The sequence below is a fragment of the Schistocerca piceifrons genome, chromosome 1 (genome assembly GCF_021461385.2).
Source record: "Schistocerca piceifrons isolate TAMUIC-IGC-003096 chromosome 1, iqSchPice1.1, whole genome shotgun sequence".
Taxonomy (NCBI): Eukaryota; Metazoa; Arthropoda; class Insecta; order Orthoptera; family Acrididae; genus Schistocerca; species Schistocerca piceifrons.
In genome coordinates, this window is record NC_060138.1 from 916089429 (window position 1) to 916233607 (window position 144179).

The following is a 144179-nucleotide window of genomic DNA, read 5'->3' on the forward strand; positions in this document are numbered from 1 at the left end:
AGCTTTCGAAATGTGGTGCTACAGAAGAATGCTGAAGATTAGATGGGTAGATCACATAACTAATGAGGAGGTATTGAATAGAATTGAGGAGAAGAGGAGTTTGTGGCACAACTTGACAAGAAGAAGGAACCGGTTGGTAGGACGTATTCTGAGGCATCAAGGGATCACAAATTTAGCACTAGAGGGCAGTGTGGAGGGTAAAAATCGTGGAGGGAGACCAAGAGATGAATACACTAAGCAGATTCAGAAGGATGTAGGTTGCAGTACGTACTGGGAGATGAAGAAGCTTGCACAGGATAGAGTAGCATGGAGAGCTGCCTCAAACCAGTCTGAGGACTGAAGACCACAACAACAACACTATTGATTAAACAGCCTCAAGATAAATCTTACTTCGCGTCACATAGTTTTTTATTTAATTACGTAATGTACGTGTAGCCATCTCGGTTTCGTCAGCACTAAAGCGCTCTTCATCATAATAAAAATTACCTAGAAAATATAATGACAGGGCTCAAAAATACAATATACTTAATGGGATTTTTCCATAAAATGTACAAACAGCGCACTTACATGTAATCACACTTTGGGTGAAAAACATCTGAGCAAAAATGTTCTCATCAAATAGAAATTGTCACAAGAATAAAAATTAAACTGTAAAAATGTGACATGTTTGTCAACTCTAATAAAATGTTCCATCCAAATACAATGGCAGTCGCGAGGTCGCTTAGGGCCAAGAACTGCACCAAACAGCCGCTACAGTCGCACTAGATGTCTAACAGGCCAATGCAGCCACCAGTTGGACACGAAAACAGATTCGCGCCGTTTAGCAAGAAGTGATCGAATTACAGACAAGAGCAAATGACGCACTGCATAGACAAATCTAAACGTTACAGGGAATAACAGGAACCAGTGCATGAAAGTTACAACAGAAATATAGTTCAAATAATGTACATAGTTGTTTATTAACAATTTTAAACATATAGGGTGATAGCCATCATTGATCATTGAGCATTATTCATCGATGACCAGCAGTGATCACTGACCACCACTGATCACTGTCCATTACTGATCACTGACTGTCACTGGTCACTGACTATTGCTGATCACTGACTGTCGCTGATCACTGACCATCAATAACCTCTGAGCATTTTTATCAGTGAGCACCATTCATCACGAGTGCCATTCATCACTGAGTACCATTCATCACTGAACACCATTCAGCACTGAGCGCCATTGATCACGACCACCATTCATCACTGAGCACCATTCATCACTAAGCGCCATTCATCACTGGACGCCACTTGTTACTGAGCGCCATTCGTCACTGAACACCGTTTGCCACTGAGCACCATTGATAACTGAGCGTCATTGATCACTGAGCATTATTGATTGCTGACCATCATTGCCCATTGCCCATCGTCGACTCAATGGAATCACTTTGTATGTTTAAGATGGGTTCCTAATGGACGGATGAGGCATTAAAATGCAAAACAAACTGTTGTGGAAGATTCAACGATTAGAGAGGTAGTTGGAAATTTTAAAATATCTTTTAGGGCGCTACAGATCAGATTAAGGAATGGAAATGAATTAAAACGGAAGGCAAGCACCCACTTTCTGTCACACAGTCGTCGAATAACCCTGTAAACTTCTCTTTTTTTATGTTTCAGTTGGGTTCGAAACGAACTGAAGGTTTAATACGGCAAAGCAAGCTGTTGTTTGTGGTTAATTGAATAGAAATACTACTGAAGAATTTTAAATACCTTTTAGCAAGCTGCGAATCAGATTAAGAAGAGGAAATGAATCAGATCCCAACGTAGGTAGGACGTGTGCACACAACATTAAAACACCTGAAGCTACAGTGTGTTTAACTAATTAACTTCCCATTATATTAAACTAACAACATTCATGTATTTGCTTAGCATTACTGAACTGAAATGTTAATGGGATATTATTCTTAATTTCAGACCATAATCCAGCAGTGCCTAATATTGTGACACACAGAAAATATCACCTATTACTCGTTGCTACTTCTAGAGACAAACTCCACAGAGTTTATTCTTCTCTGACAGACAGAAAATTAAATATAGTAACGGTTGTTGGATACTTATCGGGAACTTGGTCGTCCTTGGAACTCGATCGTCCTCCTTCGAACGTGTACAAAATTCGCGGCGAATTATTACAGCAGCATCGAAGTTTCACTTTAGAGTGTCTTCGACGCTCGACACTGGTACAGCTCCCAGCCGCATCCTGCACTGGCCGTTTATGTAGGATGTTCCAGGAGCAATGGTCAATATTCAGGGATATGATAGGAAAGAATAATCAAAACAAAAAAGTCTAGTAAACATAGGCTCTAAAATGCATACCTTAAGAGCTAACCAGACTACTTCATCTTCGATAATGTGAAACAAATCTGTTCTACTTCAAGCTCCATATTTTGAAAGGAGATAACATTAATCAAAACAAGGAAAAATATCCATTAAATATGTGTTCTAAAGAGCTTATCTTAACCTACATCTTCGCTACAGTGAAACACATCTCTTCTACCTATCAAGTGCTCATAACTGTTAAGCATTTTTACAGGCCATATTTACTTGACAATCATTTCTTGGTTTTGTCCGTACTACTTCCTGCGAAAATTTGGAAGTTAAAGATCTTGCAATAAAAGATTTTTTTTTACAGTATTGAAGCTGAAGAAGTGCTCTCAGCAGCTAAGGTACGCATTTTAGAGCACATGATTGCTAGATTTCTTTGCTTCAAATGATCACTCCTGTCACTCCCTGAATACGAGTATTTGCCATGCCTGCTAGGATACCCTGTATTCTGTTTTTCCACAGGCTTTTGTGCGTGTTTCCCCCATAGAATGTTTTCCCTCTGACTATTCTGACCGTCTTCGTAAAGGTCCTTGTAGAACTTTCTATAAGGTTCTCGAACATTCTGACTGTAAGCCAGTGTCTGCTAGTCACCTTGGTGCCCGAGATGTTGCCCTCACCTAGCCATTACAGCATCTCCCTTTCCTCAGCTGGCTATCAACAAGTCTGACTTCATATGGAGCTCTGGCCCATTTCTGATATCTGCCCGATACCACGCCTTGTCCATTGTCTTCATGCTAATCTTAGTAAACTCTCCTTTCCTCATGGCCATGTCACTTCTTACATTAATAAAATTCGATAACTATGACAGCTTGATTTTCTTGTCGTTCACATTTCATTTTCGGACAACACGATACTCCAGACAAATAACTTCAGAAAAGGCTTCCTAACAATTAAATTTATATTCGATGTTAACAAAGTTCTCTTCTTCAGAAACGGTTTTCTCGCCGGTTTACATTTTACGTCCTGTCTACTTTGAGCATCATCAGTTAATTTACTGCCCAAATACTCGTATGATACTTATATTGTCTCATTTCCTCGTATCATTCCCTTAGTATTGACTGATTTATTTATACTACATTTCCATTACCCTTGCTTTGCTTTTACAGAAGTTTGTCTTATATTCTCCTCTCAAGAGATTGTCCATTCCGTTTAACAGCGCTTCCAAGTTCTTTGCTCTCTCTGACATAATTACTACGTCATCGGCAAACCACGAGGTTTCCATTTCTTCTCCCTGAACTCCTGGGACCATCTGATAATGGCTTCATGTTGGCTCTTCTCATGTTGGCTCTTTGTTTCCTCGACCTGCCCTGCCATGTTCAGATATGAAAAGTGGCCTACAAGTAAATGCCTGAAGGTCTCAACTTCGAAACTTAAATGGCTGTGTCCATGAGGATAAGAAATTAAAATTTCAGTAGGATATGTTATTTGAATCAAACTACTTGGTAACTAACATATTAAAAGTTTCATTAAAAATAGTAATTATTAACTTCTATAGTAATTAGATGTTTCATGCTGAACCTATAGGAGGCTTCCCAGCCACTAATATCATAAAACAATGAATTTTGTCATTGAATATGTACCATGTAATTTTATAGCTCAAACTGGGACTCAGAATAACTCCAATAATGATGAAATTTTGCTTTAGCTACGTTGTTTCTCAACTGAGAAACTGGCCAACTAATGTTCGTAAAGGCGGCCTATTTGTAAATTCATATTCACCAGTTACGTAATACAGGATACATAAAAAAGATGAAACGCATGATATATGTCCTTTTCAGCTTCGTGGTAAGATTTGCAGTAATATCCTCATGGACATTTCAACATGTTTGCTCCAGGCGTCCTGACGCATAAAATCTATGTTTCCGTTTACGAAGGGCTGCCGATCAGATGTTTGTATTTTCCCAGCACTTAGGTTTCGAGTTTCCGAGAATACAACAGTAGCTTGAAACAAAATAAACGGAAGCACCTTTAAACGCTGGCGGGCTTTGAGCCCAGGCGTAGCTTATACAAACAACTGGAATGCGTCTCTCCTAGACGCTGGCTGCTTCGTCTGAGATTCCTCTTTCATGCTTTACGGCCCTTGCTCGGCTGCATGAAAGATACGAGGAATATGCAGGCACCGGAAACACTTCTTTATAGTTACGCTTGTGGTTAGTTGGTTTCCGCCTGCAGATAAAGATTCTGAAGTGACAAGCCCCACGATACGTTGTTGCTACACGTAGACAGATAGCTGTTAGCCTCACATGTAAGGTTCAAATGGCTCTGAGCACTATGGGACTTAACATCTAACAAGGGAACTTCCCCATCGCACCCCCCTCAGATTTAATTATAAGTTGGCACAGTGGATAGGCCTTGAAAACCTGAATACAGACCAATCGAGAAAACAGGAAGAAGTTGTGTGGAACTATGAAAAAAGAAGCAAAATATACAAACTGAGTAGTCCATGCGAACATAAGCAACATCAAGGATAATCTCAGCTCAGGTGCGCCGTGGTCCCGTGGTTAGCGTGAGCAACTGCCGAATGAGAGGTCCTTGGTTCAAGTCTCCCCCTCTAGCGAACAGTTTTTCTTTATTTTGGCAAAGTTATGATCTGTCCATTCGTTCATTGGCGTCTCTGTTCACTGTAATAAGTTTAGTGTCTGTGTTTTGCGACCGCACCGCAAAACCGTGCGATTAGTAAACGAAAGGACGTGCCTCTCCAACGGGAACCGAAAACATTTGATCGCAAGGTCATAGGTCAACCGATTCCTCCACAGGAAAACACGTCTGATATATTCTATACGACACTGGTGACGGCATGTGCGTCACATGACAGGAATATGTTGTCGACCCACCTAACTTGTACACTTGGCGAATGGGTAAAAACATTCTTCTACGTTGCCCGATTTAGGTTTTCTTGTGGATGTGATAATTACTCCCAAAAAAGTGATGAAAACATAAGAGTTTGTCACATAAAATGCAACAAATGAATCCAACAGTTTCGCAGTCGCTCACTTTTCCCTGTGCTCTGTCAAAACATATGTTTCAAATTTTTCCGTGTGTAGACCGTCAAATCCTGCCTATGTCCAAGCAAATCTGAACATGTCCTGGAATTTTCGAGAGCGAAGTTGATAATGTGTGAGTGCCTGAACTTTGATAATCGTCTGAAAATAAAAAATTAAACTTCTCGCTCGAAGGGAGACTTGAACATAGGACCTCTCGTTCTGCAGTTGCTCACGCTAACCACAGGACCACGGCGCTCCTGATTTCGATCTATCCTTGATGTTGCCTATCTTGCAAATGGACTACTCGGTTTGTATATTTTGCTTATTTTTTCATAGTTCCCCACAACTTCTTCCTGTTTGCTCGATTGAACTGTGTTCAATTTTTCAAGGCCTATCCACTGTGCCAACTTATAACTAAATCTGAGGGGGGTGCGATGGGGAGGTTCCCTTGTAAGGTCATCAGTCCCCTAGAACTTAGAGCTACGACCGTAGCAGTCGCGTGGTTCCGGACTGAAGCACCTAGAACCGCTCGGCCACCGCGGCCGCCTATAAGGTTCGATGTGCCTCGTGCAGAAATTCTCTGCTCTTAGAAAGGCCATGCATGAATGCAAGAATGTGTTTGTCTCTCTCTCTCTCTCTCTCTCTCTCTCTCTCTGTGTGTGTGTGTGTGTGTGTGTGTGTATGTGTGTGTGTGTGCCTGTGTATGTGCGGGGTATGGGGGGGGGGGGGGGGACGGAGAGAGAGAATTTCCTACTAATGTTGAATATTTTCATATTCTGAGGAGAAAACTGGTAATTGTAATTTAATGAGAAAAGCGTGCCGCAGTGAAAAACGTTTATGTTTTAATAATTGTCACACCAATTCACGTATAATATCCGTAGAAGTCTTTCCACTATTTAGCGAAAGCACAAAACGAGCTGCCCTCCTTTGAACTTTGCGATGTCGTCCGTCAGTCCTATCAGATACGGATCTACACCGCACGGAAACATTCCAGGTGAGGGCAGATCAGCATAGTGTAAGCAGTCCCTTAAGTAGTATTAAGCAAATAACTCACAGTCTTTGATTTATTTTCCTCACAGCATTATCTATGAGATCGTTCTAATTTAAGTTATTCGTAATTGCAATCCCTAAGTGTTAGCTGAATTTACGGTCTTTAGATTCGCTTGATTTATCGTGTAACAGAAATTTATCATATTCCATTTCGTACTCATGTGGATGACTTCACACTCTTCATCATTTAAGATCAATTGCCACTTTTCGCACCATACAGATATCTTGTCTAAATCATTTTGCAACTGGGTCTGATCATCTGATGACTTTACAAGATGGTAAATTACAACAATATCTGCAAACAATCTAAAAGGGCTGCTCGGTGTGTCTCCTAAATCGTTTATGTAGATCAGAAACAGCAGAGGGCCTGTAACACTTCCTTGTGGAAGTCAGATATGTCTTCTGTTTTATTCTATGACTTTCCGTCAGTTACTATGAGCTGTGACCTTTCTGACAGGAAACCGCGGATTGAGTAGCACAATTAAGACGATACCCCACTGGCACGCAGTTTGATAAGTCACTTGTCAGGAAAGGTGCCAAAAGTCTTCTGGAAATCTAAAATATGAAACCTATTTGACATCATGTGTCGACGGCACTGATTACTTCATGAGAATAAAGAACTAGTTGTGTTTCACAAGAAAGATATTTTCTGAATCCGTGTTGGCTGTTTGTCAATAAATCGTTTTCTCCATGGTAATTCATAATGTTCGCACTCAGTACATGTTTCAAAATCGTACTGCAAATCGATGAGCCTTGTGCGCTTCGCGTTGGTGCCGTTGGTAGGTTAGCATCGTGTAATAGGATAGTCACATCTCGTTTTCTTCTTCTGTGCCGGCCGTTGTGGCTCAGCGGTTCTAGGCGCTTCAGTTGGAACCACGCTGCTGCTGCGGTCGCAGATTCGAATCCTGCCTCGAGCATGGATGTGTGTGATGTCCTTAGGTTAGTTAGGTTTAAGTAGTTCTAACTCTAGGGGACTGATGACCTCAGATGTCAAGTCCCGTAGTGTTTAGAGCCATTTGAACCATATTGATCTTCTTCTGTTTACTGGCGCCACTACGTTTGCTAGCGTTGTCTGTCCGCGAGTGGCAGCAGCAGCGTTTATCGATATCTAGTACTCTTACTATCTTTGGAAGAACGTGAAGTGTTTTCCGGGTCGGGTGTGTCGGTAGTTCGGGTGGGACGGAGCAGCAGAGAGGTCCAGCAGCGCGAGAACATGCCGGGACTGCTTGCGGCACGCAGGCATTGCCGGATCGAGGGGCTGTAGTTGCGAGGGCCACAACCTCGTTGTCCACCGGACCCAGCAAATTGAGGTGAGTGAACATTAATCCAGTAGTGAAACCTCCACTATCTGGTGATCAAACCGCTTATTCGTGCGTTGCTGCTCGAGGATCGCCGTGAGACGAACAGCAGCAAGTGAAGTGTGTCGAGTTGGTGGAATCTATTAGCCGTCTTCTACTGCCTGTTATTAGTTTTTGAATTTTGTGTTATTATTTGGTGAAGTGCAACCAGCGGTATTTTACTGCCTAGTGGCCGCTAACGCTCCAGTTACCTGCCCTGGAGGTTATCGTATTTTGCAGCAGTGTACATTTCCTCGTCTTGCCCATGCTGTCCGGCATGACGTGTAGTTCGGCAGCCTCTTTGATTGCGGTGTGGATTGTGGTTTCTTTTGTCTACCTTGGTTGTAGTGGCTCCTTCTGCCTTTCGATGTTTTAAACACCGGATTCTGAAGATACAGTGCTGCCTGTCACTTCGCCCTCACTTGAATTATTCCATCGTTGTACTGGTTATCACACGTTAGGTGGATTTGGTAAGAGGATTGATCGGCGTTCAAACTATCCCTAGTGTGAGTTGCCATCCTGTTAGGTGAGCATAACTCTTTGCTTCCTGTCTCACCGCTTACCCAGCTGTAGGGACCTTCCTCAGGTCGATACTTGGAGCACTGTCTGTGGATCACACTTTGTTTTATTTGGTCTGATTGTGTAAATTGTTTAAAAATAACATTTTGTTTAAATAATTCCTATTGCTTGTGGCCTTCAGCGGACAAATAATTTGAATTCTTCTTAATAAGGCCTTCAGCCGTCAGTGTAGCTTGTGCTGCAGTCAATTTTTTTAAAATGATAGTTTTTTTAAAAAAATTATTTTCTTAAATAAAGTGTATTTGTTTACTGTGCAACCAACGGTAACTGATTAAGCCCCGCACACACCTTTTCCTGCTTTCCCTAAGTCCCACGTTTCAATCGACATTAGCGATATGGATCTGTAATTCAGCGGATTACTTCTATTTCTTTCTTGTGCATTGGTGTGTCTCGTGCAACTTCCCAGTCTTTAAGTACGGAAGTTCCGACGAGCGAGCGGTTGTATATGGCTGCTATGTGTGGAGCTATTGTATTAGCGTATTCTGGAACAAAACTGACTAGTATACGATCTGGAGCGGGACCCTTGCTTTTGTGAAGTGATTTCAGCTTCTTCGCTGCACTGAGGATACTTGCTTGTAAGTTACTCAAGTTGACAGTTGTTCTTGATTCGAAGTCTTGAATATTTACACTATGTGATCAAAAGTATCCGGACACCCCCAAAACATAGGTTTTTCATACTAGGTGCATTGTGCTGCCACTTACTGCCAGGTACTCTATATCAGCGACCTCAGTAGTCATTAGACACCACGAGAGAGCAGTATGGGGCGCTCCGCGGAACTACGGACTTCGAATGTGGTCAGGTGATTGGGTGTCACTTGTGTCATACGTCTGTAGACGAGATTTCTACACTCCAATACATCCCTAGGTCCACTGTTACCGAAGTGATTGTGAAGTGGAAACGTGAAGGGACACGTACAGCACAAAAGTGTACAGGCCGACCTCGTCTGTTGACTAACAGAGACCGCCGACTGTTGAAGTGGGTCGTAATGTGTAATAGGCAGACATCTATCCAGGCAATCACACAGAAATTCCAAACTGCATCATGATCCAAGCCAAGTACTACGACAGTTAGGCAGGAGGTGAGAAAAAATTGATTTCATGGTCAAGCGGCTGCTCATAAGCCACACATTACGCCGCTAAATGTCAAACGACGCTTCGCTTGGTGTTAAGAGCGTAAACATTTGACGACTGAACAGTGGAGAAATGTTGTGTGGAGTGACTAATCACGGTACACAATGTGGCGATCCGATGTGGCGATCCGATGGCAAGGTGTGGGTATGGCGAATGCCCAGTAAACATCTGCCAGCGTGTGTAGTGCCAACAGTAAAAATTCGGAGGTGATGGTGTTATGGTGTGGTAGTGTTTTTCATGGAGGGGGCTTGCAACACTTGTTTTGTGTTGGTACTATCACAGGACAGGCCTACACTTATGTTTTAACCACCTTCTTGCTTCCCACTGTTGAAGAGCAATTTAATCTTTCAACACGATCGAGCACCTTTTCATAAGCACAGCCTGTGGCGGAGTGGTTACACGACAATACCATCCCTGTAATGGATTGGCCTGCGGAGAGTCCTGACTTGAATACTATAGAATATCTTTGGGATGTTTTGGAACGCCGACTTTGTGCCAGGCCTCACCGACCGACATCGATACCTCTCCTCAGTGGAGCATTCCGTGAAGAATGGGCTGCCATCCGCCAAGTAACCTTCAAGCACCTGATTGAACGTATGCCTGCGAGAGTGGAAACTTTCATCAAGGCTAAGGGGGGCGAACACCATATTGAATTCCAGAATTACCGATGGAGGGCACCACGAACTTGGAAGTCATTTTCAGCCAAGTGTGCGGATACTTTTGATCACATAGTGTACATCGCCTTCTTTGTGAAGGAATTTCGGAGGTGTTTAGTATGTCTGCTTCAGTGGTATTGTCATCAGTAACGTCAGTATTGGTATCGCGCAATGAAGGTATTGATTGCGTCTTACTGCTGGTATGCCAGACAAGAATTTCTTTTGGTTTTCTGCCAGATTTCGAGGCAGAGATACGTTGTGATGAAGACTATTGAAATCGTCTCACAGTGAATTTTGCACTGAATTTCGAGCTTTTGTAAAACTTCGTCAATCTGTGGGTTTTTACGGTCTTTTAAATCTGGCATGATTTTTTTTTTGTTGCTCCTGCAACAGCATTCTTACCTGTTTTGTGTGCCATGGGGGATCAATACGATCTATTATTAATTTATTTGGCGTATATCTCTCAATTGCCGTTCTTTGAATTTGATACAGATCTGGTCTCGTCGGAAGGCGTCACATTCATTTTGGTCTGCTTTTATAAACGTATTTGTGCGTGTTTTTGGTGGCGTTGGATGTTACGGTATTGTCTCGCTATAATAACCTTGTGGTCACTAATCACTGTATGTCATGACGTTCCCTACGCGTTCAAGATTATTTGTTGTTAGGTCACTGACACTTGTACTGGGCTCCTGAACTAAGTGTTCAAAATAATTTCCGGAAAAAGCATTCAGTACGATTTAGAACAACGTTTCTGCCTACCAACGAATTTAAACATGTAGTTGGGCCAAGTTATTGTATCATCTGAGTCCGGGGGGGGGGGGGGGGGGGGGGTCTGTAAAACGGGGACCAATTATTAATTTATTACGGTTGTCGAGTATAATCTCTGCCCATACTAACTCGCAGGAAGTATCAGCTTGAATTTCACTACACGTTAAACCACTTCTGACAGCAATAAACATTCCAGTAGCAACTGTATTTAATCTATCCTTCTTGAACACGGTTAGGTCCTTTGTAAAACTTTTAGCTGACTTATTTCCGACTTCAGCCAGCTTACAGTATTTATAGCAATATGAGCTTCAGTGCTTTGTTAGCGCTTAGAGCTCTGGATTTTTCCCAACGTAGCTACGACAATTTACGGTCTTGCTTCGTCTTGTGTTTGCCCTGCACACTTTTGGACTGACGACCTTTCTGTAGTTTGCAGAGGTCTCTAACCTAAAATACCTTCCAGTCCCCTCCACACAGCCCTTGCTACCCGCGTAGCCGCTTCCTGTATCTAATGGGCTCCCGACCTATTTAGTGGTACCCAGGTACACACCACCCAACCATCTGAACCTCCAATTCCCTTCCTCCACTCGGTTCTCTACCAAGCAACGACAGCCGGTTCAGTTGCCGATGTTACTGATGGCTCCACAATCAACTCGCAAGGAAGACAAACATCGGTAGTAACGGACATGAGCCACCACCAGCTACAGCTGACTGCAACCTGTGGTCCACATGGCATCTGGAAACAGCCTTTCCACATCTGGAATGACTCCTGATATGCACAGAGTGCACACTAGGTTCCTTCCGCTCCTGGGCAGCTATAGCTGTAAGAGACTCCATTACGCACCTAATGTTGGAGCTTCCACCTACCAGTAACCCCACCCTTTGTGGAAGCCCAGACATTGTGGGCCGAGAGGCTTCTTATGGAACAGAGCGAGCGACTCCATCTGCATCAGAGACTTCGTCAGCCACAAACGATCTCTACCATGAGTGAGATCATCATCAGTGGGGGCAGTACCCGGGTCAGCCACTGTGGTGGACGAGTCGGGGGACACGTGGGACGTGCTGGGCGTCCAGCGGATCCTCATGTCCGGGCACCCACACTGACGCCCAATCGCAGCAGCCTCAAGCTGTGTGAAGGAAGACAAGACCACCTGGAGCTGTAAGCGGAGGGTCACCAACTCAGCTCTTATCTGAACACAGCAGTCACAGTCCCTATCCGTATCAGAGATGGCAAAACTTTATAATACACAGTTATTAGAACGCTAGATTCTGCAAGATACTAAGAAAAGACCTAAACCAGTAACCACACAGATAACTGCAAATAAGTCGCTCCTGTTTGAAGCTTGTAAAAGTGTGTAACAAACGAATGGTGTACTTGTCTTATCTGCTGCAGGAACGTAAGATGCTGCCTCAGTGACGGTGTAACCGAGACATGTATCTGTATCTGTATCGTCCTTCTGTGTATAGTCTCTGGTTTACCATGCGAAATTGATTCCTTGTTTTCTGGCATCATGGCAATTTTGTTGTCAGTTTTTGCATACGTCAGTCAGTACTATCTAATCTGTCGCACTCGCACTTAAACCAGAGAGGAAAGGAAACAGGGGATTTAAGCAGGGGGAAAGAAAGACAAACAACAGTAGTCATAAGAAGTGCACATACAGGTTCTAATCACGGCTAATAAATCACAAAATCCTCAAATCGAATGAGGAAGAAACTCAGTTATTACAAAACGGTACAAAACACGAAGAATGTTGGTATGACAGGATAATTAATGTGCAAAGAAATAAATAACATAATTTCTGCAATGAACAACTACAACTATAAAAAAATTACTCCCGGAGAAATTAAATCTCAGGAAATGCTCGAAGAAAAACTGCAGGGAGAAAGTATAATGGTGCCACGCGGGGTAGCTGTGCGGTCTAATTCGCCTTGCCACGGTTCACGCGGCTGCCCACGTCGGAGATTCGAGTCCTCCCTTGGGCATGGGTGTGTGTGTTGCCCTTAGCGTAAGTTAGTTTAAGTTAGATTAGGTAGTGTGTAAGCCTGGGAACCGATGACCTCAGCAGTTTGGTAATAAAAGCGGATTAAGGTAAGTCAGAATTGCTGAACAGATAAACAATGCATAGACAAAATGCAAGAAGTAATGACCCCGAGTAGAATGATCCATCTGAAACAGTTAAACAAACTGTCTGCACACAAAGCGAAAAAATTTCGGAGAACATATCACACTTACTGCATCAGACAAAATTTCGTTTTTATGTATAAAACCTAATACACCGTACCTCTGGAATCAAAGTAAACATCGTAAGTGAACACGTTCATGAGTGGTAATGTTCCACGTTCTGGCCATTGACGGGCCAATCGGATCCGAAAATATCGGCGTGTCATCCTCTGCCAGTGGCGTCGTCGGATACAATGTGGAGGAACTTGTGGTCAGCACGCTGTTGCCCCAGGCACCGTATCGGGTTTTTTGACCTTCAAACCGCTACTAATCGGCCGAATAGCTGCTTAATTGGCCTTGTTCCCCCCCCCCCCCCCCCCCCCCCCATACCAGTCCTTCCCATAAGGAAAAATCCATTATTGCCAGTCGGTTGTGCTGACCACTGGAGGTGGTCCCACCTATGAAAGAAAAAGCTACTAACACGCAGCCTTGCAAGACACCTTTTAAACTCGCTTACACATCATTGCAAAATACAAAGAACAGAACAGTCTAAAAAACATTGCTCACATTACTTGTGTGCCCTGTATACGGCTACGGTGTCATCGTTTGATGCAAGAAACCCGTGTTACACAATCAAGCTGATAGAATAAATTTCGACTCTTACAGCCAGCTCATACGGGAATACCCTTAAGAAACTGATTAAAATTCACAAGAGAGTCTCAAGGACGGACACATTATATGGAATCAAGTTACAGCAGGGTCGTCAACAAGAACTGACACTTCATATTGAATGCACGTTCATTAAGCACACCCGAAAGTATGCACGGAACTAAACTGCTTCCATCAGAAGAAAGTGCCCCTATCTATACAAAGAATTTTCCAGTAACTTAGAATAATACATAAATTATTAAATCTCAGAACTTTCCGAAAATTAAAAACCATAAATAATTGCAGAACGAGGGAATCGAGCCTGTGGCCCACCCATCGCTAAGCAGCGACTATAATTGCTACACCACGGTGCGCATCACACAATACGGGCATTGCCGCAACTCCTCGCAAAATGGCCACCCACTGTTTCGGATTGGGCTATAATTTCCTGGAACTGGAGCTAGTCAGTGGTCCTTCGTATGATGGAGCTGGGGGAACCTCGCATTCTGATCATGTTATTATGTTCTCATGGTCACCCCCCCATGAACCATGGACCTTGCCGTTGGTGGGGAGGCTTGCGTGCCTCAGCGATACAGATAGCCGTACCGTAGGTGCAACCACAACGGAGGGGTATCTGTTGAGAGGCCAGACAAACGTGTGGTTCCTGAAGAGGGGCAGCAGCCTTTTCAGTAGTTGCAAGGGCAACAGTCTGGATGATTGACTGATCTGGCCTTGTAACAATAACCGAAACGGCCTTGCCGTGCCGGTACTGCGAACGGCTGAAAGCAAGGGGAAACTACAGCCGTAATTTTTCCCGAGGGCATGCAGCTTTACTGTATGATTACATGATGATGGCGTCCTCTTGGGTAAAATATTCCGGAGGTAAAATAGTCCCCCATTCGGATCTCCGGGCGGGGACTACTCAAGAGGATGTCGTTATCAGGAGAAAGAAAACTGGCGTTCTACGGATCGGAGCGTGGAACGTCAGATCCCTTAATCGGGCAGGTAGGTTAGAAAATTTAAAAAGGGAAATGGATAGGTTGAAGTTAGATATTGTGGGAATTGGTGAAGTTCGGTGGCAGGAGGAACAAGACTTCTGGTCAGGTGACTACAGGGTTATAAACACAAAATCAAATAGGGGTAATGCAGGAGTAGGTTTAATAATGAATAGGAAAATAGGAATGCGGGTAAGCTACTACAAACAGCATAGTGAACGCATTATTGTGGCCAAGATAGATACGAAGCCCACACCTACTACAGTAGTACAAGTTTATATGCCAACTAGCTCTGCAGATGACGAAGACATTGAAGAAATGTATGATGAAATAAAAGAAATTATTCAGATTGTGAAGGGAGACGAAAATTTAATAGTCATGGGTGACTGGAATTCGAGTGTAGGAAAAGGGAGAGAAGGAAACATAGTAGGTGAATATGGATTGGGGGACAGAAATGAAAGAGGAAGCCGCCTGGTAGAATTTTGCACAGAGCACAACATAATCATAACTAACACTTGGTTTAAGAATCATGAAAGAAGGTTGTATACATGGAAGAACCCTGGAGATACTAAAAGGTATCAGATAGATTATATAATGGTAAGACAGAGATTTAGGAACCAGGTTCTAAATTGTAAGACATTTCCAGGGGCAGATGTGGACTCTGACCACAATCTATTGGTTATGACCTGTAGATTAAAACTGAAGAAACTGCAAAAAGGTGGGAATTTAAGGAGATGGGACCTGGATAAACTGAAAGAACCAGAGGTGGTACAGAGATTCAGGGAGAGCATAAGGGAGCAATTGACAGGAATGGGGGAAATAAATACAGTAGAAGAAGAATGGGTAGCTTTGAGGGATGAAGTAGTGAAGGCAGCAGAGGATCAAGTAGGTAAAAAGACGAGGGCTAGTAGAAATCCTTGGGTAACAGAAGAAATATTGAATTTAATTGATGAAAGGAGAAAATATAAAAATGCAGTAAGTGAAACAGGCAAAAAGGAATACAAACGTCTCAAAAATGAGATCGACAGGAAGTGCAAAATGGCTAAGCAGGGATGGCTAGAGGACAAATGTAAGGATGTAGAGGCCTATCTCACTAGGGGTAAGATAGATACCGCCTACAGGAAAATTAAAGAGACCTTTGGAGATAAGAGAACGACTTGTATGAATATCAAGAGCTCAGATGGAAACCCAGTTCTAAGCAAAGAAGGGAAAGCAGAAAGGTGGAAGGAGTATATAGAGGGTCTATACAAGGGCGATGTACTTGAGGACAATATTATGGAAATGGAAGAGGATGTAGATGAAGATGAAATGGGAGATATGATACTGCGTGAAGAGTTTGACAGAGCACTGAAAGACCTGAGTCGAAACAAAGCCCCCGGAGTAGACAATATTCCATTGGAACTACTGACGGCCGTGGGAGAGCCAGTCCTGACAAAACTCTACCATCTGGTGAGGAAGATGTATGAGACAGGCGAAATACCCTCAGACTTCAAGAAGAATATAATAATTCCAATCCCAAAGAAAGCAGGTGTTGACAGATGTGAAAATTACCGAACTATCAGCTTAATAAGTCACAGCTGCAAAATACTAACACGAATTCTTTACAGACGAATGGAAAAACTAGTAGAAGCCAACCTCGGGGAAGATCAGTTTGGATTCCGTAGAAACACTGGAACACGTGAGGCAATACTGACCTTAAGACTTATCTTAGAAGAAAGATTAAGGAAAGGCAAACCTACGTTTCTAGCATTTGTAGACTTAGAGAAAGCTTTTGACAATGTTGACTGGAATACTCTCTTTCAAATTCTAAAGGTGGCAGGGGTAAAATACAGGGAGCGAAAGGCTATTTACAATTTGTACAGAAACCAGATGGCAGTTATAAGAGTCGAGGGACATGAAAGGGAAGCAGTGGTTGGGAAGGGAGTGAGACAGGGTTGTAGCCTCTCCCCGATGTTATTCAATCTGTATATTGAGCAAGCAGTAAAGGAAACAAAAGAAAAATTCGGAGTAGGTATTAAAATTCATGGAGAAGAAATAAAAACTTTGAGGTTCGCCGATGACATTGTAATTCTGTCCGAGACAGCAAAGGACTTGGAAGAGCAGTTGAATGGAATGGACAGTGTCTTGAAAGGAGGATATAAGATGAACATCAACAAAAGCAAAACAAGGATAATGGAATGTAGCCTAATTAAGTCGGGTGATGCTGAGGGAATTAGATTAGGAAATGAGGCACTTAAAGTAGTAAAGGAGTTTTGCTATTTGGGGAGCAAAATAACTGATAATGGTCGAAGTAGAGAGGATATAAAATGTAGGCTGGCAATGGCAAGGAAAGCGTTTCTGAAGAAGAGAAATTTGTTAACATCCAGTATTGATTTAAGTGTCAGGAAGTCATTTCTGAAAGTATTCGTATGGAGTGTAGCCATGTATGGAAGTGAAACATGGACGATAAATAGTTTGGACAAGAAGAGAATAGAAGCTTTTGAAATGTGGTGCTACAGAAGAATGCTGAAGATTAGATGGGTAGATCACATAACTAATGAGGAAGTATTGAATAGGATTGGGGAGAAGAGAAGTTTGTGGCACAACTTGACCAGAAGAAGGGATCGGTTGGTAGGACATGTTCTGAGGCATCAAGGGATCACCAATTTAGTATTGGAGGGCAGCGTGGAGGGTAAAAATCGTAGAGGGAGACCAAGAGATGAATACACTAAGCAGATTCAGAAGGATGTAGGTTGCAGTAGGTACTGGGAGATGAAAAAGCTTGCACAGGATAGAGTAGCATGGAGAGCTGCATCAAACCAGTCTTAGGACTGAAGACCACAACAACAACATGGTCACTGCGACATTCATATGGAGTTACTTCTTCGAAGCATCACGACCTTCGGGAATATCTTCACGTTCCTTGTAACAAAACCCCTTAGATGAAACGAAACGGTGGAGGAACTAGCGAAGGAAGCAATATTAGCAGAGAGACATTTTAATATAGAAGTTGTCTCGTATACAATTCCATAAAATCCCACAAATTCCTTTGGCAAGGAGACTGGAACTGATCAAGAGAACTAAAGGATGGGCAATGTGTAGCAGCCCAAGATAAGATACCATAGAAACAAAACCAACTACAGCAGACAAAGCTTCCCAGGCTCATGGGAATCTTCCTAGCCATTTGTGAGACACCCTGCTGTGAATGCGGAAATGGAAGAGTTACCGACGTTCACCACATTCTATTTGCACGCTCGCTATTAAGGATTCAGTAACAAGGGTAAATGAAGAATTAACAGCGGAAACTTACCCCTCCTAGTTTCCAGAAGCAATTTCTTGGCGTCGAGAGTAGTTGCTGTCTGTGTTCCAGAAATAAAATATCTTAAGCAAGTAAATTATATATTTAGTGTGTGTTTACAATAAGTATAGCAACTGTATAAATAAGTACAAATTAATGTAAAATCTTTGAATGAAAAATTGATTAATTGTTCATGATGTGATGTATCTCGTGTTGGCAATAAATATTCTTTTAATTCTTTTATTACTGTAAAAGTAGATTGCCTCCATAGCCAAACGGGGACAGCCAACCCTCTGCAACAATATTAATAATAAAAATAATAACAATAATAATAATGATAATAATAAAAACTGTGTGAATTTCTCGTACATGGAATTGTAAGGTGTCATACAAAACACGCACAGAACAACTGACAAAAAAAATTAAGACGAAGAACCAGAATGGAAGAAAGAAGAATAAAATGGTTTGTGCAGCTACTTTGAGTGCGGGGTCGGTTTCCGGAACCTCCTCAGATTTGTTTCTGAGTTAGGGAGCCCAGTCACCTTCACGAGACCAAATAAGTCTGATAAAGATGCAGCGGCACCATCAGGATTCATCTGCTAGCAATAATAGCTGAAGGGGTTGGCAACATGCTGATCACATTCCCCACGACAAAAGATCGCTCCTCATACTATCCTGAAGTCGTCAGTTGGCCACTCGAAACATGCCGAAGGCCTAATCCACGAATGGTGTTTATGTTCTTTTTAGTACTGCAAAACTTGAATGTAAGTAGTTATTTCTGACATGTGAACTCTAGTTGTTGTCAATGTGCATTTTCTGTTAAGAGATCGAAAACCACTATGGAACCATTCAATCAATAAATTAGTCATAGGGTAATTGGATTTGGAAAGCGCTCTGGTGGTGTAAGAACTCACTCTTTCAGAGCCTTCCTGGGTTTAAATTTGAACTATACATGTTCCAAAACCGTTGACGTCAGTGTATAGTTTCGTCTTCATATTCCCGTCAGCAAGTAGTGAGACTGGAGGAGATCACTGCCTCCATGAGGATACAGAAGGATTTATCTTGCTACTCAACCGGTTTGTCGAGGGAAGTCCAACAATGGCTGCTGCGCTGACAGTCTGCGCTGCTACAGACGTCTACTTCTTGACTCAAGGTACGTTACTTGCTGAACGATCCTGCACAACCAAGGGAATAATGTGTCTGTCCCTCGGGTGCTACTCGAGTGGGACCGTTGATATCCTGCATGGCGTTGAGCGTGGCTCTACTGAACCTGTCAACTCCATATTCGTATGGAAGTCATGGCGTCCCTAAAAAACTGAGCAGCAATATTGCAGAACAATTAACTGCAGCCTCAGTAGGCCACAATTCCGTCTCTGTCGAATCGTGACAACAGCTGGTAGATATTTCTCCTCCTTCCATGGGGCATAGCTATTCTTTCTTTCTTTTGCGCCATTTGTCCCGCAGATACGCAGGGTCGCCATGGTTAATCGGATGTGGCAATGTTAGTTGAAGGGGTGGCCGGATGCCCTTCCTGCCGCCACCCAATACCCACCGGGAAGGAAGTAGTGTACCGCAACTGACTGCGACTAGTGTAATCCATGGAATAGTGCAAAAGTTTTCAGATGTCTGCGAGCCGTGTACCTGAGACGGGAAGTGGGGACCAGCCCGGTATTCACCTAGGGGTATGTAGAAAACCACCTGAAAACCACATCCAGGCTGGCCGGCACACCGGCCCTCGTCGTTAATCCGCCGGGCGGATTCGATCTGGGGCTGGCGCGCCTACCCAAGTCCAGGAAGCAGCGCGTTAGCGCGCTCGGCTAACCTGGCGGGTACGTGAGGCGTAACTATGTCTTCCAAAAAACAATATTCAGATGCAATTTATGAATAAGAAACCAGCAATCTAGTCTTATATACAGAATGTAGATGGTGTTACTCCTCCCGATTTTGTGCGATTGTACTGAAATACTAATAATTCACTTTTATTGCGAATTGACATACATGCCTTGCCATCTTCACGGTACTGCAGTTTTATTGGCTAGAAATTGGTTGTGGGAAGTCAGTCAATGGCAGCATAGCTCGATTTTTCATCGATGGCACTGAGATGACGTTCTTGGATTGAATCGACCACCTCTACGGACATGTTCACAGGGATGAGTTATGGCTGTGCATGACTGTGGGTGATCGAGAAGTCTTGTTGATCAGTTGTAATGTGATTAGGCAAAACATTATGACCACCCGCTTAATAGCGTGTTGTCCAACCTCTGGAACACAACACAGCTGCGATTCTGCGTAACATGAATTCGACAAGACCTTTGGCAGGTTTCCTCGGCAGTGGGACGCCAGATGACTAAGCAACGTCCACGAATTTCCTGAAAATTACGGCTAGGTGGTTAGTGAGCACGGAGCTTGGGGGACGATAGCATCCCAGATAAGTTCTATGGTGTTCAGATCATTCGAATTTAGTGCCGAAGACATCAACAAGAGTTGACTATCATGCTCCCGAAATCAGTATAGTTCGATTGTGTCCTTGCAATGCGGACAGTTACCCTGCTGAAGTGCTATCGCTGTCGAAGAAGACGTGAAGACGTGAAGGTCTCCCATAGTATAATAATGCCCCCCCCCCTCAGTCTGCGTCTGTGTCGAGGTGCATATGTCAAGATGTCAAGCAGCCGTTTGCCTGGATGATCGCGTGTCCACACGCGATCTTTGACTTGGCGTAGCAAGAAACTTCATTAATCCCACCTCATGATACGTCCCCGTTGCTCCACAGGCAGATCTTGTTAATCTTGTGCCTACTGCAGTCGTACTTGAAGATACCGTTGGGCCAACATGAGAACACATAGCAGTCGTCTGCTACGGAGCAACATGTTCAACATGTGCGCTGAACAATGCGCTCTGAATCACATCTGTACCAGAACTGTACTGTGCCGTCACATCTGTAAAAGACCGGTTTCTGTCCTATTTTACAGAGCGGACAAGCCTTTGACCCCAATGTTGCGGTGAGGCGTAACGTTAACATATTGTAGCCTATTGGTGAGTTCATGGTTATGGTTCCTCAACTACTCTGCAGAGATGCTCAAGCCAGTAGCACGCAAACAACCGAGATGTTCGTTCCCAGGCGCTGGGCCATAACAACACTTGTATACCCTCTGTCAAAGTCGCTTATGTCGGTGGTTTCCCCCCTGTGATCTCTATCGTCGTTAGAGTCATTCTGTTTTGGTATCTAATCCGCTCATGTACTTTCCTTACACGTCACATGTCCCCAACCTCACCAGGTGACATTCAGTCTCGCGGTGGACACTGGTCATTTTGGCTCATCAGGGTAGGCGATAGATGAGGAGATTGAAAGAAAGCTCTGCCCTTAGTCTTGGTCTTCACGTTAAGTACATTTACCGCTATTTCTGCAAAAGGAATGAGTGCAAACATTGAAACGTATCACATCAGCACAGGGAGGAAACTCGAGTTAACGTTCAGTCGACTACGTGGTCACTGGACATGGACTTCAAACTCCGATTGGAAAAGATAAACGAAGAGCTATAGTGATATCTGTCTCACGAAACCATGGAAAAATTAAACTTGGATGGCCAGATCAAGAATGACAACAAAATGCCCAATTTACTTCACAAAAGTCAATTTCAAAAATGTGGCGTTCACAACTTTGAATCACGCCCCAAGCATCGCTGTAACTTGTAATGCCCTTCAGTGTAGCTGTGGGATGTGAATGTATGTGTGAAAGTTGTAAGATAAACATTGCAAAAAATTGATTCAAAGCATAGAATACTTACTTACGTGTCTGAAGGAACAGACACTGTTGATAATCTACAGCTATACGAAATAATCCTAAATTAATTCGCTGAATAGGAATTCCTTAAAATCAGCTGTATTAGTGACATATGAAAATTTCTGCCGGATCGGGACTCGAAGCTGGACTTCGTACAGCTATGTATCGTGAACAATGTGTTCATTCAGACATGTGTGTAAATATTACAAGCCTGGGTGAGTACACGACCACAACAACATTGATCTCGATTCCTCGTTGCTTCATTATCCCTGTTGCGGGAATCCAAGTAATGTTGCGAGCATTAAGTGATGAATTCGGTGGAGTACGATATGAGGATGTAGACAGTATGACATATGGAAGTTTCGTTCGGTATAGAGAGCTTGTGCGTATATCCGAAGTGGTCAAGGCGACCGCTAGCAATAAACTGGAAATCCGAGTTCGAATTCCGTTTCGGCACAAAATTCCATATGCCGCTATTGGGCACATCTATACCTGATATAGCTGATGTCAATGAATCCGCATTCAGTGAATTAATTTCGAAGAATATAGAATATTTATGAGTGGTGCGTAAATACAAAAATTGTTAAAGCACTGCAAAGTATAAAAATACTAATTTACGTTAAAAATGATAGGCAGGGAGAGAATAACGGTAGTTACTTTAATATAGCGGTAAACTAGAAAGAGCATTGACCATAAGAGCAAGTTATTCACTTCTTTGCTAGTTATCACGATCCCAAGCCTGGATTCAGTATAGTTAGATATTTGTAGTGTGTTGGAAATATACAACTAAAGTGAGATGCCGTATGTATCGTCAACAGTAACGGTTCTCTCACACTTAAGGAACGCCTGAGTTTTGATAATTACTGACCCTTCTGTCTATATCGCAGCAACTACGCTCAAAAGATGGAACATCTGGAACATATCTCAATTTCATCTGTAAAGCTCGCTGCCGTTACTCATAAACCATAAAAATGTTGATATAAAACAAAGTGCACAACGTTTCTGACAAAAAACTAGCGTAAAAATGGAATATTATTTTCTCAATTTGCTGAAAGAGTAAGTGAAATCCGACAAATAAATTTACAGTAATAAAGATGCACGAAAAGCCATTATTGGGTATCGACTTTCTTATGTATAAAGTGAGTGATAATGTTTTTACTATAAAAATAACTTTTCTCCGTTGTCAGACGAAAACTTATTTGCTTTGCTTGCTTTTTCCCGTTTATTTCATATTCACTGCACAGGTAACTAATGTTACCAGTTTACGTCTGTCATTTTCCCAGGCCTTAAGGATATGGGAAAAGGATTTGTTGAATGTTTAGCTACTCTGGAATTTCATATAGAATTCTATAATTTTTCGGAAATCTTTACAGAGCTTTGGTAGGCTAAACTTTGATTTTAATGTTACTGGAAGTGCCAGATAGTTTTCTCACGACAGGTAAAACTGAAATTTATCAACAAAAATGATCGTTCGCTATTAATTTCACATGTCACCTTCTTCCACCACTCCCGTGCTTCTAGAGATGCTGTGAATGTCCAACTGCAACCGAATTATTTTGTAGACTGTACATTACTTGGTTAAAATGAAAACTCAAGGGAATGATAGGAATGTGTCACTTTCAAAGGATTTTTTTTCTTTATATTGAAACTGCTTCACGCTGTCCACTGCTATACGAGACAAATCCATACACCTTCATACATCTAATTACACAGAAAATTCTTTGGGAAATAAAGGGCGATTAGAATTATCTGTGGTGTCAGTTCAACAGCTCGCTGCAGCTCATTATTCAATTGATGTTTCATATTCCACATTTTTAATCATGGTTGTGGTTAATGGCACGCTTTCGTTCCGAAAAAATTACAGTATTTACGCAGTGAAGAGTGTAAAGAAAAATGATTCACTCTTTGATAACATTATTTTAGCCACTGTACATAAAAGTGTACACAATGGTGCAGGTTCCGTTTTCAAGAGGTTTCCAGTGAGACAGAAGAACATAACCCACACGGCCTTGGCATATCCCTAATACGATCATTGTGACAGTCTTGTAACGAAGTTCTTTTCTTGTGCCCTCCAGTCTCGGGTAGCACAAATACTATCGAAGTGGGTTTCGACTTATCAGAAAAACATCAACAGATGTCTTCAAAAAGATAGAAAGAGGGGAATAGCAAAATACTGGGACACTAAATTATAAAATCAAACTGACATCTGTATGTATTTATACAAATTTGCGTTTCACTTTGACAATGCTTTTTCTCACAGTCTTTTATGTTGTGAATATTTTGAATGTTATATTTGTGATTTAAAAGGTAGCACCTATATACGATTACTGTATATAGTTAGATGGTGTCATGAATGCGAATAATCTGAGTGCAGGTACGGTCACGTTCTGAGCGCCACTAATGAGCTGTTTAAATGTACTTCGACAAGCTATTATGTACCGTATTCAGGCCGCACAGATTCGTATGGAAGTTGGTTCGATTATGTATACTGTCTCAGTATTTTACTATTACTCTCTTCTCTTAATTTTAAACAGATCAAAAAATGTTCAGATGTGTGTGAAATCTTATGGGACTTAACTGCTAAGGTCATCAGTCCCTAAGCTTACACACTACTTAACCTAAATTATCCTAAGGACAAACACACACACCCATGCGGCTGAACAGATCATGTGATGATGACTTGCGAAGAAGTCGAAACCGATAATGACACTTCGTGTGACCCGAGGCTAAAACTACGATGAAATAATCCGTTCAGAAAAACTACAAGTTATAACTAGAGTAGACAACAAGTGAGAATTACTTCATTGTGATGACTCTCCTTCTTGTTCCTTTTTCCTGGCCTTGGTCCCGTATCATCACGGGGTCGGCGCATTAACTATTGGATTTGGCGTTGTCAGTGGTAAAGGGTGGCCGGATTCCCTTGCTGTCGTCAACCTTTCCCTCCCAGTGACAGAATTTGTGCACTCTAGTTGTCTGCGTCGGGTGTTATCCCATGTGAAAGTGTGCGGATCGTGCAGCTGAGGCGGCACGGGGGTATCAAGTCCGGTATTCACCTAGCCGGGTGTTGAAAACAGTCTAAAAACCACATCCGTGCCGGGCGGCACATCGACACTCACCGTTGATCCACCGGGCGGATTCGATACAGGGACGGCGCGCCCCGTCGCATCCCGGAAACGGAGTGCTACCTCATGCAACTATCCAGGTGCGTCACGATTGTGATTTCACACGGAAAAGGAATCAAAAAATATCGCAGCTACGCGTTTCTAGCGCGTTGGCACCGCAAAGAATGCTCTTACATTACAACTGCAGCACTAAATCATGAATCTGTACCTTTCTAACATTACTTTAAAGGCATAGTTTAAAAAAACGTACAGGCGAATTTTATTATTATGTTTTACGTGTATTTCTGAAATTTTAAGTTTTTTAACGAAGGGATTTCACTGTGATGGAATCGTGTCATTTTGCACAGGAAATTCTAACAATAGGCGAATCACTATATTGTGTTATTTTATTTTCAGTGGTAGGTATAGCAAAAGTTCCATTTTCGTTCTTTTTAAATCATCAGTCACTAAATTATGGTTATAGTTTTTTTTTCTGTACCTGAGCATGATGATAACTTTGGCTTAAATGGTTCAACGGAAACTCAGGAAAAAAAATAGTGGATAATAATGAATACAGCCCGAGAAGGCAGTTCCCGAGTAAGTGGAGCAATACTGGTACGCGTATGATCAAACAGCAGCTTCAGATGCGTAAAGATTTGTTTATTGCGATAATATTCTTATCAATTTGTTGAAACAGCGGCTGCAATGGTATAATAGGTGCTTTCTTACAAGCGCTCTAATGCAACTACAATTTTACTTAATCAAACTGATAACAACGACTGATAAAAGAATTACTTTTTTAAGAAGTTGGAATGTGCAAGGGCTTGCTGATAAGTAATGCCTCCGAATATTTTGTATGAAAACTCTTGAAGCTTTTTAAACAAAACAAATGTTATTAACATTTCTACATCTTTATTCTTCATGTCTACATATTTATTTCTCAGCATAGTCACCCTGGCTACGAACACATTTCTCCCAATGAGTATACAGGTTGTTGATAGCGCGTCACTGTTGACGGAGTCGCAACACCACATCATGTTGATCCACCTCATCACTATCACAGCGAAGTCGTCGAAGATGTTCTTTATGTTACGGAAACAGATGAAACTCGGATGCAGACAGGTCGGAACTGTATGGAGGATAATCGATGACAGCGAACCCAAGGCTTCCCGTTGTTCTAGATGACGCAGTGCGCGTGTAGGGTCTGATATTGTACGCTGAAGGAAAGGGTGCTCCATGTGAGGACGAACCTTACGAATTCGGTACTCGGTTATAGCTCGCTGTTTCTCATGCATCGACCAAGGCTCACGAGAAAGACCGACCGCGGCGAGCTCACGAGGGTAGGCCAGAGCTCGCTCGCTCGCTCATCTCAAGTGGGGAACTGCATTTCTAAACCTGATCGCTCGTATTTGGGTATTTATGTACAAACGAGAATTGTATTTTCGACTGGAATGTGCTATTATGGAGTCTTATTGATTACTATAGGCTTTCTACTAGTTTGTTACGACTGTAATGGATACAATAAAACTAAAATCATGCCCAAACGATTATCGGTTGCATGAGGCGCTACATCTTGTATGAAATGTACAGTGTTTAGCAGGGGAGGCTGTATGGTATAAACAAGCCGTTATACCATTTATGTTGAGTGTAGATTTTAAATTACACCATACTGCAAAGCTGTGTGTTTCATTGTAGTACTACTACAGTAAGACTCCCTTATAGCGGATTCCAGTAGAATATGCAATTGGCAACAGGCCTAGAAACGCAGTTTGTCTGCTGATCTGAGCGAACTAGCGAGCTCAGGCCTACCCAAGTGACGTACGCCGGCCGGGGTGGCCGAGCGGTTCTAGGCGCTATAGTCTGGAACCGCGCGACCGCTGCGGTAGCAGGTTCGAATTCTGCCTCGGGCATGGATGTGTGTGATGTCCTTAGATTAGTTAGGTTTAAGTAGTTCTAACTTCTAGGGGAGTGATGACCTTAGAAGTTAAGCCCCATAGTGCTCAGAGCCATTTGAAGCAAGTGACGTACGCGCCGCAGCCTGTCTTTCTCGTTGGCCTCGCGGATCGACATAGCACGTTACACACCACAATGTTGCATTCTACAGTTCGGAGCCCTCTTGCAACAGAGGGCTATAAATATGAACACATGAAGAATAAAGAATTAGAATATTAATAACGTTTGTTTTATTTAAAAAGATTTGAGTGTTTTCGTAGGAAAATTTTGGAGGCCTTCGTACATGAAATGATGGTATGGCATTATTTTCGGGGAGACCCGGTCTAGTATAGTTCGGCCGGCAGCTGCAGTTCGTTCTATTTCATACGGCGTGGACGACATGCGCATCGATTTGTGCAACTGCATCTGGTGTTACAGTCGCGCAGGAGGAGCTTATTGCGCAAGATGACGAAGTGGACAGGTAGTTGCAGGGAGGCAGCCCCCCGCCGGCTGCTGGCGGCGGCAGCTTCCGGGTGCAGCGGAATGGGCCAGCCTCCAGCCTCCATCCAGCAGCCACCTGGCGTCCCGGTCCCGGGCGCAAGGCGAGGCCAGGCCCGGGTCAGCCGGGGGACGGAGCAGCAAGGCCGACGGCGCTATCATGAGCAGCGCGGGGGGGCGGGGGGCGGAGGGCGCCGGTCGATAGCTGCGGCGGCGGCGGCGGCGGCGGGCGGGAGTCCGGCTGGAGCGCCCACAGTTCGAGCCCCGCCGCCGCCCCTAGCGCACCGCGCTCCGCCGAGACTCAACACACTCGTACATGCCATACCCGAAAGAAAAGCGTACCACACACAAAGTAAAAGAGCAAGGAATCACCTGAACACCTGTTGTTGTTGTGGTCTTCGGTCCAGTGACTGGTTTGATGCAGCTCTTCATACTACTCTATCCTGTGCAAGCTTCTTCATCTCCCAGTACCTATTGCACCCTACATCCTTCCGAATCTGCTTAGCGTATTCATCTCTTGGTCTCCCTCTACGATTTTTACCCTCCACGCTGCCATCCAATACTAAATTGGTGATCCCTTGATGCCTCAGAACATGTCCTACCAGCCGATCCCTTTCTAGATTCTAATATGGCAGATTAGTGCAGTAGATTTAAGCTCTACAAACAAAGGTTTGACCTTTTATTAGAAAAATTCATTAATGGCAAGTGTGCCACAAATTTCTCTTCTCTCCAATTCTATTCAATACCTCCTCATTAGTTATGTGATCTACCCATCTAATCTTCAACATTCTTCTGTAGCACCACATTTCGAAATCTTCTATTCTCTTCTTGTCTAAACTATTTATCGTCCACGTTTCACTTCCATACATGGCCACACTCCACACAAATACTTTCAGAAACGACTTCCTGACACTTAAATCTGTACTCGATGTTAACAAATTTCTCTTCTTCAGAAACGCTTTCCTTGCCATTGCCAGTCTACATTTTATATCCTCTCTACTTCGACCATCAGCAGTTATTTTGCTCCCCAAATAGCAAAACGTATTTACTACGTTAAGTGTCTCATTTCATAATCTAATATCCTCAGCGTCACCCTATTTAATTCGACTACATTCCATTATCCTCGTTTTGCTTTTGTTAGTGTTCATCTTATATCCTCCTTTCAAGACACTGTCCATTCCGTTCATCTGCTCTTCCAGGCCCTTTACTGTCTCTGGCAGAATTACAATGTCATCGGCGAACCTCAAATTTTTATTTCTTCTCCATGGTTTTTATTCCTACTCCGAATTTTGTTTTGTTTCGTTAACTGCTTGCTCAATATACAGATTGAATAACATCGGGGATAGGCTACAACCCTGTCTCACTCCCTTCCCAGCCACTGCTTCCCTTTAATGCCCCTCCACTCTTACAACTGCCATATGCTTTCCGTACAAGTTGTAAATAGCCTTTCGCTCCCTGTATTTTACCCCTGCCACCTTTAGAATTTGAAAGAGAGTATTCCAGTCATCATTGTCAAAAGCTTTCTCTAAATCTACAAATGCTAAAAACGTAGGTTTCCCTTTCCTTAATCTTTCTTCTAAGATAAGTCGTAAGGTCAGTATTGCCTCACGTGTTCCAGTATTTCTACGGAATCCAAACTGATCTTCCCCGAGGTCGGCTTCTACCAGTTTTTCCATTCATCTGTACAGAATTCGTGTTAGTATTTTGCAGCTGTGACTTATTAAACTGATAGTTCGGTAATTTTCACTTCTGTCAATACCTGCTTTCTTTGGGATTGGAATTATTATATTCTTCTTGAAGTCTGAGAGTATTTCGCCTCTCTCATACATCGTGCTTACCTAAACACCTACGAATTCTAAAACTACATATACAGGTTGAAACAGAACACTAACGACAGAATTTCTGGGGTTGTTCAGAGCTTTTTTCTGAGTATTTAGGTATAATGATTCCGTTATCTCCGGTTGCTGGAATGTTCTATATCTGTACTAGCAATAAAACAGTAAAACATTAGTGGCTCTCTGTTTGTCTGTATGAACACTCTAGTCTCAAAAACTGCTAGACGAATTTTCATGGGGTTTTCACATGTGACTCGAGCGTAGCTTGAGGCAACATATAGAATTTACTTCATCAAAATCGGAAAAAGGACAAAAAAGATACCGTAAATTATAATCTAAAATCGTCTGCTAACAACAGGACCCTACGAACTTTCCGATTTGGTTCATATTGACGGAATATGTAGGACACAACTAGAGCTTCAGCGTACATAAACAAGAAGACGCAATCTCAATCGTTTTCAAGAAAATCGAGTTTGAAAATTTTAAGCATGCTTACACGCAATACTATGTATCGTCGCTATTAATCAAGCTTGCAACCGAGCGAGGTTCAGAAGCGCGGGATCTCTCGATCGATCTTCACTGCCAATAAATCTTTTTTTTTCATTCTCACGTAATTCTAACAACAGACTTATTATGACACAGTAATTATTAATATTTAGTGATTCATTTCTTGTCTTTGTCTCTATAACCTTGATCTTGAAAAAAGAGATTAATTTTTTTTTCGCAAGGAGATTGGGTATAAAAATCGGATACAGAAGAACTTTCAGTCAAATCAGTTAACAGTTTTACTTATATTACTATGTCTACATTTTTGGAAAGTGTAATGTGTAACCTATCAAGTACTGTATGAAACAGGATGATACTGATAATAGAAACATGGAAAATGTGGTGTCACTGCCAGACACCACGCTTGCTAGGTGGTAGCCTTTAAATCGGCCGCGGTCCGGTAGTATACGTCGGACCCATGTGTCGCTTCTGTCAGTGAGTGCAGACCGAGCGCCACCATACAGCAGGTCTAGAGAGACTTCCTAGCACTCGCCCCAGTTGTACAGCCGACTTTGCTAGCGATGCTACACTGAAAAATACGCTCTCATTTGCCGAGACGATAGTTAGCATAGCCTTCAGCTACGTCATTTGCTACGACCTAGCAAGGCGCCATTATCAATAGATATATAACTTGTGATGCCTGTACCGTCAGACCGATGTACACCACTTCCGGATTAAAGTTAAGTATTACAGCAACTGCGTCCGTTTTTCTAAGTTCTCAATTCCTTGTAATGTTCCAGACCACACGCCAGCCTGCGTGAGCTTAAACGCGTGCCTTTCGGCTTCCTCCAAACCCCGTGAAATGGCTCCTGCCAATTCACAACATTGGCGACGAGCTAAATCGCGTTTGTACCAATTGATCTTGCCTAAATTACTTGTGTCATGGCTTCGCCACCATCTCCAGATGTACTGTCCGAATTTTATCGCTTGCAGAATCAGCAGACGCAGGCCTTATTGGATGCTCTTGGACAGCTCGTCCAGGGTCAACGTGCGATGCAAAATGATGCGGCAGCCGCCGCTCCACCGCTACCACAGCCACAACACGCAGTTGCACCACCTTTTCGTCCTTTTGATGTGGCACTGGAAAGCTGGACGGAGTGGTCACGCCAATTTGGATTCCATCTCGCCGCCTACAGAATTCAAGGTAACAAGCGGCAGCCTTATTTGCTTTTGTGTGCTGGAGTGCACACGTACCGTGTGATAGTGAAATTATTTCCCTGACGCGACGTAGCAACTCTGTCCTACGACGAAATTTTGTCGGCATTAGATGCATATTTCAAAGAATCAGTCAATGTCGTTGCAAAAAGGTATACGTTCTTTCGTACAAAATGTATGGCCAGTCAGACTAATAGGAAGTGGGTTGCAACCTTGCAAGGCCTTACTAGGGATTGTGCTTTTGAGTGTGAATGTGGACTCCCTTATTCAGATACTATGGTGCGTGATGCAATTGCACAGAACTTTCTGATGTTTGTATACGGGAGCAAATTTTGAAACTAGTCAATCCCTCCCTTTCACAAGAAATAGACATATTGGAGCGGCAGGACACACTTGACTTTGCTCAGGAATCATTTGAAACTTCGCCAGCTGTGTGTCACATTAACCAGCCCGCTGGGCGTGCTGCACGGAACAGTAAACAGCCCTCGCGCCCGTCTGCGCAGCTGCCACCAAGCCCTCCGCTCCGTGTGCCGCGCAAGCAAGCAAATGCAGTGCTAAAATCATGCCTGCGGTGTGCTACTAGACATTCGCGTGACAATTGTCCATCACGCCAAGCTATTTGCTTTTTCTGTAATTAAAAAGGACATGCTCAGAGCGTTTGCCAGAAAAAGCTCAGATCAGACACTCACAACCATTCCAGGCCCTTTGCTTCGCGCCGGAATCGGAATCGACCCAAGAATACTCAGGCTCGTGAACCTTCGCCCATGGAAATTCATGTAGTTAATTCCACTCCGCCCAGTGCCACTCTCTCTAATGGTGACTGTGTTCGTCCCACACATAGTGTGCATCGTCATCAACGGAAAGCACGTCAAGTCGCAAGTGATTCTGTACCAGTGTCAGTTCACGTTGCACGAGACAGTCGCTCTTGTCATCAGCAGGACAATAAACTTTTTGTGGACTTGGACATTCTTGGCCACGTGATACCATTCCAGCTCGATACCAGAGCTGCTGTTTCATTGATCAATAAAGACACGTACAATCAACTGGGCACACCTCCGTTGTGTGCCGCAAATGTTATGCTAACTACTTATTCAGGACAAGCTATCCCTGTGTTAGGACAGTGCAGCCTTCTTGCAACATACAAGGGAGAAACAAAACTTGTGTCATTTTAAGTCCTTCGTTCTTCTTCTGCTGTGAACTTGTTTGATTTAGATTTGTTTCAGTTGTTTCACTTGTCTGTCGTCAATCAGGTCCTATCAGTGAACCAGACTGTGCCTTCAGCCAGTGTTTCTCGTCTATGTGGAGAATTTGTAGACATTTTTGCACCGGGCCTAGGTTGCGCTAAGAACTATAAAGCACATTTGGAACTGAAAGTCAACGCACAAACGACATTTTTCAGAGCGCGCACTGTTCCCCATGCATTGCATGATGAGGTCGCACGAACGTTACACGATTCCGCTTCATCGCTTACGCCGTAAAGGTGTTCCGTTCGTCTGGACGACGGAATGCGAACGCGCCTTTCGCCAGTTGAAATCGGCGTTGCTTTCAAATACTTGCCTTACGCCGTTCGATCCCCAGCAACCCCTTTTGTTGATGGTCGATGCATCGGATTTCGGGATCGGTGCTGTACTTGCGCACAAAGATGGATCGCATGATCTCCCTATTGCCTTTGCGTCCAAATTGCTCTCGTCTGCGCAAAGAAATTATTCACAGATCGAGAAAGAAGCTTTGGCTCTCGTATTTGGTGTTACAAAGTTTCATGATTTCTTGTATGGTTGTCACTTTACCATCATCACAGACCACAAACCTTTGACATCGTTTTTTCATCCGAACAAGCCTGTACCTCCACGTACAGCGCAGAAATTTATTCGCTGGTCAATTTTCCTCTCGCAGTACCGCTACGATATCTTGTATCGGTCCACTGCTAAGCACGGAAACGCTGATGCGTTGTCCCGTTTGCCTGTTGCTGAGGATGGAGCATTCGATTCCTCCGAACTTGCTTGCATGTTCATTGATTCGGAAACCGATGACGTGGTCGAATCGTTTCCGATTGATTTTCGTCGTATAGCTACAGCCACAGCTGCTGACCCTGTCTTTGCTACCGTTTTGCGTTTTGTTGCTACGCAATGGCCCTTGTCGAAATCACGGATCGAGGATCCGTTGGTTCGCCGATTTTTTGCTCACAAGGAGAGACTTTTTGTTCGACGTGGTGTTTTGCTGTTGCGTTCTGATAATGATCAGTCCAGGGTCGTGGTCCCACGTTCGTTACAGTCCTCTGTCTTACGGCTTCTCCACCAAGGACATTGGGGTATAGTGCGAACGAAACAACTCGCTCGTCAGCACTGTACTTTGTTCGGAATTGATGCTGCGATTACGAATATGTGCTCTTCTTGCATGGCGTGTGCCGAACAACAATCCGCCCCCACCGCGGAAATTCTTTGCGTGGCCGAAAGCCACTTCCCCTTGGCAACGCTTGCACATCGATTTTGCTGGTCCATTCTGGAATGCTCGATGGTTGGTTGTGGTATATTCCTTCAGTAATTTTCCTTTTGTTGTCAGGATGCCTTCCACGACGTCATCTGCCACCATCCAAGCGTTATCCGCTATCTCTTGCATTGAAGGTCTTCCACAGACTATTGTTTCCGACAATGGCCCACAATTCATGTCCGCGGAATTTCAGTCATTCTTCAAGGCCAATAGTATTCAACATCTGACATCCGCGCCGTTTTCGCCTCAGTCAAACGGTACCGCTGAACGATTGGTCCGGACTTTCAAGTCACAGATGTTGAAGTTGAAAGAGTCGCATTCTCGGGAGGACACGTTGTTGCTCTTTTTGTCTTCGTATCGCTCTCAGCCCCGAGATGGTCGCTCGCCGGCTGAGTTGCTCCACGGTCGTCCTCATCGACCCTTGATGTCTTTGCTGCATCCGCCGCATCAGGTTTCTGTGCAGCGGCAGCCGCCTGCTTTTGCTCCAGGCGACGTTGTATACTATCGCAACTATCGAGGTTCACAGCGTTGGCTCGCAGGGCGCATTCTTCGCTGCCTCGACCGCGCTATGTATTTGGTTTTGGGGGCCTCTGGTGAGGTGCGTTGGCATCTCAATCAGCGGCGCCTCTGTCGTCGCACGGGTTCTGCCGCTCCCCGTCTGCTTTCAGCGACGGTGCCGTCCGGTCAGCGCCCTGGGGACCCATCTACTGGCTCGCCTCATCCCCAGGTGTTACCGACGGTGCCTTCCATTTTGCCCCACGGCGACGCGCCGCCGCCGCCGCCGCCGCCTGCTCTCCCGCCGGCGACGCCCGCAGTGGACGCTTCGCTGCAGCCGCCAAGCGCCTCCCTGGGTCACGCGCCGCCGATCGCTTCCCGTGACCAGCTGTCCTCCGCAATGGAACTCTTGCCCGCTCCGGACCGGATGGCGTCTTCGCCCGTCGGGTACCCCGACGCGATGGAGGTTGACACTTCGGCCCCTCCTGTCTCTCTACTGGCGCATACACCGCATGTTGGCGTGCACCCTGGACTAGGTTTTCAGGCGTTTCCTAGCTCCCCTCGGACCGAATGGCCGGGTGCGGGTGGCACAGCCTCGCCTGTTGTTAGGCTCCCCACCTCGTCGCATACGTCAACATGGGGTCCTCCCCACGGCGGGCGGAAGCCTTATAACACAACCGTTCGCCGATTTGCGGGGGAGGAATGTGGTGTCACTGCGAGACACCACACTTGCTAGGTGGTAGCCTTTAAATCGGCCGCGGTCCGGTAGTATACGTCGGACCCACGTGTCGCCACTGTCAGTGATTGCAGACCGAGCGCCACCACACGGCAGGTCTAGAGAGACTTCCTAGCACTCGCCCCAGTTGTACAGCCGACTTTGCTAGCGATGCTACACTGACAAATACGCTCTCATTTGCCGAGACGATCTTAGCATAGCCTTCAGCTACGTCATTTGCTACGACCTAGCAAGGCGCCATTTTCAATAGATATATAACTTGTGATGCCTGTACCGTCAGACCGATGTACACCACTTCTGGATTAAAGTTAAGTATTACAGCAACTGCGTCCGTTTTTCTAAGTTCTCAATTCCTTGTAATGTTCCAGACCTCACGCCAGCCTGCGTGAGCTTAAACGCGTGCCTTTCGGCTTCCTCCAAACCCCGTGAATTGGCTCCTGCCAATTCACAACAGAAAACAATAATTTTTGCGACACATAGCACACATAATTGAAGCCGAATTTTGTTACGGGCATTGTTTTCCAGTATGTCTGTTGCGAAATGAACTTGGTTTACATTCATAAACGGTTCCCCGTCATCACATAATTTCGTCGCGTACCATACACATCTGTTCTTAGACTTATACGGAAAAAAAGCAGCAGATCGGAAGCAAAACTCAAGCCAGGGACCTGTCGATGGCGATTATGAAACTAGGCGCTTATTCGGCCTTCGACTCCTTGAATACTTCCGACCATCATACGAAATGTATAACCATGCCCAAATTGTTCAAACGCGATTTTCTCGGAAACAGTTGAGAATTGTATTTCCCTGCTTACATGTGATGAAGTACTAGTCGTGGTCTATACACCTCATCGATATGAATCAAATGGTTGAGGGGAAGTTTGTATAGTTCCCGTGTAATCTTAGTAGTTCGGATGTTTACCTCAGTGACACGATCATCACGGTGGAGAACACCAAAGAACCAATAGATGGTGCTGTTTGTTAGTTTCATAGTACGCCAAAGTACCAATAGATGGCGCTGATATTTTTTCTTACCTCAGTCACGTAGACATTTTAGGAAGTTTACGTCAATTACAGGCTTATGTGTCCCAAACTTCTGTAAGCTAAAATTACACAGTCTGCGTTATGATTTGGGTGCCTATTCATTACCTTTTGGTTCTGCTTTGTTTACAAATAAAAACCACCCGGAAAACAGTCGAGTCTTTGTGGATACAGCAGAACGGCTAACAGATTGAGGATCGTGAGGCGACACTTGCTGTGGCTGGAGAACATCAGTCTTCAACTCGCTCTCTGAAAACGAGGGTAACATTAATCAAGAGCATCATGCGCTTTTTCACGCCTCGCTACATATTATAAATAAGTTGTTCCATACTTAATACTACCCATGCACAGCCTGGACTGATTTCTACTTATAGAATAAATTACATTTCGTTTGATTTCGTATTCCCATTTATCACAGTGAAATGAAATTATCATTTGGCACTATTGACAAGAAGTCCTTGGCTGGGGTAGTTCGGTCGTCTATTGCAAGTCTTTCTATATGATCCGCTTTTTCAACTTACTCATTGACAGTGATGAGATGAAAAAATGACAACACAAACACATAGTCACCGAGCAGAAAATGTTTCGGAGCTGGCTGGTAATCGAATCCGCGTCCCCTGGGTCTAGAGGCAACAGTGCTAACCAACGGAACAAGGGCATTTATCGTGATATCTGACAGTGTCTGCACATGCGTTGTTTGGAAACTAACTTGTTCCATTTACTCAAGGTATTTACTGTTGACAATTTTAATGCGCACCCAACCTCTCAGTCAGTACTACTGTCTGCAGCTCAGAACAACGCGCTCTGCAGGCATGTGACTGTGATGTAGTCTAGACAGGATGGTACGCAATGTTCTGGAAACGTTGTAACTGTGACTTTAAGAGGTTTGTAAGAAGTAAGGAAGAAGTAATACTGTAGTTGTGAATGTAATATAAACATCTGACTGGACATCTGACTGGATAACACGTTATAAAGGACGATGGTACAATCCAGAAATCAAAGAAGCAGATGATAAAGAACAACTGCAGGGAAAGACTGTATAGATCCGGTGCAACTGAATAATCCTTAATAATAAACCAATACAACTGATAGCCCATAACCATTATTTGGAATGTGACACATCACTTAAGCCAGGTATGGACACGCAGAAGAAACCAATAATTACAATCGTATATGCAGCACAAGAAGGAGAATACGTAGGGATAAAACAAGAAAACAGACAGAAGTGAATATTTATAAAGTCATGACCGTCCCTTCTATATGATATGAGGTGGAAAGATGGACGTTGCTAAATGAAGATTCACGATATCTAGAACAACAGTAATAAAATTTCTTAGCTCAGAGAGAGGTTGCACAAGGAAAGATAAATTAAGAAATGAAGTAATAAGGGACGAATTAAGAATGCAACCAGTAACCCAAAAGGCAATCCAATACAAAGGAAAATGGAGAGAACAAATACTTCGCATAACGTCATAAAGATTTCATGAATCAGTAATGGAATATAAACCATAGAGCAAGAGAACTTTGGGTTAGCCGCCACATGCCGAAGACTTGTGTTTTTGTGCTTCACATACTCCGCTATTTTTGTGAGATATACTGACACTGCAGTGTTCGTCTTTGGCACGCTGTGTAATAGGAGGCACCAGTGTAGCTAAGGTCAAAATTCGTATGATTCGCACGTTTATTTACTGAAATTTATGTATACAAGCCGACATCCGGCACTTACATTGTGTCCGAGTAAAATCATGTGTACAGATAAAATCGGCTCGAAAACTCAGGTCCAAAGCTTGCCGTAAAATTCAAACATTTTATTCGTGTTGACTGTATCATCACTCGTACCTGTGTTGTTTGACTGTATCAAATCTCGTGTTTTTGTGTTGCGATACATAGTGTAGTACCAAATCGCCAATTGCAAATATAAACTACGCGTGTTATAAACTTTTAGCCACAATATCCTCGTTCAAAACCAATAACTCCCTAATTTCATTATATATTTACGTGAAAAAAGGCATATTTCTGGATCGTTTGCAAAAGTATATTTTCGAAAATTAAGAACTCTGGACGTGACTTATTTAATAGGAAATCTACGTTTCTGCTGTACAATTATTGTAAATAACTAACATATCATGTCACATTAGTCTTCTCTTTTAACAGGAATGGATGTACCCTGCATTTATTAACGTCATTTTCGAATTTGTTAGTAACCATAATCTGGAAAATGTTTCAGAGAACCCCCAATTTCATACCATGTTTATGTTGAGGGTTGAGCAACACTTAGGCGGTTTTTATTGTTCTTCATCGCCGTTGTACAACCAACAATTAATGTCCAGTACAACTGTTCACAACAAATACCAAAAAATGTAATTTTGTAATAATGTGTATTCTAAATAATTCTAATTGTTGTCATACATGTTACTGACAAACCATAAACTGTGATTTACTATGTTAAAGAACAATCAAAAGACCCGTTTGACAATTACAAATACAATTCCACAAATAAAGATCTATGTAAGTGCGTAGTGTCTTAGTCCAGAATGTTTGGTTCGTAAGAACACAAGCTCCTTGTAAACAATAGCCAGTAGTTATCTGAAGATGGCCTAATAAGCCGAAAGCTAGTTCATACAAACAAAAATCAGTAGAACAAAAAACCGCCTAAGTGTTATTCAACCCTCAATATGGAATTATTCTATCAAGAAGCGACGGAAGGATCCATAAATAAGACCATGTTTATGTGTTGTCGTAATAGATATCTCGTCTTGGCTGTAAATCGCTTCAGTTCAATGGCTACTGGTAAAATAATCGTAGCGCATCATACCCACGTATTATAAAGTTCGTTTAAAGTTATTTAATTACGGTTGTGCCAAATATTGTAGCATATAAAACCCACAAATTGAAAGAGAATAAACAAGCTTAGTTTAAAGTTATTTATTTACTGTTCTGTGAAATATTGCACCAACCACAACGGAACTCAACTGTATTTGCTGTTGTCGGGCACGAGATGAATTTCTTGATGTTCATAAGCAGCTGGAAATAGCCCTGACTACGGTCAAGACTGAAAGCTGCTACGAATGAATGTGTCGGAAGGACTACCGAGAATCATGTCCCAAACGAAAAGAAGATTAGGGTTTAACGACCCGTTGACATCGAGGTCATCAAAGACGAGGCACAGGCTCGGACTGGGTCAGGAATGGGGAACGAAATAGGTCGTGCCCTTTCAAAGGAACCATTCCGGTATTTGATGGGAGTGACTTAGGGAAATTACGGAGGACCTGAACCTGGATGGCGGATTTGAACCGTCGTCCTACCGGATGCGAGTCCAGTGTGTTAACCACTACGGCATGTCGTTCGCTGTGATGTGGAAGAGGTACCAAAGGCCATCGTCTTCTATCCTCTCATGAGAACACTGTCTTTTTTGCAGGATATACAGGATCTATTACTTTTCGTTGACTGTGAGTGGCGCTTTAGTGGTAGGTATGGACATCAGGAATCAGGGAGAGCTCAGGGTGTTATATCTATCCCCCTAACCAACAAGTTCGAATTGCTGTCTTCCATTGAAACTGAAACTTAGCCAGTGAAACTTACGTCAGTTGTTGATAAACGTGCTGTTTCCTGTGTCAAGGGGAAGCATACACAAAAGCGGTCAGTTAACCGTTGGCAGTTCAATAATGGTACCCCTTGGAAAATGGCAGCAAGGGATGCGAAAGAGCAGAATGTGCACTCAGTGTGTATTCCGGGTGTCTCATTTAACATGGCGAACGGGCTATTCCGGCGGCCATTGAGGCAATGGGGCGCAACCAACTGTAACGTGTGCCGCTATTTTTGGCAAATGATACCTGTCGTCTGGGTTCTGAAGTCCAAGTGCATCATTCCGACGATTGGCAGAGAAGGAGAAAAAACAAGCCTTGCTCATGGAGTTTCAATGAAGTTCACAATCTGCAGCATCGTTTCCAGAAAAGATCGTGGCGCCCTGGCTGTGAGTTGAGTGAAAGTCTTGAACCTGAGACTGCGAACCTTGTGTGACAAGGTAGGATGTGATTTTCTAGACCTGCACGATATGACAGAACGGAAAGGTCCTCCTAAATGGGTCAAGTGTGCACTACACATAAGAGGCAGCTACCCAGGTGTGTGTGAGGTGTACACAAGGTTTTCTTTTAGGTTAGGTGAATCCCCATCCAATCCAGCTATAGGAGACCCAGAAGTATCAGACTAAGATCCAAAGAAATAGTCCCCTCCGTCCCACAGGTGAGAGTATTAAAATCTCAGTGGTTAACTGCCGAAGTATTTTGAACAAAGTGCCAAAGTTTGAAGCGCTCCTAAGACGCAGTGAAGCTCTCTTAGTATTAGGTATAGAAAGCTGGTTAAAGTCTTAAGTCGACAGCAGTGAGACCTTTGGGGAAAATTTAAGGCCATATGGAAAGCGTAGGCTACTGGGAAACGGAGGTGGTGCATTAATAGCAGTACAAAAAATCAATAATAAAACAAGACATAAATTGAAACTGCATGTGACACTGTTTTGGGAAGACTCAGTATCGGGGTGAGGGGGCATAAAATTATAATTAGATCCCTCTATCGACCATTAGACTCACTTACTGATATAACTGAAAAGTTCAGAGAAACCATCTGTGCACTTGTATGTAAGTTCTGCAATCATACTGTAATCATCGGAGGTGAGTATAATTCTCCAACAATTAGCTGTGACAATTACAATTTTGTCAGTGATGGGTGTGACAAGACACCCTGTGAAACATTACTAAATGCATCCTGTCGGAACTAAGTAGCATAAAGAGTTCGGTACCTCACTCATGATGGAAATGTACGTATTAGATCCAATGGCAACAAATAGACGTAACTTCTTTGAGGATGTCAACGTCGAAATTGATATCAATGAACAGGGGTCAGTTACAGCAATAATAATTATCAATGTACGTACGGCAACTAAAACAAATAGAAACATTTATACGTTCGACAGTAGTGTCATATCGCAATAAGGAACTTGAAACGCATAGCTCAGGAGAGGAGCGCGTAGAGGGACTATGGCTAAAGTTTAAAACAAGAGTTGACCATTCTGCGCATAGATATGTACTATAGATAGATACCTATAAGAATAGTTCATGATCGGAGGGACCGTCCATGGTATACAGACATCGCAAAGAAACTTGTAAAGAAACAGACTACTGCATAATAGGTGTAAACAAAGATAGAGAGATGCTGAATGCAACACATTTGGCTGTCAAGAGAGCTTGCGTGAAGCCTTCAATGATTATCGAAGCAGAATACTGTCGAAAGGCCTCTCGTAAAACCCAAAGAACTCTGGACGTATGTGAAGGCACGAAAGTTGGTTTCCAGTCACTCACGGTCGTGACAGGAACTGTAACGGAGAGTAGCATAGCAAAAGCAGAAATTCTTAACTCTGTTTTCAAATGTCCCTTTGCAAAGAAAACCCTGGAGTATTTCCCTAATTTAGTTCCAGTTCTACTGGGAAGATGCCGGCCGCGGTGGTCTAGCGGTTCTAGGCGCGCAGTCCGGAACCGCGCGACTGCTACGGTCGCAGGTTCGAATCCTGCCTCGGGCATGGATGTGTGTGATGTCCTTAGGTTAGTTAGGTTTAAGTAGTTCTAAGTTCTAGGGGACTGATGACCACAGATGTTAAGTCCCATAGTGCTCAGAGCCATTTGAACCATTTGAACTGGGAAGATGAATGAAATAAATATGTCAATGCCGTTGAGAAACAACCAAAACAGTTCAAATTGAGTAAGTTCCGAGACCCCAATGATATACCTATCACGTCTATATCGAACTTGCGGCCGAGTATATCCCCTCTTCTAACTGCAGCCTGTCGCAGATATCTCGAACAAAACACGGTGCGCAGTAGCTGGTAGAGTTCACAGGTCATAGGGTTACAAGGAAGGGCAGCAGAAGCGATCCAAAAAACTACCCTCCAACATCCTTGAGATCCATTTTTGCAATATCGTAGTACATATTTCGATTTCATGCGTATTGAGGTTCCTCGAACATAATGACCTCCTCCATGCCAACCAGCATGGATTCCGAGTACATCGATCACGTTAAACAAAATTCACACTTTTCTCACATGAAATACTGAAAGCCATAGATCCTGACACTCCGGTAGATGCAGTATTTCTCTAACTCCGGAAAGCATTTGTTTCTGCGCCATATCTACGCTTATTGTCAATAGTACGATCGTATTGGGTAGAAAGGGAAACTTGAGACTGGACTGAGGATTTTTTGATAGAGACAAGCAATGTATATTGGAGAGTCATCGTCAGATGTAGAAGTAACTTCGGGAGTGCGCCAGGAAGAGTGTTTGCACCCTTGCTGATTATGTTGTATATTGATGAAATTATTAATGAAAACACAACACTGAGGTAATATTGTACAATATTTATCATTTATTTCACAGAATATTACACCAGTGCTGTGTGTGCTTGATTCATAATATGTAAAATGTTCTACCAAGAACCGACGGAACGGTCAATCAATGCTATATTAATAACCTTGCGAACAATAGTAACTTCTGGCTTTTCGAGAGGGTATTGCCTGAAAGAAGCTGCACAAATACTCAGATCTGGGTAAGGCTTCAAAATGGTGCAAAGACTGGCATGTTCAGAAATTGAAAATCGTGCACTTTACAAACCTAAAGAAGTTGTATCTTGTGATTGTAATGTTAACGAATCACAGTTAGAATCGGTCAATTCATAGAAATACCTGTGTGTAACACTTTGTAGGAATATGAAATAGAACGATCACATAGGTTCTATAGTAGGTAATGTAGATGGGAAACTTAGGTTTACTGGTAGAATACTTGGAGATCGCTTACATATCACTCCTTGGAACCATCCTGGAATATTGCTCAAGTGTGTGGGACCCATACCAAATATATTGGTAGAGACATTGAACGTATATACAGAAGGCTACCATGGATGGCCACAGGTTTCTTTGATCCACGGGAGATGCTGAAAGAACTGAACTGACAGTATTGAAGATGGACGTAAACTATTACAATAAAACCTACTTACAAACTTTCAAGAACCAGTTTTAAATTATGAGTGTTGTAGGAATCGTGAAGATAAGATTAGATTAATTACATCGCGTGCAAGGATATTCAAACAATCATTCTTTCCACGTTCTGTTCGTAAATGGAACGGGAAAGAGCCCTGTTAACTGAGACGTACCCCCACCGTACACTTCACAGTTGTTTTTGAAGTGTAGATGTGGCAGATATAGATGGTGAGACTGGAACAGGCCCAAGACCTAATCCTAGAGTGGCAAAAGGAGAAGAAGAATAGCAAGCGAAAGAAATGTAATATATCGACGCACGTTTCAGTGGACTGCTATTTGCGAAATACAGGTCAGTCATATTACCCATTACTGTACCGCTGTACTGCATAGTATAAACAATTTATTAATACTTTTACTATATGTACAATTACTGGAATGTGTTTCATCGTTACGATACACTGTTCATACTATTCATTTAAAACGTCATCAGTGGTAGAATTTTCTCGTCCGTTTCTTGCATTTAATGAGGATGTAATTACCTCATTTGTTGCATTAGGTGTAAAATTTAATGCGTCTCGTCCTTAAGAGAAGACCCAAAGATTATAATCTGGCCAAGATAAATAACTTTCTTCTTCCTCGTGAGTCACTCTGGCGCAGTTGACTGTATGGTTGCTCAACGCTTTGCCTCCAAGCTCTCTGGTTCAAAATGGTTCAAATGGCTCTGAGCACTATGGGACTTAACTTCTGAGGTCATCAGTCCCCTAGAACTTAAAACTACTTAAACCTATCCAACCTAAGGACATCACACACATCCATGCCCGAGGCAGTATTCGAACCTGCGACCGTAGCGGTCGCGCGGTTCCAGACTGGAGCACCTAGAACCGCTCGGCCACTCCGGCCGGCCCCAAGCTTTCTGGTCAGTAGTTCTGTTTACTCATTCGTTTCTCTCATTGTCACATCTCCAGTATCTGCCAGCGTCTTCTGTCCATCTTATTCGGGACAACCATCGTCCCCTAGTTACATTTATTGCTCTCCTGGATGTGGTAGTGGCATTCCGTTATCTAACACCGTCATTACATTATCTCCGATCTAAATTTTCTCTTTTTGATTTCATTTATACTGCTGAGCTATACAGTTAAAGTGGGTTGCAATGTGCAGATCACCTACCAAGTCAAGGGTGTATAGCGAATTTTTATTGTTAGTTATAAGTTTTCCAACACAAATTTTAATTTGCGATGTTCGAGCACATTTAATTGCGGCCTGCGTGCCGAGTCGCTCAGCAGAGGTTAGAAATTTTATAATATGACTGTTTACAGCTATCAAATATTTAAAAAAAATGTATGTCTGGACCATCAGCCCTACAAATACACCTTTATTATCTACTGGTTTCGATTAAATAAACGTCTTCACAGGAGGACTATAAGAATTATTTGCCAAGTAAGGTAGGCGCAAGTGCAGGATTAGGGATACACCTAACAACATAACACAGTGCATGACAGATTACAAATAAAAACGGCTGAATCAAAACTCGAAGAGAATGATAGCGGATAAGGGAAACTCATCTGTTATTATGTATTCTAAAGACTATATCGAAAAAACAATTAATTTCTTCAATGAAAATAACATTATTTCATTAGTTAAGATTCCTCTAGCTAAATTTCCGGAAAATAACCACTTGTTAGTGAAAACCTGTTCCTGTTTGTTCGATGAGTAGGAGAAAAAATGTTTGATTGTACTGAACCCAGTGGACCCTAAATTAAGAGCTCAGCCTAAAATCCAAAGAAAATGACATTCCAGTTTGGCCAATTGTGAATTATGCAGATACTCCTGCTGATCACCTTAGTCATAAATTATATTTCATTACTAAAGGGAAATACTTTTTATTAATGATCATATGCTCAAAAATACATATGAATACATTGATAGTGTAAAACACATGCTTGTTCCAGACAGTTAATGTGACTAACCTCTACACTAATATACCAGTCAGTGAACCTATAGAATTGGTTAGAAGGAATCTACTTTCTCACGAGATTTTGCTATTCCGAGGATATATGAACTTATTGAAGGTCTTAAAATTATCATATCAGAAACTTACTTTGAATTCAATAAATCTTCCTACAAACAGTTTGATGGACTAGACATGGGTTGTTGTCTGGCTAGAACACTAGCTAATATTTTTACAGGTTCTACAATAAGTAAAATCATGGAAAGTGGATCAGAAGTCATTAAAAACACTGTGTTATAGAAGATATGTAGATGATACAGTTATTTTGTTTAACGCTAATGAAGAAGAGTTACATGAATTATTTACTTTATTTAAAGATGTGCACTAAAATTAACATTCACTATGGTAATAGATAAAGATAGTAAGATTAATTTCTTGGACCTGACATTGTACATAATAAATAATAAGCATGTCTTCAGTGTTTTCAGAAAGCCTACAAACAGTGATTTAAGCCATCACGAGACCTCTTGTTGTCCCATCCAGTACAAATTATTTTCATGCAATGATTGGAATGACACTAAAAATTTCAGTGACAGATGGGCAGTTTAATGCAGAGTTAGACATACTAAGGTATATAGGTATTGCTAATGGATATGATGTCAGACTTGTAGATATGTTACTTAAGAAAAAAGTTAAGATGAAAGAGATTAAGAATTAGAGAGAGACCACTCTCAAGAATTAATGTGAAGAAGACTAGTAAGTTTGTAATTTTTCCTTACATTTTAGAACTCTCTGACCACATATAACAGATTTTCAGAAAGAGTAATGCTCCAGTTTTTTGAAACTGAGAATAATGTCAGAACTTTGCTGACAAACAAGTTTTATTCGAAATCAGTGTCAGCTTTAGACGGAGAAACCAACAATAACTGACACCTACTGATGGTCATAGGAAATATTTTATGTAACCATTAACTGTCTTTAGACACCCACATCCTCAAACATTCTGACAAGACCTGTGCAGTAAATAAAGATCTCATAATGACGAAATTGTACTGGGGTATTAGATGATCGTACCCAGATATTGTGCTGTTATATTACCTGGCACATGTACGCATGTAGTGTCAGAAGATGCTAACATCAAAAATAGTTCCAGAATAAACAAAAACTTCTCAGTAGTAGATCTGGTGGATTGTAAAAGGTCTTCCACAAACAACGAAAACGGTCTATTAATATGAAGGAATTTTTTCGAAGGAATTTTTCTCTCGTCTTTCCGATGGTTTTAGCGGCTATAACGTTAGAAATAGGACGTTTGAAAATTTTGTGGGGCCGCTTAAAATGAAATAGAGCTCCTTAGGTTAAAGTTTTCTGTGCCATTTCTGCGTGAGTACTTTTTCATTGAGGAAACAGTGACACGAACGGCGTAACTACACGCATAAGAAAAATTATCTTCAGGATAATCTGGTAGACTACGTTTGTTTGATGGAGCACATTACAACTGTATGTAGTTCGTAATGATTAAAATAGCTTAAAGGCAAACAGACAAACGGAAACAAAAATTTCCATTTAATTAACAGACTTTAAAGTCCGTTTTCTCAGAAGATACAAACACAGTAACACAGTGGTATGTCATATAACTAATTTTCAAGTACTCCACCGTTTCATGCTCTTCAATAGCACTTCAAGAATTCTGCTGTTTCAGTGATCTCGGGACGGGTGTATCGTCATAATTCCGTCTTCAGATTCAACATTTACATGCATTTCTCACTCACTGTCTTCACTGTAACCATTACAGCCACTTAATACAAGTACGGGTGTTTTAGGTCGACGACGACAGATTGTGCAAGTAAGTTACTGAGCTCTGCTTTCCTTTGGACAGAGAGACGACGCGGTTGTTACAAGACCGGACTCGCATCACAAGACCAGCGAGGGAGAAATAAAAGTGACCTGGAGAACAGAGCTCTGAGTACAAAGAAACACAGCAGGGGAAAGGGAACACAGTACTAACCTGACTATAGCAGATGTTGAAAGTAACCGCCATTCATCTCTTCCCACTTTTGGGCCCTAGTCAGCAAGTTTCTCAAGGCGGATCGAAGCCGCACTGCTGGAATATCTGCAATCTCATCCAAAATGTTGTGCTGCAGTTCTTGAAGACTATGAGGCTTACTGCGAAACTTGTTAGACTTGAAGGCTCCCTCTGCAAAGTAATCGCACACAGATCAGGTGACCTGGGTGGCTAAATAGGGCCGCGACCAGACTGACAGCTGCCAACAGCTGTCAGGTGTGAAGCTTGTGTAAAGGTGATCCAAGGAACCGTTGCGGATCACGTGGCAGGTGTGCACCTGGTATGCGCATCAAGGGGGGTGATTATATGCATACATTCACTTCCAATAGTATCCACTCGTCCGGGCCCCTTTTATTCGCCTCACACTATATAATCTTCTTTTTGCATCCGTCATATACATATGTAACGCATATCAGTTGACAAAAACAAAGCGAATGGTGTTAGCGCCTACTTGTGATTGTTGTCAGTTCGTGCTGTGAGGTTACGGCGCTATTTAATCCTGCTAACGCGTTATTCATGACGAACAGAGACTGGCAGAGCGTGTGTCGGCCGCGGTTTTAATAGATTTTTGCTGCTCGCATCTGAAATGGATTGCATCGTACATCGTGCGAAATTCTGATTGAGTTCTGCCGTTATTTGCATCGTATTAGTTGTAGTACTCTTTTTCACAACCCGTTTCAATGTTTGACAATATGTAACAATGAGGATTGGTTTTATGTACCATAAAAATTTGCTGATAACTTGCCACAAGTCCTGAGCGTTGTAATTCACGGTCCATTTTCTCGAACAAGCAGAGCACCAACAAACCCTTTGATCACAGAGAAGCAGCCATATTGTTTCATCTCCGTCTAGCGAAGTGTACTGACGAATAAATCAGGCGCCACGTAGAATACTGATGATAACTTCCTTCACTTGAATAATCGTAGCGCACGAAGGGTCACTGTTTCCGCCTCAGAAATAAGGGATGACCCAAAAGTCTGTTAGCATTTGAAAATGCACTAATTCACGGAATACTGTAAGCAGAGAGGTAAAACTTCACACATGTGTGTACATTTGCACCTCTCTAACAACATTATTCCGTTAAGTGCTGAATTTTCAAATCTTAACGAACTTTTGGGCCACTCTGTACTGTACGTCGTACTTTGTGCTCCTTTTGATTTGGCAATCATTTGTTAGTGCAGAATGTAAATAAGAACCAAATGTCGCTCTGCCAAACATGAGAGTCTCCACCTGATACCGCTACGTGACGCAGTCACACCTGCCGTAAAAACCTCAGAGAGGTATTGACGGAGCCAGACATGCTTCGCGTATTTCCACACTCTTTAAGAGTTTTGACGCTCCCTCTATCCTTGGCAACAGAGCTTCAATTCGATGACGAAGAGAGTTCACACGTTTCTACAGGTATGCTGTAGTCAGCTAAAGCGATGGGACACAGTATCTCCGAGATAGCTATGAAGTGTAGATTTTCCCGTGCGACCATTTCACTAGTGTACCGTGAATATCAGGAATCCGGTAAAACATCAAATATCCGACATCGCTGCGGCCGGAATAATATCGCCGCGATCGTTAGCCGCGCGGTCTTAGTTGCCTTATCACGGTCCGCGTGGCCCCCTCCCCCCCACCCGTCCCATCGGAGGTTCGAGTCCTCCCTCAGGCATGGGTGTGTGTTGTCCTTAGCGTAAGTTAGTTTAAGTTAGGTTAAGTAGTGCATAAGCTTAGGGACTGATGACCTCAGTAGTTTGGTCCCATAAGACCTTACCACAAATTTCCAAATTTTTTCCGAAAAAAGATCCTGCAAGAACGGGGGCAACGATGACTGAAGAGAATCGTTCAAAGTGACAGAAGTGCAACCCTTCCGCAAATTGCTGCAGATTTCAGTGTTAGGCCATCAGAAAATGTCAGCATGCGAACCATTCAACGAAACATCATCAAAATGGGCTTTCGGAGCCGAAGGCCCACTCTTGTACTCTTGGTGACTGCACGACAGAAAGCTTTACGCCTCGCCTGGACCCGTCAGCACAAGACTTTGGACTCTTGATGACCTGGTTGGACGAGCCTCGTTTCAATTTGTATCGACGGATGGACGTGGATGGGTATGGAGACAACCTCATGAATCCACGGACCCTGGTGTCAGCAGGGGGCTGTTCAAGATGATAGAGGCTCTTTAATGGTGTGGGTCGTGTGAAGTTGGAGTGTTACGGGACCCCTGACATGTCTAGATACGTCTCTGGCAGGTGACATGTAAATAAGCCTACTATCTGATCACCTGCATCCGTCCATGTCCATTGTGCAATCCGACGGACTTGGGCAATTCCGAAAGGACAATGTGACACCCCACACTTCCAGAATTGCTACAGATTGGCTCCAGGAGCACTCTTCTGAGTTTAAACACTTCCGATGGCCACAAAAATTCTCAGATATGAATATTATTGAGCATATCTGTGATACCTTGCAACGTGCTTGTTCAGAAGAGATCTCCACCTCCTCGTACTCTCACTGATTTATGAACAGCCCTGCAGGGTTCATGGTGTCAGTTCCCTCCAGCAGTACTTCAGACATCGGTCGAGTACATGTCTCGTCGTGCTGCGGCACTTCTGCGTGCTCATGGATGGCCTACACGATATTAGGCAGGTGCACCAGTTTCTCTGGCTCTTCAGTGTAGACGAAAAGGCAACGGTTGTTGACAGAGAATGTTGAACGTCTTGGTTCGTAGTCAAGGCAACCTGAACGAGTGGTACCAATCCTTTGGTGCGAAAAAAAAGAAAGAATATAAGAAACGCAGGTAAGTGCGAGTACAACACACTCATCAAGGGTTCCTTAGGAACTCAATTATGCGTATAGGTAGTTCATACTTCCCAGGGGTCGAGAATTTCGACGATTATTGCTTGTTATCGATATCGATACTGACAAGGTATCAAAGCATTTGACAAACCTGTAAATGGCCACATCTTTTGATTGCATTAATATAGATGCTTAAATGTTTTGCACTGCTAAGGGGCCGTAGACCTTAGGATGTGACATAAATGTCAACTTGATGCGTCTCTCAAGAAAAATGGGAGCTTAACAGACGGACGGATGGACAAATAAAAATGAGAAAAATATTCTTTCGTATAATATAATTAAAAATTAACAATTTTCGTATTTTTTCTTTACTTGTACTATTAAAGTTTGCTGCTTGCCAAATTTCATGATTCTAGGTCAATGGGAAGTACCCAATAGGTTCAGTGAGTGAGTTTGTATCAAACTATGTGCCTTATATTGCTGTATCTTTTGATTGAATTGACTTTGAAGCTTAAATTGTTTACGCCAAGAGAATTTAGACCTTAATATGTGACATAAATTCCAACTTGATAGTGTACCCATCACTGAGCAAAAGGGTTTTTAACAGTCGGACAGACAGACAGGCAGACAAACAGATGGACTGCAAAGAGGTCGTATAAGAGTCCAGTTTCTGCCGATTAAGGTATGGAACCCTAAAACACCCCAAAAACATCCCAGAACCACCTCTGACCTGCGTTACCCCCTCGACACGCTGCGACTTAAATGCGTCACAGGGCCGTCAGTGCACGCCGCGCCTTGAGTCATTTTAACAATGGCAAAATCGTGAATCGTCCGACAACAATGAACACATCCAGTCCGCTATTGTCCAGTTTCTTTGTCATTTGGCCCATTAATTAAGTGCAGCCTAATGTTCTGCTGTGAGCAATGGTGTTTTGAAAGTAACCCGACCTCAGATGTCTATTACGTGTAGCTCTCTTCGCATTGTTCGCTCGAAAAATGGTTGAGATGACCATCATTCACTGGCAGCAGGAATTTCTGACTGGTCTGAAAACGGCTGTCATTGACAATGACTGACTCTCGTGTCTAGTCCCACTTCGTTAATGTCTATTTACGGCCATTGTTATTTGGTCTTGTTAGAAGGCTGCGACCGGTAAACCGTTCTTTGCAGAGACGTTGGACAGTCCGCACTGATACACGAACAAATCGGATAACTTCTTTCACTGCGTGGCCACGGGTCCGTCCAAACATGATAGCTCCTTCCTGGCATTCTGTGACAACTCCACGTCAAACCATCTTATTTTTCTGATTCTATACATCCGACTAGCTCATACACACCACTTCTTTGTCATGATTTCGGAACATAGGGAAAACAAAATATGCCATGAAAAATAACTCAGTCTTTAGCTGGTCCTCAGACAGCGTGTGAGAGTTCAAAATTCATTTTTGAGCCACTTTACTTCCACGTCTGCGTCACAACTAACTACTTTAGCGCTAAATTCTAGGTTTAATTTTTTCCGTGCGTATGCTAAAGCTGATCCAATTTTTAATCAAGAAACAGTATGCTCGCAGACCATGGAGAGCACTGGATCTTTTAGACTGAAAAAAAAGGCCAGATTCGAGTAGGCCTCGCTCATTCAGGGTTCCATAAAAGCTGAATTATGTTTATACACAGTTCATCCATTCCGGGATCCATTTTTGCCTGTTTTCAACATTGATAATGGCAAGATATCGGTCCTAGGGATTCCAGGTCTTTCGAGAATATTTAAATTTCAAGTCTGAATTCGGATAACAAATGGCAAAATACATGTTTTTCGTGTGATATAATTAGAAATTTAAAGTTTTCGAATTTTGCGTTTGCTTGCGCTGTGAATCCTAGCTTCTTACTAAATGTCATGAATCTTGGGCAATGCGAAATACTCTACGGGTTTTGGTGAGTGAATTTACAAGTATCAAAATGTGTGACATAAATGGTCGCATCTCTGAACTACGTTGGTCTCGAAGCTTCAGTTTTTTATACCGCCAATGGAACATAGACGTCAGTATGTGCCATAAATTTCAGCTTGATACGTCTACTTGTTCCTGAGAAAAAAGGAATCTTTACTGACAGACGAAACAAAGATAACAAATGAAAAAATATTTTTCTTGTGATACAATTACAGATTTACATTTTCGGATTTTTTTTCCTTTGCTTGTACTGGAAAACCTTGCTTGCTGCCAGATTTCATGGCTCTAGGCCAACGGAAAGTACCATATAGGTTTTGATGAGTGAGCTTGCGAGTATCGAAATATGTGACATAAACGGCCGTATCTTTGCATTACATTGACTTGGAGCTTCAATTTTTTACACCGCTAAGGGCCTGTAAACTTTAGTATGTGACATAAATTTCAACTTGATTCCACTAACCATTAATGAGAAAAAAGGTTTTAACAGCCGGACAACAAACTGATCCTACAAGGGTTCCATTCTTATCGACTGACCGTCCCAACTGTGTTTGAACCTACAAACTTAGGGTTGAAACACTGACATGATGGCGATTTATCAACCGGTCCTAACAATGAAAATAATAACAATAATAGAAATCATAGACTTATAAACAAGTCTGGAGGTAACTGGAACCAGACATAAAAAATGTGCGCCGGTCTGAGGATCGAAACCGAAAGGGTCGTCTGTCACAGACGGGAGGGTACCGTCGCCAGGAAGCAATCAGGTTAAGATGGCCAGTGGAAGGGGCTCAACACGCTTCCCTCCTAAACTCTTGTGTCATTCACTTTTCTTGAGTAATTACAGACTTTTTCCGTGAGATATGCAGACCACATCCCTGAAAATAAATATTTCTCATCAGATATTTAGACTGACTTACGCAGACTATATCGCACAAAATGAGTATTTCACACCATTTTTCAGAGCTATGAGCATATTTTATCTCGAGTAGTTGCATATGTTTGTTGCGTTTTCTCCATACGTTTAAAAAAAAACAACAGATACACATAGCAGAGACTTTAGTTATCAACAATATATTCTCTGTCACTAGTTATAACAGTCTGCCAGTGCTGGAGTAACTTATCGATTCCGCTACTGTAAAAACCACCTGCTTTAGAGGCGAAGAACTCGTCGAGCCATATTCGGAACGTATTTTCATCCGGAGAAGAAGTTCTTTGAAGGTTGATCGATAGAGAGCGGGAAAGATGAAAATCAGGGCGCTAAATCAGGTGAAAAAAGTGGTTGCGCAATGACTTCCCAACGCAACTCCTGTTTTTTGTCAGACTAGCAGAATGTGGGCGAGCGTTAGCGTGGAGTAACATCATTTCACGTAGTTTTCCTGGTCGTTGTTCTTGGATTACTTCTGCAAGACGTCTCAGTTGTTGACAATAAATGTCAGCGGTGATGGTTACGCCTCGGGGGAGCAATTCCTAGTACACACCGTCGCTGTTCCACCAGATGTATAACATTATCTTCTGTGCATGGGCGCACGCTTTTGTACGGGCAGTTACTGTTTGGATTCAGTCATTCCTTTCGTTTCCTTATGTTAGCGTAATGACACCATGTCTTGTCACCAGTAATGTTATATGAAAAAAATGGTCTATGTTTTTGACGAGCCAATTGATAACGAGCAAGCACGCACATATGGTCACCTGAAGGTTTTTGTGGTTTTGGCTTAGAGCATAAGGTACCCATACATCCAACTTTTGAACCTTCGCCATTTCATGCAAATGTCGATCGATGATGTAACGATCACAGTCCATCACATTTGCTACACTGAGTGGGTCATTGTGGATCAATGCATTTAAAGGATTATCATCAAACCACGAAGGTCTTCCTGAACGTGGAGAGTCACTGATGTTAAAAAGGATCCTCCTTAAAACGAGAAAACCATTTTCTTGCCGTGCTCTGTTTAATGGCATTATTCCCATACACGGCACAAATGTGTCTGCCTGTCTCTGCTGTTGTCATACATCTAAAAATGGCTCTGAGCACTATGGGACTCAACTGCTGAGGTCATTAGTCCCCTAGAACTTAGAACTATTTAAACCTAACTAACCTAAGGACATCACACACATCCATGCCCGAGGCAGGATTCGAACCTGCGACCGTAGCGGTCTCACGGTTCCAGACTGCAGCGCCAGAACCGCGCGGCCACTTCGGCCGGCGTCATACATCTACTGAGCTCAAACAGAGGAATATGTCGGAAATGTTCCGATTTCTCCAGTTGGTACTCAATTTTCTGGTATCCACAGCTCCACTCACTACCTCGAAATGACATACATGACAAACTTCATCATGTAAACTCAAATAGCAACAGTGAACTACAAGCCAAAAATGACAGTTGATAAATAAACCCATAGCAACTGAATATCAACATACAAAACAAAAACGCAACTAACTTATGCACCAACCTAATATTTTTAGGCCTAGTACAATCGAGATCAAGCGATTAAAATCGTAAAGACAGACGGCTGTGTTACGTGTCTCTCATTAGGAGAGTAAGTAAAACGTTTTTGCGTATAAAATATACCTTCCTTAGCTCTTGAGCATTTACCTATGGGACGCGGAGTACGAGGTTGACGTTAGCACACTTACCCAGTGTTCCAGATGAATTCGCACCTTACAATAATAACAGCAGACCGCGTGGTCTCAACAGCCGATCTTACTCTCAGCAGATCCGATACTCTACTAAAAACGTTTGCTCCTCTTAAAAAGATTCAACTGTTTATGTCAAATAATCAATACATTTTTCCTTTAATTTTTTGCTTTTTTTGTCATTTGCTATCTAATGCTCACACAACTTCAACACGGTACCACTGTTCATCAAGAGTAGTGACTGGCGTATTGTGACGAGCCAGTTGCTCTGCCACCATTGACCACACGTTTTCAGTTGGTGAGATATCTACAGAATGTGCTGGCCAGGGCAGCAGTGGAACATTTTGTGTATCCAGAAAGGCCCGTAAAGGACCTGCAACATGCGGTCGTGCATTATCCTGCTGAAATGTAGGGTTTCGCATGGATCGAATGAAGGGTAGAGCCACGGGTCGTAACACATCTGAAATGTAACGTCCACTGTTCAAAGAGCCGTCAATGCAAACAAGAGGTGACCGAGACGTGTAACCAATGGCACCCCATACCATCACGCCGGGTGATACGCCAGTATGGCGATGACGAATACACGCTTCCAATGTGCGTTCACCGCGATGTCGCTAAACACGGATGCGACCATCATGATGCTGTAAACATAACCTGGATTCATCCGAAAAAATGACGTTTTGCATTAGTGCACCCAGGTTCGTCGTTGAGTACACCATCGCAGGCGCTCCTGTCTGTCCCCCCCTGGGGCTCAGCATTCGTTTGCTGGGTACGGGCTTGGCGACCCCGGGGTTCCTGAGCTGGGGACTGGTAAGCGCCGCCAGTCCCCTGTCACCGTAACCTCTAAGCATACTTCAACGACCACCGTGCGGCGCGGCGGTGGAATGTTGTGTGTCTCAGGGAATGGGGATCTTGGCTTGACCGCCCGGATCACGAGGATGGAATAAACCTCTATAAAAAACCCCTCAATCTCAAGGTGTGCTGCGCGCTGATGAGATGCATGGCTGTTGAGGTGGAACAGTCGATAGCGGGCAACCTCTGGGGAACCTGCCGCACCTCAGTTGTATAAGGCTTACCTAGGCACGCGGGGCTCTGTCTAGGTGGACTTCTAGTTCCCTAGCTGCTCGTGGGACCGAGATGGATCCTTCGAAATTCTCTTTTCTTCCTCCCAGCGGAAAGGGTGGGCCGCTGGAAGGTTCTAACACCCAGTCTCTTAAGAGGGCCCGTGCAGTCAGTCCCCCTGACTCCGGCGCTTCTTTGAAAAGTCCTGTCTTAGGTAACAGAATGCATTCTGGTAATCCGAATGTGTTTCTCATTGTGAAACGGAAGGAGGGTAATTTCGAGAAGGTTTCGCCCTTCTATATACAAAAGGGATTGGAGGGAATCTGTGGCTCCTTAAAATCGGTGAAGCGCTTACGTAATGGGACCTTGCTAGTGGAAACGTCCACTTCCCAGCAAGCAACTAACCTCCAATCTGCTAAATGCCTTGGAGAGTATGCCATAGACACCGAACTGCACAGCACCTTGAACTATAGCAAAGGTGTTGTGACATGCCGGGATCTAGCTGATATTCCCAAGGAAGAACTGCAACGTGAGTGGGCTCCGGAAGGTATCGTTGATGTCCAACACATCATGAAGAGGGTTGATGGCACTCTTGTCAAATCCGACTCCTTTATTCTGACCTTCAGTAGCACAACACTTCCTGAACATGTTAAAGCTGGCTTCCTTCGCCTTAGTGTGAGGCCTTATTTCCCGGCCCCAATGCGCTGTTTCAAATGCCAGCGTTTTGGGCATACCACCTTAGGCTGTAAAGGCGATGCGACTTGTGGAAACTGTGGTCAGGCTGCTCATGAAGGAGTTGGTTGCTCGTCTCCGGCTAAATGTCTTAATTGCTCTGGGAACCACCCTGTTTGGAGTAGGGACTGCCGCATATTTTTAGAGGAACGCAAGGTCCAGGAAATAAAAACAACCAAGCGTATCCCCTATGGTGAGGCCAAGAAGATTTATAAGTCGATGCAACCTCCCACATTTGCTACATCTTTTGCATCCCTGGTACAGAAGCCTACTCCAAAAGTCGATGCCTCAACGCAGACTGAGGTGGTGATTTTAATGCCCACAATGTGCTTTGGGGCTCTGCAATTACCTGTCCCAGGGGTAGAGCAATTGAGAGGCTTCTCCTGTCATCCTGTGCCTACTTGCTCAATGGAGGACAGAGTACTCATTTCTGCACGGCGACTGGGTCGTTCTCTGCCATTGATCTCTCGCTTTGCTCTCCAGCTCTTGCCGCTAGTGCTCACTGGGAAGTGGTCGCTGACTTGCACGGCAGTGATCATTTCCCAATCTGGATTCACCTGCCAGATGGCGTGGGCCCCGAAAGGAGACCACCGCGATGGGTACTCAGTGGAGCTGACTGGACACTTTATAGCCAGTTGGCCCAATTCGAACACTGTGCGAATGTTGAGGTGTGGGTGGATCATATTACCGAAACGGTCCACCATGCCGCTGCGGCATCCATTCCACAGTCCACAGGCCACCGGAAAAGGCCACCTGTGCCTTGGTGGAGTGACGAATGCCGCTCTGCAATCAGGACCAGGCGTGCGGCTCTGCGGCGGTTCAAGTGTCGGCCGACTGCTGAGAATCTTGCAGCCTTTCGGGTGGCGAGGGCGAGATGTCGCCGCATTATTCGTGAGAGCAAGAAGAGGTCGTGGCAAAAGTTCCTGAACACCATTAATCGTTCCACCAAAAGTTCCATTGTGTGGGAGACCATTAGGAGAATTTCTGGCAGAGGAGGGAGGTGCCCCATAGCTGCTGTAATGAATAACGGCACTCTCCACACAGATCCGCGAGACATTGCCCAGACTATGGCAGCATATTTTGCGACAGTTACTGCCACAACCAGTCAGGATCCAGGTTTCCAGCGCCATAGAGCGGTTGCTGAGAGGTGTAGTCTGAACTTCCAGCCCACCTCTCATGAAGTTTACAACTGCCCTTTTTCTATGTGGGAGCTGGATTCTGCATTGTCTGGAGCTCGTGACACTTCCCCTGGTCACGACAGGATCCATTACAGTATGCTATGGCACCTCACAATGCGCAACAAAGAAATCCTCCTCGCACTTTTTAATGCCATTTGGGCGTCGGGTCACTTTCCTGACGCGTGGCGTGAGGCAGTTTTAATTCCTTTTTTAAAACCTGGGAAAGACCGCTCGAGCCCAAGTAGCTACCGTAGTATTGCCCTCACTAGTTGCATAGGGAAGACCTTGGAGCGGATGGTCAACCGCCGCCTTGTCTGGATGTTAGAATCCCGGCAACTACTTAGTCGCTATCAGTGTGGTTTCAGGAGGTTTCGTTCCACCTTCGATAACCTTGCCCTCCTGGATGCGGCTATCCAACAAGCTTTCCTACGCCGTCATCACCTTATAGGTGTATTTTTCGACATCGAGAAGGCCTACGATACCACTTGGCGGCGTCTCATCCTGGAGCAGCTTCACGAATGGGGTTTTCGTGGTTGTCTTCCTCTTTTTATTCAGTCTTTCCTCTCGCCACGATATTTTAGATACCGAATTGGTGACGTCCTGTCTGATCGCTTTGAGCAGGAGAACGGTGTCCCTCAGGGTAGCGTTTTAAGTGTGACTCTGTTTGCCATCGCTATTAATCGCATTACGTCCATGGTGAAAAGTCCTGTCCAGTGTTCTTTGTTTGTGGATGATTTCTCTTTGTTCTGCTCTTCTTCAAGCCTTGCAACGACAACTCGTCAGTTGCAACTTACGATTAGGCGTTTGGATGACTGGGCGCTGAAGAGTGGATTTAAGTTTTCCACCGAGAAGTCTGTATGTGTTCTTTTTAACCGTTCTCGTTCGATTTTCACCTTTCCTGAGTTGCGCTTGAGGGACACTATTCTTTCTTTTAAAGACACGGTGAGATTTCTGGGGCTCATTTTTGACTCGAGGCTCACGTGGTTACCTCATCTTAAAGACCTGAAACGGCGGTCGCTTCAGGCTTTAAGCATTTTAAAATGTCTTAGCCACAGTACATGGGGAGCTGACAGGACTTGTCTGCTCCATTTTTACAGGGCGTTTGTGCGATCTCGGCTCGATTATGGGTGCACGGTGTATGGGTCTGCGAGGCCTTCGTACTTAAAGATTTTGGACGTTGTCCACCATGAAGGGCTGCGGTTGGCCACTGGGGCATTCCGAACTAGCCCCATACCAAGCCTCTGTGTAGAGGCTGGTGAACCGCCACTTCATATGCGGCGACGGCTACTTACGGTACGCCAGGCGTATAAAACTTTGTCCACACCGTGCACACCTGCATACCATACCGTTGCTCAGCCTCCTCTGGCACGGTTATTTCATAACCGGCAACGTGCGACGCAGCCCTATGGGGTTCGCGCACAGGATTGCCTCGCTGCAATGTCTATGGCTGGTCTTCGTGTTTTACGTCGCGGTTGGAGCAGATCTCCACCTTGGCTCCTCCGGAGACCCAAACTTATTTTAGATTTGACTCGTTTTAAGAAGGATGGCACGCCAGATTTTACATTCCAGTCACTTTTTTTTAACATTTTAGATGTGCATCACGGTTTCACTGTCGTTTACACTGATGGCTCCAAACAGGAGAATTTCCTTGGCTGTTCTGTGGTGTTCCCTGACCATGTTACCCGGATTCGCCTCCCTGCTGAATATACCGTTTTCGCAGCGGAGCTCCACGCGATCCTGAAGGCACTGGAGCAGATGCATCGTGTTCGGGGCGATCGATTTCTTCTCTGCTCCGATTCTCTTAGTGCCTTACAATCGCTGCAGAACCTGTACCCGACTGAAGAGATGGTCCAGCTGATACATAGCCAACTGTACTTGCTCCAACAGCGGGGTAAAGAGGTATCCTTCTGCTGGGTGCCTGGTCATGTCGGCATCTGGGGCAATGAACAGGCTGATCGGGCTGCCAAGGAGGCCTGCAGAGAGCAGGATGTGGTCCAGTGTCCTATCCCCTTGCAGTCAGTCATCGCTGCACTCCACAGGAAGTGCATGGAGTTGTGGGAGGACGAATGGCTGGCGGTGACGGCCAATAAACTGCGGTCGGTAAAGTCAACCACTCGGCCGTGGCGTTCCTCCTGTCGGTTGCTCAGGCGGGAAGAGGTGGCCCTCACACGTCTTCGGATCGGGCACTGTCCTCTGACGCATAGCTATTTATTACGGCGGGAGGATCCTCCGTTTTGTGATGCTTGTGGCGTGCACATCTCTGTCCGCCACATTTTAACAGACTGTATTTTATACCGTGATGCAAGGGCAGAAGCACAAGTTGATGGTGATCTGCCCTGTGTTTTAGCTAATGATGAGACGTGTGTGTCTAGGGTTTTTAAGTTTTGTGACGTGTCTGGACTCTGGCCTAAACTTTTAGGCTGGAGGTTTTAGTGTATTGCAGAGTGGCTGACTCCTCCCTTTTTTTCCTTGCGGTCAGCCAGCCACTTCCATCTGCTATATTGTTTTAGCCCCCTCTCTCGTTTTCTTCCTGTGTTGTCCATGTTTTACTGCTGACGCCCTGCTTCATCCCTCGCTTCGGTGTGGGTGAGCACATCTTTTCCGATGATTGTTTCCCGTGTTTTATGTTCCGTTTTATGTAAATATTCTGAGCTTTTTTTTTCCTTGACACCCGTCTCACTATGATACTGAACGGGCGCTGAAGACCTTGCAGTCGTGCGCCCACAAAACCCCTCTAAAACCCCTCTACAACAATACCTGTCTGTCATGCAGCGTCAAGAGTAACCGCAGCCATGGTCTCCGAGCTGATAGTCTATGCTGCTGCAAACGTCGTCGAACTGTTCGTGCAGATTGTTGTTGTCTTGTAAACGTCCCCATCTGTTGACTCAGGGATAGAGAGGTGGCTGCACGATCCGTTGCAGCCACGCGGATGAGATGCCTGTCATCTCGACTGCTAGTGATACGAGGCCGTTGGGTCCAGCACGGCGTTCCGTATTACCCTCCTGAACCCACCGATTCCATATTCTGCTAACAGTCATTGGATCTCGACCAACGCGAGCAGCAATGTCGCGATACGATAAACCACAATCGTGATAGGCTACAATCCGACCGTTATCAAAGTCGGAAACTTGATGGAACGCATTTCTCCTCCTCACACGAGGCATCACAACAACGTTTCACCAGGCAACGCGGGTCAACTGCCGTTTGTGTATGAGAAATTGGTTGGAAACTTTCCTCATGTCAGCACGTTGTAGGTGTCGCCACCGGCGCCAACCTTGTGTGAATGCTCTGAAAAGCTAATCATTTGCATATCACAGCATCTTCTTTCTGTCGGTTAAATTTCGCGTCTGTAGCACGTCATCTTCGTGATGTAGCAGTTTTAATGGCCAGTAGTGTAGATTGCGCTTACATTAACAAAAGTAACCTGACATTTGCCGGGGGTGCTTGATACAAGCAGAGGAAATGTTTCTTCATTTGTACATCTTTATATTGTTTATGATCATGACCGCTCTGTTTTGTCCATCATCTGCTAAGCAAGTTTATGAGTGCCTATAGTGCGACTGTGTCGTCGTCACGTCTGTTGCTGGTATTGTGGTCTTCAAACCGAGGAGTGATTGAATGCAGCCCCCACGCTACCCAATTCTGTACAAGCCTTTCCACCTACGAATAACTACTATAACCTACGATCATTTGAACTTGCCTACTGTATTCGTCTCTCGGTGTTCTCCAATTGTTAGTCCCCACAATTGCTCCAACGCTACACTGATGATTTCAGCTTCCAACACTAAATTGATTTGTGTTTGATGATTCAGAATGCGTCCTATCACCAAACCCTTCTTTTAGTCAAGTTTTGGCACAAATTTCTTTTCACTCAAGTTCTTCCTCTTTAGTTACGCGAATGACCAGCTCTAACTTCCACTTGCTTCTGCAGCACGATGATTGAAAGGCTCATATTCTCTTCTTGTCTGAACTGTTATTGCCCACGTTGCACTTCCGTACAAAACTACATTTCAAACATCTTCAGAAAAGATTCCCTAATACTTAAAATTTATGTTCGACGTTAACAAATTTATATTCTTCAGAAATAATATTCTTACCATTGCCAATCTACACTTATGTCCTCTCTACTTCGGCTATCATCAGTTATTTTGCTGCCCAAATAGCAGAACTCATCTATTACATTTAGTTTTTCATTTCCTTATCTGATTCCCTCGGAATCACTTAATTCCACTAAATTCGATCAACTTTGTTTTGATTTTGGTGATGTTCATCTTATTTCCTACATTCACGACACAGCCCATTCCTTTCAATTGCTCTTCCAGGTTTTTCGCTAACTCTCTCAGAACTACCAATCGTCAATTTTTATTTCTTATCCCTGAACTTAATTCTCTCTCCAGTTTTTAACTGCTTTTTCACTATACAGATTGAATAACATCGGGGGTAGATTGCAACCATGTCTCACTCCACTCTCAACCACTGCTTAACATTTGTGCCATGCGAGTCATATAACCGTCACCTGGTGTCTGTACAAATTGTGTATAACTTTTCACTGCCTGTATTTAACCCCTGCCATCTTCAGAATTTCAAAGAGTGTATTCAAGTCAACATTGTCAAAAGCTTTCGACAACTCCATAATGCTATAAATGTACGTTTACATTTCTTTAATGTATCGTCTAAGATAGGTCGAAGAATTAGTATTCCCTCGCGTGTTCCTACATCTCTCTCAAACCCAAACTGATCTTCCCTAATGTCGGCTTTCATCAATTTCTCTATTCTTCTGCAAAAAAATTATGTCCGTATTTCCATTCTTCTGTAAATAATTTTGCCCGGTTTACTAAACAGATAGTTCGGTAATATTCACACCTGTCAGCAGCACTTGCTTTCTTTGTAGTTGGCCTTTATTACATTCTCCTTGAAGTCTGAGGATATTTACCTGTCACCTTATACACCAGGTGGAATAGTTCTGTCGTGACAGGCTCTCCCAATGTTATCAGTCGTTCTGAGGGAATGTCGTCTACTCCAGGGTCCTTGTTTGTCGTGGGTCTTCCAATGATCTGTCAAATTCTTTCCTCAGTATCATATCTCATATTCATGTATTTCCTCTTCCCTTCCCATAATACTACCTTCATTTCTCTCGTACAGACCCTCTGCATACTCCTCCCACCTTTCGCTTCCCTTCCTTTGCTTAGTACTGGTTTCCCATCTGCGTTTTTGATATCCATACAAGCGCTTTTCTTTTCTCTAAAGGCCTATTTAATTTTTCTGTTTGAAGTATCCACCTTTCCCTTAACTATACATGCCTCTGAAACCTTGCATATGTCCTCTAGGCATTCCTGCTTAGCAATTTTGCAGTTACCATCAGTATCATTTTTTACGTGTCTATATTCCCTTTCTCCTGCTTCATTTGTTGCATTTTTGTTTTCTGCTTTGATCAATTAAGTCAATATATACTTTGATATCGAATGGTTTCTAATTGGTTTTGCCTTCTTACCTGTTTGATCTTCTGCATCTTCCACGAGTTCATCTCTCAAAGCTACCCATTCATCTATTGTATTTCTTTCCCCTGTTTTTGCGTCACTTGTTTACTAAGCCTCCTTTTGAAACTCACAACACCCTCTTAATCTTTCAACGTATCGAGGCCCCATTTCCTTACTTTCCTAGCTATTGCAACTCATAACCATGGACAGAGTCCACATCTGCTACTGGAAATGTCTTACAGTTTAAAATCTGATTTCGAAATCTCTGTCTTCAATAATCAGTCTGAGACCTTCTCAGCCCCCTGATATCTTCCACGACACACTTCTTTCGTGATCATTAAACTAAGTACCACACTCTGGAAATGGCCGTCGTATTTATTGTTCTCGTGAGAAGTTCCTTGGTTTCGTTACCTGTGGCAGTCACGACATTTTGTTAAATCCCTGCAATTATGCATATGGTGTTTCAGCATCCCAAATTCACGTAAACCGTGCATTGATGTTCTGTCTACCGACTTTTCCATGAAACACGACCCATAAAAACGTTAGTTCGTTTCCTAGAAATAACTGAGATTTTACAAAAAATTGTAAAATGGAAAAGTAAGCAGACCATCAAAATATTTATGTTTCTAAGTCTGGAAGGCAGATCATTGACCAGGCTCTTATTTAGGATCTTTCGTAAAAACAAATTCTATATTAACTGTGAAAACACAAAGAATTAATAGGGAACAGCAACCCAAGACAGTCATGAGCAACATCGTTATGATAAATATACTTTGTTTCGCTTCATGAGACGAACAATACGTGGCATTAGGATCTCGTAAAAGATCTAGAAAGACAGAAAATAGTAATGGAAGATGATTAGGATTCAGTGTCCCGTCGACTACTAGGTCATTAGAGACAGAGCATAAGTTCGAACTGGGAGAAGGATATGGGCCGTGTATTTGTCATACGAAAATCTTCACCTCAAAAGATTTATTGAAACCATGAAAAATTTAAACCAAAGACAGTAAGTCTGTTAGCATGCCTCGAAGGGTCATTTCAAGCTTAGACAGAGTGCGCAGTGTCACTTTGCGGCAGTAAGGGTTGTCACTGCGGGAATTGTAATACGGTATTTGAGATTCTTTGTGATGAGTGATTACAAATTTTAAAAACTATTTTAAATTTTATGGAGCGACTGGAAACTCGCAAAATTACGAATCGGCTAGTGGCCTTCCTGTGCACTGGAGACAAGTCGCGTTCTATGGGACAGAGGTGATCACTTATTGTTTCAGCATCTGTGATGTCTGAAGTTAGTAATTGACTCTCATAAATAAAATTACTTGTTGTTGAATACAGGAAGTCAGAAAGAATTCGAAAATGCGTCCTCATATGTGGGTGTTAAATTCTTCTAAATCATTGTCAGGTTTCCATGATTTAGTGAGCATGCACTGTACTAAGTGGGAAGATTGTTTGCGTCAGAGTGGGGACATTGTCTAACTGTAGGCTGCGGTTAATGAAAGAAACGAACTTCGTTAGGTCTAACTGAATCCAATAAAATTACATTTTTATCCATGGAAATTCAAAAGTAGGTGTCTTTGTGAGCATCCGACCTATTCGCTACATTTTGTTTTGTCTTTGGGAAGGATGTTGTCGGGCGCGAGCTGGAGGCGGTGTATAATGACTAATAACAGTAGATGTTCTGTAGTCCAACGAATGGCAGAATCTTGTTGCTAGATTTTAGACATTTACAGCGCATTAATTATTCGTGTTGAAGTAGTGACGAGTTTTAGTCCAGTCTCGCTGGTCAAAACGAGACTGAGGACCCTTCTTTATGTTGGTTTTAATATTGCCGGACTGCCGAAAATTAATCTGGATCCGCCAGTAACCGTTTCCTTGCAAATCTTCGGAGTAATAGGTCGCGTAGTTCACCTCGTACGCTGCACTGCGCTAAGAGTGAGTCGGTCTGACGATGGCCACACATGCGACTTCGAGCGAAACCACAGAAGTAGGAAGTGTCCAAAGTTCCATGCTGCTTTTCACGGATGATGCTGTAGTATACAGAGAAGTTGCAGCATTAGAAAATTGTAGCGAAATGCAGGAAGATCTGCAGCGGATAGGCACTTGGTGCAGGGAATGGCAACTGACCCTTAACATAGTCAAATGTAATGTATTGCGAATACATAGAAAGAAGGATCCTTTATTGTATGATTATATGATAGGGGAACAAACACTGGTAGCAGTTAATTCTGTAAAATATCTGGGAGTATGCGTGCGGAACGATTTGAAGTGGAATGATCATATAAAATTAATTGTTGGTAAGGCGGGTGCCAGGTTGAGATTCATTGGGAGAGTACTTAGAAAATGTAGTCCATCAACAAAAGAGGTGGCGTACAAAACACTCGTTCAACCTATACTTGAGTATTGCTCATCAGTGTGGGATCCGTACCAGATCGGGTTGACGGAGGATATAGAGAAGATCCAAAGATGAGCGGCACGTTTCGTCACAGGGTTATTTGGTAAGCATGATAGCATTACGGAGATGTTTAACAAACTCAAGTGGCAGACTCTGCAAGAGAGGCGCTCTGCATCGCGGTGTAGCTTGCTCGCCGGTTTCGAGAGGGTGCGTTTCTGGATGAGGTATCAAATATATTGCTTCCCCCTACTTATACCTCCCGAGGAGATCACGAATGTAAAATTAGAGAGATTGGAGCGCGCACGGAGGCTTTCCGGCAGTCGTTCTTCCCGCGAACCATACGCGACTGGAACAGGAAATGGAGGTAATGACAGTGGCACGCAAAGTGCCCGCCGCCACTCACCGTTGGGTGGCTTGCGGAGTATAAATGTAGATGTAGAAGCCCTAAGGACTACACACAGGATCGATTGATATTGAGATCTAGACGATTTATATTTTACCGGAAATGTCTAAAAACTGCTCGTGGGATTTTCTAGCAGACGTAGCGTAATTGTTTAGAACCTTCTAAATCATTCTGCGCTAACGGTAACATTAAGATGTTGCTTCCTTTCTGACATTTCCAAAAACACGATTAGAAATGTAAGGCAACTACCTCAATAGGCACAGTATGCTGAAGACAAGATGTCGCGAGAGGTGTGTGAAGTTCCTATTTGATCTCGGTGACTGCGGCGTCGATAGCAATGCGAGCAGGAGCAGAGGGGAGCGCGGTGGCGCCAGCACGTGTTGGCGCGCTGCCGGCCGGCGCCATTAGGAAGTTGCGTGGCGAGTTGCAGGCCGGCTGCAAGTTTCCGGAAGGCGGCGAGGTAAGCGCCCAGCCCCAGCCCGGACTGCATCCTCGCCGCGGCCAGCTGTTCCCCTCTGGCCCAGGCCAGACCGTCTGAGCAGTGCGGTTCGCGAGCAGAGGTCAACCGTGTCGGAAATATCAGTGCAAGTACGCCATTTGGTATTCATGACTGGACGCCCGTAGAATATTAGTTGGCTGTAGCTGTTACGGCGTCTCTACGACAGAATTCCGTTCTTTACCACCATCACATCATTTACATCTACATCTACATCCATACTCCGCAAGCCACCTGACGGTGTGTGGCGGAAGGTACTTTGAGTTCCTCTATCGGTTCTCCCTTGTATTCAAGTCTCGTATTGTTCGTGGAAAGAAGGATTGTCGGTATGCCTGCCTCTGTGTGGGCTCTAATCTCTCTGATTTTATCCTCATGGTCACTTCGCGAGATATACGTAGGAGGGAGCAATATACTGCTTGACTCCTCGTTGAAGGTATCTTCTCGAAATTTCAACAAAAGCCCGTACCGAGCTACAATAAAGGCTCTTTTGAAAAAAAAAAAATTGTTTACTACTACTACTAGGCTAATTACTGTTTAGCTCTACAGGATCTTTATACTGAAATGTTTCCCACACCACATTGTATTGTCTTTCTATGTGTGTGAGTAACTGTATGTTCACTAGAACTGAACGCTCCCGTCGGAACTGTTCTCAAGCTGATATTTATTATTAAATCACAATAGAAGTATACGCTAGTTGTAGAATAACACGTATCCTCTTGAAATGAACAATATTTTATTGTTCTATTAACTGATTTCCTTCCATATACACATATATTTTACAATGTGAATCAAAACCTCGCAATGGCGTCGATTTATATATCACAAGAATGGCTCTCTTCTTGTAAAACTACCCTTAACAAGAACAAAAGCTCTACATCCTAAGAATAATTATGTGAGCGCTGACCACCACAGAGTAATAAACAATATCTTCGTCTCTCTCTCTCTCTCTCTCTCTCTCTCTCGCACTGTCACAGCAAGTTACGCTGCATGATACATCATATATGCCCCTCTTGTGGACGAACGTTTTTGGGCAAAAACAAACACGAGTGTTCACACAACACTATATCAATGATTGTTTATGACGCTGTATTAATGTCCACTAAGAGTATTAATTTCCACTGTATTTCTTATGATATCTTTGTATTAGTGAATAACTATCAAAATGGAAATTATAGATTTGGGTGCATATACTGCTGACAAAGCGTGTGCTGCTGGAAAATTACTGATGCACCTTATATGCATAGCTTACTTGCTTGCCTTTATTCATTTGTCGAGGATGGCATGAGGTGTGATCAGAAACCTTTTTCATCATCACTCAAAGCTTCTGTCACACGCCTTGGGATGTCTCAAACGGGTAATCTAGCCATTCGGCCAAGCCCCACAAAGGAAAAGCAAAGAAAACCTCGGGGTAGATTTACCATTCTCGTGTTTCTCATTTGCAAAGGAAATTTATTGAATTACAAGGAAAAAATGTTTACAATATGGATATTTTTTTAATGAATTTAAACACTGTTCACAAAAGAAACACAACACTGTTAATCTTCTCTGTCTTGAGGTGAACCGTCGACGCGTTGGTTTACGTCCATCTACGTCTGTCTTGCAGAGTCTACCACTGGAGTTTATCTATCATCTCCGTAACGCTTATGCGATTACTAAACGATACTGTAATGAAGGGCGCTGCTCTCCGTTGGATCTTCTCTATCTCTTCTATCAACCCTATCTGGTACGGATCCCACACCGGTGAGCAATATTCAAGCAGTGGGCGAACAAGTGTACTGTAACCTACTTCCTTTGTTTTCGGATCGCATTTCCTTAGGATTCTTCCAATGAATCTCAGTCTGGCATCTGCTTTATATGGTCATTCTATTTTAAATCACTCCTAATGCCTACTCCCAGATAATTTATGGAATTAACTGCTTCCAGTTGCTGACCTGCTATATTGTAGCTAAATGATAAAGGATCTTTCTTTCTATGTATTCGCAGCACATTACACTTGTCTACATTGAGATTCAATTTCCATTCCCTGCACCATGCGTCTATTCGTTGCAGATCCTCCTGCATTTCAGTACAATTTTCCATTGTTACAACCTCACGATATACTACAGCATCATCGGCAAAAAGCCTCAGTGAACTGCCGATGTTATCCACCAGGTCATTTATATATATTGTGAATAACAACGGTCCTACGACACTCCCCTGCGGCACACCTGAAATCACTCTTACTTCGGAAGACTTCTCTCCATTGAGAATGACATGCTGCGTTCTGTTATCTAGGAACTCTTCAATCCAATCACACAATTGGTCTGATAGTCCTTATGCTCTTACTTTGTTCATTAAACGACTGTGGAGAACTGTATCGAAAGCTTTGCGGAAGTCAAGAAACACGGCATCTACCTGGGAACACGTGTCTATGGCCCTCTGAGTCTCGTGGACGAATAGCGCGAGTTGGGTTTCACACGATCGTCATTCTCGAAACCCAGGCTGATTCCTACAGAGTAGATTTCTAGCTTCCAGAAAAGTCAATATACTCGAATATAATACGTGCTCCAAAATTCTACAACTGATCGACGTTAGAGATATAGGTTTATAGTTCTGCACATCTGTTCGAAGTCCCTTGTTGGAAACGGGGATGACCTGGGCCCTTTTCCAATCTTTTGGAACGCTTCGCTCTTCTAGAGGCCTACAGTACACCGCTGCAAGAAGGGGGGGGGGGGGGGGGCAAGTTCCTTCGCGTACTCTGTGTAAAATCGAACTGGTATCCCGTCAGGTTACTGTTCAAATTCGTCATGTCACGTAGTGGATGTCCTGCTTCTCCTCCAACATAGTTCTGTACGTCTCCATAAATGTATCAAGGGGTCTGGGCTGAATCTCAGCCGGTACCCTTGGTGGATCCTGTACATTCCCAATGACAGTAAAATCTCGCCGCCAGACTTGCTATTTTCCCAAATTCAGTATCCGCATAACCCTGCATTTAAATGATAAACTATCAACTGACTCTTTAATTGTGAAATGTAAATTCAGGAATTCTGCTAAAATAATTGGTTTTCAGTATGTCTGTCAAATAAAATACAGATCGTTATGCACCAGCTCTTGGTCGTCAGGCGACACAGACCGAGGTGGTTAGCAAACATCGATTTGATTCACGGATCCAGTTATATGGCTCCTACCCTGTATAGCAATTTTACGACTACGACGTGTGGGGCCTGAAGAAGGCATCAGTGTAATGCAAAAACTGGTATCACATAAGAAGTTCATAAAATAAATTTCTACAATACATACGGCTGTTGGTAAATTATTGCATCAAGAAATACATGCCATCCGTTGTCCTATGGTCCATAATGGATCAACGAAGATTGAATATTAAGAGAATCTGATAGTGAACTGGAAAATGATTACCTTAACTGTCAATGTATCACTTTCACCTGGCCCTTAAAAACTTTGACAAATGTCTCCACAAAAGCAAACGAGGGTAAAAGGTAAGAACTATACACTAAATAAAACGTCTGAAGTTTCCACGAAAAACAAATGTAATTACACATCGCGAGGGCTGTCACTTCTATCAAACACTATCTTCATTTACCTAAAAGCTCAACGATATAGTATGACACAGTTACCTGTTCACCACCTTTTGCTCACTAAGTCGCATCAACGTCTATAAAGACCGTAAAAACTGATTGTAATGTCACGCCCACGCTTGGTAACAACTACGCAAATTCTTATAAGTTTTCTGTTCTGTAACAGTAGGTTTCTCCATAACTGTAGATCCTTATTTCCCGACAACGGAAACCAGTAACGCTATTAAAGAACACCTCCCCGCCCCAGACGGCCAGCCTTACCTCCAATTCATAGAAAAGCTTCCTTCCTACTCCAACCTATTCCGACATTTTTTAAACATTCAAGCTTTTACAAATCATCCTCAGGTGCAGTATGCAGGAAGTATTATCGATCACCCTTTTTCCCACTTTCAGCTCTTTCTCCTGCCAGGATTATCGCAATTTTGCCAGGGGAGAGCTTTAACTTTGGACACGACTTTTTGCCTCCAAAGGAATATATACGCTTGTATCTACGTCTACGTCTGTGGTCTGGGAATCATGCTAGCGCACTTGGTGGAGAATATTTTTTGCTGTCACTTATACCTTTCCGCTCATAGAAAAGAGCAATATTTTGTCTCCTCGCTCACTGTGGAAACGGTATGAATGAGTATAAAAGATGCCACCTAAAAACCATAAAATGCCTCTTTGTTTCTTGTCTCTCATTGAAACAGATTTATCTTCAGCCTGGGAACCAACATGTTGACGTGCAGTTCAGCCCAGAATTACCTACTTTAGAATTGTGGTTGACTGCCTTCTCTATCATATTTCTTGGTATCCGAGTGCCCTGACAACTGTGTGTTTCTAATGGTTCTGGAATTGGCAGTTTTTCCCCTGTGGATAAAATCTTGGAACATGTACAGTTCACTCAAATGGAAAAACATAATCTAGAACAAGACGAATACCTGTAACCTGTATTCTTTATTTTTGTGTCTTTTCTAGTAGCTTTCGAGGCAGGTCCTAACGAAGCTCTTCTCACTGTATCGAATTTGCTCTCTTTTTTAATATCTATCGTTGTAACATATCAACTGCATTTTAATGTCAGTAAATAGTGCACTCTGGTCATGCTTTTTCTACCTGGGATATTTATTTCTAGAGTAAATATAACTTTTTTGTTGCACTATGAATGCGGATTAAAATACATCCAATTAGTCAGAACTGCATCGAAGGAAAAATGGTGGAAATTTAACTACTGTACGTGACGATTCAGCCTATAGTGTCTCCTCTCCCTTTCCTTGGAAAATCCTTGGGACTTGGCTCATTTCGTGAATCCCATGTTACTTCCTCGATAAGGTCTTAGTGAAAGTGATTTCTATTGCATTCCTCTCTTTGAGATGCTTATGATGGGTGTCAGTGTGTAAGATATTGTGAATGAGTTCTTGTACAGCGTAGTTCTGGAAAGCTATGGGTATAAAAGCAATGGAAAGCATGAAACCCGGTGTGGGACGCCATTTTGCTTCTTTTGAATAACACTAAGGAACCATAAACATCCCCAACTGACAAACTTAGTATCAGAAATAGCAACAGACTTTCTTGCTGCAGAAAAGCATGCAATTTAACCCAGAAAATTGTCTTTCAGACTGATGATTAGGAACTATAAGGTATTACCTCCTTTCATATTCTGAAGATGATAATTGCTTCCTTCACCAGGATTCAATAAGTCCAGGTCAGTGATTGAAGCGTCTTATGTTTTAGAGATTTTGTAACACCTCACTAGAATCGCTTAAAAATAATTTAAAATCTCAAATCCTGCAAGGCAGAATGAAGGTGAGAACAACTCCATTGGAAAACAGCGTTCCGTGTAAACAGAGTGGGTACAATCTCGTTGCATAAGCAGTAGTTGGCATTCTCTTCTCGTCTCCGCATTTGATCAGTGATGCGCGCAGCAAAAGGTCGTTCCCAACAATTTCCAGGCAATCTCACATCTCCCTCTGTTCTACCGGTGACTGTTTTCCACCTCTGAGCACAAATGAGAGATCATAGCTTTAGCAGCAACAGTTGTTAGTGGAATTTTTTGATTTGGACGAAGCAATTTGCATGCCTTCGATGCAGGAAAAAAGGAAGGAAAACACTTTTCTATTTTATTGGTGTTCGTTTCAGCTAACTTTTTTTTCTTTTGATTTAAATGATGCACAACTGGCGTCGATTATGATCAGCACAGAACCAAAGAACAAAACTCGAACACGAACATAATATACTGAACATGTTTTTTCAAAATTGTTTTACTACGGAGGATCGTAACACGCTTCCTCCTTTCAATCATCAAGTTGAGATAATCGGTCGCAGATTAGAAAAGCAACTACAATCGTTTGGTAGTGGAAAGGCATCGGGACGACATGAGATACCTACTGCTTCCCTTCTAGCAGCAGTTTGCCGTTGTCCGCTGGAGCAACAAAGGGTACCTAGCGACAGAAAAAAAGCCCAGGTCATTCCCGTTTTCAAGAAGGATCGTAGGTCATATGCATTTAATTATGGGCCTATATCATTGACGTCACTCTGTTGTAGAATTATGGAACATGTTTTATGCTCAAGAATTATGAAGTTTTTGGAGAACGAAAATCTGCTCTATAAAAATCGGGACGGATTTCGCAAAGAGAGATTTTGCGAAACTCAGCTAGCTCTTCCTCCATGAGAACCGTAGCGCCGCAGACGACGGTGCTCAGGTTGAAGCCGTGTTCCTTAACGAAGCCATTTGACATCATCCCGCACTGCCGTGAGATGAAAGAAAGTACGATGTTACCGATTATCGTACCAGATGTGTGAGTGGATTCAAGACTTCTTCGCAGGTGTAACTCAACGCTGAAAGCTTCGGAAGCTCTTGAACGTTGTTCGCAGATGATGAGGTTGTTTTTAAGAAAGTAGCAACGGCAGAAGAGAGTATCGATTTGCAAAATGACCTAGAGAGGATTGATGAATGGTGCAGGCACTGGCAGTTGACCCTAAAACTAAATATATGTATATAAATGTAATTTACTCCTATTGCACATATATAGGAAGAGAAATACGCTACTGTGCTACTAGACTGTTGACGGCGAATTTTTCTAAACAGAACTTACTGTAAAATGTCTAGGAATAACTATCCACCTTAAGTGGAATGAGCACATAAAACAAATTGTAGGAAAATTAGGGGCCATATTGAGATTCAAAGGAAGAATCTTAAGCAAATTTAACACGTCCACGAAGAACTTTGCTTGGAAGGCGCTTGTTCAATCGATTCTTGAGTATTGTACATTAGTCTGGGATCCCTTTCCAGGTAGGAGTGATAGAAGAGATACAGAAGACCCAGCGAGGAGCGGCGTGTCTCCTCACGGGATCGTTCACTCGACGTAAGAGCGTCACAGAAATGCTCAACAAACTCCTGTAATAGGCGCTACGAGGTAGGCTTGGTGCATCACTGAAAGGTTTACTATTGAAATTTCGAGAGGGCACTTTCCGGGAAGGGTCGGACAACATATTCTTTCCTCCCACATATATCTCACGAAATGATCATTGTGAGAAAATTTGAGAAATTAGAGATAATACAGAGGCCATTCGAGTATCTGTCGCAGTAGAGTATATGAAAACAAAGGAGCAAATAATAAAATTTTAAAAAGAACTGGACTATTGTTTCTTTAGGAATTATTGTTTTGAGCTTAGGTAAGTGCTACACCTTTTTTTCTCTTCCAATACGTTTTAAATGTGTGACTTGACGACTGCGCCAGTTACAGACAGGAACTCAAGAAGTGCCGATTTCGATCACCTGATGGCAATAGACTAACAAAATTATATTCCAGTACTTTCCTTCCTGTGGGATACGTTAATTAACATTACATCCTACTTTTCAAAAATTTTCAATACAGGAAAGCCATTCCTGAAGATGAAGAATGGTGTGATTACATGACGGCCATTGGGTGTGACTCACGTCACTTTAACTTCTCAGGTGGGTTCTAACAACACAACGAAGAAAGGTCGCATCATTGACTTGAGTAGTGACTGGACAAGAAATTGGCCACCCCTAGAGAAATCATTACAAGGATCGTTCAATACCTTGCAATTCCCCTCCTCGGCTGTAACCCCTTGTGTTCGGTTAGGACTGAATCCATAAGGTGGTGCAGATACTTCGCATCCAGGTCAGGCTTCTCGCTGAGGATTTGATTGCTTAGTTTCTCCAAACTGCGGGGAAGCCGATGTCGGCGTTTCACCCACTGCCCAAATATGTCTCACAGATTTTCTGTGGGGTTCAAGTCAGGTGTTCCTGCAAGCTAATCGAGATGAAATTGTCGTCTTTAAGTGCCTGTGTGAGCAATAGCCTCTTTCCAGGTGACCGATTCCAAATGTTCATTGCATGCAGTTCCTGTCGTAATGTTCTCTCGCTAACAGATGGGGATGAACCTTTGTAACATTACGAGTCAAGATTGATGTAACGGAACTTGAATAGCGTATTTGCCTCTATTGGTTACGGTAGAGTGATCGATCTTTCGGTCCTGTCTGTATATTTATATATAATATTGCCTGAATAAAGGCTGGGCGAGTGTAAAGCGATCGTTAAAATCGCGCGCCGCGCGATTTGTTACGATTTGGTCGGTCATAATAATAATAACAAGCTTTTGAATACAATTAAAATATAACAGCAATACCTGTTTAGTGTTATTGGAAATAATATGTAGTAAATTAATGTGTAAGGTTCCTTTTTTTTATTATTATCCCAATAAATTTATTTAATATAATACATGCGCTGCATACAGAACAACTCCAACAATACAACTGTATTGTGTGGTAAGTGTTGCAGGAATTTCAAGTCTATAAACAATTTGTGATTCAATTAACTATAACAAGAACGCATAACAAATATGCTTAAACATTTGATACATGACACTAGCTTTTAGGTTTAGGCATTGGCTGGGGTACATATGATCAAGCAGGTAAACACTGTTCTCACAAGGCCCATAGTAATATGAAACAAAAGTAGATTTTTAGCAGTAAGGAACACACAATTTCATATAATTGCACACATCAATTAGCTACGTACAGTTCTCAATAGGGGATTTCAATTTAAACCTCTCTGAAAGAGTTACAACTGACTGTTAAACAAATTACATTCTATCACGTAATCTTGTCTTTTATTCTGTAAAGCAGTATAGTCAAATTTAACTTGTCATTGTTAGGCCTGAAGTAACATTCACACATGTAGATAGGGGACACACTTCATAAACCTCATGTACTCCAAACATGCAGCATAAATGAACATCACAAAATATACAGAGCACGAAGCAGTGCAACCACTTTGCAAAAAAGTCTGAATCTGTCTGTGTAAATACTACATACAAATTATTATAAAATACTTATGATGTTACACACTGATAAGGCTCGGTATATCTGTTTTCCTTTCTTTTTTTCTAGGTGGGGAGGGAAGTACGGTGGGCCACTCGGCTCGTGGGTCGATGAAGAACGCAGCAAATTGCGCGTCGACATGTGAACTGCAGGACACATGAACATCGACGTTTCGATCGCACATTGCGGTCCATGGATTCCGTTCCCGCGCCACGTCTGGCTGAGGGTCGGCTACCTTACTCATTAATTTACTACATATTATTTCCAATAACACTAAATAGGTATTGCTGTTGTATTTTAATTGTATTCAGAAGCATGTTATTATTATTATGACCGAACAAATCGTAACAAATCGCGCGGCGTGAGATTTTAACGATTGCTATACACTCGCCCAGCCTTTATTCAGGCAATATTATATATAAATATACAGACAGGACCGAAAGATCGATCTCTCTACCGTAACCAATAGACGCAAATACGCTATTCAAGTTCCGTTACATCTATCTTGACTCTTAATGTTACACCTTCATCCAGCCTATAGCAAATTCTGTCGGATTTCGAAGCGATTATGATTCACTAGCTGTGAAAAGCGTCCACAGTCCCTCTCAGTCAGGATCTTTCCTGACCACATTTCGGATATCTTTCATGGCCATGTGTAACACACGCGACCACGAAACACATCAGAATTACTTGTAAGCACGTTGATCAGTCCGCCACAGAACAATATCAAATCAAGCAACTTCACATACCTCATGGCCATGGGCCATAGGTCTACCAAAAGATCGAGTTTCACTAGGCCTGCACCTCAGTGGGTATGGGAAGGGGAGGCTGGCAAAGCTTATAGGTGACGGTGTAGTAGGTGGTGGTGGGATCACTCATTGGAAAATTCCTGTAGTAGCTGGTGTTAGAGTTGCTTCTTTTTTAGATTCAAGTCAGCTGATTGATATCCCTTTCTAAAGCAAGTCTCTCTAACAAAGGAAGCACCTTTTAAGAAGGTCAGGTATTCGAGTAGTCAAGGTATTAGCATATTTCATCAAAACATAAGGGGCATTAGAGATAACGTTAATGAATTGCTTATAGATGACTGTGATTTTTGTGTGCGAATGCGAGCAGAGTTGGTGACACTTCGCTCTCGGCTCCAGGCTGTGATGGCTTCGATTACACAGCTTGACGCTGCAGTAGATGGGCATCACTGTTGTGGGCCAGTAGTGGGGATCCAATGGACGTCCAGCACGTCAGAGCCCTCCAATTGGTCCTCACAGGTGGCCAGCCCAGTTACTGCTCGGACTGAGGTAGAACCCTCACTTGTGGTCGAGTGAGAGGTCGCCCTGGTGTGTAGCAGGCTGTGAAAGACTTCCCAGGGGGCCACATGTAAGGCCTTCCTGATTAGTCTGACAACCAGTTTCCAGGTGCTGTCTGTGGCTGACATTGTCGCTGAGCCAGATGCTAACGTCTGTCCCATTTCAGAGTAAACTTCTCAGCCTGCTAGGTCCAGGCAATCGCAGAGGGTGGGATTATTGATAGTTGGGAGCTCCAACGTTAGGCGCATTATTGGGTCACTTATGGACGTGGCTGCTAAGAATGGGAAGAAAGCCAATGTGCAATCTGTGAGCATACAGGGTGGAGTCATTCAAGATGTGGAATGGGTCCTTCCAGATGCCTTGAAGAGCACAGGACGCAGCCAACTACAGGTGGTGGCTCACGTCGGTACCAATGACGTGTGTCGCTTTGAATCAGAAGATATTCTCTCTGGTTTCGAGCGGCTAGCAGAAGTGCTAAAAGCTGCCAGTCTTGCTTGCGACATGGAAGCAGAGCTGACCATTTGCAGCATAGTCGACAGGACCGATTGCGGACCTCTGGTACAGAGCCGAGTGGAGCGTCTGAATCAGAGGGCCACACGGTTCTGCGAAAGTGTAGGGTGCAGATTCCTCGACTTGCGCCATAGGGCGGTTGGGTTTCTGATTCTTCTGAATAGGACAGGCGAAAACAGGAAGAACTTAGATACAGGGACCATCGGTATAACAGTTGTAAATTATCATTTCTGTGTTGGGAAAGTACCAGAGCTCCAAACGCTAATAGAAAGTATTGATGCTCAAATCGTTATAGGCACTGAAAGCTGGCTAAAGCCTGAGGTAAGCTCAGCCGAAATTTCTGCGAAGAACCTAGCGGTGTTCGGAAAAAAAGGCTAAACAAGGTTGGCAGGGTCGTGTTTGTTGCTGTTAGAAGCAGTTTATCTGGTCGCGAAATTGAACTACATAGTTCCTGTGAGTTAGCATGGGCAGAGGTCATTGTTGGCAACCGGAATAAAATAATAATTGAATCCTTTTACCGACCTCTCAATTCAGTTGATATAACTGATGAAAGATTCAAAGAAAACTTGAGTTCAGTTTTAAACTCTAACCCGACCCGCACAATTATAGTTGGTAGTGACTTTAATTTACCCTCGGTATGTTGGCGAAAATATGTGTTTAATTCCGGAGATACGCATAAAACATCATCCGAAATTGTGCTAAATGCTTTCTCTGACAATTATTTCCAGCAGTTGTTTCATGGGCCCACACGAGTAGTAAACGGTTGTGAAAACACACTTGACCTCTTAGCAACAAATAATCCTGAGTTAATAAGGAACATCAAAACGAGCCGGCCATTGTGGCAGAGCGGTTCTAGGCGCTTCAGTCTGGAACCGCGCGACCGCTACGGTCGCAGGTTCGAATCCTGCCTCGGGCATGGATGTGTGTGATGTCCTTAGGTTAGTTACGTTTAAGTAGTTCTAAGTTCTAGGGGACTGATGACCTCAGATGTTAAGTCCCATAGTGCTCAGAGCCATTTGAACCATTTGAACATCAAAACGGAAACAGGAAAAAGTGAAGACAGGGTTTTCGTAGCGAGATTCCATACTGTAACCCCCAAATCCTCCAAATATCGGAGTAATGAAGCAACTTAAATCACTTAATAAAGGCAAGTCTTCTGGTCCAGACTGTATACCAATTAGGTTCCTATCAGATTATGCTGATTCAATAGCTTCATACTTAACAATCATATACAACTGTTCATTCGACAGAAGATCCATACCCAAAGACTGGAAAGTTGCGAAGGCCACATCAGTATTCAAGAAAGGTAGTGAAAATAATCCACTATATTACAGGCCCATATCATTAACGTCAATATGCAACGGATTTTGGAACATATATTGTGTTCGAACAATATGAAATACTAAACACCTTTTTCCAAAGCTGTTTCACAGAGGAAGACCGCACCGCACTGCACATCGAAATAAGTGTCCAAGGAATAGAAAAGCAACTGGAATCACTCAACAGAGGAAAGTCCACTGGACCTGACGGGATACCAATTCGATTCTACACAGAGTACGCAAAAGAACTTGCCCCCCTTCTAACAGCCGTGTACCGCAAGTCTCTAGAGGAACGGGTGGTTCCAAATGATTGGAAAAGAGCACAGGTAGTCCCAGTCTTCAAGGAGGGTCGTCGAGCAGATGCGCAAAACTATAGACCTATATCTCTGACGTCGATCTGTTGTAGAATTTTAGAACATGTTTTTTGCTCGAGTATCATGTCGTTTTGGAAACCCAGAATCTACTATGTAGGAATCAACATGGATTCCGGAAACAGCGATCGTGTTGAGACCCAACTCGTTTTATTTGTTCATGAGACCCAGAAAATATTAGATACCGGCTCCCAGGTAGATGCTATTTTTCTTGACTTCCGGAAGGCGTTCGATACAGTTCCGCACTGTCGCCTGATAAACAAAGTAAGAGCCTACGGAATATCAGACCAGCTGTGTGGCTGGATTGAAGAGTTTTAGCAAACAGAACACAGCATGTTGTTATCAATGGAGAGACGTCTACAGACATTAAAGTAACCTCTGGCGTGCCACAGGGGAGTGTTATGGGACCATTGCTTTTCACAATATATATAAATGACCTAGTAGATGGTGTCGGAAGTTCCATGCGGCTTTGCGCGGATGATGCTGTAGTATACAGAGAAGTTGCAGCATTAGAAAATTGTAGCGAAATGCAAGAAAATCTGCAGCGGATAGGCACCTGGTGCAGGAAGTGGTAACTGACCCTTAACATAGACAAATGTAATGTATTGCGAATACATAGAAAGAAGGATCCTTTATTGTATGATTATATGATAGCGGAACAAACACTGGTAGCAGTTACTTCTGTAAAATATCTGGGAGTATGCGTGCGGAACGATTTGAAGTGGAATGATCATACAAAATTAATTATTGGTAAGGCGGGTACCAGGTTGAAATTCATTGGGAGAGTCCTTAGAAAATGTAGTACATCAACAAAGGAGGTGGCTTACAAAACACTCGTTCGACCTATACTTGAGTATTGCTCATCAGTGTGGGATCCGTACCAGATCGGGTTGACAGAGGAGATAGAGAAGATCCAAAGAAGAGCGGCGCGTTTCGTCACAGGGTTGTTTGGTAACCGTGATAGCGTTACGGAGATGTTTAACAAACTCAAGTGGCAGACTCTGCAAGAGAGGCGCTCTGCATCGCGGTGTAGCTTGCTCGCCAGGTTTCGAGAGGGTGCGTTTCTGGATGAGGTATCGAATATATTGCTTCCCCCTACTTATACCTCCCGAGGAGATCACGAATGTAAAATTAGAGAGATTAGAGCGCGCACGGAGGCTTTCAGACAGTCGTTCTTCCCGCGAACCATACGCGACTAGAACAGGAAATGGAGGTAATGACAGTGGCACGTAAAGTGCCCTCCGCCACACACCGTTGGGTGGCTTGCGGAGTATAAATGTAGATGTATGAAGTACCTCGAAGAAAACGGTCAATTGACGCACAGTCAACACGGATTTAGAAAACATCGTTCTTGAGAAACACAACTGGCTCTTTACTCGAATGAAGTGTTGAGTGCTACTGACAAGGGATTTCAAATTGATTCCGTATTTTTGGATTTCCGGAAGGCTTTTGACATTGTACCATACAAGCGGCTTGTAGTGAAACTGTATGCTTATGGAATACCTTTCAAGTCATGTGACTGGATTCATGATTTCCTGTTAGAGAGGACACAGTTCGTAGTAACTGATGGAAGGTCTTCGAGTAAGACAGAAGTGATTTCTTGCGGTCCCCAAGGTAGTGTTATAGGGCCTTTGCTGTTTTTTATCTGTACAAACGACTTGGGAGACAATCTGAGCAACCGTCTTCGGTTGTTTGCAGATGACGCTGTTGTTTATTGAGTAGTAAAGTCATCAGAAGAACAAAACAAATTGCAAAACGATTTAGAAAAGATATCTGTATGGTGCGAAAATTGGCAGTTGACCCTAAATAACAAAAAGTGTGAGGTCATCCACATGAGTGCTAAAAGGAATCCGTTAAACTTCGGTTACACGATAAATTGTAAGATGGCAAGAACTATGCCCCTTACATGAAGTCATTAAAGATCACCTAACTCACATTGATCGAACAGTAGGGCTGAACAAAAAATGACTGACAAGGCACAATGCATCTTGTAGAGGGTATAGTATGGACGTATTGGAATAATTAATGTCGGGTGATGGTTTTAAAGTAATTCACACGACATGAAACCTTTGTGGAAATGCGTCGATTTACTGGAGGCTAGTTTATCCCAGGGAAATATTCAGAGTGACCGTGGCCGGCTGGGGAGCAGCAAAGGGAAGCGACAATAGGCAGCTTAGGGCGGCTCAAGCTCTGAGAAAGTGGTAATGGGGCGCGACAGCCAGCTGTCTTAAGATGAGTGACAGTGACTGGGTGGTTGACCCCATGCTGGTGTACCGGGAAGCATACGGAGAACTTGTACGCCTGTTGATAAATGTCCGTCGTCCTGTTTTCAGTGAAACATGCGAGAATGCCACACAAAACTACGGTGGAGTGGTCAACAGAGGCCAAAATATGCATGTTCGTGACTATAGCAACTTCACACTGAATTCACGGTCCGTAGAGTCTGAAGTAAATCAGGTGAAGAGCGACAGAATGAAATACGCTGGCCTCCGATGGGAACATAGGACCAAGGAATTTGAAGTACTCTCCTGGGAATCAGAATTCCGGAAAATATGGTGTCTTGTGCAGATGCTAACCTTGATGGGTGGTCTGGGAGGAGCTAAATAGCAGATGATGAGAGGAAGAGATATCTTGTGGGAATTTGTTCACTTCCCAGAGCAGGCATTGGTCAGCACTGGCAAACGACACATAATTAACGCGACTTGCGCTGCAATTGGTGTAAGTGATTTTGCTGGAGGAGAAACCAAGGCGAAGAGTGGACTGGGAAAAGTCTCCATAGAGGTCTTCCGTTCCCAGCTTTCCTAGAGTGCGGACGTGGCGTTCTTTACTCAGCTTGCCTGAGAGAGAGTGAGTAACTCTGCAGTTTAGGACTTAGCAAATGTAACGATTGAGCTTGGAGATAGAAAGTTTTCGTTCAGCTATGTACTGAGCGAGATAGCTAGAAGTGAATAGACGAGCGCAGCCTTGCAGCACCACGAGGTCGGCCGACGTCCGCATAACGACGACGCCCCGCCACGCTGAATTCGGTCATATTGCGCCCGCTCCAGCCACTGATTAATTTGTAGGATCATGTCGGCAAAGTTTCCACGAGGGTTTCATGGGCTGTGTATTTTAGAATTCTTCTCGCACTTTGCATTACACCTGGGTCAGTCGATAGGAATTTCATTTGATTTATCACGCTTTACTACACACAAACGCAATTTATTACCACTGCCTGCTAGGAGAGTCATGTAATGTGATGATTGAAGGTCGTGAGTTAAAATAAATCTGTGCTAATCGACTGCATCTGTTTTCAATCAAGTAGTTGAAATCCCAAGTCACTTTCTTAATTAATTTTATGTTCAACATTTCCATCTGGTGTTCAATAGCTGAATATAACATCAATGTGCACCCCTTTTTAATTAAAAGGGATCAATTCTGAATCAATTAATGTCAACACTACCACTGCAGTCCAATCAGGAGTCACAGGGCCTTATTACTTTCTTTGCGTTATCCGACTTTGCGGCAGTTTTGCACTTTCTGTTGATCTGTTAGTCAGTTACCTGGGGTAAACACACACCAAAACCAGATAAGTGACGTGTGGGGTGTTACAAAATCAGTCAAATCTAAAGGCTGTCAATTCAACTAAATACCGGGGAGTTACAATTACGAACAAATTAAATTGGAAGGAGCACATAGAAAATGTTGTGGGGAAGGCTAACCAAAGACTGCATTTTATTGGCAGGACACTTGGAAAATGTAACAGATGTACTAAGGAGACTGCCTAAACTACTCTTGTCTGTCCTCTTTTAGAATACTGCTGTGTGGTGTGGGTTTCTTTCCAGATGGGACTGACAGAGTAAATCGAAAAAGTTCAGAGAAGGGCAGCAAGTTTTGTATTATAGCGAAATAGGGGAGAGAGTGTCACTGAAATGATACAGGTTTTGGGATGGACATCAATAAAACAAAGGCGTTTTTCGTTGTGGAGCTATCTTCTCACGAAATTCCAGTCACCAACTTTCTCCTCCGAATGCGAAAATATTTTGTTGCCACAGACCTATATAGGGAGAAACGATCGGAAGGCAAAGAGTATGTGTTGTACAATAGCTAATTCACAGGATAAAATTAAAATCATATGGTCAGTCATGATGGAAGTGTCTAGTCAGCCGCGTGAGGTTGAGAGCATAAAGTCGGTACGTAGTAAAAATTTTTCTATTACTGCAGAATTTAACAGTCAGTTTTTAACCATAGCTGGCGAATTAAATAAAAATTTAATTTGTACAGGGAATCATGCAATTCTCTTGGAAAATGGATTTCCAATATCTGAAATACTCCTTCATGATACTGGCAAGGGGGAGATTCATTCAATAATTAAATCACAGAGGCTAATGACTCTCACTGATATGATGGAGTATCTGGCGGAATATAAAGTAATGTGATGCACATGTTAGCCCTGTACTTAGCCGTATTTATAATTTTTTCTTTAGGAATGGCCAGTCTCCTGGATGACTAAAGTATTCAGTGGTAAAGCTGCTTTATAAAAAGGGAGAAAGCTAAAATTCTCTACATTATTCCTTTCTCCCTATTTCCATGCCCACAGTCTTCGCTAAAGCTATTGAAAGTTCTGTGTATGTAATGATAATTGATAATTTTATTTCACTTAGTTTGCTGTCAAATATACAGTTTGGTCGTAGAAGTGGTTTGACAACTAAAAATGCTGTATTTTCTTTTGTATCTGATGTACTGGATGGACTTATCAAACGGTTTCGAACTCTGGGCATCTTTTTTTTATTTAAGTAAGGCTTTTGATTGTGTTGATCACAAAATATTGCTCTAGAAGTTGGACCATTTTGGAATGTAGGGAGTAACTCACAACTGGTTCACCTCTTACTTTAAGAACAGAGAGCAGAAGGTCATTCTCCACAATAATGAGAATGGCATTGATGTGGGGTCCGATTGGGGCACTGTTAAAAGTGGTAGGTTGCCTCAGGGATCTATGCAGGGACCACTCCTGTTCCTTATTTATATGAATGATATGCCTTCTAGTATTGTAGGTGATTCTAAAATATTTCTGTTTGCTAATGATACTAGCTCAGTAGAAAAGAATGTTGTGTACAACATTGGCACTGTTTCAAATAATGTAGTTCAAGACTTACGTTCAAGGCTTGCCGAAAATAAGCTATCGCTAAATCACACGAATACTATGTTTTTGCAGTTTCCAACACAGAATACAACAAAAATTGACGATGTAATTAAACAGAATGGGAATATGATTAGTGAGACTGGACAGTTCAGATTTGTAAGTGTTCAGGTAGATGCAAAACTGTCGCGGAAAGTTCATGTTCAGGATCCTATTTAAAGACTTAATGCTGCCGTTTTTGCTGTTGGACCAGTATCTGAAGTAAGTGGTAGTTTTACACGAAAAGTAGTCTACTTTGCTTATTTTCATTCACTTACGACGTATGTTATTAAATTTTGGGGTAACACTTCCCATTCTCAAAGGGTATTTTTGTCTCAGAAACTGTCAGCTCGAGCAATAAGTTCGCAACCCTCATGTCGACACCTGTTCGTTAATCTGGGTATTCTGACATTGGCCTCTCAGTACATATATTCTTTAATGTCGTTTCTTGTTAACAATATGAGATTATTCCCAAGAATTAGCAGCTTTCACTCAGTTAATACTAGGCAGAAAGCCAATCTGCATTAGGATCGCACTTCCTTAACTCTTATGCAGAAATGTGTGCAGTATTCTGCCGCATCCATTTTCAATAAGCCACCACAAGAATGCAAAAATCTTAGCAGTAATCCGAGCGCATTCAAATCCAAACTGAAAAATTTACTCATGGGTCACTCCTTCTGTTCCGTCGAGGAATTCCTTGAAAAATTAAGTTAATTCCTATGCTAAGCTGTTGATTGCGTTTATATAAACTTACATGTTGTAGTATTTTTAGGATTCATAAACGTTTTATTTTATCTATTGTTACTTTCCGGGTGTAATTTTACGTACTGGCACATTCCTTGACCTTGGAGATTGGGGCCCCAGTTTAGTTCTAAGGCACTAGACAAATAAAATAAAAAAAATGAAACACGAATGGCCCTGTTTTGCACTCTGAAATGTCCTTACATTTACAGCTTGAAACGTCAATTTCTCACTGATCACTACTGTCTTATGCTCACACAGAGACATTGGGCATAGCGGTTGAGCACGTGACTGATCGCTGAACCACCTACGAAGGCTTAAAGATTCATCTGTGCATGCGCACTAAGGTGACTAATTTATAGTATGGTGAGCTTAGGAGTATCATACCGGCAGGTCGCGCAGGCTGTTGGCTGTAATGCAAAAGGACTACACGACAAGAATATTGTAGAATTGTCCGATTAATTCGGACGAATTGATGGATAACAGCTGAAACTGCAGCCCGAGAACAAAGGAAGTAGGTTACAGTACACTTGTTCGCCCACTGCTTGAATACTGTTCACCGGCGTGGGATCCATACCAGATAGGGTTGATAGAAGAGAGCAGCGCGCTTCGTTACAGGATCATTTAGTAATAGCGAAAGCTTTACGGAGATGATGGATAAACTCCAGTGGAATACTCTGCAAGAGAGACGCTCAGTATCTCGGTACGAGCTTTTGTTGATGTTTCGAGGACTTACGTTCACCGATGAGTCAAGCTGTATGTTGCTCCCTCCTACGTATATCTCGCGAGGAGACCATGAGGATAAAATCAGAGAGATTAGAGCCCACACAGAGGCATACCGACAGTCTTTCTTTCCACGAAAAATACGAGACTGGAATAGAAGGGAGAACCGACAGAGGTACTCAAGGTACGCTCCGCCACACACCGTCAGGTGCCTTGCTGAGTATGGATGCAGGTGTAGGTGTAGAAATTCGGGCAGAGGCTACAGTCATTACGATATGGCAGGAGCAGGCTACTGGAAGCTGGACTGATATGGGTTGCCACACGACGTCTACTGCTGACACCGTACTACAGGCAACAAAGTCTTGTATAGGCCAGAGCTATAGTCAACGCGGACAATATGTGACATTTTGTGTGTTCAGTGAAGCCTCGTTTCTGTTTGCAACGGTCAGATCTCCACGATCATGTTCGTGAACGTATTTGTTGTCATGGTATGGTGAGATATTTGGTGTCAGAACAGTACTGGTTTGAAGGTTCTTGAAGTGAATGCTTCCCAGTATGTAGCAAAAATGGTAAGTCATTTTATTATGACCACGGCACCAAATGTCATATTTCAGCAGATTAGCACAAGACTCCACATTGTCGTTCACACCGCAAATGCCACGAAGAGCGTACTGGTCGTCCACTGGCTTGCTCAGTCCCCTGATTAGTCACTGATGGTGCACGTCTGGGATGCCATGGGAAGACACGTACTTTCTTATTAGGCTTCAGTCAGAAATCGACATGCACTGATACTGCATGTACACTGCTCTGCAAAACTTAAGGATTAGATAGATAAAGTAACATAACATATTAACTACTTGGTGGGTATGAATGAAAGTGTGCTGCATGTTGCCTAAAGTCTCCCAGTCGCAGGTCAAGCGTGATTGTCGCGCAGTGTTGGGATGGCACCGCAACACGAGGCACTTGAAAGAACGGTAAAGACAGTGTGTGTCAAAGTTACAGTGAACTGCGCATCGTTCTTCATTACAATATGGCCCAGAGACAACATCTGGTTAACTTCGCACAGCGAAGAATCAGCGGGAAACTAGAGCAAGGACGAAGTGCGGTGTACACTCTTTGACATAAAACTCGACCGGTGGCCGGTCGCTTCAGAGGCTAAGTCCGCGCCGATCGCGACATGGGACAAAAAAACTGGCCAACTCGCTAATTCCCTAAGTCCGGTTATCTGCACAATCTGGCAATACTGTAGCCTGCGGCACTTCCCGGAGGAAAACCTTTCCCATGATAGAGAAACCCTATGCTTATTACGCCTGTGGTCTAGCGGTAGGTGCGTTGTTTCTGTTCATAATGTCAGTGGATCGAGAGCAGTTGGCATAAAATATTTTTATAGCCTCTTCTGTCTGAATGCTGAAGATGTGAATGTAATGGTAGCGCAGATTCAATCTATTTCGCTTTCTGACACACCGATATCAAAATTTTATCCAGTAACGATTTTGCGGCAGATTTCCTGCAGACTGTCCTCCTCTGAACGCCGTATGCGGCAAAACTCCGGGATCCATTTGCTGGCTACCGGCAGCGGCCGGGGCTACAGCAGCGCCGCTGCATTCCCCCGTTCTTTATGGAAAGCGCCTGCTACCGCTCATCGCTTTTGATGATTTAAAACGCTTTATTATTAAATGTTGCTCCACAGAAAATTTCTACAATTTCCATTCACGCTCAAAAGCAACGGAGACAGACGCCCTGATTGGTAGGCGGGTATTATATTACAAAATCCGCAAGAGCTGAGTATGGCCCGAAATTAATTTTATAGACTGGGGCGAAATTAAACCACCTCACTACATTCGATGAATTTATAAATGCTTCATACCTCGTTTCTTTTCCTTTCAAACTCAATTATTTGTGCAACTTTAGGTCAATGTTTGGATGTTTTCGTCAAGCCAGAGTGAGCGTCTGTGGTGTAAAGTGTATTACAGTTCTTGTTTCATTCCTTATGCTAAGTCTATGCGATAAACTGTGTGAATACCTTGCAATGCATGCTCTGTAGCAGTGCAGGAACACTGCACATTTGGAGTTCCATGTATGGGTTCATGGAGTATTTATTGTTGATAGGAAGTGATATTTAAGGTCATCAGATTTAAACCAGAACAAATTGTCGTTTTGGAGGTTTCAGAGAACGGAAAGGAATTGCTAACGCCGGTGTTAGAAAACGTCTACAGTTAAATCCTATTGGAAAAATTTAGAAGAGGGGAACTATATTAATCAACATGTGCACTTCATAAACAACCTCCTGACATGTTAGACCTATATGACGAACAAAGCTCAAATTTATATCGTTGACAGCCGGTTTGAATCTTTTCAGGATCTATTTTACAGTGAAACACCTTGGCATTTGCAAAGCAGACATCCATGATATTAACTTAATTTACTAAGTCGAAATCGGACGAAGATTGATGTTTAAAGGCATTCTTCAGATTTCGCATAAGGAATTTTTACTAGTAGTTTGCAACTCCATTAATTAAAATGGAAAATAAAAGGTTGTAGTCAGCGGCTTCTACCGTGATTGGAACTGCTATGTCATATAGTACGAGCACTGCAACTCACAAGGGAACCTCTGAGCTAACGACACACTGTCAGCAAGAGGCGGACTATAGTCACTGCGATGTTGCTTGAGCCTCAAAACGCAACCTTAAACACACAAACAGAGGAGGAGGAGATTACTGTTTTAACGTCCCGTCGACAACGATGTCATTAGAGTCGGAGCACAAGCTCGGATTAGGGAAGCATGGGGAAGGAAATCGGCCGTGCCCTTTCTAAGGAACCATCCCGGCATTTGCCTGAAGCGATTTAGGGAAATCACTGAAAACCTAAATCAGGATGGCCGGGCGCGGGATTGACCGTCGTCCTCCCGAATGCACACACAAACAGGTGTTACTTATGTGAAGAACGCCGTTCTTGGAGTCCAGAAATTAAATATACTTCCTAATTGTATCATCTTACAGTGGATTATATCCTACGAGTCTTCGATGTGGAAAACGAATGGCAAGTGAATTTAGCGAGGTAATGCCAGCCTACACCCGGAAGTAAATGCACTATCAGAGTGTTGACAAATACTTGCTACGACGATGGACGCTGCCATTTCTCGGCTCTCTTACGAGACAGCTCTTCAGCGAAATGCTTGCCGTGATTCTCTGATACGGTTCTTCAGAGTGGAGACGCGCGCGCACGTTTGGTTTTTATGCGGCGTTCTCCCCTGATGGTTTCTGACGTCGCCTTGTGGGCTATGTATACATTTGAGATATCCAATTATCATTAATCCAGAATGGTACAAGTTTCAGCTTCCGGTGTCAAAGAAGGCTGTTGACGCCGACATTATATCATTTCAACGTAGGGAAAGCAAAACGGGTCATTCAATGTTTCTCATTCAACATAAAGCATGTGAGATAATTTTCCGTAACGTTCATAATCATCTAAAAATTCAAACGAAGTAAAAATACATTGGAAGCTTATTCGAATTGAATATAATGTAAGATACCAAACGCTTTGCACCTCGATGTCGAATTTGTCCACGTGCAATCTTTTGCAGCATACACATGGAATGTCATGATTACCACGAGAATGAAGAAATACGTTGGTAAGGATGGAAGCAAGAAGAGACGCAGTCAACAGATATTCGATTACTCATGACATTCATTTCATTTGAGACGTAAGAAGAGGTAAAGCGGGATATTACTTTCGTTAACACGAAAGATATACCGTACATATTGATAACGAGGAAGTCTGCGTCTTCATACGTTTCCTCCTTGAAATCTGTATGCTCTATTATATACTAAGTAGCCCGATCATTGTTTCAGTAATGTTACCCTCTTGTTTGACCCCGTAACGATGAACAGATTCCAAATGCACGTCTCTGCATGAAAGTAGCTGTTCGAACCCTTCCTGGGTTGTTTTTTGTGTTTTATTGCTTGGAATTCCTGAAGCAGACCACTGTACCTTCCCCCCTCGTGGGTTAGGTCTCAAAACTAAACCGCTTTTTATCCAATAGCGTAATTTATACAGACAGCATCAGCACAAGACTATCAAAGAAAGCCTTCCATTTACAGTTGCATCACTCTAACCAGCACTGACCGAAGTGTAATCCACGGTCATGGTCCGAAATTAGCAGCTGTCTGCTACTGTGGCAAAGTCCGTACTATACTTTCGATTCCGCAGCACCATTTTATCTGGTAACACTGTGTAGTTGCAGAGTTGTGCCAGCATGTCTGTCCTCACACTGTCAACTTTATGTATCTCACTTCTCCTGTAGCGTTGATCACGAGGAGCTGAAGTAAATGAGTGTATTCTGCATGACGTAACATTCAGTATTCCCTTCTTTCATAGCCACTCTTCATGTGCATCGATACCAAATAGGAATGTGAAAACTCTTGCGAGTGAGAGAATGACAATAACAATCGTAACAAGAACAAGCAAATAATGAATGATGTTTATTCCAACGCTGAATGAGAATGGCTTTAAATATAAAAATCTATATCTATGTCTATATCCATATCTATTGATCTTTGAATTGGCACAATGCAAATATATTCTTAGCATTTAGTTACTGAATTTAGTTCTGGATGTTTGCAGAGAAAAGGAAAAGTCGGTACTTCTCGCTAGTGTAATATAATGTGAACCAGCAACTACCCTTTCCTTAGAACACGACTCAAGCAGGTCCCCAAGTAGGTACCAAGGCACTGCTGCATGCTGTTCCCTGACATTGCTCTGATGACGGTTAATGCAGATAGTTCCGATTATGAAGTACAAAACGTATTGCAGGTTAGTTCCTAGGATAGTAACATTAAATTTGCGTTGTAGACGGCACATGAACGTGACGACTATCCATATTACTCATCAATATAAAAAGACAATATTATGGGAATTTAGCAGGATTACTCAACATGAATTCTGAAACTGGGTGACTGACCGCACAGGTGCTAAACGTCGTCAAGAGTATACGATGTCCTAATCGCATTAGGAATATGAAGATCGTCTTCGACAGCTCGCAACTTTCACATTGCTATCTCCACCCTACTCCAGACAGCCCTCGGTGGAGTTGGACTACGTTGCCGATGTAACGGAAGGCCTTCAAACCGACAACAGACCACATATTGAAAAATACGAGAGCGAATTCTCTTGCAGCGTAAGCTTATTGTAACTAATCTAAAAATGATTGGAGAGGAACATTGTCCTATTCAAAAAAAGTGAAATGTTACACACTGTTGACGTCAAACGGACATTATCTATGTCCTGTCTTGTGTCCTACTCATCTATAATATCAAGTGTACTATCAAAATCAAAATCTAAGTGAGTAGTATTTTACTAATTCGTGTCGATAGAGGCACGCTTGTGTACAGATACTCGGTTTTATTAAAACAGACTTTCGTCGTAAGGTTATCGTGGTTAGTTTTATTTCATTTCTTATAATACAGTGCACAATTTTCGTAAGGTTTCCTTTAGTGTTGTTAAAACAATAGTAAACATGAGAGAGAAATTAATCATCAACGATATATGCGAATTCTCTGATGTTACCTATGACAGTCTGACAATGCACATGCAGTTTATTGATTACATGCATGTAGAAAACTTGCTGTCAAACAAAGTTTGAAGTAGAATAAAATCCCACTACCACACGACAGCTAATGTAGAAAATACTTTTCTGTCATATTATGGCACGATGCGCTCTCTCTACTCATCTTCGAGATGCATCTGCTGCCTGCTATCTATTAAACCTGAATAGAACAAAATGTCACAGTAGTTAGCTCTTTTTCCACATGCGACTACTTTGGGTTGAGAAGTGAAGGGAATTATGTTCAAAGTTCCATTAGATTGATAACTTCAGCAGACAGCAGAATTGCGTTTTAAAAAATGTAGCACTGAATGTATTCGAACTTGCGACGTCTTATCTACGCTACTAGCTGACACGTAGCTACAACAGCTCCCGAGCTCGACAACTATTCCTCCAGAACTTTTGGATTCCACAGCACTGTGAGATTATGCATATGGCCAGGTCTTGACTTCTGAGAGACAAACAGTTACAGCTTTTCTTTTGGACTGAACGACGTTTTCTACAAACAGATAGCGCAATAGAATAGCTCAAGTGGGAAGGAACACTTCCTATTTAAACTTCTGCATCCTACACTGCTGAAAAGAGAAGCCTTGAGCCCTCTGTTGAAACTGCTAGCGAATTCACGCCATTGGTTTTAGCCAATAGCGTGCGCCGGATACCTATCACATGTCTTCGCTGGAGTGTTATGAGAACACAGTAGCTTCTCTCTCTTGTAATCCAGACCTCGACCAGGACAGACGTCTTTTTGGAAGGCAGAGCCTCTGGCTCTGCTTTTCACGACCGGCCACCAACGTAAGTTAACATGAACTTAACATGAACCGCTTCCCCTTCCGTTGCCCATTTCAATTAATTGTTCGACCTCCTAGACTGGCCTAAACCTGCTAACTTCCGACCCTAGGCGCGCCCCTTGTGCACTACACATTGAAATACATCCTCTTTATTGTACCTAATTTAACGGCAGCCCTGGATGCCCACACCCTAATCCTGACCGCTCGATCTCCTGCATCCTCTCGTCACGAGGCATGTTACAACCGCCTCCCCCCTTTCCCAAACCCTGTATACATTTACGATTGGTGACCATTAGTAGAATCATAAACATTGACATTGGTGTCAGGGATCCTATACATTTACAATTGGTGTTAGAAGTGTCCGTATACTTTACAGCGACGAGTGTAGCACAGGAGTTCAGTATCGTTCCTAACACTGTTTCACGTGCATGGGGAGCGTTCCGAACCACAAGCACTTTTGGGAAAAGAAGAGGAGATGGTTGACCACGCTCAACTACAACAGCAGATGATCGCTATATAACTGGAAGAGAGCCACTTTAAATAACACGTACAATTGCAACTACATGCAGTCTTACGGCCCACAGTGACACGGCGACTGCATCACAGTGGTCTCTTTGTCTACAGACCAGTACGTTGTATTCCACTGAAAGAGGTTCAAATACCCGTCAGACTATCCACATTTACCTTTTCCGTAGATTTTGTAAATCACTTTCATGAAATATCGGACTGGTTACTTTGACAAAACGTACCTAATGTCTTTCCGAATCCTTGTCCTACCTAAATTCGGCTTCGTCTCTGATTACATCGTTGACATCGGCGACATCGTTTCCGATGATACCAGACTGGGACTGAATCAACGAGGAGTGGGATCGCGTGCTCTTCTCGGATGATAGGTGATTCAATGTGAATAGTAATACTAGACGTATCCTCATCTGGTGAGGCGAGGGAACACATAATGCACCCAGGAACATGGTAGAGAATGACAGTTTGATGTTGCAGGTGTTACGGTGTGTGGAAGCATAGAAATTTGCATGGGGGTGCTGACCCCAAAATCTTTAAACATGTTACACTCGCCGGTCACCTTTACTGTGACACTATACAAAGTCTCTAAAACAAGAAGAAAACACACCAGGCACATAAACTGATGAAATAGCGGCCATACTCTAGACGATAACAGTACAAATTACTTTGTGTTCAACAAGGAATTGTATTCCCAACGTGAAGGACCGACAACGCAATCAGCGATTATTGGCGTCTTAGGGAACATATTCTTAAAAAACCTTGAAAGAGAGATCTGTACACACATAACAAAACCGAAAAGATACGAAGTTATGTATTGGTTCTGTTATTTTGGTGACACAGTATGTCCGATCGACGAACCACATACACATACAAAACAGCTACACAATGAAATAAACTATTTACACCAAGAAATTCACTACACGTTAGAAACAGATAAAACACTAAATATTCTGGATCTCACCACACAAAGAATAAACAACGCTCATCATTTCACAGCATTCAGACAGGCGAAGGTGGAGCGATGGTTAGCACACTTGACTCGCATTCGGAAGGACGATGTTTCATATCGGCGTCCCAAGATCCAGTTTTAGTTCTCGGTGATTTCCTTAAATCGCTTCAGGCAAATTCCAGGATGGTTCCTTTGAAAGGGTAAAGCCGATTTCCTTCCCCATCCTTGGAACTTATGCTCCGTCTCTAATTACGTTAAACACAAATCTTTCTTCCTTCCTTTTCACAATATTCACTGCCACTCACAGTCTATCAAAGCACCCACTGGCACACAAGCGATACGCTTCGGAGTCATGCTCCATAGATTAAACAGAACATCTTTAAGCAAAAGGGAGCTCACACGGGAGTTAAACACAATAAAACAAACAGCAGTGGTAAATGGTTATCGCACCCTTCTGATAAAGAAAGTAAACCAACAAATATGTAAATGGAAAAGGAATGAACGGACCACATACGCACAATGCCACATCTCACCTACAATAATAAAATGATTCTCAGAATAGGCAACAGGGACTTCAAATAGGAAAAAGTACAGACAACACAACTCGGTAAAAACTCAGAACACAGGAACACCCACAGATAAATTCAACACGTCAGGCATATATAAACTCACATGACAAGCAAGCATGAACTGTAAAACAAAATATTCATAACAGCACATAGCTCTAAAAAGTAAGCGTTCCCATAGCAACGTTTGCTGACTGTCTAATAGCCAACCAACCACCACCCAACTCAAATATAAACCGATTTAAAAATGCTAAAATCCAGCCGCATTCTGTACCATAAACTAATAGAAGAAATCTTCTACATACAGAAGGCGTCAGCGGAAGGAATACAGATTATAAATGAATACGCTATACTATGCAAAAGGCGCACTATTTAAAACATTAGAGAAATTTTGCAGAAAAGACCACACAAACAACTAAAATACACACACACACACACACACAGAGAGAGAGAGAGAGAGAGAGAGAGAGAGAGAGAGAGAGAGAGAGGTAGAAAGTAAACAAAATTCAATTTGGCGATATATTCATTTGAGAACAACCAACTGGTACTAGGCATGCAATAACAACGTTTACACAGTGTTTTGGCAAAGTGGAAAGTTTTATTTAGAACCGTAATTGTGCAAAATATGTGTAGTATTTGCGTATGGTACCTAATATCTCGCAAATGAAAAAGGATTTGCCAAAGGAAAACGTACCTTATACGCGTGAATAAAAGCGTTCCCTGAAATGTATGATGTGAGTGAAACACGAACTCTCCTTGATGGGTTCTCTAAAACATCTGATACCAAAGCAACATGCCATGTATATCGCTTCTCCTCAGCCGCTTCTTGTGGCTCAAATTAACACAGTTTAGCCTTATTCAGAATGCTCTCGAGCCCGTCAAGATCTCTTAGGATACTACAACCGATGGCGAGTGCTGAAGAAGCTTTGCTGATCCTAACACGATATCACTGTGTGGATGATTTACGGTTATGGTAGACAGTTAATTTTTTGTGATAATGCCAGGATAGCTTTAAAATAAATCGGATTCTTGCGCAAGTGTCAAATCCCTTGTCTATGGTTGTTCAGTGTGACGGAATGGCGTCGGAGTGGCAGACAACAAAAATGAAAAGAAGTTCCCCGAGGAAGATTCCTTCGTTAGGGCAGAGTAGGAAGAAGACAAGTGCACTTTTCAGGCTGAATGAGGGAGTGCCGGAAGGGGAGGGAGTAAAGAACTGAGGGAGGCAGCGAGAAAGGAAGAACACTTCTCTGACTCGCCTGACGCGTCGTTAAGCCATTTGTTTACAAGGAAGGAACAGAAACCCGAAGATGGTGACATTGGATTTAATTTACCTTTCGTTATCTCATAAACACATTAAACTTTTATGTAATTCTATGCCGTACATAAAGCCTGTCTTATTGCAGCCCAATGCAAAATATAAGTAAGTTTTCGGAATTAAGAATTATTCATTCTTTTGATCAAAAATCATGTATTACGTAAATGTTATGCTTTCCTCATATTCTTTGCGATACTGCAGATTTTACTTCACATTTTGCGTTAGCTCCACCGTAGCTAGAAAAGACAAATTTGGTATTTTCATAGAATCTGCGAACAATGTAAAGAGCTAAATTAATAATAATTTATTGTTATCTTTCAGCTTACCAGCAATTTCAGTCATACAGGTACATTAGTACGCATAAAAATTTTAGTGCTTTGAACAACACTGTATGCCCCAAATGACTGAAGTCTCTAACAAGTAAGAGACGCGCCGTTTCGTGGTGGCGCATTCTCGATTTTATTTATTTGAAGTTCAAGAACTTTTCTCAATTCAAATGAGAACATGTTCGTAAAATGTGTCTAGATTGCTATAACTATCGTAGACATATAAAACATTTTTATGCCCTCTACAGAGATAATATGCTCTTCAATTTTACCACGTTAAATTTCATGAGAACGTCATGTCATCAGTTCACTATTGTAAAAATTGAATTATACATTTATTATGATGTCGCCACAAGTGTTGCATATGAATCAAATATTCGTTGAATTACGATGGCTGTGATCCGAATCCACAGTTATAATGCTGAAATGCGATAGTTAGCACCAGAAACTTTTGATCCACATATATGACATCAGTCTCGAAATAGTTGGATGATTAAATAAATAAATACAAAATGCTGGCGAATAAGTAATCGGTTGGAGGCGGTCACGTCTCCACTTTTACAAACTACTCCCATTCCGACCATAACGGCATTTTCACTTTGCTGGAGTTTCACCTGATTTTTCTTGCTCCTCGACGTACTTGGATTTGTTTTAGGGTTTCGTGTGCTTCTTAAGGGTAGATAGTCACTCTGAGAAAGAACTGAAGAGACAGTACGATACTAATCTAAATTTGTGAGTGAAAACAACTATAAAACCATAGTGTCGACATATCACAGCGTCAACATGTCACAACGTCGACATATCACAACGTCGACGTATCACATCACCACCGCCAGCAACGTGACCTCCATTCCTAGATAAAAGGATCCTTTAATCTTTTCTATGCATTACGGTGTTCAGCGAAATGCGACAGAGGTCTATCCGTGGAAGAACTTCCTTGGTCCATCTTGTTCATCTACCATCAGCTTGGCTTTATGTCGCATTCACATACATTTCATTGTCATCACAGTCATAATTACGTTTTATTCGCCAATTGATTCCTTCAACCATTTGTTTGTTTTCCGTTTCTTCTAGGAACTCCATTGCAACTGAGTGACGCTCAGTTTTTAAATGATTTTCGCTTTTCAATATCCTCTGTTACTACTACAATGGAAAATTGGTGATACATACCACTTACAAATAACCCTCTTCAGACAATCGGAAGCTTAGTATTGAAGATTATATTTAGATCACTGAAAGCACTTCAAGCCATTTTCTTCTTTTGTTATGTATCCAGCCATTGTTTTCAACAGAGTTAAATACGAAACATCGTCTTATGACTGATATGTCTTCATTGTTAATTTGTGCAGTTTTCTTCTCGATGCCTTGATTATGCACTATTTTAGACTTCTACCAATTGATTTTCGACTCTACTTTCAACATTTCTCTATTGAATGGTTGATGTCAGACAAGTAGTAACCGAGTAACGGAAATTGTCTTATCATTTCTTCAATTTAAGGAACTGTATATTGCCTTTGTCATTGGAGAGAATAGTTTCGATGTTGTGGAATCTGCTTTTCTGACGTCTCTTTCCATTCTCAATTTCTCGCTAATGCGAAATATAGCACAGATACATCTATTCTTTGGAGTACTAACTGACGCTGAATCAATGACTTATTTGTCAAGAACTTGTAGTAGAGATTTTTCTGAGGCTACAGGAGAAGACTTCTCAAAATTTGTGAATCAAGAACAAGTATGTAATACATACTCATTGCTCCGTTCTACAGTTTCGTTAACGATTTGCAAATAATTAATAACATTATACCCAGTTTTATGTTTCTTAATATCTAACGTTTTTCTATGCAGTGGGTGACAATTTAGTGAGTATCTAGTACAATAAAGAAAGAAGGGTAGTAGATTCGCTGTTTTTCTGTTTTGTGTGCTCCTTGTCTAATGACTGAAATAAATTACAGCGCTGTTCCAGTTTTGGAGGACTGTATCCTATCACAGTAAGTAGTATTGCACGTCCATTTTGCATTACGTTACCTTCGTCTTTATTTATTTCCAATAAAATGCAGGGTGGTCCATTGATCGTGACCGGGCCAAATATCTCGTGAAATAAGCGTCAAACGAAAAAACTACAAAGAACGAAACTCGTCTAGCTTGAAGGGGGAAACCAGATGGCGCTATGGTTGGCTCACTAAATGGCGCTGCCATAGGTCAAACGGATATCAACTGCGTTTTTTTTAAAAATAGGAACCCCCATTTTTATTACATATTCGTGTATTACGTAAAGAAATATGAATGTTTCAGTTGGACCACTTTTTTCGCTGTGTGATAAATGACGCTGTAATAGTCACAAACATATGGCTCACAATTTTAGACGAACAGTTGGTAACAGGTAAGTTTTTTAAATTAAAATACAGAACGTAGGTACGTTTGAACATTTTGTTTCGGTTGTTCCAATGTGATACATGTACCTTTGTGAACTTATCATTTCTGAGAACGCATGCTGTTACAGCGTGTTCGTCAGGCTACATTGGGCTGCTTTCCATCGTTCTCTTGCTTACTCCCATGAGTGTTCAGAAAATGATCCGCAGTTTCTGGATTCCTTACGGTATGACGATAGTTTCAGCCATTCTGTATCTTGAGTTACAGAAATGCGCCTCTTCTTCTTCTGATGAATTCAAACATTTGTTCGTCCTTGATGTAACATGTCCGACTCCATTCTGGTTTGGTGGACAACCATCACATTTCCTTCTGGTGCTCTAAACAGTTTGTGGCAGAATTGCTAAGTACCTAGCACTTTAACAAAACTGCTGTTATGAAGAACGCACGTGACTTTCAGATGAATAAAGATCGCGTTATGTCACATGTCGGCTGTATCCAGAATTTCTCGTAGATTCCCATACTTTTGCCCCAGAGGTGTTATCCTCTTGGACTGTTGCTTCCACCAAGGCATTTCCTTTCATCATCTTTAAAGCTGACGTACCAGGCACCCACACTCTGTGTTCCTTCCTCTCATGCCTAACCACTCTACTCAGTTCTGCTGTCTATCTGACCGCAATGGTGATGCATCGTTATTGGTGACGTCATGTATAATACAATATTGTGCACATTTTTGTCCATCTTAAATTTCTACATTTTTCTAATTTACCTGGTATTACTACCTATCCTATCACTACCCTTTTTTGCTTAATATGTATTACAAGCTTTACAAACACTAAAGTACTAAGAGACTTTACAAAAATTCCATATTTAAACTATACATAAGATTCTCCTTATTATACTCTTCATAACTTTACATCTTTTTTTACTAATCAGCATCGATCCCCATTCAATATGTACATTTTTTTCTATTAGTGTAAAAGTTATGGTTTCCTCATCTTCATCACGATGGATAGTAAGAGGAAAATTGATGGTGATGAAGGTTAGTGTATTAGTAGGTCTGTTTCTTTTTCTAATTAGAGGTACCTCAGATAATAAAAACTCCCCACCTTGACTCCGACTCCAGCGTCTTTTTCTCTGCAATCTCTTCTTTTCGGCATAAGCTGTAACAGAACTTCAAAGTACAATATATGTCCTTTTTCTTTCAAAACTTTCTCCACTGTCCTATTGCATTGTTTTATTTAGAGCTTATTTTTCTCAGTTGCAGCTATCCATATCTCCTTCTTCTAAACAGTACACTTTTATATTACCTTTTCCCCCTATCATACTTTTCCTTATTGAAATCATCCTTGTGTTAAACTCACATCCCTCTGTCTACAGCCTTCCAAGCAATAACATGTTTCTCACTCTCCTAAATAGTTCAGTTCTCTCTTGTAGTTCTTATCTCCTAACACTCTTTTATATCTATTTCCCTCACATCTCCTTTTTATAGCAAACTTGTGGTACCTTCCACAAATATAAATGCTTCTCATTTTCCCCCAAACTATCTCCTCAACTAAATGTTCGCCATTCCTGATGGAACGAATATCTCCTTTTTACCTAATTATTTACTTCCTCCCTAATTCTAGTCTTCGTTTCGTACACAAAAATCATTTTCTTTCTACTTTACACTACATATTAAGAGAGAATCTACTACTATTTCGTCAAACTATCCGCATGCTAATCTCTGTCTTTCTCCTTGCTTTCTATTCTTTCCCCTAACACATTTCGTCTGCAAAAGAGTTACCTTACTTTCTACTTTATTGTTCTTCCTTCGCAACTATCCTTTTGATCTATTGAGAAAGTTAAGTTATTTATTTTAGTGAGATAAATACACACAATTTTTTTTTATTTTTATGAATTTTCTTAGCTTTCCTACACTTTGACTACTAGATTTTGCTCTTATTGGAATCTGCATATTTGATACATTTAATTTTTCTTGCGGGGTCATATTTGCTGTTTTACCTGTTTCAAGTGACTCACATGGTGCAAGCACAATGATTTTCCAGTTTTTGGGTTGATTAATTCGACTGCATTATCATGATCCACTTTACTTACATCCATAGGGCCTTCATATACTGAAAAGAACTATTGCTTTGATGCTTTTTTTTTTTTTTTTTTTTTTTGCTAGAGAAATGGTGGATTTTCGCACATACTTTTTGTCCTAGTCAAAATACTCGTGAGGTTGCCGTTTTGTTCGCTCAGTTCTTTCTACTTAGTGCCGCAGCCCTCAAATTGCTCATTGCCAATTTTACTAGATGTTGATGTACTTTGGGTACTGGTGGGAATTTAATTATTTTACGTATAAGTCCCTGTCCTATATACAGGGTGTCCCAGCTATCTTGTCCACCCAAAATATATCTGGAACAATAACAGCTATTGGAAAACGACTTTCACAGGTATCAATGTAGGGCTGGGGCCCATGAATGTACATATTTGGAAACATTCTAAAACGAAAGCATATGTGTTTTTTAACACAAACTTATGTTTTTTTAAATGGACCTCCTATATTTTTTCTTCAGCAATCCATAGCATGACAAAGCACATACACAATGGCGTTGATTGCATCGAAGTATTCCCATTACATCCCGAGATATTAAGACGCGAAGTTGACGCTTGAAACACCCGACATGCGCTGCTAGCGCACGTCCTGAGGCTCAGGCATGAACCCCATGCTGCCCGTAATCGCGATGTGATTGACATGCGTAATCACACTTACATACTTATCAAGAGGTCCGAAACGAATAATACGGTCTGCTGCCATCCTGCATTAACGTCGTACATTCCAGCAGGTATTTATCCCATAGGCTAGGGGTGATGCGGTTCTGTAACATATCTGTGTGCCGCAACGTTAGTCACAAAGTTAAGGTCGCTTATCGTTAATCCGTTACTAAAAAGGTAATGCCGTTCAACGTTAAAACTTTATTTTACTGTAGATCTAGCGCAAGTGACATTTAATCATTCACTCGTAATAGTAAAATTCATGTTGATGGTTTTAGTGAAACGAGCAAGTGGACTAAAAGTTTTACCGTTGTTTAGGTAAAAATGTTTTGATTTGGGAAGGTCAGGTAGGACATAGAAGATGAATGTAAACATGTTTAACCAATTTGTTTTATTATTACATAATTATCAATGTTATGTTTATCTAATGCGTTAAATGACAAATTGTTGCAAACAAATGTTTCTTAACATCACTGGGTAAAATGGCCCTTTGTAGAAACTTCCACTGTGATACCAGCACTACATACTAAACATAGCGTTCACGTCTCATGCTCAAAGTGATGCCGATTGGCTTGCATACATAGGGTCACTCTGCGGATGAAGGATGACCTACTTCGTGCTACTGTTTCCTCTTTGATGGCTGTACAAGCATCAATAATGCGTTTCTTCATGTCCTCTGGTGTTGTTGGTTCATGTTGGTAAACAGCATCCTTCACTGCTCCCCAAAGAAAATAATCCAGCGGTGTGAGGTCCGGAGATCTGGCAGGCCACCTAACTGGGCCACCTCGTCCAATCCACCTACCAGGGAACTTGCGGTTCAGAAGTCGTCGTGTTCGTAAGGCGTTATGTGCAGGGAATCCGTCCTGCTGATACCACATGACCATTCTCCGGTTCAGAGGTACGGTGTCCAAGAGAACAGGAAGATTGTGTCGTATAAATCTGGAGTATTGTCTGCCATTTTGGATGCCATTTATAAAGAAAGGTCCGATAATGGTATCTCCAATAATCCCACACCAAACATTAACTTTCCACGGACGTTGATGCTCTACCTGACAGAGCCATTTTGGATTGTCTGCGGACCAATAATGCATATTCCTCATATTGACAATTCCTTTGTTGGAGAATGATGCCTCGTCGGTAAAGAGAACACCTGCAAAAAAATTTGGATTAGTCAGAAGTTTTTGCTGAGCCCACCGACAAAATGTTACCCTATTGCGGAAGTCATTTCCATGAAGATCCTGGTGTAAATGAACATGGTAAGGATGAAATTTATGACGTTTAAGAATACGCTGTGCACTTGATTTCGACACACCAACTTCACGTTCAATTTGACGTGTGCTGATTTGAGGATTCACAGCTATGGTAGCGAGCACAGCAACTTCAGCACGTTCATCTGTGCGTGTTCTAGGACGATGTCGATGTCTTGGATTTAAGCTTCCCGTTTCACGTAGACGAGATGTGAGACGACCAAACATCCGGCGCGAAGGCGATGGCTCGTCAGGGAATCGTTTTCTGTACAGTCGTTCTGCCTGAACAGCATTTCGTCCACCTACAACAGGGTACAGTACACGTATGTAGAGTAGGGTAGAAAACAGGCATATTAACTTAATAATCATAATGTTCGCTAACAGTACTATCAACAAACAAGAAATCTCATAACGTATTTCCCGTCAACCTACATTCTCCATAGATCAGCAGCATTTCTGTCATATCTTCATGTGTGTACATTATACTGTACAGTATAAGTTCCACAACACAACATTTATTCACAATGTGTACTACCTCCGTGCCGTCACTAGATTACTCTGATGCACTACACTGTCAAGCGGTGTACTGCACGCCAAAGCAACAACAATTGGGATGCTCGGAGGGCTGGTGGAGTACAGGAGTTTGCATGGGTCGCAAATCATAAGCAAGGCGAAGTGGTAACTCTGGCAGTAGTCGGAACTACGTTGGACACTTGACTAGGTAGAGCCAGGCCCTGCGCGACTGGCACAATGGGTCATATAACGCATTAGATAAACCTTATTTTGGGTGTGCAGGATAAATAAGACAACCTGATGGGTGTACACCGATCGGTACTGGTTCATATTGTGTACTTAGATACGTAAAACGTGCAAGAGGGAAACCATTATGTGCTTATGAGAGTTGATGGCAGCAGACCGTATTATTCGTTTCGGACCTCTTGATAAGTATGGAGGTGTGATTACAGATGTCAATCACATCGCGATTGCGGGCAGCATGGGGTTCACGCCTGAGCCTCAGGACGTGCGCTAGCAGCGCATGTCGGGTGTTTCAAGCGTCAACTTCGCGTCTTAATATCTCGGGATGTAATGGGAATCAACGCCATTGTGTATGTGCTTTGTCATGCTATGGATTGCTGAAGAAAAAATGTAGGAGGTCCATTTAAAAAAAACATAAGTTTGTGTTAAAAAACACATATGCTTTCGTTTTAGAATGTTTCCAAATATGTACATTCATGGGCCCCAGCCCTACATTGATACCTGTGAAAGTCGTTTTCCAATAGCTGTTATTGTTCCAGAGAGATTTTGGGTGGACAAGATAGCTGGGACACCCTTTGACTTGTGTATGAATACTGGTGTTGCCAATGGCGCATTATCCTCTTGGCATACCATTTCTCTCTTGGTTTCGTATAAATGAACTACTCCACAATTTGGTCATCATCAGTTTTTGTACAGCTGCCTACATTAACTGTTGACAGCTCTTGTTACGATTCCGAATCAACTGTCTCCCAGCATGCTGGTATTTGTATCTGATCAACTCCTAAGCCTACTTAGTCTATTTACTTATTTAATTATAAAATCAACTTCATTTAGCGATTGAATCTCTTGCGACTGGTCTTCGTACCGTTCATCTCGTCAATTCTGGAAAGGGTTTGGTAACCTCAACTCGACTTCCTGTACCGATTCATCTCGCGTGCGTTGTCCCGCTGAAGTCTGACTCTCTCAATCTTTCTGCATTCTAGGCATTGTAGTTCCACCCGAATAATTTGGGTTTTGTGGTGGAAAACCTCTAAACCTTCCTGCTTCGTTTGTTTGGTGATCATATCGCGAATGATAGTTACCACCATAATTTTTGGAACCAAAGCCATTACTGTAATTCCGCGGCTCATCAAAACCATAGCTGCCGGCCGGTGTGGCCGAGCGGTTCTAGTCGCTTCAGTCTGGAACCGCGCGACCGCTACGGTCGCAGGTTCGAATCCTGCTTCGGGCATGGATGTGTGTGATGTCCTTAGGTTAGTTAGGTTTAAATAGTTCTAAGTTCTAGGGCACTGATGACTTCAGATGTTAAGTCCCATAGAGCTCAGAGCCATTTGAAAACCATAGTTATCGTATGACCTCTGTGAGTTGCCAAAACCATAGCTATTATTATCCTATGGGCGATTGCTATTCTTTCCAAAACGATTACCTTTCCCGACATAACTGTTGCCATTGTAAGCATTATTAAATGCCAATCGGTTGCTATTATTCCCCCTACCATTGGTTTCTCTCACTTCACGTTATTTCTTCGCGTCATCTTCACTGAAGATGACTTCGAGTTCTCTTAACATTCCTTTAAATGCATGTATATTATCTCCATCTCTGCCAACCAACGATTGCTGATAACACAAGGGTCACTTCATTGTGCACATAAGTATCAGTTCCCCATTTGATTCTGTTTCTGATCGGAAAATATTGACGCAACATCTTGTGGACGTACAACTGGAATCTCATGACTTTTTTGTGTTTCCGGAACTGACATGGAAGACTGCGTAACGGACTGGGTTATCTCTGGATTATTTTTTCACCACTATGTCAGATGATACTGCCGATTCCGTTGTCTTACTACTGCTTTCTGTTCGATACTCGATACACTGCCTCACTTTTGTACGAATCTGTTCATACTGCTGCTTAGTTTTCGAGATGATGTTTACAATGAATGTATCGAATCTTCTTAACGCTGCCCGCGTGACACGTCTTCTGACCTCGAGTTCTTCCACGACTTATTGCGCCTTACCAGACGCCTTACGTGCTAAATTATCAACTCTTTGGATGATATTAGACACTGCATCCTGCATCTGGTTAATGTCAGTACGGATCTTTATCTGATCAGCCATAAGCGATTGAATTGGTTTGCGCGAGTCTCTCGCCCCTTTCCGGATTTCAATTAACTGTTCATTAACTACCGTTCGCAACTTTTGCTGATCTTTGGCTTTGAGCATTATGGGACTTAACATCTGAGGTCATCAGTCTTGCTGATCTTTGCCGACTTTTTTGATCCCAGCATTGGTTTCAAATTTGAGACCATTTAAAGCAGCATTTGTTTCTGTTTTTAAATCTGCTAACCCTGCAGTTGTTTCTGTTTTTAAGTCTGCTAACTCTGCATTAGTTTGCTTGACAATAGTGAGTTGCTTCAACATTGCGAATATACTATCAGACCCTACCCCTTCGTCATCTGTCACCAATTGGCGTAAATTTTGCCGTTCGCGTCTTTCACGTGACATCTCCCCGACTTCTGCGCTTAGTGCTGACGCACTTACTCACATTATTTCCGTAGGAAACTGACCCGTTTGTTCAGAATTACAACGTTTGGTTCAATGAACCGAAGTTGCACGTCCTCTGAGTCTGCTTCTCAAACACTAGATCCGTCATCTATTCGGTTTTGTGCGGTCGCAACCTGAGATACCTCTGCATTGTCACTTTGTTCGGTTTCGTGACCTGCATTCGATACATTTTGTTGTACGCCAATTTATATTCTATCAAGATCTTCAGTTTGTCCTATATGGGATGATATACGTCCTTCCGCGATCTCAGACCGTCTAACTAACCTCTGTCTTCCATGATTTGCGCAAGCCTGAGCTCTAGCCAACATGAAGTTATATGTTCTGACATGTCTTCAAAATATCACAGAAAGTCTCTTACGCCTTTACCACATCGTTAGCAACGCCGTTCACAGGTTTTGGGTATTCACACCAACTCAACAACGCCGTGAATAGCTTCACGCGCGCCGGGAAGGGCATGCACAAACTTCTTTTACTCAAGACACAAAACTTTTTCTTTACTCGTTAATACAACTTTTCTACTCTGTGGATGACACATTTACAATAATCTGACCACTATGCAGGCACATACGTTGAGTAACTTTGTCACTTTTTGTTTCTCAAACAAAATTTTTTTTCTTAATATCACATTCTAATTACTCTTTCTAATTTGACTATTTTCCATCCTGGCAGACCAATTGCCATTCCGGCAGGGTTGCCATTATCTGACACTCCACTCCTTTTCGCTTTTGTCAGACATCAGCAAAAACACCCTGAAGAGTGCGTTAGTGTCTAGAGAATAAATGACTGGGATTAGGAGTGGACCCTTATTCTATGACAGAGCACAGCAGTGTTTAGTTTACACAATTTGTTTAATTTCAGACAATGTTAGGACAGTTGGCAAGATAATGCATTACGTCCTGCTTAGCCGAAATAACACTGGACACAACATTATAAAATTTAAATAAAAGACTCTCTAGTAGTTGAAGTTGGCCAATATTACGAAAAAATCATCGGATTCCGGTTCTAAGTTCGATACTATTTATGATAATAATGAAGTCCACAGAGGATGGTTAGATTTTGTGACAAGATAAGCAAAAGATAACTCAAGGTTGCTCGAGTTCACAGTGGGCGCAAGCTGATGAACCAACAAGTTTATGCCTCTGCTAGTGGCATTTACCTTAGCTGCGATGAGCTGTCGGCTGCAGGTCTGCTCTCGCCCTCTGAAAGTCGTATAGAGAATCAAAATCTTTACCCATTTTATCAGCAGAAAATGTCGTATGTTTCTTGTAAGGCGAGAAAACATGCACTCATCCCTATTCTGGAAATAACGCGATATACACGTGCATAGCTGGAGCAGCATGTATACTACATTGCCCTCTCAGTTATCGCGAGAACTAACTACGTGGCCGTTTCGTTTCCCCGCTGTTGGAACTCAACGACTCTTCAGATAATTTCTATCTGAATGTCAGCCAAAGTGAATGCAGTGTTCACACAAAGTTCCTCTTTTGGCGCCGTACAGGGCGTGATGCGCCCTGTTCTACACTTGACGCTGGTTCAGAGGAGAGTCCTCAAAGGTTTCGATCTTGTGTCTCTTGTAGCAAACTGTCCCCCACCTGTGTCCTTTCGTGTTTCACGTCACGGCTTTTTCAGAACGATGGAAGAATGGGCGCATTTCTTTCGTCTTGTGGAAACTACCTCTGCCAATCACGAAGGGCGTACCTTCAAACTGCTTCGAAATTTCGCCCCTTTCTACTCCTTCCAAGTTTATTCCAGCCAATCGGACATTTTGTGCCTGCTCCTGACGCCTAAAAGTTACATGCTTACGTCATAAGCACACCACGGGCATTTCATGCGATCAAGTGCATCGCTGGTCTGTTTGTATCCACATGTAAATTCCCCAACATGGTTTTCTAAAGAATTTCTCCGTAGCAAGAAGCGTTGGCCCACTACCTGTTCTTCTCGATGTATCACCTAGTGCATTCGTTGCCCCTTTCGCCATGGGACTCCAACCCCTTTTCTGTTGTACTTGGGCCGTGATGGCGCAACTCACGTCTGCCCCCAAACTAAAATGTTTCCTCCAGCAGCTTTTTTCACCTTTTCCTCATTGACATACAGGATTTGGGTTCAGTGTGTTAATACCGTCGAACTGAGGGTCATCCATTTGCATTACATACTGTACATTTCAATAGGCAAATCTGTTCATTATTGCTGAAGTATGTCAGGTGCCATACTCATCTACTTGTTATGATATTTAAAATCTCTAATTTAAGGTGTGAAATTGACATTCATTCAACCCACCACGTTACAAGCTTAAGATGTTCATAATTGTAATCCCTGGGAACTTAGTCAAACTGGCAGTACTGATTTACTATGTGACCGAAATTTAGCGGATTCCTATCGGTACTCATGTGGATGATCTCACTCTTTTCATTACTTAGAATGAATTGTCTTTTTTTGCACCATACAGATAATTTATCTAAATCATTTTGCAATTGGTTATGGTATTCTGATGAATTTAATAGAAAGTAAAAGACAACATCTTCAAGAAACATTCTAAAATGGCTGTTCAGATGGTCTCTTAATTTTTTTTTAGGTTAGGAATAGCAGAGGGCTTCTAACACTTGTTTGGGGAACACCAGGTATCACTTCTGTTTTACTCTATAACTTTCCGTCAATTACTATGAACTGTGACCTCCCTGAGAGGAAATCACGAATCCTGGTACACAACTGAGACTTTAATGAGTAGGAAGGTAATTTAATTAGAAGGAACGGATTAGAAGCCTTCTGTAAATCTAGAAACATGGAATCAATTTCAGATCCCTTGATGATAGCACTTATTACTTTATGATAATAAAGAATTAGTTGTGAGCAAAAAGGACGATATTTTCTGAATACAATCTGACTATGTGTCAATAGACGATTTCGTCGAGGTATTTCATAATGACCTAACACAGTACATGTTCCAAAATCCTACTGAAAATCGTTGTGAGTGTTATAGGTTTGTAATTCTGCGGATTACTCCTATTTCTTTTCTTGTGTATACGTGAAAGCTGTGTAACTTTCCAGACTTCAGCTATGGAACTTTCGTCGATCGAACAGTTGTATATGATAGTTAATTTGGAGATATTACATCAGTATATTGCGAGATGAACCTAATTAGTACACCATCTGTTCTGGTAGTTTTTCATTTATTACGTGACCTAAGTTGCTTGCTAGACTGAGGGCACTTACTTCTTGGCAGCTGTTCCTGATTTTACTTCTGGGATATCTTCTGTGTCTTCTTACGTGAAGGAATTTAGTAATATCGTGTTTAGTAACTGTGGTTTAGTGCCACTATCATCGATAACATTACCGCTGATATCGTGCAGAGTAGGTATTGACTGTACCTTGTCATTGGATTATTTTACAAGCCACCAGAACCTCTTTGGACTTTCTGCCAAACTCTCAGTCAGAGTTTGGTTATGAAAACTTTGAAAAGCATCTCGAATTTAAATCAGCGCTACATTTCGCGATTCTGTAAAACTTCGCCTATCTTCCAGATTTTGCGTTCTGTTAAATTTGGCTTACCTTTTTCGTTGCTTCTGAAACAGTGTTCAGACCTGTTTTGGGGGATCAAATGGTTCAAATGGCTCTGAGCACTATGGGACTTAACTTCTAAGGTCATCAGTCCCCTAGAACTTAGAACTACTTAATCCTAACTAGCCTAAGGACATCACACCCATCCATGCCCGAGGCAGGATTCGAACCTGCGACCGTAGCGGTCGCGCGGTTCCAGACTGAATTTCCCTAAATCGCTTCAGGCAAATGCCGGGATGGTTCCTCTGAAAGGGCACGGCCGATTTCCTTCCCCATCCTTCCCTCACCCGAGCTTGCGCTCCGTCTCTAATGACCTCGTTGTCGACGGGACGTTAAACACTAAGCTCCTCCTCCTCCAGACTGAAGCGCCTAGAACCGCTCGGACACTCCAGCCGGTGTTCAAATTGTTCAAATGGCTCTGAGCACTATGGGACTTAAGATCTGTGGTCATCAGTCCCCTAGAACTTAGAACTACTTAAACCTAACTAACCTAAGGACATCACACACATCCATGCCCGAGGCAGGCTTCTAACCTGCGACAGTAGCAGTCGCGGGGTTCCACACTGTAGCGCCTAGAACCGCTCGGCCACCCCAACCTGCAAGGGGGGGGGGACCAATTTCGTCCGTTATTAATTTATTTGGTACAAATTTCTCAACTGCTGTCAATATTATTTCTTTCAATTGAAGCTATATCAGTTCTAGGCTTACACAGTTACAGGGTTTGGAAAACAAAATATGGGAACACCCCAAAAAATGGATGCTTGGTCATAAATTCAAATGGCAGCCATACCTGCAGGTTGCGCTGCTGTATTTTAGCATGATCGGAACCCTTGAGTTGTCCTCAGTACGTTGCAAGTGTCAGTCGTGGTCAGAACCGTGCTCTGTATAGCTTTAGTGCTTTATGTCGGAGCTAAGTGAATACAAACATGGGCAAATAGTTGGTGCTCGGATGGCGAATGCTTCCGAAACCAAGTTAGTCGATGCGTTTGGCGTTTTAAGAAACACGATATCAAATATTTATACCGTATACAAGGAAAGCGGAAAAACATAATCCGCTAAGTCACGATGCGGACGAAAGTGTCTGATCGTAACAGACGGTTATTGAAAAAAATGAACAAAAAAAGGAAGATTAGAGTTTAACGTCTTGTCAGCATAGAGATCATAATAGATGGAGCATGTACTAAGACTGTTTTAGGGATTGAGAAGGAAATCCGGCGTGCCCTTTCAAAGCAACCATCGCAGCGTTTACCAGGAGCTCTTTAGGTAAATCACGGGAAACCTAAATTTCCACGAACGCTCACCCGAATGCGAGTCCAGTGTGCTGACCTCTAAGCCACTTCTCTTGGACTCACTGAAGAAGATTGTGACGAAAAATAGGAAGATGACAGCTCCAAAAGCTACTGAAGAACTGCATGTCGTATTCGCGAACGCTAACACCATCAAAACAACGCAAAGTGAACTCCACGAGCAGGGAATTGAAGGGCAATCTTGAATTCTAAAACCACTCATCAGTAATGCAAATTCTTGTAACAAGAAAACGTAGGGCCGAAACATAAAATCTGAACTGTGGAGTAATGGAAAAAATCATTTGGTCGCATGAGTTCTGTTGCACACTATTTCCAATTTCTGGCTGATTTACGTCCCAAAGGTGAAACACTGCGGGCATTCGGTGACAATTTGGGCAGCCCGATCGTGGTACTCCGCAGTGGCTGTTGTTATTTTGCTAGGCCGCATTATTTTGTGACCATTTTGGCTGATCAAGTCTTTCCCACGGTACAATGTTTGGAACCCAATAGTAACTCTGTATTGGTAATGCTCGCATCATCCAGGACTGGTTTTGTGAGCACGAGGAAGAATTGCCACATCTTCCCTGCCCACCACAGTCGCCAAATCTCCATGTTATTGAGCTTTTGTCCTCTACTTTGGAGCGAATGGTGTGTGATCACCTCCATCATCGTTACCTGAACTTGTCACAAGTTTTCAGGAAAAATGGTACACGATTCCCTTGAAAACCATACAGGATCTGCATTTATCGATGCGATGATTGGAAACTATTTTGAATGCCAACGGTTGTCCTACATTGTATTAGGCATGCTAATGTGTTGTGTTTGTGATGTTTCAGTATTTTTGTGCACCTCCTGACGCTTGGAAGGAAACGAGATTGTCTCTTAGAAAGGCTTTTTAAAGAATTTATAGGTATGGATAATACGGTATTCAGTCTCAATACAGAGGCCTTGTGGTCACTAATCCCTGGATCTGTCTCATTTTTGCTCGCTATTATTTGTTGCTAAGAGGTCAAGTGCGATTTCAAACCATTTACACTTCGAGTGGCCTTCTGAACTGACTGTTCAAAATAATTTTCGATTTAAAGTATTTAGCACAATTTCGGATGATGTTTTATGTCCACCACAAGCTTGGAACATGTATTTTCTTCAACATATCGAGGTCAGACTGGAGTCACCACCAACTATAACTATATGAGTGAGGTACACATTTGAGATGATACTCTTTTCTTTGAACATTTCAGAGCTATATCACATGAGTCAGGAGGCCAGTAAAAGTAACCAATTATTAGTTTACTCCCATTTTCAAGTATAGCCTCTACCCACATTAAGTCACAGGAACTATCTGCTTAAATTTCAATGCAAGATAAACTACTAACAGCAACAAACACCACCTGCGGCCGGCCGGAGTGGCCGAGCGGTTCTAGGCGCTACAGTCTGGAACCGAGCGACCGCTACGGTCGCAGGTTCGAATCCTGCCTCGGGCATGGATGTGTGTGATGTCCTTAGGTTAGTTAGGTTTAAGTAGTTCTAAGTTCTAGGGGACTGATTATCACAGATGTTAAGTCCCATAGTGCTTAGAGCCATTGGACCCATAAATTATTACTATTGGAGCCCTCAGTCGAGAAGCATTTTGAATTTGTTGTCATTAAGGCCTTCAGCCGCGGAACACTTCTAATTTATTGTTACCTTTCACTTGTTGTTGTTTCCAAATAAAGTTTACGTGACTGAAAAATATAATCTAACCAACAGTAATTGATCACGGCCCTGTCCACAATTGTAACCCAATCCTTCCTTCCTTGGTACCAGATCTCAAAATCATCAGTAAAAAACGTTGAGTGAAGTTATCTTTGGTTTTAGTCAGCTTTCAGTTTCTATAATGATTTGAGGTTTCAGTGCTTTCAGAGTTTGCACTCTGTTTCTTTGTCAACACAGCTACGGCAATTTACTACAATAGTATCTAGCCTCGTCGTGTGTTTTACCTGGACACTTTGGCAAATTAAACAATTTTTATTCTTATCCAACCAAAATTCGCTTTGTTTCTTCACACTTTCTTTACCTTGAATTGTTTCCGTTACCAAATTTCTATTGTACTTTCTCACACTACCTCAAAGACATTTACTGATACTTCTGCTTAATTTATTATAGTGTTGTGAAGCAGCATAATTTATTATACTTGTTTCGATTAAAAAGAGAAAAAGAACTTCCTATCAAGCGATGCCGGAAAAGAGCAGGCCAGCGCTGAACTAATGTGCCATTCGGTATATCAACAAGGGATACCGCCAATGGAACAGACGGCAGAATAGGAGAAACACAAAGTGTTGCCGCGGTACATTACAAGGCACCGTGAGGTAACTTCACCACACAAGTCCCATTAGAAAATCAAACGTACGTAGAACTGTGCTCGGTAACCAAGCAATTAAATTGCAATAGCTTGGCAAGGAGTGCTGACAGGTCTGGTAAATGAGGGATAATGCCCTCATAAACGCAGAGCTACCGTGTCATGGACGCAGGCTCGGATCTTTAAATAACGATGCTTTCGGAACTCATTCTGCCGTGCTGCCATTCTGACCGTGTCACCAGAACCAGAGAGAATGGCAGTCCTGGCCGAGCGGTTCTAGGCGCTACAGTCTGGTACCACGCTACCGCTACGACCGCAGGTTCGAATCCAACCTCGGGCATGGATGTGTGTGATGTCCTTAGGTTAGTTAGGTTTAAGCAGTTCTAAGTTCTAGGGGACCGACGACCTCAGAAGTTAAGTCCCATAGTGCTCAGAACCATTTTGAATGGCAGTCCGTTGAATTTAAGTGAAACCACAACAACCTGATCGGCGACGGCCAGCCTGGTAACTGCTTGCTGACTTCAACACTCAGATGCAGCCAACACTATAACCTGGTTATTTCTGCCTACTGGGTTACTGCAGATGGGAAGACTACTGTGCGGCAAACCGATCTCCACTGTCGGGTCATCGTGGACGATCTGCAAGCTGCCATTTCCATATCGACCAGGTGAAGCACGTGTGCGCAGTCTTCCAGAAGACTCGTGATCATCTGGTACTGTCTTGGTCGATCTGTGGCCGATGACTAGGGCCTAGTCTTCACGACAACTATCCTGTATAACAGTCGGTAGTCCTCACATGAGTACTCGATCGGCTGTCTTCCGAGAGCACTGAGGTGAAAGCCGTACTACGAGGGTAATTACAAAAGTAAGGTCTCCTATTTTATTATAAGTCCAGAGCTCTGTTTGTGTGGCAGTTGGACACACTGTTATGAAGAGTGCTTCATGCGCTGTGTGTAAACATGCGCACACCGTGCTGAGGCGCTCAGTCATGGCTTGGCAGCCGTTGAGAATGGAGCACCCGTTGGATGTTACCGCCAAGTGCGAATTGAGCGCAGTTATTCGGTTTTTGAACGCAAAGGGCGCTGCGCCGATTGAAATCCATCGGCAATTGACGGGAGTGTATGGTGAGTCGAGCATGGATGTCAAAAATGTTTGTAAGTGGTGTAGAGAGTTTGCAGCTGGTCGGAGCGAAATTCACGACGAACAAAGGAGCGGGAGACCGTCAGTTTCTGAGAAGACAGTGTTGAAAGTTGAGCAAAGCATGCGCGAAGATCGTCGGATCACCCTGGATGATCTCTTCACGTTGGCTCCTGAGGTTTCCCGAACCACCGCTCACAGAATTTTAACGGAAACATTGAACCACCGGAAGGTGTGCGCAAGGTGGGTGCCACGCATCCTGACTGAGGACCACATGCAGCAAGGAGTTGATGCTTCCCGCGCATTTCTTCACCGCCTTGCAGCCGAACAGGACAACTTTCTGGACTGGTAAAGTCATGACAACCGTTTTTTGGGATCGGAAAGGGGTATTGTTGGTCAACTTCGTACCCACTGGGACCGCAATTAACGCTGTCAGGTACTGTGAGACCCTGGAAAAACTCAAAACGGGCAATTCAGAACCGGAGAAGAGGAATTTTGAGCAAGGTCGTGCACATTCTCCATGACAACGCTCGCCCACACATCGCTCGGCAAACCCTTGCTCTCCTGCAACAGTTTCAGTGGAACATAATCATCCACCCACCCTGTAGTCCTGACTTGGCGCCCATTAACTATCACATGTTCCGTAGGTTAAAAGAAAATTTGGCCGGAAAGCGATTCATCTCCGACGACGAGATGAAAGAAGAGGTTCATAGCTTTCTGAGCAGCATGGCGGCGAGCTAGTATGACATGGGCATACAAAAACTGCCACAGCGTCTACAAAAATGCGTCGACAGAAATGGTGATTATGTCAAATAATAGCTAAATGTTCAAGCTGTAAACTGATGTAAACTATTGTAGAAATAAACAGGTCTATGTACTTATAAAAAAATAGGAGATCTTGCTTTTGTGATCAGCCTCGTATGTCGCGGGACATCTGGGCAGGCGACAACTCGTCCCTCAACTGCCACCATCACAGCACACGGCAGTGGCACTGCCCCCTGGCACCAAGCCAAGTCTTCTTGAGAAGGAATCACCACTTCTTCGTGGCAGGTTGGTTTATGCCTGGCCGTCGACTGCCACTCTGGACAAACTTATAACTCTGTACACTTCATACGACAAATAAATGTTATTGTCAGAGGTGCCTCTGGGCGTGATTTGGACTATTCATTCACACTTCATGCTTGGCTTCGTATTGACAAAGGTACACCAGCCCCGTGAGTGGAAATAATATTCTTATTCTTACTGCCTTCTGCCTGAAACTGTCACCTTCTCCGCTTTATCTTCAATACTTGCCTTCATCCATCGGAGATTTTCGTTTACATATTCAATAACAGAACATTTAGAATCCTCCTCAGAAACTCCCTGTCATTTTCTACTCTTTTAAAGACCTGTATAGAACTTTAATCTCCTTGCAATGTGACAACGCCAACATCAATCGCCACGTTGCAGTTTTGAATAATTAATTAGGGCAGTAATGATAAATAGCAGCGTGGATGTGAACAAATTTGTGGTTCATTGCGCTATGCTAACAGAGATGGCTAATGGATTATCAGTGAGAATGTACTGCATTGCGTTAAGCGCAAATAATTTTTGCAGACATAATTTCAAGCGGGATCGTACTCAGAGTGCTGGTGGCGGGAAGCCAGCAGCACGATAGCCCAGAGATCGAATATTACAACTTCCAGCACCACCAGGGCGGTCTCCAGTGGCAGGGCTTTGATGCCACCAGACAGGCAGGCGGCATTTATGGCAGAACACTGCGAGGCAAGGAGAATGTTTCTCAAAATGAATAACGCAGGGAGGTGGTGTCTCCCCCTCGACCATGTCGCCCTGGCTTCACAAAAGTGTCGTAGGCGGCAATGCCTCTGTGAATCCCCCACTCCATATTTTTTGAGCATGGGACAGAGGGGCGGAATGTGTCCGTTTAGACGTTGGCGCCAAGGAAGCGTCTGGAAAGATTTTAGGACGAGCTGCGACTCCCACAGGTGACCACGATTGGCCAGATGGATGTGACGTAAGCAGTGTTTCCCGCACACTCACAGTCGCATGGGAGTAGTTCTCATTGGTGAAAATTTTGTGAAAATGCTGTCGCTGGACAGCCACCGTAGCAGAGCAGCACACCACACTATATTTTTGGTAGAAATGAGACAGTTGCGTTTCAGCATCCACCCGCTAAGGATGCAGTACTCTGAACTGGATGATGCAGGGTAATTGCGGAATAGCTCTGTACCTTCCCCAGAATTGCGAATAATTTCCGGGAATTATTTCGTATACGTGCACCACTGTGGTTGCACCGACATCACACCTGATCGGCATAACAGCACTGCGAGATCAGACAGCTGGGGACCCTGTCATGGAGCAGAAGAGCAGAACAGGTAATATACGCAGCTCCGCCCGTAGCAAGATTAGTCTTGCAGTTCATAGATGTTAAACGGGTGGCCATTGACCCATTGAGCATCACAGCACATTCTCGCATTACTTCAGTGATTATATACTGATGGAAGTAACGTGACCTAGGATCTCGTGCTGTCATTCAGTTAGGGAGCAGTCCCAATCCGCATTGCTAGGTTTTATAGTTATAGACTAGTGCTATTCTACTTTCTCTGTATTAAGATATTAATCTGACCACTCTCAAGAGGCATCACCTCATTAATTCAGTTTGCTAGTATATGTAACTGTAAAATGGAATAAATCTGATTGGAAATTTGTGGTAAGGTCTTATGGGACCAAACTGCTGAGATCATCGGTCCCTAACCTTACACACTACTTAATCTAGCTTAAACTAACTTACGCTAAGGACGACACACATACCCATGCCCGAGGGAGGACCCGAACCACCGACGAAGGGTGTCGCGCGGACCGTAACAAAACGCCTGAGACCGATCGGCTACCCCGCGCGGTTAAATCTGATTATCTTTCCCGACATTTCCGACTACACAACTACCGAAACAACAACCCTTTCCTAAAACCATGTCATAAATTTAGGTGGGGTTAACTTGGCGTTAATAATTTAATGCATAACTACTTTCTGTAAGGCAAGCGACCTCATCCAATCCGATCCTTCAACAGAGGTTGGGATTATTTAGTCAGATGTCATTAAGCAATAAGAATTGCATTGAGGGAATTTATAGTAGAGTTGCGAGTTCAGCAAATAGTTCATTTGCATATCACCTCACGTTTTCAAAGGAAACTCTGAGGTCGCTTCCCAATATGAACATATGTCGTCGTTAGATGTCCGGATGCATCAAATCTGCTGATACTTTATGCTGCGGCTTTCGATAATGGAAACATCGCGACATGCTGCTTTATCTCTTCAGAGTTCACTGGTGATGCAGAACCTGGTTGGAACGTAATTGTAACAGTATTTGTTGTTGAATAAGATGCCAATGGATGCACACCATGTGGAAATCATTATGACAAAGCAAGCGTTCCAGTTATGAAATTAAGTGCGTAAATTCGATTTCAATTACATATATTGCGCTGTTCCCTGTGCTAATGCCGTAACCTAGAACAACTCTGACGAATACTGAGAAGCTTTCGTGTTGTGATAATTTGATATTAGGTGAGGCATCAAATGCTTCCATGTAACACAGCTGTTCGAAAATGATGATTACTTTTTAATGTCCTGTTCACGAAGAGGTGATGCATGATACTGCGTTGGGAAAAAGTTTACTTGTCATTTTCAGAGGAACCATCTGGTACTCGCACTAAAAGATTGAATGAAATCACAAAAGACTCTAAAACAGGAGGGCTGGACTTGCATTCCCTTGATCATCAAGAATGCGAGTCCAGCGTGCCAGTAACCGCACAATCTCGTTCGGCAGAGTTTCTCGAGAGCCATCTACCAAAAAAACCTTCAACACTATGTTATGGTGTTGTGACTCACAGATAAAGATAACGTAGTGTACCGCCCCATGGACAGAAAATCCCAATTAACAAACTTTGTAGAAATTTAAAGTAGGGAAGTGAGTCATCTTGACACTGACGGCAACTATTGACGACAAAATCTACACTGGTAATATTTTGATTAACACCTATATTATTCAAATACTGAGAATAGCGTAGAAAGAGGGGAGATAAAAGGAAAGGATTATCATATATTCTTTATCAAACATGGATAGAATAAATTCAAAATCATATGTACGAAGGTTAAATCCAAGAAAGTAATTCAGTCAAAGATAACATTACCATGGAAGAGAGTTGTCGCCGCATCGAAAAGGAAATTCAATGAGACTACAATGCAACTCGGATATGGAAATGTTCAGTTAGTTAGTTGCTCTTGAGTCGCTCTATAGTACTTTTGCGATAGTTGTCTGGACGCAAACGCTATTAGATTGTTTCAGTTCTGGAAGAGACTGAAGCATTGCTCAGTCATTCTACTGATGAAAGTTAATCTTTAACGTTCTCAACGCGACGGTACAGTAAGACTAGTGTTAGACTTCGATTGAGTGATATTGGTTTATCGGACTTAGCCTTCGTACTGATGAAGAGTTACAAACTTTGAGAGCAATGGATCAACGACAGAAAAACAATTCGTAGTCTTGAGTAGGACACAATAAAACGGAGACGCGAAGAAAGACAAGTACACCGATTAGTCAGAAGTTGTCGTCAGCGTCACGATTACTGAACTGAACAGAAGTTAATCTTGAATGACATATCGGTGTGCGTCTGTTGTAGGGACAAACAATTACTTACCGGAAGAATAATAAAATATGAATCAAAAGATAAATCTTACGTGTCTCCTAACTCTTTAAATATTTTGAGTGACTAAGTGAGTACATGAATAATGGACAGTGAAGAGTGATTAGTTTAAACCAATATTACGGCATATTAAAAAAGAAAAAAAAATTTACTCCAACATAAGTTATCTCTGGAGTTACGTCGGACCGGTTTTAATAACTGGAATTAGCAACGGCCTAGAAACGCAATAGTAGACAGAAATATTTCATCCTCGGTATGTATGATGTGAAAAAGACCGTAATGATGAAATCAAGAATCAAGATTTTATTTCATCACAGAGCTAACCGGGCATAAAAATAAAAATAAACGATTGCAGGTTATCAGTTCGCACAAGCTGAGAAGACTGTTGCGGACAGATAACAGAATATTTCTAAACCACACGAGGAGTTGTGTTCTTACGAGAGTTACAGGTGCTGTTCCACGTCACACCGACGGGGACGAACATCGTCACGAGTGGTGTCTCCTCCCAGCGAGTGCAGAAGGAGGGAAGGGACGTCACAGTAGGAGGTACCGGGCCTTGGACCTCCACACTAGCTCTTCACCGAACTGCACGACTTGCAGCAGCTTACCTGAAAGCAGCACCGTGGTCCCTACTCTGGAAAGCGGCTGTCTCCATTTCTGATGCTCAGAGGTGCCACCAAAATACAGAGTCACACTTGTTGCACCCACTGTTTAATCTATTTTATTTCTGAATGAAGTATAGGTATTACTAGCGACAATAATTTGGCACTGCCAACCGCCACAACCTGACGTCTGGCGTAGTTCCGTGTATTTTCTTTTTTGCTTTCCAGGTTGTCAGCAAAATACGTTCTCGCTTCCCGCGCCCGGGTTCCCGGGTTCGATTCCCGGCGGGGTCAGGGATTTTCTCTGCCTCGTGATGACTGGGTGTTGTGTGATGTCCTTAGGATAGTTAGGTTTAAGTAGTTCTAAGTTCTAGGGGACTGATGACCATAGATGTTAAGTCCCATAGTGCTCAGAGCCCTTTTTTTTTCAAAATACGTAACTGCCGGTTTACAGGTAATCCGGAATCATTTACTCTGTTAAAAGATATCACTTGTGGCTCTAGAAGGAAGACAGCAGCGTATGTTCCAATAAAAAAAAAATGATATGTGGAACCCAGAGTATACGATCTTCAGTCCACGTACGCTCCAAACGCCTCGCGCTGAAATCGTTTTACTGTATGTGGTTTGATGGCAATCTGTGGACAGGTAAGAACAGAAATTGAAAGATTCATGGTTATATTTCCACGTCATATTAAAACATTGCTTTACCTCATAATATGTCATTTACTTCTGTCAGAGCCCAATACTGGCGAAAAAAAAATACTGTGGTTTAGATTTCATTTTCAAAGTCAGCATAATAGCTACTTGTGTGTATCAGTTCCAGCTAACATGCTTTAGTCACTCACAAACTGGTAATGGTTCAAGAACTTGTATATAATTTTCTTTGCAATGGAAACGTCAATCACTCTTCCTCCCACAGCAAAGTCTTTCAGTTTTATCCGCCTCATAACGACTGCATTGATGGAATTTTCGAGACAATATCACACAAGTAATTGAAAATGAAGTTTATTACTACAAGATAACACTAACAATCAAAAGTATATCAAGTCAGGATAACACCAATCAAAAAAAAACTATAGCATATCAAAATAACAAATGTAGTCCCGTGCTACAGAAGCCAGTGTTTTAGCTATTATCGTTATTAAACTGCAACTCAGCTTCCCATATGACCAAAATTTGAAACGAATACCATCCTTTAGGTCTGCGCCCGGGGCGTTGCTTACAAGATCGAATCTATAAAGAATGTGTTTTGAAACCAATCTGGATTAGTAATTGAGCTCCGAATAAAACCTGCGAGTGAAACCCATCAGCCCTACAACAACCAGCTTTGCATATTATGCAACATTACATTAATAATATGCTACTGCGCACAGCGGTGACACCATCACAGTGAAACAACACCTTATTGTATTCTTGATTGTATTCGTGAAATAAGGGAAGCCCACCCATGGGAGGAGTTGTAGGAAGTAGCTATAATGAATGGAAGTCGGTATCACAATATTAAACATTTATTCAAAATCAAAACCAATATTTTCCCACATCTAACTAGATGCTACCCAAGCCCAGTTTCAGTTACACGAGTCATAAACATTTAGAAAACTTTCGCTCACGTTCAAATGGATCACACTACACGCAGCCAGTTGTGTTGCTTACATTCCTTCCCAGATGGTAACAGCGTGGCGACATGAACGTCATCCTGTCAATTCTGTTAATAACCATGCCAAACCTGCGAGAAATGCAGGACAAAGACACAAGAAAAAGAAGAAAAAAGAAGATTCAGAAACAAAACTCTCATGGAATCTTATTGCAAAATGAGTATTGGCAAACAAAAACACAGAAAATTAACATGAAATACTGATGTTAATTAACTTAATTATGTTGCACTTTAATTGACATCATTAGCAAGATTGAAAGAAGAACGATATCAGAGTTCATTGTCTATGTAACTCACGTTTTCAAACTAACAGCAGGAAGAGCCCAATGAACACTGCATCCAGGATGGAAAATCTACCAGATAAATTGGGGCTGCTGAGAATATTGACTCTTACATATGAAACTGACATGTTACGTGATAGCAAGAAGCGACACTTGTATCTTCAAAATGCACAGTCAGCGCGGGACGACTCTCAGGAAACTTCATTGAAAGGGCGACAGCAATGCTTGTGGCCATTGTGATGAACGTAAGTGTGCCTCGAAGTATGAGACTAGAGAGGAATGCAGTAAAAATTTTCGCAATATGGCGTACAAATGCATATAAACGAAGTACGAGGTTGGTATCGAATTTGAATTGTCTTCTACTGTTGGAGGATTTAGCATACACAGTGTCTATGAACTGTATTGACCAAACAGAAATACTGATGAGATGGAGCAACATTTCTAACGTTTCATGGGAACGGAAGAGTAGGATTCTTGTGACGGCCATGGTGGACGGACACCTGCTGCATCTCGAGTGGAAACTTGAGGGCTCAGGCACCGTTGCGCCTGCGCGTCAGGGATTAACTCCCAGAAACCGCAACTTCATTATGTGCCAAGCAGGCCCTAGGAACCATCCCCGAATTACTGCCCATCTTGAGCAAAGCCTCCTTGCTGTAACTCTAGAGTAGACATGGTATGTCTCGGAATCCGCAACTCCACGTGTGAACCTTTCAGCCACAGGCCAACAGTCAGTACTGGCCGCTCAGTATATGAAATAAAATTTAACTGGACTGATACGGGATCTTTACCAGACATGCTACAATATTCATTTCCAGCAGCGGTTAAGGTAATTAGCAGAGGGACGCTAACTCAATTCACCAATGAAGGGCGCAGGTTTCGATCGTAGTCTCTTCGGCGAACTATACGAGCATTCACGTGAAGTGGGTTGGGACAACCATGGAAAACAGAAATCAGGATTTCCAGACTATGACTTTAGCAATTACGTCCTCACGAATTTGCTGTGAAAAAATGACGATTTCCCTGTCTCTGAACCCCATCACTGGCAGTGATACATCTGCAGTCTCGTAACGGATCCCCCACAGTTAAAACGCCTGTGTTTGATCCCCCTGCCCTTTTTGTAGGAGAGTCCAAACTGCACTGTTACTCGTTAATGATACGTGAGGCCCATGAGACGATACAATGAATCTTCCCCTTGGGCCCCATTTATAGTGGATGCAGGTGGAGGGATTTCGCGCTTTACAGGATTTGCTGCAGGCACAGGTTAATTTTTTCTGCAGTCTTTGTGTGTGTCTGCGTGAGGGTGTGTATGTTTGTGTGACAGAATGGAGTGGGTGAGACCAGCGGGGAGGGGGGTAGGGGATAGGGGAGTGAACAATGGGGGTTGAGGTGGGAGTGCGTGCAGGACGTGTCAGATCTTGGACAGTAGAGTAGAGGTGCGGGAGTGGGGTATCAGTACTTAAGGCACAAAACTATGAACAATTTTTCAAAAACTGAGTAAAAAATGAAATGTCTTTGCGTGTGTGTGTGTGTGTGTGTGTGTGTGTGTGTGTGTGTATTCGAATGACAAATTTTTTGAGACTGTTCTGGGGTATCAGTTGAATGTTCTAAAAGAACTTTGCAATTTTGTGCCTATGTATCAAGTCTTGTGAAAAGCGATGTAAGTTCTAATATACTGTAAAGAATGATATACCAGCTACTGAACATAAAAGAACTAATATGTCCTGTAAAGAAATACAAATGTAGTTGAACTTACAATCATCATCAGTTATCTGCTATATTAGCAGGTCCTTTGCCTCTCCATTTTCTGCGATCCATTGCTTCCTTCTTAAGGCTGCTGTATGTTGTACCGTCCATCATGTCATCCAGTATCTGGAATCTCTTCCTTCCTCGCTTCCTTTTCCCTTCTACATAACCTTCTGAAACTGTTTTTATCAGTCCGTCATTCTTTCTTAATATATGCACAATCCAATTTCTTTTTCTTCTCTTTATTACATCTAGTAACTGCCTTTTCTCTCCCACTCTTCTCAGTACCTCTTCATTTTTTACTCTGTCCATCCAACTTATTCCTTCCATCTTCCGCCATGTCCAGATCTCAAAAGCCTCCAGCCTTTCTCTGTCTTTTTTCCTCATAGTCCATGTTTCAGCGCCATATAGAAGAACACTCCATACAAGACATTTTATGAGTCTCTTTCTGAGTTCTCTGTCCATACCGCTGCAGAAGATTCTCCTTTTCTTATAAAACGCCTCTTTTGCCATTGCTATCCTTGTTTTAATTTCTGTGGTGCACTTCCAGTCGGTGTCTATCCTGCTTCCAAGATACTTAAAATTTTGCACCTGTTCTAGTGTTTCTCCATTCAGCACAATTTTTATTTCCTTATTTCCTCCTATTGCCAATACTTTTGTTTTATTTGTGTTAATTTTCATTCCATATTTTTTTCCGTTAGTTGCAATGGTGTCCACCAAATCCTGTAATTCTTTTTCCCCTGTGGCTAGAAGGACCATGTCATCAGCAAATCTCAAGCACCCTACTCTTCTTCCTCCAATTTCTGCTCCTTTGTCATCTAATGAGCATTGGTCAATCATATTTTCCAAGTACAGGTTGAAAAGAGTAGGTGATAAACAGCATCCTTGTCTTACTCCTTTCCCTAGTCTGATCCAGTTTGTACTTCCTCCTCTCACTTTAACTGAAACTTTTTGATTAAGGTACAATGAGTTTATAAGTCTTCTGGTTTTCCAGTCCACTCTCTTTTCCCTCATAATAGTCGCCAGCTTGTCCCAAACCACATTGTCAAATGCCTTTTCTAAATCGATGAAGCACATATATAGGTCTCTTCCTTTTTCAATAAACCTTTCTCCCAAGATTCGTAGGAGCCCTATTGCATCTCTGGTGCCCGTATTCCGTCTAAAGCCAAACTGCTCCTCGCCGAGATTCTCCTCTATTACTTTTTCAAGTCTTTTATTAATTATTTTTAACATCACTTTGGCTGCATGTGAAATGAGGCTGATTGTCCTGTGCTCGCTGCATTTCTTGGTTCCTTGTTTTTTCGGCAATGGAATCATTACTGTTGTCAAAAAGTCCTCAGGCCATTCACCACTGTCATATATTTTATTACATAACCTCAATATTTCTCTTATTCCATTGTGGTTCAAGCATTTTAGTATTTCTCCCGGTATTGTATCTGTACCTACTACTTTGCCATTTTTCATTGCATCAATGGCAGACTTTACTTCTTCCATTATGATGGTCGGTCCTTTCTCTTCATCACTTACACTGTTGTGTGGTTCAAGTTCTAGAGTTTCTGGTTTGCTATTTGTGTCATATAGCTCTTTTATATATTCTTCCCATCTCTGGAGGACATCGTCACGATCTTTATACACTACCTCTTCGTCTTTACTCAAAATTTCCATAGTAGCACTTCCTGCTCTGTTTTGTTCCCATGTCATAGTCTTTACTCTGTTGTATAGTAAGTCGTATCTTCCTTTCCTGTCCAGTTCTTCAATTTCATGACATTCCTCTTTTAGCCATTTTTTCCTAGCCTGCTCTGTTTCTCTTCGCAGTTCGTTATTTAACCTTCGGTATATCTTTCTTGCATCTTCAGTGTTCTTGTTTTTCAATTTTCTTCTCTCCTCCATCTTGGAAATCATTTCTTGTGTGACCCATGGTTTTTTTGACCTTTTCCCTTTTACATATCCTATATTTTGCTGTCCTGCTTTAATGATTCCTTCTTTCAGCATATTCCAGTACTCATTGGCATTATCAGGTGCTTCCTTGTCTCGTAATGTGATTAGAAACTCCCGAGACAGCATTTCTGTAATTTGTTCTTTGTTGGACCTTATCTTCTCTAGATCCCATTTCTTCACCATTGTTGCCTTTTTCAGTTTTTTCATTCTTATTTCTATTTCTGCCATAAGTAAGTTGTGGTCACTATTAATATCTGCACCTGGTAATGTGTGCACCTTCTTGATTCCATTCCTGTATCTTTCTTCTACCAGTATAAAATCGATTTGGTTTCTATATTTATCCCCTGGTGATTTCCAAGTGTAGAGCCTCCTCTTATGGTTCTTGAACCATGTGTTTGCCACTATCAGCTGCCTTTCCCTGCAGAAGTCAATTAACCATTCACCTCTGTCATTTCTCTTTCCAATACCATGACTGCCTACTATGTTTCCCTCTTTCCCTTCTCCCACAATGGCGTTCCAGTCTCCCATTACTATTTTGCAGCATTTTTTATTTTCGTCCATTATTCTCTCTATTACATTGTATGTTTCCTCTACAATCTGGTCATCATGTTCTGAAGTTGGCATATACACCTGGACAATCAGTAAATCTTTTTGTGCTCCTTTCAGCCTTACACCAATAACCCGGTCATTTGCATAGTCTACATATTCCACACATTTAGCCAATTCCTTTGTCATAATCATTCCTACTCCATTAATTCCTTTTACTTCTCCTTCTGAGTAGTAGAATACATATTCATCTGACTGCAACTCTCCATGTCCATTCCATCTTACTTCAGCAACTCCTACGAGGTCCATATGATTCTTTTCCATCTCTCTTTTAAGGTGTTCAAGTTTTCCTGCTTGTAGCAGAGTTCTGACATTCCAGGTACCAATTCTCGTTTTGATTTTTTGCCTCCTTTCAAGTTGTCCCCCCCGGAGATCCGAATGGGGGACTATTTTACCTCCGGACACTGATTTAACATGAGAGGAAGCCATTTTTGGTGCATAAAATGGAGACTGCATTATGCAGGGAAGATAATCTGCGGTGGTATTCCGTTGCCTTCCGCAGTTCTGGAGGCCGCCCCTAACATGGGATACAGACGCCTTTTGCAGCCGCCCGCTCCGGGTCAGACGCTGCATGAGAAGTATAGGTTGGAAAATGAAAGACCCCTAGCCCTCGAAACCTAATAGCGTCAGGGTCGGAAAAGAACAAGAGCTGGCCTAGGGTGGCCACATAGGAAAGATAAGAGTGAGGAGCCTGGCATAAGTAAGTGGAAGCAATGCCAGGACTCAGCTCGGGGCCCCGTGGTCGCCAGCCACGTATCACTAGGTGTGACTCCCTGAGGATGAACTTACAATACGGAAAAAAAAAATTACCGTTGAATAGTGAATCTCCAGAGATAATAGTTTAGGTTTATCAAAGTCACACTCTGAAAATTAATGGATACAGTCCGCTTCCTACCTGGACATTTTCAACACAAACAGCTGAAGTAATTTTTTTGAAGTGCAATACAGATTGATGATAATACAAAATTTTAAGAAAGGTTTGTCATTGTTAGTATAATATAATGAAATTACTTTACAATAAGAATAAGTAGAAAAAATGTGTTATTTTCTCTCAGGATCATAGGGACCAGGTATCCAAAGTTGTTTGCTCCTAGAGCGAGTTACAACATAATTCACAAATGATGATAACTGAAATTTAAAAAAAAAATTAAACAATAACAGGTCACGAAAGCAAGATACCTGCAGTAGTTTATAAGGCCACATTACAGCGAAACGCCCTAAACTACTGCGAGAAAATCTTCTTTGGATAAAAATACTGTTCCACAAAAGAAGCTTTTAGACTTAGATTTAAAAATTTCGAGTTTACCACTCACATTTTTCTTTTCCTCAGGTAGCCTATCGAAAATCAACTGCGGTGTAGTGCACACTTTTCCGAACAGTGGTTAACGATGTATTACCCAAATACAAAGATATATCTGTCTAGTGTTCACTGAATGAGTAATACACTTCCTTTTGAATGAGTCCATATTACTAACCATAAATTCCATGATGTGCTGTATGTTCGGGGATGAGAGCGTTGTCTTTCAGAGATGCAGTGACTGATAACGAACGTAACGACAGACAACATCGAGGAAGTAAGCTACCACGAAATCGGCTGTTGTCTCTTACATAGATACCGGATGAATTAGACTTTGGATATTATATTCGTGAATAATTGTGGTGAGGTGAAAATCTGTTCTAGATTTATTCCACAAAAATTTCTGACAGTCAGAAGACAAGATTGGATGGTATATACTGGAAATTTGATTGATACTTGCGCTTCAGAAAACCATTATCACAGTGAAAGTTGGCTACACTGAGTCACAGCGCCAAAGATTGCGCCAAAGAGTTTCATCCCGCCGCCTCCACTGGCAGTGCTTGTTCAGAAGTTGCTGTGGGCAGTGTTTGTTGAGACGATGTTGATAGCAGTACTAGTTGTGAGTATGTCATGTGCAGTTGTTCTGATGGTCTAGACAGCCGATGCTGTTCGATTGGGGTTGTTGTAATGATCAGAGTGTATTTTTCGTCAATATATATGAGGTAAAAAAAACATTTTTTTTATTTCAAATTTCCTAACTAACAATGCCTCTTGGTCACAGGTTCAGTCAACAAAGCATCTGGCTTGTGTTCATGTATTAGAGTGTAATTCTGGTTTCTATGTGCAATTATAGTATTTCTGTTTTTTTTTAATTACTTCAGTGTAAATGGTGTTTAAAATATCTTGTCTTATTGAGGAAGAACCGTGCCAGATGTGTACGTTGAATCACACTTCCACACACAGAACAGTTACATTTGTGCTTTGTTGTTTCGTGGCTTTTACAGTTGCTGGGGACTTAATTAATTAATTGTGTTAACGGAAATTTCCTTTCATTCTTTGTTGTTATTCTATGCAGTCAGATTGCGTACTAATACTACTCAGGGCCAACCGGTTACGAGACTGCGTAACCCGACAGACGGCTACTAAAATTAAAATTATTTGCATTATATTTAATTAAGCCCCCATGCGCGTGGCGACCGCTGCTTCGGATCGCCCCTTGGAATTCTTTTGATAGTAAAAGTAGCAGACAGTAGTATTGTTGTAGTAATTTGTAGTTTAGTAACTGTAGTCTATATTGCATGTGTAGATTTGGTAATTGAACATTTGTAGTTGTCTTGTCACTCTTCTAATGGTAATTTTGCAGAATTTAATTTTTGATGTCTTGTATACGGGTTTGACAATTTTGTGCAAGTATGAAGCTTTCAGTTGTTCGTTAATCGTGTTTGTCGGAAAGCATTTCGTGTGAATGGTATTGTTGGAGATAAAGTGTCATTGTGTGTAATTTTCGTATAGTGACGAGTTTTGTATGTTTTGTAAATGATTACGCGATCGATGAAAAAGGCAAAAATGATGGATAGTCAGAATGACGAAATTGTTGACATGGCGAACTCGCCAACACAGGAGAACAGTATGATAAATAATGAAGTTGAAAACAATTTAATAAGTCGGGAAAATAGTCCTGAACCATTTCAAAACTTTTCACAATCAAAAAATTTTCAGAATACGAGATTAACGACAGAAGATTCTGGAATAGTATCAGACACAGATAGCTTTACAGCTATGACGGAGGAATCTGATTTTGCGGGAAATGTTAGGGGCGAAAAGAATTTCGAACCAGTCAATGTGGAGCAGTTGATGAGTGCAATATTAAATTTGGAATCTGAATTAAAAACAGTGGGATCACAGTTAGACTCACAAATAGGAGCAATTAAAACTGAGATGGGAACAAGGGAAACACGGTTAGACTCACTGGGATCACAGTTAGGATCTGAATTAAAAACAGAAATGGGAACATTGGCAACACGGTTAGAAACTGATATGGGAACAATCGAAACACGGTTAGACTCACGAATAGGGACATGTTTTAAAAACATGAAAGATGAATTAAAGAAAGAAATTAGCGAAGAAGTACAACCGAATTTGAATGCTCACAATAATAGAATAATTTCAATAGAAACAAGACAAAAGGAACAGGATAGAGAACAGGAAGAAAGAGATCGCGTGATAGTACAAAAATTTTCAGACTTACATTTACAACGTGTACACGATAAGGAAGAAATATTTGAAAGAATCGAGGAATCAGTACCAATTGACAGAATAAATAACCTAAAGTAACAGTATGAACAGTTAACTACTAAATGTGTCAATACCGAAACCCGAGTCGTGACACGGAAGACGTAAATAAACAGAAAGAACAGATAGGTGACTTATCGGAAAGAGTTGAGGAGATTTCAGATAAAGTGACAAGTCTTAGTTTAAATGGGGACAGAGATTCAGATGATACAGCTCCATTGCCATTTGCAGAAACCGAAGAGTACCAGAACATAAATAAACGTGTTGAAAATCAGGGAAAATTTAATGAACGCGTTAAAAGGGAATTTGAGGCATTACGAAAGCAAGTCAAACAAATTGAAGGCGAAATCGTAGGAAAAGACAGTAGAAGAAATTTAGGATCACCGATAGCGGGGGGCTTTGAAGAAAATAATTTATTTCATTTACGAGATGCAACAAGAGAGCGCCAGGCGCGCGAACTTGACGATAATCGACATTCGGACTGCGACAGACGCGGTAGGTCTTTGTCCCCACGAGGCGAAAACTTTGACTATAAAAACTTTTTAACTGTTCGGAAATTTAAGATCTTTCGCAATTCTAAGAATGACATACATCCATGTTTATGGTTAGATCAATTTACGTACGCACTTCCTCCAAATTTGCCACTAAGTCACAAACTGGAATTTATGTGTGGCTAATTAAGTCCTCAGGGGATTCGCTACACTAAGTGAATATGTGCCGTAGCGTGCACAGGGCCCTGAGCTGTAGTGGTGCTATTTTCCTTTTAGTTTTCTGCACCGCTGCCTACTCTTTTACTATTCTTTGTATCTATCAAAACAACTCTTCAACTATCAATCTATCTAGAAAAGGACTCGGTAAAGAATAACCGGATATGACTATTTTACCCAAAAGTGATTTCGGAAATTACTGTTTGGACTTACTGTATCTTCAGCAGCATTCATTCGTAGTTTAAACGAAATTTTACTCGTTTATCTTCGTGACAATATTACTTCATATGTTGACTATATTCTTATTGCTAAACGTTCTTGGAGTGAGCATAACAAAATTTTGGATTCATTATTACGTATTTTTGCAAGAGTTGGTATTACAGTGAACTTGGAAAAATCTGAATTTGGTCGTTCTCAGGTGAAATTTCTTGGTCATATTATTTCTACAGAAGGTATTCTTCCTGATCCAGAGAAGCTAGACGCTATTCGTAATTATGCTGTTCCTACTACAAAACGTGATGTTCGTAGTTTCCTTGGTGTCTGTAATTTTCTTAGACGCTTTGTTAGATTGGACAATTTGGCCACACCTCGTTTATGTGAACTATCTGGAAATAATTCTAATTGGTGTTGGGATGAGGAAGCTCAATCAGAATTTGAACAACTTCGTGATGCTTTAGTTGCTGCTCCACTTCTTTCACATCCGAATTTATCTAAAGATTTTTGTTTGGCGGCGGACTCATCATACTAAGGCCTAGGTGCATATTTATTTCAAGAGATAGAAGAAAACGGCGTTGTAGTACAGAAAACTATTGCATTTGGAAGTTGTGTTCTCTCTAAATCAGAAAAGAATTATTCGATTACGAAACTTGAAGCCTTGGCTGTTGTTTGGGACATTTTTGTATGGGAGACATACTAAGGTTTACACCGATCATCGAGCTCTGGAATTTCTTATGTCAACAAAATTAACTCATGGAAGATTGTCACGATGGGCGCTGTATCTACAGGAATTTGATTTTAGTATTGTTTACATACAGGTTTCTTCAAATATTATTGCTGATGCTTTATCACGTGCACCTAAGGGTTTGAAACAAAGTGCTGAGGAGGACTGCAAGGAAAACAATTATTGTTTGATGTATATTAAAGGTGTTGCGTTTGAAAATTTTATTTCTTCTTCGGTCCAGGACATCGCTAAGGAGCAAAATAAGGATCCAATCTGGAAGGACATTAAGGAGAAGTGGAGGAGAAAGGAAAGCGTAGCGATTAGACAGTATTATTTAGTTCGCAATGATATTCTTTTTAAACGAAAATCGGTCGACAACTCTGTTTGGTTAGTTTGCATTCCTGATGAGTGGGTTAATAAATTGATTTGGCATGCACATTTCAGTTATGCACACTTTGGTCCCAGAAAATGCTTTCATAAATTACGAGAAAATTGCTACTTCAGTAATATGGAAAAACGTATTCGATCTGTTCTTGCCAAATGCAAATTATGTCAAAAGGCTAAGCCGCCAACTATTTCTCACAGAGCACCGTTGTTTCCTATCATCCCAGTGAAATTAAAGGAGATGGCTGCAGTCGAGTTGTTCGCTCCAGTGGTTCGTTCTACTAATGTTTTGCGTACATTTTGGTAGTAGTGGAATTGACATCAAAATATGTTTTACACCTTTACGCAAAGCAACAGCTCGTTCAGTATCTAATGCTTTCATCAAACACTTTCTTAAAGAAGTGGGTCATGTTGATAAGGTTATATTAGATAATGGATCACAGTTTCGCTCTAAAATTGGGCTTTGTACTCTACGGCGTCGTAAGATTAAACCAATTTTCATTTCACTTTTTCACCCTCAATCTAACGCTTCAGAGAAATGGATGAAGGAAATCAATAAATTGTGTCGACTTTATTGTCATCAGAATCACAGAACGTGGGATCAGTATCTTCATATTTTTCAAAACATTCTGAATGAACTCCCTAATGATTCAACTTCTTTACCGCCTATATTGATATTAAAAAATAGAGCACTGACAGATCGCATTTCTGAAATCGTTCCTTTTCCGCCTTCACGGAAACTACGGCATTCTGAAGTTGTCAACCTGGCTCTACGAAATATTGCATCTGCGGCTGCTAGAAGAGAGAAATCAGCTAAACGTTCTGGTCGTTTAAAAACCTTGTCGGTTGGTCAAAAGGTGTTAATTAAGTCTCATAGTTTGTCTCACAAAGGAAAAGGCTTGTGTCGCAAATTTTTCCTGCTTTATAAAGGTCCATATAGAGTTCGCAAAATTATTCGTGATAACACTGTCGAAGTAGAAACTCTTAAATCTCGGCGCTCTAAGGGAATACATCATACATCGAACGTTAAAATTTTTGTGGAATGACATACTTTTAAGAAACTAGCAGTTATACGTAAACACACGGAGAGTACAAGGATACCGCGCCGTGTTCTGGCGGCGGCACATACTCAAAGCAACAGTCAAGTCTGCGCGCCGCACAAGACAGTCGTTGACCGCAAACAATTACTTCCTACGTCACGCGTACCTACAGCTGATCGAGCGCTCAGTGCGAATGCACTAACAGCCGTAAACAAATACACGGTCTAATTTCTCTAATTAAATTCAGTATAAAGCTATAGTGACTTGATAAATTATGTTATTAACGTTCAGTATTTTTCAGGATACGGTTGTATAAAATATTTAAGAACTTCAGGTAAACTCTGTGTGTGTCCGGCGTTAAGAGGACTTGCTATCGAGAAATTTTCAGGAAGAATGTAATTTCGAAGAAGAAACTAATAAACCAAAAAGGTAACTATTAATTGAGTTTATTTTTCAGGTTACATATTTCCACTTAGGTACGTACTTTAGACGTAATTTGCTGCTCGCGATTACGTGATTTATACTTTGTGTTAACTGATTTTGACAATGATTTATTAATGAACAGGGTTGTTACTTGTGTATATTATGCATCGCTTGGCTGCTATGCTTTTTCACTGATGTCAAATTTTTTTTACTATGTGCCTGCTGTAGTTATTTATTTAAATTATAATTGTAACCTGATTAGCTGTGGTGATAGTGTTATGTATGTAGATTATACTTTGTGATGTATCTGCTTGCGCCTTCATGTTTACTTATTAAGATTACATATGAACATTTATTTGCTTATGCTGATATGATGCTAATGACCTGTTTATTATGTACGATATATATTTGCTGCTTTGCGTATGGATTGCATATTTACACATTTTTGTTTTGTTGTCATAACTACTCTTTAATTTGGTATATAGAAATGCTGATATACTGTGTACGAACATAGAGTTTAGGTTACACTATGGTATTAATTATAGACTGTTTGCTTGGCAGAGCCTCGTTGTAAGGATTGTGCTGCATCCACTTGTTGACATTCTGTTCTCTACTGCTATATTTACTCGCTATTGCATGTTTTGCTTACGCTCAGTGCCTTATATTTTTAAGATAAGAAAATGAACTGCTATAATTCTACGAACGACGTTGGTACAAGAAACTTCATTGAAGTCACATGAGCTGGAGGTTTTATGGAAGCTGTATAAATTTATGCTAATAGGAAGGAAGCTAACGACATGACATACCAACACTAGGTTTAGACCATTGACAGTTAATACACTGCATTCTTCGTGAGCAATTGAAATAGCAAGTGACACTTGACACAAGAAATACTCCACATGTTTGCTTCGGTTTTGCCATGATTCTTGAAGTGGTGTACACACTGTGGAATATTACGATCATTCACACTCCATACTCGAACTTACTTACTGAAAGTTATTCAACCTAAACACTGTTAGAGATCATCTATGCATTTCTTTTATTTAATGATGGACAAGGTAACCAAAATGTATTTTATGATTCATAATGAGTAGAAGATTTGGGTCAGATGGATTACACAGAGGTTGTGTGTGGACATTGTGCCATCAGATTGTATGGGATGATGAATTGAAGTTTGCACTAGGATTTTATCTGTACTTGTTCGAGGAGACTGACTAGAGGAAAGTGTTGTTATGGAAGTGAAATGATATTGGTGATAAGGTTTATATGAATCGACGTATTGAAGAGGTATTATTGAGGTATTGAGATTGTGTAAAGTTGATGATTATTGGAGTTTTGGTGGACAAGAGGTAAGGTAAATGGTATTGGTGATAAGGTTTATATGTATCTACGTAAGAGGCATTATTAAAGTATTGAGATTATGTGATGGTGATGATTATTGGAGTTTTGGTGGATAAGAAGTGAAGTAAGTGAGGAGAATATTTTTTTTGTTGGTCTATATGGAACAAGGAGGATGAAGATGGCAGACTAGAACACTCAAGTGGGAGGAAGATTGTCTACACACACACTTTGTTAAATCAATAAGCAGTATATACTTTTTTTGGAGAGAGGAAGTAATTGCATATCTTGGCATACTGACAGTTGTTCAGCAACTGTACATTTTGATCTGGCTTGGCAAACATTGGTCTTGACATGATGACTATGACGTTGACTAACTATTATTGACTGTTATACATTGCTGCCACTACTACTTGATACGCATGTTGAACATCAAATTTTGTCAGAATTGCATTTACACAGTTAACACTATTCAATTACACAGTAGTACTTAAATGTGGATGAAAGATGAGTGGGTGTGTTTTCCCTTTCTAATCCCAAATTATTGGTACCGACCTATTTCATAAATATTATTTTACTTGTTTGTTGCGGCTTGCACTGACACCCATAGATGTTATAGGTTTACTGATATTTATGTATTTGTAATATTTAATATGACAATTATCTGATATCATTTGTGTGTTCATTATAATTTGTATGTTTAGTGTAAGAGCATTGATAATAATTTTGTAAAAGCAATTGTGTGTGCATTCAAACTGTTGTTTCTGGGTGCCACTTGGAAATGTTTAATTTCTGCTGATAAACTCTGATGAACTGTCTGATTAGTGATAGTGAATATTATGGACTGTTACTTGCACCTGTTCAACATTGCTGGGTGCCACTGATGGAACTGCTTCTACTGATATGATGTCACTTGTTGCTGTCTGCACCTGTTCAACATTGCTGGGTGCCACTGATGGAACTGCTTCTACTGACATAATGTCACTTGTTGGTGTCTGCACCCGCTCAACATTGCTGGGTGCCACTGATGGAACTGCTTCTACTGAAATGATGTCATTTGTTGCTGTCTGCACCTGTTCAACGTTGCTGGGTGCCACTGATGGAACTGCTTCTACTGAGATGATGTCACTTGTTGCTGTCTGCACCTGTTCAACATTGCTGGGTGGCACCGATGGAACTGCTTCTACTGACATAATGTCACTTGTTGGTGTCTGCACCTGTTCAACATTGCTGGGTGCCACTGATGGAACTGCTTCTACTGAAATGATGTCACTTGTTGCTGTCTGCAACTGCTCAACGTTGCTGGGTGTCACTAATGGAACTGCTTCTACTGAAATGATGTCACTTGTTGGTGTCTGCACCTGCTCAACATTGCTGGGTGTCACTAATGGAACTGCTTCTACTGACATAATGTCACTTGTTGGTGTCTGCGCCTGCTCGCCATTGCTGGGTGCCACTGTTGAAGCTGTTTAAATACTGCTGATGAAATGTTATGAGACTGCTATTTGCAGCTGTTGACCATTGCTGGGTGCTACTGTTGGAACTGTCAACTACTCTGAGGAGTGCTACTTGTTTATTGAACTACTGACAAGATTTTATGTGAATATTTGTATAAACTGATTTTTTGTGTATTTACTGTTTATGAAATGTTATGAGACTCTTACCTGCACATATTCGTCATTGCTGACGCTATTGATTGAATTGTTTAACCACATGATACTTGTGTAAACTATTATGTATAATCACATGTATGCAAGCATTTGTATTCCTTACTGTATTTTATATATTAGGTTATTGAAGGGTCAGTGCAAAGCCCAAATTTATTTAGTTACGTGATATTTACTTATTAATATTATCTTTTATTTTGTTTGTATTTTTTTGGACGAATTTGGTGGTATTTTCACCACCAATGCTGGCAAAAATACCATGGAGGAGGGGCATATGAAAGGTGGCTACACTGAGTCACAGCGCCAGAGATTGCGCCAAAGAGTTTTATCCCGCCGCCTCCACTGGCAGTGCTTGTTCAGAAGTTGCTGTGGGCAGTGTTTGTTGAGACGACGTTGATAGCAGTACTAGTTGTGAGGATGTCTTGTGTAGTTGTTCTGATGGTCTAGACAGCCGATGCTGTTCGATTGGGGTTGTTGTAATGATCAGAGTGTATTTTTCGTCAATGTATATGAGGTAAAAAAAAACATTTTTTTTTATTTCAAATTTCCTAACTAACAATGCCTCTTGGTCACAGGTTCAGTCAACAAAGCATCTGGCTTGTGTTCATGTATTAGAGTGTAATTCTGGTTTCTATGTGCAATTATAGTATTTCTGGTTTTTTTAATTACTTCAGTGTAAATGGTGTTTAAAATATCTTGTCTTATTGAGGAAGAACGGTGCCAGATGTGTACGTTGAATCACACTTCCACACACAGAACAGTTACAATTGTGCTATCTTGTTTCGTAGCTTTTATAGTTGCTGGGGACTTAATTAATTACTTGTGTTAACGTAAATTTCCTTTCATTCTTTGTTGTTATTCTATGCAGTCAGATTGCGTACTAATACTACTCAGGGCCAACCGGTTACGAGACTGCGTAACCGGACAGACAGCTACTAAAATTAAAATTATTTGCATTATATTTAATTAAGCCCCCATGCAACAGGGGATGAGAACTCTTACTACCTGTTCGATCGCGGCTCCGGGTTGTGAAGGGCTTCAGACACGAGCGGTACATTGCTGGCAATTTGCAATATCTTCCGAAGTCGGTCGCTGTCTGCGACCCCGACACAAGAGAATAATTTACCAAGGTATTTCAAGCAATATTACGAATGCTACTGTTTCGAAAAGTTCTGTAATGGGAAAAGAACTGCCTTATTTTACAGCGGTGGTAGTTGTTCTGTGTAAGGGTAGCTGTCCTGTGTAAGTCGACTAACTCTCGCAAAAAAGAAAAAAATCCGGGAGTAAAATTTATCAAACTTGTTTTGGAAAACTTTTCTTTAGAACTGCAGGGTAATCATCAAGGAAGTGTTCACCTTAATTACCCACCCACCCTTCAAAAAAAAAAAAAAATCCTGTGATGACTTTAGTTTTATAATTCAGTTTATAATATGACTCAATCCTATCGGACCAAGCGAGGTGGCGCAGTGGTTAGCAGCCTGAACTCGCATCCGGGAGGACGACGGTTCAAACCCACACCCGGATATCCTGATTTAGGTTTTCCGTGATTTCCCTAAATCGCTTCAGGGAAATGGCAGGATGGTTCCTTTCAAAGGTCACTGCCTATTTCCTGCCTCATTCTTCCCTAATCCGTTGGGACCAATGACCTCGCTGTTTGGTCCCTTCCCCCCCCCCCCCCCCCCCCCCCAAAAAAAATGGTTCAAATGGCTCTGAGCACTTTGGGACTTAACTTCTGAGGTCATCAGTCCCCTAGAACTTAAAACTACTTAAACCTAACTAACCTAAGGACATCACACACGTCCATGCTCAAGGCAGGATTCGAACCTGCAATCGTAGCGGTCGCGCGGATCCAGACTGTAGCGCCTAGAACCGCTCGGCCACTCCGGCCGGCGGTCCCTTTCCCCACATCGACCAAACAATCAACCGTCTTCTGTGTAAGTTAAGGCCACACTTGGTTTGCACGATGTTCTGGTTGTATTTTTAACTCAGGGTTGAGAACCGTTAAATCTAGACACACATCCTAAATTTTTAGGACATCCGTTTTCAAAGTAGACTATCACTGTTACATAATAAGTTACATTTTTCGTATATACTGTGGGTACTTATCTTTTCGGCCTGTATTTCACAAATACGTCTTACAGTCTTCACTTCTTTCTTTCGTTTATTAATCATTTATTAATCCTTTTCCACTTCTTTTAGTTTATTTACAATAATTTCCGCTGCGGCTTGGAAATCGCAAGGCGCCTATAAATAAGTCATCAACAGCTGTGCTCTTTGTTTCGAGAACACTTGTGTCAAATTGTATGACAGGAAGTTGTTTATACGAGTATGAAATGCCAATAGACTTAAGTATACCTTCAGAGCCGGTATTCTTTAAAAATCGAATTATAATATTCACTTTATTTTACATCAGACTGGTTGGAAGTTAAATTTAAAAACATGTTGCGTTGTTTCATTAGTAACTCAAAATCACGAGGTGCAGTTCTGCATAGTATATGGCCGTGCGGTTAAAGGCGCTGCAGGCTGGAACCGCAAGACTGCTACGGTCGCATGTTCGAATCCTGCTTCGGGCATGGATGTTTGTGATGTCCTTAGGTTAGTTAGGTTTAACTAGTTCTAAGTTCTAGGGGACTAATGATCTCAGCAGTTGAGTCCCATAGTGCTCAGAGCCATTTGAACCATTTTGAACCTGCATAGTATGACTTGGTGTTAAAATACTCTCACTTCGAAAATCAAGAGTGTGCCGTGCACGCAAATTTTCTGACAAGGCGTCGGCAATCGGTCGAACTGGTGCCGTTTCCTGATTTTGGCCTTGTCTAGTTGAAAAGGCCGTTAGCCGCCGAAAATGCGGATACAGGGTGTTACAAAAAGGTACGGCCAAACTTTCAGGAAACATTCCTCACACACAAATAAAGAAAAGATGTGGACATGTGTCCGGAAACGCATAATTTCCATGTTAGAGCTCATTTTAGTTTCGTCAGTATGTACTGTACTTCCTCGATTCACCGCCAGTTGGCCCAATTGAAGGAAGGTAATGTTGACTTCGGTGCTTGTGTTGACATGCGACTCAGTGCTCTACAGATTTTCTGTGAACGTTTGGGCAGGCATTGTTGGTGATGTCTTGATTGGGCCCCATGTTCTTCCACCTACGCTCAATGGAGCACGTTATCATGATTTCGTACGGGATACTCTACCTGTGCTGCTAGAACATGTGCCTTTACAAGTACGACACAACATGTGGTTCATGCACGATGGAGCTCCTGCACATTTCAGTCGAAGTGTTCGTACGCTTCTCAACAACAGATTCGGTGACCGATGGATTGGTAGAGGCGGACCAATTCCATGGCCTCTACGCTCTGCTGACCTCAACCCTCTTGACTTTCATTTATGGGGGCATTTGAAAGCTCTTGTCTATGCAACTCCGGTACCAAATGTAGAGACTCTTCGTGCTCGTACTGTGGACGGCTGTGATACAATACGCCATTCTCCAGGGCTGCATCAGCGCATCAGGGATTCCATGCGACGGAGGGTGGATGCATGTATCCTCGCTAACGGAGGACATTTTGAACATTTCCTGTAACAAAGTGTTTGAAGTCACGCTGGTACGTTCTGTTACTGTGTGTTTCCATTCCATGATTAATGTGATTTGAAGAGAAGTAATAAAATGAGCTCTAACATGGAAAGTTAGCGTTTCCGGACACATGTCCACATAATATATTTTCTTTCTTTGTATGTGAGGAATGTTTCTTGAAAGTTTGGCCGTACCTTTTTGTAACACCCTGTATAGAGGCTAGCGTAGCGTGAGCAGAGTTGTGTTACGTTGACGTCTGGAGACAGTGTTGATGCCCGTTTTAGTGTGTTGGGCAGGGTCCAGTGCTGCTGATATCGGCCGAGCAGTCATAAGGAGGCGGCGGATACGGGAATAAGTAGTTGTTGTGCCGTGGCAGTCACCTTGGACAGCCGCTTGAAATATCACAGTCGACGGCTGAGCGTTGATGTGCCGATCACGTTACAGACTGGACCTTATGTTGTAATTCCCAGCGTCTGGGAGACTTTTTTATTTCTGTCGCTGAGGAACCTGTGCTCGTTTGGCTGTGATTTTGGCTGGATGCATTTAGTCCGTTGACCGTAGCTGTTGAATTACCACAAACCTACTAAACTTTTATACAATGTGATCCAAATTAAAGTGTCGGCAGGTCTCGCATGCTGTAATCCCATCCGATGAGCGTTCGGCTTTGTATTTCGTAATTACTGTGATACATAATTTTCTGTTAATTGGAGAGAGTAGTTGACGCTTAAAATTGTCTTTACCGAGTTGGCAGATATATGTCAGTGGCAGCTCACAAGTAATTCTTCTTACTGTGTGAATTTCGATTTGTATTTTGTCATTATCGTGATACATAAATTTTATGCTAACTAGAGAGAGTAATTAACGTTTAAAATTGTCTTGTGGCATGTTACTTCTTGCCACCGAATGCATTCGGATTTGTATATTGTACTACTGAAATTTAATGTACTGTTTATTTATGTTGTAGGCAGACTGTGTGCCGGTTATGGTTTCTATATAATACTGCTTGGGACGCGCCATTGATTCTTACTACCTGAATTATATCTGGCAGCGAAATGTTTTGGTACGGATCATTATCAAATAATGTAACAGATTAAAGAGTTGTTAAGTTGCTGTACTGAAAGAAAGCCTTAGGTATTAGATAACTTGGTGTTAAATTGTTCCTTTTGATTTTACAAATCGATCATTTTAAACCAGTTTGCGTTTTCACTTCTATTTGCAGAGAAGGCAGCCGGCTCTACTACTGTCAGCCTGTACTATGAGCTGCTGTAGAGACCCAGCGATCGAAAGCAAGTTTTGACAAGTCGAGATTATAGCACCGAATCCGTGCGAGTGTGGACATGCAAAAGTTTGTTTTGGATTGTGCATTGTCATTACTCATAGTTAGAGCTCACAAGTCAGTCGGGCTGAATAGTCTGCTGCACGCTCTCCCTTATATCGTTTTTGTGCAGGAAGTTACGTTTTTGTATCGCTGCGTCATAGTCGAGTGAAAACATATGTTCCGGTGCGCCGTCAGGTTATTGTGAAAGAACGCATAAGGCTGAAAAAGACAATGATGTGAAAAAGTGACAGATATTGTTTCCCTTTGTGCCACTCGTTGAATCAGTAGTTTCGAGGGAGCCAGAAGGACATGGAGGTGGCGCTGACGCTCCCTAATTGACAGTGAGCATGATCAGGATTGTCACAGACAGCTGGACAGTTTCACTTACAACTGATTATGGTTCTTGTCGTGTAGATTCTTAATAATGACTCTCTCGTCCAAGAATTACTGTCATTTTTCAAAATTTTATAACTTTATTTCGTTTCTGTTTAATTTTGCATGAAGGGGACCCGGGCTGGAGGTAGTTCTGAAATGCTTGCCGCTCTCTACCTCCCGCCCACGCCACCCTCCTAACGCCGGCCCTGTTTTTGTGGGGCAATGGCTTGTGGACAATAACTTTCCTTAAACGACCTGAACACAAGGGACCACCACTGGAATGAGTCGGAACGTCGACAACACTGCAGACCTCAGCGTCTGACATCACTACCTTCTCTGCTTTCGGCTGTCATTCTTCCAAAGTGCTCGCAGCAGTGTTCATGCCTTTAGCTAGAGAGCCATCGGTAAGGGCATTGCCTGAGAAGGGCAAGGTGCCGAGTTCGAGAGTTGGTCCGGGACACAGTTTTCATCTGCTAGGATGTTTCACAACAGCACTTAATAACTAGACAAAGTAATCGCATTATTGCCGTAAACGAGCGATTCATCGCCTACGAGTGGCAGGATTACGTGGGAAGGCGACCCATGATTTGCGCTCACACGTGCGACCTGAGAGCTGTTCGCGCCGTCTTGTTTCGGTCTGTCTCTTGTGTGTGCAGCCCTAAAAGTACTGGAAACTGAAATCTGCCACAGGACGATGGCGGCTCGGACGCTGTGATCTTCGTGCGCCAAGAACTGTGTACAGATACTCTAGACTCCTAGATCTGGTGCCTGCAGATTCCCATTTTTTTCTTCGTCTGAAGGAGAGCCTGAATGCAGCACGATGCATCCACGAGTAGTTTACATCTGATTCATGAAATGTGAACAATGGAGATATCGTTGAAGGCGAACGAAAGTGTTTTTCTTACATCTTACATTTTCTTTGTTTTATCACAGCATTCAACGAACATTAGCGACGTGCTTTGTACCTTCCGCTATACAATGGAAACGGTCCTAGAATGTAAAGAATTGTTGGGACAGTACGAGATGCGTATACGCCAAGTTCCTCAGACTCGGATACCTTTCTTTCGTCGGCTCCGCTCTGCCGATTGAGTCACAGAGGCAAGCGTCAAATTTTTAATTCACACTTTTTCCATTACTACCGGACGTATTAGTTTCACAGCTTCCATGGTATTAGCTGTGGTATTAGGAAGGAATGTTAAGCTGGAGTATCGAATAGACCCACGTGATGTGCTCGTCTAGCTTAACTGTCACTGCACTACCCGCGAAACTTAATTCGGCTGCCTGATAAGGCATACATTTTTAATTTTTCTTAAATGAGCCCACCTGTTGTTATCAGATGCTAACATTGGGGCCTTCATCTACATCTAACTACATCTACATTGATACTCCGCAAGCCACCCAACGGTGTGTGGCGGAGGGCACTTTACGTGCCACTGTCATTACCTCCCTTTCCTGTTCCAGTCGCGTATGGTTCGCGGGAAGAACGACTGTCCGAAAGCCTCCGTGCGCGCTCTAATCTCTCTAATTTTACATTCGTGATCTCCTCGGGAAGTATAAGTAGGGGGAAGCAATATATTCGATACCTCATCCAGAAACGCACCCTCTCGAAACCTGGCGAGCAAGCTACACCGCGATGCAGAGCGCCTCTCTTGCAGAGTCTGCCACTTGAGTTTATTAAACATCTCCGTAACGCTATCACGGTTACCAAATAACCCAGTGACGAAACGCGCCGCTCTTCTTTGGATCTTCTCTATCTCCTCCGTCAACCCGACCTGGTACGGATCCCACACTGACGAGCAATACTCAAGTATAGGTCGAACGAGTGTTTTGTAAGCCACCTCCTTTGTTGATGGACTACATTTTCTAAGCACTCTCCCAATGAATCTCAACCTGGTACCCGCCTTACCAACAATTAGTTTTATATGATCAATCCACTTCAAATCGTTCCGTACGCATACTCCCAGATATTTTACAGAAGTAACTGCTACCAGTGTTTGTTCCGCTATCATATAATCATACAATAAAGGATCCTTCTTTCTATGTATTCGCAATACATTACATTTGTCTATGTTAAGGGTCAGTTGCCACTCCCTGCACCAAGTGCCTATCCGCTGCAGATCTTCCTGTATTTCGCTACAATTTTCTAATGCAGCAACTTCTCTGTATACTACAGCATCATCCGCGAAAAGCCGCATGGAACTTCCGACACTATCTACTAAGTCATTTATATATATTGTGAAAAGCAATGGTCCCATAACACTCCCCTGTGGCACGCCAGAGGTTACTTTAACGTCTGTAGACGTCTCTCCATTGATAACAACGTGCTGTGTTCTGTTTGCTAAAAACTCTTCAATCCAGCCACACAGCTGGTCTGATATTCCGTAGGCTCTTACTTTGTTTATCAGGCGACAGTGCGGAACTGTATCGAACGCCTTCCGGAAGTCAAGAAAAATAGCATCTACCTGGGAGCCTGTATCTAATATTTTCTGGGTCTCATGAACAAATAAGGCGAGTTGGGTCTCACACGATCGCTGTTTCCGGAATCCATGTTGATTCCTACATAGTAGATTCTGGGTTTCCAGAAATGACATGATACGCGAGCAAAAAACATGTTCTAAAATTCTACAAGAGATCGACGTAAGAGATATAGGTCTATAGTTTTGCGCATCTGCTCGACGACCCTTCTTGAAGACTGGGACTATCTGTGCTCTTTTCCAATCATTTGGAACCCTCCGTTCCTCTAGAGACTTGCGGTACACGGCTGTTAGAAGGGGGGCAAGTTCTTTCGCGTACTCTGTGTAGAATCGAATTGGTATCCCGTCAGGTCCAGTGGACTTTCCTCTATTGAGTGATTCCAGTTGCTTTTCTATTCCTTGGACACTTATTTCGATGTCAGCCATTTTTTCGTTTGTGCGAGGATTTAGAGAAGGAACTGCAGTGCGGTCTTCCTCTGTGAAGCAGCTTTGGAAAAAGGTGTTTAGTATTTCAGCTTTACGCGTGTCATCCTCTGTTTCAATGCCATCATCATCCCGTAGTGTCTGGATATGCTGTTTCGAGCCACTTACTGATTTAACGTAAGACCAGAACTTCCTAGGATTTTCTGTCAAGTCGGTACATAGAATTTTACTTTCGAATTCAATGAACGCTTCACGCATAGCCCTCCTTACGCTAACTTTGACATCGTTTAGCTTCTGTTTGTCTGAGAGGTTTTGGCTGCGTTTAAACTTGGAGTGGAGCTCTCTTTGCTTTCGCAGTAGTTTCCTAACTTTGTTGTTGTACCACGGTGGGTTTTTCCCGTCCCTCACAGTTTTACTCGGCACGTACCTGTCTAAAACGCATTTTACGATTGCCTTGAACTTTTTCCATAAACACTCAACATTGTCAGTGTCGGAACAGAAATTTTCGTTTTGATCTGTTAGGTAGTCTGAAATCTGCCTTCTATTACTCTTGCTAAACAGATAAACCTTCCTCCCTTTTTTTATATTCCTATTAACTTCCATATTCAGGGATGCTGCAACGGCCTTATGATCACTGATTCCCTGCTCTGTACATACAGATTCGAAAAGTTCGGGTCTGTTTGTTATCAGTAGGTCCAATATGTTATCTCCACGAGTCGGTTCTCTGTTTAATTGCTCGAGGTAATTTTCGGATAGTGCACTCAGTATAATGTCACTCGATGCTCTGTCCCTACCACCCGTCCTAAACATCTGAGTGTCCCAGTCTATATCTGGTAAATTGAAATCTCCACCTAAGACTATAACATGCTGAGAAAATTTATGTGAAATGTATTCCAAATTTTCTCTCAGTTGTTCTGCCACTAATGCTGCTGAGTCGGGAGGTCGGTAAAAGGAGCCAATTATTAACCTAGTTCGGTTGTTTAGTGTAACCTCCACCCATAATAATTCACAGGAACTATCCACTTCTACTTCACTACAGGATAAACTACTACTAACAGCGATGAACACTCCACCACCGGTTGCATGCAATCTATCCTTTCTAAACACCGTCTGTACCTTTGTAAAAATTTCGGCAGAATTTATCTCTGGCTTAAGCCAGCTTTCTGTACCTATAGCGATTTCAGCTTCGGTGCTTTCTATCAGCGCTTGAAGTTCCGGTACTTTACCAATGCAGCTTCGACAGTTGACAATTAGAATACCGATTGCTGCGTACTCTTCACTGTGGACACGAAACTATCAGGATAACGATCTAAACTCAAACCCATTGCTTTGTTGCTGCAGTTATTAAAAACAGCGAATGCTAACAGTGTTACTCTTTCTGTGACAGAACACGGTGCATCTTCCGACAACATGAACCAGAAGTCCCACGTCACATCCTCCGCTCAACATTACTCTAAAATTTCCGGTACTGTCACACAATAGTCACCACTGACATGGCGATAGCGGCTGTTGTGAGTTACTATGACAGCTGCCAGGATTAATTTCCTTCGCGCTACATTCCGCCAACATCGTGCTCGGCTAACAGTTATTTAAATTTTACAGCTCCCAAAATGAAAGCA